General features: G+C 40.2%; 7 protein-coding genes and 1 non-coding gene across 11 annotated transcripts in view; 4 read left to right on the forward strand and 4 right to left on the reverse strand.

Annotated features, from left to right (window-relative positions):
- Positions 1-54,645: 54,645 nt before the first annotated feature.
- ccdc125 (coiled-coil domain containing 125) lies at positions 54,646-66,299 on the reverse strand. 2 transcript variants are annotated; one of them, XM_061037497.1, is made up of 13 exons: positions 66,072-66,299; positions 64,319-64,625; positions 63,311-63,369; positions 62,482-62,568; positions 61,858-61,935; positions 60,970-61,055; positions 60,183-60,265; positions 59,844-59,956; positions 58,100-58,204; positions 57,674-57,824; positions 57,419-57,537; positions 56,157-56,778; positions 54,646-56,102 (listed from the first exon to the last, which is right to left on the reverse strand). In XM_061037497.1, exons 2-13 carry the CDS (start codon positions 64,569-64,571, stop codon positions 55,477-55,479), a joined length of 2,382 nt encoding a protein of 793 aa, XP_060893480.1. In that variant the 5' UTR covers positions 64,572-64,625; positions 66,072-66,299; the 3' UTR covers positions 54,646-55,476. The 2 variants fall into 2 exon arrangements, with proteins under 2 accessions (XP_060893480.1, XP_060893481.1); XM_061037498.1 differs by having other exon boundaries at positions 66,061-66,299.
- An 826-nt stretch (positions 66,300-67,125) lies between these two features.
- Positions 67,126-78,736, reverse strand: rad17 (RAD17 checkpoint clamp loader component). The gene is made up of 17 exons (XM_061037499.1): positions 78,597-78,736; positions 77,244-77,335; positions 76,815-77,045; positions 75,351-75,425; positions 74,960-75,098; positions 73,983-74,119; positions 73,200-73,252; positions 72,880-73,005; positions 72,706-72,775; positions 72,515-72,626; positions 72,230-72,427; positions 71,154-71,257; positions 70,881-71,027; positions 69,820-69,948; positions 68,726-68,846; positions 68,143-68,200; positions 67,126-67,826 (listed from the first exon to the last, which is right to left on the reverse strand). Exons 2-17 carry the CDS (start codon positions 77,283-77,285, stop codon positions 67,646-67,648), a joined length of 1,923 nt encoding a protein of 640 aa, XP_060893482.1. The 5' UTR covers positions 77,286-77,335; positions 78,597-78,736; the 3' UTR covers positions 67,126-67,645.
- A 25-nt stretch (positions 78,737-78,761) lies between these two features.
- On the forward strand, positions 78,762-84,588 carry ak6 (adenylate kinase 6). Its single transcript, XM_061037500.1, has 6 exons — positions 78,762-78,898; positions 79,020-79,106; positions 80,743-80,835; positions 80,914-80,972; positions 82,454-82,599; positions 83,786-84,588. Exons 2-6 carry the CDS (start codon positions 79,070-79,072, stop codon positions 83,973-83,975), a joined length of 525 nt encoding a protein of 174 aa, XP_060893483.1. The 5' UTR covers positions 78,762-78,898; positions 79,020-79,069; the 3' UTR covers positions 83,976-84,588.
- Positions 84,589-87,438: 2,850 nt separating this feature from the next.
- On the forward strand, positions 87,439-87,557 carry LOC132975011 (5S ribosomal RNA). The gene has a single exon (XR_009673188.1). It is a non-coding gene; the product is annotated as a 5S ribosomal RNA (ribosomal RNA).
- Positions 87,558-87,980: 423 nt separating this feature from the next.
- On the forward strand, positions 87,981-97,422 carry ydjc (YdjC chitooligosaccharide deacetylase homolog). 3 transcript variants are annotated; one of them, XM_061037504.1, is made up of 6 exons: positions 87,981-88,007; positions 91,291-91,466; positions 92,456-92,615; positions 93,757-93,856; positions 93,986-94,163; positions 94,298-97,422. In XM_061037504.1, exons 2-6 carry the CDS (start codon positions 91,303-91,305, stop codon positions 94,626-94,628), a joined length of 933 nt encoding a protein of 310 aa, XP_060893487.1. In that variant the 5' UTR covers positions 87,981-88,007; positions 91,291-91,302; the 3' UTR covers positions 94,629-97,422. The 3 variants fall into 3 exon arrangements, with proteins under 3 accessions (XP_060893487.1, XP_060893485.1, XP_060893486.1); XM_061037502.1 differs by lacking the exon at positions 87,981-88,007 and adding an exon at positions 88,746-88,889; XM_061037503.1 differs by lacking the exon at positions 87,981-88,007 and adding an exon at positions 88,910-89,286.
- Positions 97,423-100,157: 2,735 nt separating this feature from the next.
- ube2l3b (ubiquitin-conjugating enzyme E2L 3b) lies at positions 100,158-107,432 on the reverse strand. Its single transcript, XM_061037506.1, has 4 exons — positions 107,287-107,432; positions 102,481-102,576; positions 102,174-102,360; positions 100,158-101,620 (listed from the first exon to the last, which is right to left on the reverse strand). The coding sequence occupies exons 1-4, from the start codon at positions 107,311-107,313 to the stop codon at positions 101,466-101,468; spliced, it is 465 nt and encodes a 154-aa protein (XP_060893489.1). The 5' UTR covers positions 107,314-107,432; the 3' UTR covers positions 100,158-101,465.
- A 2,301-nt stretch (positions 107,433-109,733) lies between these two features.
- On the forward strand, positions 109,734-121,210 carry pias2 (protein inhibitor of activated STAT, 2). Its single transcript, XM_061037505.1, has 14 exons — positions 109,734-109,799; positions 111,877-112,053; positions 112,349-112,436; positions 112,531-112,581; positions 113,631-113,721; positions 114,267-114,401; positions 114,486-114,591; positions 114,983-115,056; positions 115,333-115,493; positions 116,561-116,694; positions 117,178-117,370; positions 117,595-117,731; positions 117,822-117,859; positions 118,599-121,210. The coding sequence occupies exons 2-14, from the start codon at positions 111,945-111,947 to the stop codon at positions 118,812-118,814; spliced, it is 1,533 nt and encodes a 510-aa protein (XP_060893488.1). The 5' UTR covers positions 109,734-109,799; positions 111,877-111,944; the 3' UTR covers positions 118,815-121,210.
- Positions 121,211-138,552: 17,342 nt separating this feature from the next.
- The window catches only part of arid3c (AT rich interactive domain 3C (BRIGHT-like)), a 37,660-nt gene continuing 37,184 nt past the window's right edge, over positions 138,553-139,028 (reverse strand). Inside the window, exon 8 of the mRNA XM_061037511.1 lies at positions 138,553-139,028. This exon is cut by the window's right edge and continues 4,032 nt beyond it. The gene's annotated coding sequence lies outside the window, so the exon portion shown is untranslated.

Raw genomic sequence — 139,028 nt, forward strand, 5'->3', positions numbered from 1 at the left:
CCATTTCCTACACAGAATTCATTACAACATCTGTGCTTTATTCTTGAGAACAACAGCAGAGGCATACTTTAAAGGATCCTACATCATAAAACCCTTCAGGCCCTCAGAGATCCTATTCTGTATATAATCCCAGAGTTAATAATAAATGCAAATACAATATTCTTTATTTCTTTAAATTTAAAATAGCCCTCTCTGTTGTCTCTTTTTCTTTTTTGTATGCAAAACGAATATTTTGGATTCACTTCACTTGGAGTCCACTTGCATTTGCAAGAATGTCCTTTAGCTTCTTATCCATATAACTCAGGCCCCTCAGTTTCTGTAATGAACCATCGAGTGGGGGTTACATAGAATGACTCACACTCATTAAGCAGCTGCTTGAAGCCTTTATTATCAACTATGCTGTACAGACATACAAGTCTTTACTAATAAACATAAAAGTGTATCTGTGATCTTCTGAGCCCATTAAGTTGAGGGAAATTTTGTCTTGAAAGCTATACTCACTGTTAGTTGGGACGACTCACACTGGCCCTGTGTAGCAGGCCTAGCTGTTGTTGATAGCGACATGTCATGTGTAAACAGAGGTTGCCTCCAGACTTCCTGGTGTCCCAAATGCTCCCATAATCTTTGCTTTCAGTTCAGCTTGCGGTGAATAGAGTTTCTCTTCAATGCTCGTTTGTTTGGAATTAAAACGTGTGCTGCATCCTGTAGTTTGGCCTCTACTGACGGTTATCGGCTTTATTGTGATCTGTAACATATGTGATGTGTCTTTCAAAACAGCCATCACAGAATTTGCAGCCAAATCAGTTAACTAGTATCTGCATCGATGCACATATTTGAGAGGAGTACATGACGATATATAGCCTTATGGATTTTTTTTAGCACAGCCCTAGTTTTCATCCTGCATCTAACAGCTTTAATCCACAATCATTTTCTTTCTCTGATTAAATTCTGTACATGACATACAAATAAACTACAACTAGGGCTTGTCTCCTCATCAGTTAGTGCATCAAATGAACAACAACTGTATTTAGATTAAAAAGTAGAAAACAAAACTGACTTAAACACACATTCGGCAACTGAGTTTGATAACCTCTCAGCAGCGTGAAGCAGTAGGAAGCTTTCTTGCCTCCAAGGTGGGCGGTTCCATAACTGTGACTCACGTATATTTAATTCTTGTTTTTGAAGGATCTTTTCTTTTCCTGAGATTCTTTGTCATCCTGATTTAAAGTCCTTGACGCAAAATTGTGATTTTTTTCATAATAAAATATTTTTCTATATCATGTCTGTCTGTCTCACAGTCAAACTTTTGTCTCCTGTCTCTGATGATGTCTGAGGTTTATATGTCTCACATGGTTTAAAATCCTTTTTGCATCAGAAACCAGCAGTATGAATAAAAGAAACTAATGCTAAGGAAGCGAGAGGAAAGCTAAACCTGTACAAAGAGCTAAAATTACTAATTGGTTTACTGATCAGTTGTACTTTGTTCGATTGATTTGCAATTAATTCTGGTTTGCGGTGCATAAAGACAGAGGCTGGCGCCAACCTTGGAGCGTGTGGATACCTTATACTCACCCAGAGGGTCAGGGCGGGGGGAACATCAATACGTTGTTGTGGCTCGGGCCGGGGATCGCGCTGATACTGTCTTCTTCACTTGTTGGGCTGTGAGGCAGAGTGTATGGAACAATAGGTTTAGTGAGGGGGGTGATGGATGATTTCTCCTCTAAAGTGCAGGTGGGAGGTGTGTAACCCTGATCTGCCTCAGCCATTAGTGCGATCTTATGCTTCAGGATACACAGAGAGGAATTAATGTTTTATACTCCACAGGGAAACATTATACAGAGCTGGGCAGTAAATATAGCTCCTTTCCATATAATATGGAGCACCATGGCATGAATACATCTGCAGCCTATAAACTCCCTCTGCACCGAGCAGGAGGTGAATATTTGAACTGAACAGCTGCCTATTGTTCCATACAAAGATATTAAAAATATTTTACAATAAATGTCATTTGTTATGTGGTATTCATGTTCCACGTTGAAGCATCATGCCCTGGAACTAGTTTAAAAAAAGAAAGTGTCTCCACACACCAGGTCAGTCACACTGGTAGCAGGTATCGTTGGGCACATTAGCCCAGATTGCTCATTTTATTTGGGTGAAAAGAGCACATGAATATTGTAAACAAAAGTACAGTTACTTTGATTGTATTTTACTGAAGTAGAAGTAAATTACTAAAGTAAAAGCAAAAAGTAATTGGTTCTGAGTATTGAGTTACTTTTTTAGAACCTCATGAGTTTAAGAGCTTCTTGTCTGCGCTTACTGTTGCTAGGTTACCAAAGTCTATCCAAGTTTTTTGCCTGCTCTACTCTTTAGAAAAGGTGTGCTCCAACAGGCTGTGTGGAGATTGCTGTTCATGACATCACAAAGGGCAGTAACCCCTCCCCATGGTGGGAGACACTCCCACAGCTAGGTGTTTGTTCTTCCCTCTGAGTCAGCCTCACCGTAGAGATTAGGGGATGGAGCAAGAAAGCCCTAGCCACCCAAGCCCTTCCAGAGAGGGGTTTATATACATGATCATATACAGGATCAGAGTGGATTTATAACAAGAAAACTTTACAGACAGCTCTGAGACGTATTTAAACTTGTTAAAAAGGAGAACAATATGTGAAAGGAATTAAACATTAGTGCACTGTGTATCAGAGCAGATAATTTATCGACATTAAATATGTAAAATTGTACACATGAAAGAGTCAAAAAATGTCCAGAAGGTCTTTATTTCATTTATGATACATCGTGACAGCAATTTAATATAGTAAGAGTTAAGAGTTAATGTGTCAGTTTATCAGGAGACACATGCAGGAACAGTTGGGTTTACACTTACAGCACACAGCATATGTTCAATTTTTTTTTTTTTAAATCCAAAGTTAAAAGGGCATCATTAAAGAAGTTCTTCATTTTATTGTTTGAACATGAAGAAATGTGCAGGTGTGAGGACCACCTGAAGGTGTGGGTGGAGGATCCTCCAGATAAAACAGGAGTTTTTCCTTAAACTCTCTCCTCAATCGTGTGTCCCCGACTTGTGGCAACATCGTCTCCACCTTATGATCTCCTCGTGCTGGAGGAAACAGAGATAAGGAAGTGAGAGAGAGTATTGACCACAGATGCTTTCTGAGTCAGACTGTTAGCTTTTTAGCACTGGCTGTGCAGTGATCTGGTTACCCGACGAGCCGCCACCACCTTCAGACACTCTAGAAGCTTCCCTCGAGACGCCTAGCTGTCTCCAGTATGGCTGAGAGACAGATTCGTCTCAGACGTCACCGAGTCTGACCAGAGGCACCGAGTCCAACCACAGCTCACACACACAAACACATACACACACACACCTTCAGGTCTGTTCTGGAGGACAGAGATGGAGCAGCTCTCAGTGCATCTTGTCACACCTGCAGGGGGAATGAGGGTGAAGACAGAAATATAGTTATCTCTTAGATCTTAAAGAAATATACATTAAAACATATCTACTGTCCAAAATTAACTCAAATTAGTTATATTTTTTGGTATCCTTTTGTACCTTCTAGGCTCCCATACAGCCGTGCAGTTGATCATGTCGGATGTCTTTGCAGGATCCAGAGTGCTTCAGAGGACAGGTGGAGTCAAAAGTCAGGTCTCCTTAGTGTTCAAATCTGCATCTTTCATTTTAGCACTTCTAACTAGCGCCAGGAAAATATATATTATATGAAGTGATCAATCTGCCAGAATGAGGGGTGTCATGGTAACGATGGGGGCTTAAAGACACCTAACAGGTCAACTTATCCATCTCAGATTTTTAGATTTGTATTATTTTGCAGGAGATCTATACTCATCCATATTTGAATGCATACATATCAGTGACTGATATGTTAAACACCTCAGAATGACTCACTTGTGACATACAGTCCTCTTCCAAGTAATCACTTCCACTAACTTGAAAGCCATAACCATCTTGCCAAGAAATCTGCATATGACGCTACAGCAACCCGCTTAATAATTTGACTGAAGACAAAACGTGGATTAATTAGCGGCACTGAAGTGCGTTAATAATAAAAACAGGAAAACCTCTGAGCATCTCTCAGCCAATTATATTATAGGGAGCTTCCTTCTTTTCCCATCATGCTTAGAGAGACTTTAATGCAGAATATTCAATTTCTGTTAAATTTCTGTTTGTTAGTATTCGTGATGGGTGGTAAAAGGACTTGGGCTTGTATAGCGCTCTACTCCTCTGACTACTCAAAGCGCCTTTATACCACAGGTAATGGTTTGATTAGCAAATTTTGTTTTTCATAATGTTACAGAGGTTTACAGAGGTTAATGTAGCAAATGTGTACACTAACCAAACATTTTACATGGTGTCTGCGAGGCCCCTACCGAGCCAGGGCCCAGAACTGAAGACCCTGTATTAAGGCGCCTCTGCCTCTGTGATGTCAGAGGGTTTTCAATTAGGGGAGAATAAATCCATGGCAGCTTCATCGGAGGATTTAGTGTGACCTGTCCTCTGACCCCTGACTGTGAAGTCAAATATTGTTGTGGCTCTTTAAATGTGACTCTTATGTTTAGCCCGTCCATCCTGATATTGATAGCTGTATTGATTTGTGTCTTGAATGACTACAAAGCTGAAGAGGCTAATCTAAAATCAAGAACTCATGAGCTGCAGTGTGCGCTCAGGTGGATATGTTTAAATGTAAAGATATTACTGCTGGCTGCTATTCACTGTTCCATGTCTACAAACACAGTAATAACCATTAACATCCATCAGAACAAAACAGAGTCAATACATGTCGGTCATCCTCCTCCTTAGCACTTTTTATGCTTTAAATAAAAGATGACTGAACGAGGGAGAGTAATCAGAGATTTCAAGGGGACATATAATGAAAAATCCACTTTTACAGTGTTTTTGAACATCAAGTATATTTGGGTAACCTGAGTGTCTACTGACCCACAAAATGTGAAATGAACAAATCCAGTCCTTTGCTTGTGGTCTGCATAAGTCTTACAACTGAAGAAAAAAATGCTCTGTTTCAAATTTGCTCTCCTTGTGACATCACAGTGGGATTCTGGTAAAAAAAAAAAAATGCCCTCCCCTCCCCTGATATCTCCACCCATGGACTCCACCCCCAGCCTAGAACAAAACCTTTACACAGGTCCGCCATTTTTATTCTCGCGACAGAGCGATGTCTACAGCATGTCAGCATTCATTTGATACATATCTCACATATGAATTCCTGAACATTTCCAGGAGGACTCTATTCTCCTAACCTGCCTGTTCACACAGGCACCTCATGTGCATGGGGGGGGGGGGGGGGGGGGGTTGGGCAGGTGGTCTCCTGAGGCAAGATAAGTCGTAAAAAAAAAAAAGTGCGGAAGGGGAAACACAGCTCTAGAAAGCTTTAACGAGAATATCTGACGTTATATCAAAGCTATGCGTAGTTGGACGGCATCACAATATCTCCAAAAGAGCGAAGAAGAACATACTGGTGAAGAGAAACTACAATGCAGCTGTTTAATTATGTGCACGGAGATCACAGCGTTCAAATACATATAACATTGGTAAAGTCCATTTTTAATTAATTTCGATATTTAGTGAAAACTTCTATCACATTGCACCACTTCCCTCAGCTCTGACTTTAGAGATCCAATCAGTCACTGAAACTCTGCATGATCTTTGTATTATATCTATACACAGATCCCACAGAGATCCCATTGATGTCCTGATGTAAATAATCTACATTTCTTTTGAGTGTCTTCACCAGTGACCCTACAGTAGATTTGTGTGTTTCCTCTCATGTTTTATAGGAACAACAGCTCATCATCACTGCTGATTTATTTACTTTGTGAAGGTTATTATGACATGTGGCTCTATAAATAACAAAGCAGAGATCCATAGGCCGCTTTCAGTGAGTGTGTGTGTGTGTGTGTGTGTGTGTGTGTGTGTGTGTGTGTGCGTGTGTGAGTGTGTGTGTGTGTGTGTGTGTGTGTGTGTGTGTGTGTGTGTGTGTGTGTGTGTGTGTGTGTGTGTGTGTGTGTGTGTGCGTGTGACACACAAAAGAGCGACCGGTTGCTAGGAGCACAAAGCAGCTCAGCCATTAAAGACTGATAGAGTTTTACCTCCTGTCAGCCACACAAACTATAATTACACATTAATTGGGGACTCTATGAAGGCGCAACAGAGAGTGTGTGTGTGTGTGTGTGTGTGTGTGTGTGTAATGTTATAGAGCAGCTCCTTCATTGTGCATATCTTATTTCTAAAGCATGTTGTTTTTGTGCATGCATTGAAGAGTTTCTTTGAATTTGTCTTCAGATAAATTGTCTGATGATTTTATGCAAGAAGAAAAGTGCTTGAGTCTTAATGTATGTTTCTGCAGATCAAAGCTAAGCTAACGCTGCTACTCATCCTCATTCGATGATTAGCCTTTGTTATACAACCAGGACTTAAAACCGTCCACACCACAACATGCACCGCTCTGCTTCAGATATCATACAAGAAAAAACAGCTCAGAGAAAAAAACAGACGTGATTTTCATTTCATTTCTTCTCCTGCCTTTGTAGGAGAAGGGCGTTATTTTGTGTCACTGCACCCTGTCTGTCATATGGTATTTTGTTTCCCTTTGAAGGAGGAGGAACTTCAGATGCAGGAAGATGGAAAAATTGCAATACTTTTCTGTAATTTTGTTCGGCTATTTTGAGTCAAATTAGATCAAGGGCTGCAGCAGCAGTGTGTGCAACACAATGAGACGTGCGGGCTTGTTGGGAGTATAGAGAATGCACCTCTCCATGAGATCAAACAGGCTGTGTTCACCGTCATTTTTCAAGATTCATCTTCTCCTGATGGGAAAAAAAACACCAAGCTAATGGGAGGAATGTCATAAAAGTTAAATTCACCAAATGATTTCTCATGGTGTTGTATTTCACATTACTGGAATAAATCATTTAAAGAAACTGCTCCTCTGCTATGTCGGCATAGTCCAGGCTGTCAGCATATTCTGTGACAACAAGCAGACATATATAGAATAATTATCTCATTGTCATCCAGAGGGGGAAAAATCTCGCCTTTTAGATTGTTGAACAATCAAATCTCCATGCCAACTAATTGATGTATTTCCAGGGAAAGGAGCAGGCAGCAGTGATTTGCATGTGTGACAGGCTGCAGCAGCAGCTCTGAAATCTCTGCATGTGATTTAAAGCTCAGAGAGAGAGAGAGAGAGAGAGAGAGAGAGAGAGAGAGAGAGAGAGACAGAGAAAGAGAGAGAGAGAGAGAGAGAGAGGCAGAGACATTTGTTCATTGTTGCTTTCAAAATGAAACTTTGCATTCAGGTGATCCATAGTAACAGATATAGAGAAGATATCATCACCCATACATCTTCTCAGAAAAGTAAACAGCAAAGTGTGAAGTTACAGTAAATAATTAAAACTCAATTATTACTTCAGTGCAGATTTCCAAATGCTCCCATTACAGATTTTAGTTAAACCATTTCAACTCAAGTCGTCGATGTAACTGTGATGTCCCTAGCTTTTAGTATTAGAGTCTCTTCTTCATTTCCTCCATTTGATTTAAAAAAAAAATGTTTTTATATGCTTTTATTGTAGAGATAGGACAGTGGACTCGAACCCGGGGTGCCCGTCTGGAGGACTACGGCCTCCGTACAAGGGGAGCGCACACTAACCACTACGTTTTTTCCTCCATTTTCTTATTGTCTTATTTTCAAATTTGAACCTGACCTCCTGTGTTTCCTCGATTTGAATACATGAAAGCATTTCCTCAGTCTGTCAGTACCTGTCTGTACCAAGTTCTTTATTCACGACATATTAATTTTACCCTGTGCATGGATGGTGACGTGGTTGTGTGTGGGGAGGGTTCATATTTCTTCTTATTGATTGGTTTCTTTGTAAAGCATTTTGTGCTGCATTATTATTGTATAAAAAGTCTCTCCTCCTCCATGAATTGTGTCTGGATGAACCATCTTGCTTCTTCTAGATACTTGATGCTGAACAGGTCCCAGTTTGATAACCAGTGAGCTAAGATCAATGTTTCTCTGATGATCCCAGGTGAAAGTCTTTTTTTTTGTTAGACCCGTCAACCAACCTGAACTCCACCTTGAGGTGACGTCTCTCTTCACACAACATCCTCTGCCTTTAGCAACACGTCTGAACAGTCATCTGGATTACAGCGTCCAGATGTGACCCTTTGGTGACCTCCAGAGTCATCGTGTGAAGAGTTCAGCCTCTGACTACGAAGCTGTATTTGAAGGAAATAGTCTAATTACATCCATGCAATGTTACAACAATCCTAACCATCCACCCACTACCTCCTCAGGCTGTCTGATGAATTATGGGTAATAATCTAACAATGGCAGAGGTTTTTCTAATGATTAGAAAATTAGTACATTTGCTTTTTAAGCTTTTAAAAGATATAACAATATTTTTTTCTTGTTTCTTTACAATGATCAGAATAAACCTGAACCAGCTGGCATCCTGCAGAAACTAACATTATCATTCATTTAGAGTACAGAATTTGTCCACCTGATGAATACATGTCTGATAATCACTCTCATTATAACGACTGAAAAGAAGATCTGGCTCTTTAGCTGCTGAACCATTCAAAGCATTTAGCAGCTAGTTTTCAAAACGTTCCCCTTGTCAAGAAGTATTTATTATCATTATAGCGATAACAAAAAGTTGTACCTGTACAGCTCTAAATTCCTTTGCAGTATCACATTAGCTTGTGTGTCTTTATCCGTCCTCTGCTCTGCCCTCGTGAACCACATTCACTTTTCTCTCAGCACACTAATGGATGTTTCTGACGGAGGGTTAGAAAAATCTCACCCTCAAGGCCGTTAGCTTTAAAACCCCCTCATATTATCATCGTATTAGTCAAATATTTCCCTCTGTGCCTCGGCAGCAGAGATGACTGACTGGCTGTGAGCTGCACACTCTGCAGGGATGATGCTGCTGCAGGTTCAACGGTGTAGGAGTTAGTGAGGATGTGTCCCCCACCAATGACGTGCGACCAAAGAACTGTATATACATTTAAATAATAGTCTACTCTATGCAAATCTCTGAATGCATGTTCAGATTTGTCTCATGTTTGTTTGTGTTTACAGAGACTCCAGACTGCAGTGGATTTCATTACACTTCACTGATAGACCTGAGAGTTAAACAGAGCAACAACAGGAGTAATCATCACATTTCTCATTATCGTTTCATGACACCACATCTGCAAATCAGTCCATATGTCCATGTGCATTTTCTCTCTCTACATCTTCATTATACTTTCACAATGGTTTCAATATTTAGTGACCTCACAACGTGGTCACAGCGTGTTAGCACACATGATTAAAGCGCTCCGAAATAACACAGTTTTACAGAAGTATTTCCTGGCCTGCATGAAGACAGTATTAAAAAATGTAGCCTTTATGTCTATACTGAACCAAGTGTCAAAAAGAATATTTCCAACTAAAATATAACATGGACCCCCATATGTTGGGAAGTCAAAGCCAGACACTTGTTCTTTAAATGAAATAAGTAACTATGTTTGGGTTTTCCTTCACAAAAATACAGATAACTTTAAGTTCAAAATATGAACATCTAAAGAAACCTGTGAAATGTGTCTGATAATCATAAATCTACAAATTGTAAAAATGTTTCTGCTGTTTTAAAGTCTAATCAAAAATAATCCCGCTGTGTAGCAGTCCTTCAGGGAACACTTAAAAAAAGTCTAATCACCTTAAAATTCAGGTTTTAAAAACAATGGAGACCTGCTGTTAGACTGGGTCAGACCTGAAATAAAACCAGCAGGTGTAACACAGCTGCATGCTGGGTAAAGTAATCCTGGCGTTAGACTGCCCTCTGCTGCTGCGGCTCCATGGTGTGGCTGTGTGATCACAGTGTGTCAGGACGACACTCAAACTGAACCGTTTCGCTTAAACTGCACCAAAACTTTAAAAAGAAAACACTTAGGATAATAAATGAATCTGCCCTGTGTAAGTGTTTATAAGTGAATTATATATATATATATATATATATATATATATATACAGTATATAAATAAAAGTCAGTGATATTCTGAGTGTAAAACTTAATGTCAGGTTAAATTAAATATAGCTCTAATTTAGCTGATGAAAGTCAGACAGAACAAATCTCATTTGGATCACTTAAACAGCTGTTGTCACTTTTTTTTTACTTTCCAGATGTCATCCACAGTCCACAATGTTTTTATTTTTTTCAATCAAATTTTCCCTTTCATTTGCCTTCAACTCTAATGTATCAGCTTACAGTTTTTGATTATTGAACTGCAATGTTGGGTTTATTGTAAGGTTCAATGAAGTACTTCAAAGGTTTTTTAATGGACCACAACATTTTGAAATGATGACGTGATAAATTTGCATGTTGTGTTTATTATCTGTATGCATATGTTGTCACAGAACGTATCATTAGCCAGTCTTTATGTTTGGTATGAATTTAACTGGGGCTCATAAAAATAAAATGCAGCAGTGTTGTTATCACAGAGACAAAAAAAAAAGAGGATCACTGCGGATAACTTAAAACTCTTACAACAACCCTGAACATCTGGCTGCTCAGTCAGAACAAAAACAGCCAGTAACCTAAAAGAGGATAAAAAGATTAGTGTGCTCGTACAGTCACAGGGAAGAGTGTGAAGTATGACAATAATACAGCGTTAAACTGTCAGAGAGGAGAAAAGGCAGAGTCCTTCATCCTGCAAGGACATGTAACACTAATGTCACAGTGTGAAAGGAGAGAGGTTGAACATAAGGAGTCTGGTTTCACACTGAATATGGACCCAACAAGTGTTGCTTGGTTTCATAATTGTTGAATTAAAGCAACAAAGCAACAATAAACCCAGAATAATTTCAGAGAACGCCTTAAAAAGTTTACTCTTGAGAAAAATATATAATCAACCTAAGGGATTTCAACCTGAGTTGTAACAATAAAAACGAAAATGATACAAAGCCTGCAAGCAACAGATATATGATAAAAGAGCAGATCATTTAAAAAGTGTTTTGCTCCTTGGGGGTTCTGGAGGTTTCCGTGTTCTGGGGTGAATCCTCTTCTCTGCAGAGTGAATGATACCCTGCATGTTGCTCTTGTTCTACGAGCACTTACGTGACGATGATGGAGGAGATGAATTTGAGTATCTGCCTTTGTTTTAGATCTGTTTCTAGAATAAGTCCTCTATGTACACAAAAGTTAGTTATGGAGTTCCACAAAGTTCTGTGCTTGGACCAATTAAATTATCTTGACAAACACTCCATATACTTCTATTGCCATGCAGATGATACTAATTATGCATATCAATGACCTGTGCCCTATGACACCAATCAGTTATAGAAACTAAATAAATCTATATGGTATAAACTAGGGGTGACCCCATATAAATTAGTTGAAACTTCTATCATTCATGCGAAAGAGACTAAATCTTCCGCCAATCTCATAGTGGAACACGGCAAAAGGATCATTCCATTCCAGCTACATGGGGTGCTCAAATTTGATTGTGAAAATGTCAAATTTTATAGTGATTCGTCTGTTTTCTCCAAGTAAATCATGACTCATAACCTTTCTTGGTATATATGTCAAATAATCTAAAAATATATTGTACCTTTAATTCATTTTTGATAGTGTGTGCATGAAGAAATCGTCGGGACAGCATATCCATTGTATATAGCATATCCAGAACAGGGGCAGGCACCTCCTTTAAACTCAGGCTCTCAGTGGCTATTTATAGGCTGGGAACAGTGAATGGGAGGTCATAATTGGTCAAATGAAGAGTCTGTCAAAAGTTCAGAGTGAGGCAGACATTTTGAAGTTTTGCAGCCAAAAAAAATGGGTCAATTTTCAGCCTGTTGTGAGCTCTGATTTAAAAATAAATCATAACAGGAAATACAGCGTTGGCAATTTTGAATCTATCTGTTGAATGTACAGCATTTCTTTCCTGACAGACCGGTACACACTGAATTTAGCCATCAAGATTACAGCTGACCCTCTGCACCCCCTTTGGTCAGAGTATGAACTCTTGAATTCAGGGCGCAGGTACATAATGCCAAGGATGAGGACTAAAAGAGGCATTACATCCTTTGTACTGTGCAGTATTCAGCTGCTTAATAAGAACTGATTATACAGGACGAACTCGGCACTCTGCACTTTATTTAACTTGCTGAAATCCCTCATTGAATCATGTGATGCTTTAGTGTGTTTTTATGTGTTCTTATGTGCTGTCCTGTAAATTTTTGTTTGTATTGTGTTTTTTAGCTCTCTGTGCAAGGCAAATTCCTCTAGGGGCAATAAAGGTTTTATTCATTCATTCATTCATTCAATTTTATGGATGTAATGTGTTTGGATTAAATCTTTAACTGGATTTGGATTCTGATGCAGCAGAACCGTTTTTGTTGAATGTTATGATCGGGGGAGCACAGCAGATCTTTAAATGTTAAATTAAAAGACAGTAATAATCTCTGATTCTTAGTCAGTGGTCTGACAGATGCGTAGATTGTGTCTGCTGTGGTGGTTGAATCCGTACACACACTGACGTCCCAGAAATGGGCAGTCAGTTGTGTGTGTCTGCTGTATTGTAATATCATTATGAGGTCATCATAATGCAGACTTTCTGAAAGAAAAAAAGGATGGATTACGACCTATCATACAATAAATTATGATTACAAATCAAGAAGACAAATAGTTTTACTACGCGGTTTGTCTTATGTTGCAATTGAGAATATCGATCAATGAGCACAAAAACAAAAAAAGACATTTAACGATCAGTTGACGATTGGCAAAGTCTAAGGAATCAGGTTCGACTATGTATGTCTTTAGTCAAGGTTTCCTCTAGTATAAATATATGTTGATTTTCATTCAAAGGGCTGTGCAATTGACCATCCAGCTAATTGATATTCAGCAGTGAGGGGCTCCCTGCACCTGATTGACTGATTCTAAGTACCAGCAGAGCAAACAAAGCTTCCATGAGGATGCTATATCAGTGACGAGCTGCTTGAAAAGCTTTGCCTCCCGCTCCTCTCAGCTTCCTTTTTTTCTTCTCAAGATGTCTTTTAATGTATAAGAGCGGGCTTTTCTACAAAGATCCAAGAGAGCACCTGCGTTTGATTTCTGGGCTGCAATTTCCCTCATTAGTCGTATATTGAATTAGGCGGGCCGTCCTCTGTATTGTGCGCTGAGACGTGGGTCAAACACTCAGGTCACTTTGAAGAGCTTGAGCACTGGTCGTCGGCCTCGTGTGAGAGAGCTCACAACAGGCTGAAGATTACCATCAAACACTCACCACTGATCTCCTGCTAAATGAGTGACAATGACTTCTTGATGAAATGTTCCTGCTGACCTCAACAACTCACACACATTACAAACAACCGGGCCAACAACATGCTCCAAACGAATGATTCTGTTTTTGATCATTGATGTCAGGAAGGTACGAGAATCAAATACAAACATTGTCATCTGTTCAGCAGCTGAACGAGAAAGAATCTCTTAGAAAATAACAAATAACAAACCTTTTAAAGCCTGAAAACCAGTGACCTGCCTCATCGATAAAGTTAAAGAGATATTCAGACCAGAGATGATCTGTTTTTCACACTGACGAGACCTGAAAATACCAAACCAGTTACAGATCTGAGAAATTCAAAATCTATCAGAAACTTAAAGGTCACACATTATACTCCTTTTCAACAAGATTAACTGTGTTTCAAAAATTCCCAAAACATGTCTGTGAATTTTTATGCCAAAAGTCCACTGATCCTTTATTTGATCATGTCTATAAACTCCTCTATTTCAGCCCTGCTCAGAACAGGCTGTTTCTGTGTCTGTAGCTTTAAATCTAACGAGCTTGTTTGTGTTTGACCACGCCCCTCTGGAAGGACTTGGGTGGCTCTGGCTTCTTTTTCCATGCCCAATTGTTTACGGTGAGAAGGTAGACTCAGAGGGCAGAACAAACACATCTTGTCTCATGCCCTCTCATCTCATGCCTTTTCGCGCCACAGCCCCTTGCTCTTGCTCGGTACAATGTATGTATACTTCCACTTGTGGAAAGAGTTATTATTATTATTAAAAACACACACAGTGTGTAGCATTATTGATATGAGTCATGAGGTGGTGATGCTGTTAAAGAGTCTGACTGCAGATGGAATGAAAGACCTGCGGTAGCGCTCTGTCTTACAGGGTGGGTGTCTGAGTCTGCTGCTGAAGGAGTTGCTCAGAGCCCCCACAGTGTCATGCAGGGGGCCAGGTCAGTTTCACTAATGTCCTCCTCTCACCCACCTCCTCTACAGAGTCCAGAGGACAGTCCAAGACAGAACTGGCCCTCCTGACCAGTCTGTTCAGTCTCTTCCTGTCTCTCTGTGCTCCCTCCTCTCCAGCAGACCACTGCATAGAAAAGTGCAGACGCCACCACAGTGTCATAAAACGTCCGTAGCAGAGTCCTGCACACTCCAAAGGACCTCAGTCGCCTCAGCTGATGTAGTCGACTTTGGCCCTTCTTGTACAGGACGTCTGTGTTGTGTGACCAGTCCAGTTTATTGTTGAGGTGAACACCCAGGTATTTGTACGTCTCCTATCTCGATGTCCCTGTGGGTTGTATTTGATTTAAATGAAATTACATTGTTGGTTTTATAAGTGTTTACAGATAAGTTAAGAAATATATTTGTTAAATAAATTAAAGGTTATTTTAACAAATTCTAATCTCTGTGATGGTTTTATATGAAAAAAAAAAAAAACATTTTGATGCAGAAATGAAAGAAATCCATTCATGTCCATATAACCCTAAACGGCTGGTTGACCTGCATATCTGCTTCCTGATTGGGTAAACTGAAAAATAAAACCTGAAATGTTGATAAATGAAGAGGCAGGAACACAATTTTACCAACAAATATTTTTTTTGTAAATGTATTTCTTAGTGTGGAAGTCAAAGGGTTAATCAACAATTTATGTTACGGTTTTGCCAGCTTGTCAAAACCACTGATTAGCTTATCGGAGATCGTCTGAAGCGTAACAGTAGTGACATCAAAATCATCTTACCGCGGCGTAGTTCGCATAGCGTTAGCTTTTTACTTCTGTCGGCTGCATTAACGCTTCAAACATCATAAAACAGGTGTTCATTTGTGAAGATTATCCTGCTGAACAAAACTCCTACACATCAGAAACGTGTGTTTGACACAGAGCTTCTTTTCTGCAATAATCCAAAATCCAATGCAAAAATCCCATTGGCGAATTCTCAATAGACCCCATGGAGATGCTAGTTCCAGGTTGGCCTACAAAAATATGTAATTTGCTTTGTTCTCTATTGTGAAGGTGAAACATCACCGAGTTAATATGGCTCCATGAATCATGTGTGAACAATAAAATGTATAATTCTCTTATTCTGCTGTTTCTACACTTTATCCTCAGATATGTTTGAAATGCTGCTAGAACTTTACATCTCCTAACAGTTCAATTTAAACTCCACAGACTGACGGACTGATTAGTAGAATTTTTTAATGACTATAAGAAAGTTAAAAAAATGTTTTTTTTCCTCTGTGGTGCTGTCAGAGGGTCTCAGGTGAAGGACTCCTCTTAGGCAGCTCGAGGCCTCGCTCTGCTCCCCGAGCACGTGTCATCCTCACCCACAATCTGCTGTCTGAGGTAACCGGATATCCCAGCATGCACCTCTGCGTTCACCTCATCAACATGATCTCTACGAGTCTTCATCAGCACTCATCAATCACAGGTCATCCAGCGCCAACACAGCCAGAGAAGAAGAAACAGACTCTTTGTTAAACAAGGAATATTGTTGGAGGTACTACAGAGGTTACATGTGAGTTTCTATTTTCACCACAAAAACATCCATACAGTAACACAGAGGAAAAAAACAATGGTTAATGACACTCACATACGACAGGTTTAAGTGATCATTAATGTCATTCAATCATACCTTTATCATACCCTAAGACCTGTACACACAGAAGAAACATCCAGGAGATGGAGTTTAATGTGAGACCAAAGTCAGAGTTTTATTATTTAACTGCTTTAAGATACATCACACGTTTCCAAACGTCCTTCTATTGTTTTCTTGTAGAACTAGATCTACAACCTTTCATCTACACCTTATTTTGTGTGCCTGAGTTAACACAAATGTAACCCTTTTTTATGTTAGACCTGTGCATCAAAATGTCTTTAGTAAAGTAGTTTGGAAAGGGATGTACACATCAAATATAATATAACATCAGTGTTTTCTGCCACAGAAGAGCTTTTACGTTGACGGCATGATTTTCAAATTTGAAATGAACCTCAATCCGTTTGAAAATCTTTATGGAGCGCTGGTGGAGCAGTGGTTGGTGCACAGCGCCCCATGTATGGAGGCTGTGGTCTTCCAAGCATGCGTCCCGGGTTCAAATCCCGCCTGTGGCTCCTTTCCCGCATGCAATTCCCCACTCTCTCGCTCCCTGATTTATGACTCTATCAACTGTCCTATCCCTCCATTAAAGTCACAAAAAGCCCAAAAAGTTTATCTTAAAAAAAAAAAAAAAAAGAGAAAATCTTTATGAAAACCAAAATCTATAAACATGGTGCTATGGTTAACATTAACATGAAGTTTGCATTAGTGTAAAGGGCTGTTCCGGTCTAACATTATTGTATTCATTTCTGTTATTACCTGCAGGATGTTGCAGAGAGCTCCCTCTCCACTTTCATCAGACAAAAAAGAAAATCTGATTTAGAGATGCCCAAACTCATAGATTAAAACCTTCCTACCTACCAGTGTGTTATTATGACTCTGAGTTCATATAAAGAAGCTAACTGTGCCAGTCTAGTTGTCCTTTCATCAAGCAGAAGAAAATGAAAGGGGGGGGGGGGGGGGGTTACATTGTAACAACAACATGTTCAAAAATAAAGTCTATGACAGACTTAGGGAGAGGACAGAGAGCTTTAAACTGAACAAACGTGCTCATCTCAGAGAAGAAAGGCAGCTCGTTAGGGGATGCACTTATTTGGAAGGGTATATTGGTGAAATGAACCTTTATTAAAGAGCAATATTCTCCATATACCACCTGCCAGTCTCATAATGAGAGAGGATTCAAATGAGAGCGAGGCTCTTTCTTCAGCAGCAGCCGCCTTCTTTTCATCAGCACCACACAAAGATGGAGCTCAGAATAATGCAGAGCACAAAGAGGACGTTTTTCACAGCATCGCGTCTTTACAAGGAACAATATTCTGCAGCAATAATCATATTAAACACAAGAGTCCTGGTCTGTATGAAAGGAAAAACACACACAGGTAGACAGAGGGTCATCAGCTGCTGCAGTCATTTATAAAACTGCCTGAGCTGAGGGAACACTGCAGTTTTTTTTTACTTTCTTGAAGCACATCTCACTGTCAGATAATGTGAACAAACTGTGTCACTTTTTTCATCTTCATTAGCTTTTTCCACTCATTCAACCACCATTCTGCAGGAAACAGCAGACACAAATACAGCAGAGAGGTGAGTGACACGTTTTTTCAAACATGCACAAAACTCCTGAAAATTTCCAGAGTGAGCTGCATGTGTGAACGCAAACAGAGAAACATTTTCCCCTTAATTTCCCCAGACTTACCCCTGACAGCCTCTCCGTGAAATGTACCACGAGTCAGCATGCAAGGTCAAAGATGTTTACATCACGTGGAACATGACCAGTATGATCAAGGTTCACGTAATGAAGCTGCTTCATTCTGTTTTCTGCTGGCCGGTTTCCTTTTACATTCACACAGTTATGTCGGGAAATGTTCATACCTTGTCCATCCAATACACACAGAGTACACTTTAAGAATTGTTTTACGAATTCCTGACAGCTTGCTTGTGAAATTTCTATGTGAAGTTTGGGTGAAGCGATGTGAGAACGTTTTTTTTCTTCTGTTGGCCTTACCCCTTCCACCAGATACGTGTGCATTGCGTGTCCGCTCCGGTCCGTTTCCGCTCCATGCACTCTCGTCCGTCAACACCCACCGGCTGTGTCCTGCTTGAGTGCCAAGACAAAATAATTCCGGCGGTAATTTTACAGATTCACTTGCGACAGCGCAAGATAATACAATGTATGTGGTACAAAACTGTATAAAACCATTTAAAGGAAGAATATGCGACTTTTTGATCCAGTAGAGCACCAGCATGAAACCAAAACAACTCGCGCTGCGTTGTTGTGTTAGCATGCTGATGCTAGCGATGTTTAGTTTGCTTGTATCTTCACACTGCATGTAAATTTACCCGAAATGACCGCGATCTAAAAACGCTTACGTGACATTCAAATAAACAGTGAGTACAGTATGTTATTCTTCTTTTCTCTAGTCTCTCAATTAAACAACTTTTGTACGAGGAGTCAGCCGGCCGTCCCCGCGATGTAAACAAAGTGTAGATACGGCTTGCAAAGCATCACAGACAGTGGGACTCGGGTGTTACACCCATTGTAGACAGTCATGACTCACAGAGTTATTTTCAGAGGATATACTTGATTTTTATTATATTTAAGTGTGAAAAATCGCATATTTAAAACACATAAACAAACATAAAGTAATTTTTCTGTAACGTTAAAACTGAGTGTTTTATTTTGAAAATTAACCGGATGTTTTAATATTGTTTTGTTGTCTTGACTTCCCGTCCCACTCTTTCTTTTCTTTGGTAAATTGATGCGTCGGGCTCCAGCATCCGGTAAAAATAGAAGCCCTGTGTATCTTCTGCGGAGGGCAGCGGACTGCCGGAGCTCAGACAGAGCGCAGTGGACCCAGTGGAAGCACACACCCTGACGGACCGAACACGCATCTGGTGGAAGTTGGCCGTTACATACATACAGTTATACCGAGAATGCGACCATTACAGTAGTGTACTCTTGATTCTTCACCACATCTTCCCCGTCCTTTTTACCTCTCGTCCTGCCTTCGAACAGCCAGCTAATGAAGATTTCAGGGAGGAATGTCACAAAATCGTCCAGAAGTTTTCAGGAGGGGAATGTGTGAAAACGGCTAAAGTGTGCCCCCCTCCCTCAGAGAGATTAAAGGCTGAAGGAGGAGAGGCTGCAGAACAAAACCAATCCATGAAGTGAAGCCATCTTCATATTATCAAAGTGCAGGATGTGAAATCCAGTGTGTTTTAAGGAATTGTTTGTTCTCTTTAATACACACAGACTACACTTTAAGAATCATTTCAATCATTTTACACAATAGGAATCATTTTAATCATTTTACAGTATAAGAATCATTTTAATCATTTAACAGAATAAGAATCATTTTAATCGTGCTGAAAGCTTTCAGAATATGAAACAACAATCTGACAGAGTGGACCCCCCCGATACCCCAAATCATTAAGAAATGAGCCAACAGTCTAAGTCCTCTTATAAATTAAATAGATGCTCTATTTATGAAGAGAAAGTTCCCCTTTTTAAATCTGAATCACACTCAATAATCTTTTCATTCGGAGAACGTGGCACAATAATAACTTCTTATGTCTGTCAAAAATCAATAGTCTAATACAAACAAATTAAAAATCACTGGGTTATTCTTTTCTGTATTTTGACCATTAAAGTGAGGCCTAAAGAAATCAGGTTGGTCAGAAAGTATCTGAAGCACACCATAAATAAAAAAATTTAAAAGGCTCAAAAACAAAACCTCAGCTTCTGTAGAGTTCAGCACATCCTCCAGACTCGAAGCTGGTGAGGTTCTGTGTGTTTCTGAATATCAGAAAACAGGAGGTGATTTATTTATCGTTGTGTGTTTGTCCATCTCAAATATGTTTTAATAACCCCCCAAAAAACAGTTTAAAGAACATCAGTAGCATTTGAACATTTCATTGAACAAGCCAAATTTCACAATAACATATTCTACAAACTGAGAAATAACTTTTATTATTAAATATATAATAAAGATGTTTGAAGCAGTGATTTAAACTGTAGAAAGAGTCAAACTGAGCATCACTCTGAGGTTCAGCCTGAACTAAAACTCAGACTGCAAACTGAAGAAAAAATAATAATTTTTCTACAGACACCGGTTGTTTCAGATATACAATACCATGATTTTAAAATTATTTTTTTGTCGTTAAATTATTTCAGTTATATGTTAATTTGTTGGTTTGACAGCATGAAACAGTAACATTAACACAATCTGCCCGGTCAATGATTTTAACAGAATGAGAAGAACTTAAAAACAAGCTCCACTTAAAATTCTAAATAAATCAATAAAAACCTTCATGATCCAAAGTCAAACCAGGATAAAGCTGTTTGTACTGACTTTATGTTTAATTATCAAAAACTCAACAGGCTCATTACTCTCCCTTCTTGTACAATCACTGTTCATACTATTAATAATATAAACTTCATAAATCAGATTATTCTGTCTTTGTTATGTCTTTGGTGCTTGCAGATATAAGAGGGTCTTAAAAACTTGGTCTGAAGACTTTGTGAATGTTTGATTAAGACTTTATACTACGTGTTACTGATTTGAAGGTTTTCTCCTTTATAAAAGTAAACCTGCAAACATCCTTACTCTTCGGTTTCAACTTCAACCTAATGCAACCTTTCATCGCGCACGAGGTTTCCACCTGCAGGTTCAGTCTGCATTTACTCAATCATTCATCCAATTTATGAGCTATAAGATCGTCTTTCAAAAATGTTTCACATGTCATAACTTCTTCTGCCAACCATCCCGGCCAACAGATCGCCAACACTGGCAGGTAACAACAGTCTGTGGCTGCAAGACCAGGGCAAACTTTATTAATCCAACACTGTACAGTAAGTAGCATGACAATAACATGATTCCTCTGCTGAGAGCCGACAGTCACACAATAAAAAGTTTACAACTTTGTGCATGAGAAATCAGAGTTACATTTTTTTACATTTTGACTTTTCATGATAATTTTTGTGTAGAGTGAGAGCTACACTGATAAATAAAACCGTATAAGTGATTTTAACTGAATGTATCAATCAATCAATCAACTTTTATTTGTATAGCGTCAACTCATAACAAGTGTTATCTCGAGACACTTTACAAGAAGCAGGTAAAATACCTTACTCATTGTCTGTTAACATTACAAAAGAGCAGGTAAAAAGACCTTACTCATTGTTATGTTACAAAAAGCAGGTAAAGGACCTTACTTATTGCTATGTTACAAAGATCCGGCCTATCCATCATGAGCACTTTAGCAAAGCAGCAAAAGTTACAGTGGTAAGAAAAAAACTGCCTTATTAAAAGGCAGAAATCTTCGGCCGGATCCCCGGCTCATGACGAAACAGTCTTCACAGGCCTAGACTGCGCCGGGCTTGGAAAGGGAGAGGGGGAGAGATGGGATAAGATGCAGGAAGAGGGATAGAGAGCAAGGGGGTGGGGGGAGGTAGACCGTCCATCAGCAATCCGGTGGGGAGGGGAGGGGGTGTGGGGGGTTGTTCTGGCAGGCCGCCAACCCACGATCCGGTGGGGAGGGGGTAGTGGTGGGGTGGGGGTTGTTCTGGCAAGCCGTCAACCGATGATCTTGAGGAGCCTAGGGGAGCTCAAGAGCTCCCAGGAAAGTAGGTGGTTAGTGACTGAGATTTATAGATAGATACATGCAGTAATATGATGTACTGTATATGCAGAGAGAGAGAGAGAGAGAGAGAGAGAGAGAGAGAGAGAGAGGAGCTCAGGGTGCCAGTTCCCCCGGTAGTCTAAGCCTATAGCAGCATAACTAAGAGCTGGTCTACACCAGCACCAGCCCTAACTATAAGATTTATCAAAAAGGAAAGTTTTAAGTCTAATCTTAAAAATACAGACTGTGTCTGCCTCCCGGACCCCGGCTGGAAGGCGGTTCCAGAGGAGAGGAGCCCGATAACTGAAGGCTTTACCCCCCATAGTACACTTGGAGACAGTAGGTACCACCAGCAGGCCTGCACTCCGGGACCGCAACGCTCTCGAGGGACAGTACGGCACTAGTAGCTCCTTAAGATAAGATGGTGCCTGGCCATTTAGAGCTTTGTAGGTGAGAAGAAGGATCTTGAATTCTATTCTAGACTGTATAGGGAGCCAGTGCAGAGAAGCCAGGACAGGAGTAATGTGGTCCCATTTCCTGGTTCTGGTCAGTACACGAGCTGCAGCATTCTGGACCCGTTGAAGAGTCTTTAGAGATTTGCCAGAGCACCCTGACAAAAGAGAGTTACAATAATCCAGTCTGGAGGTAACAAATGCATGAACTAGTTTTTCTGCATCACTTTGCGACAGGATATTCCTGATCTTGGATGTATTACGAAGGTGAAAGTAGGCTGTTCTTGAAACTTGACTGATGTGAGAGCTAAAAGACATATCTTGATCAAAAAGAACTCCTAGATTCCTAACAGTGGTGCTAGATGCCAGGCTGATGTCATTAAGGACAGTCACATCACTAGAAAAAGTCTCTCTGAGGTTCTTAGGGCCTAGCACAATAACTTCAGTCTTGTCTGAGTTAAGTAGCAAAAAATTTCTGGTCATCCAGGTCCTAACGTCCTTAAGGCATGTTTCTAGCTGACATAACTGACTGGTACCATCGGGCTTCATTGATACATAAAGCTGAGTATCATCTGCATAACAATGAAACTGTATGGAGTGTTTCCTCATAATATTTCCCAGAGGAAGCATATATAATGTAAAAAGAATTGGTCCAAGCACTGAACCTTGTGGGACTCCATGGCAAACTTTAGTGTGCATAGAGGACTCATCATTAACATGTACAAACTGAGATCGGTCTGATAAGTAGGATTCAAACCAACTTAAAGCAGTCCCTGTAATTCCAAGCAAATGCTCCAGTCTGTACAACAGGATCCGATGGTCAATGGTGTCAAAAGCAGCATTAAGATCTAACAAGACGAGCACAGACAGAAGTCCCCTGTCTGAGGCTAGAAGTAGATCGTTTGTAACTCTAACTAGTGCAGTCTCAGTGCTATGGTGGACTCTAAATCCTGACTGGAACTCTTCAAATAAACTGTTGTCATGGAGAAAGTCACACAGCTGTTTAGCTACCACCTTCTCCAGGATCTTCGAGATAAAAGGAAGGTTGGATATAGGTCTGTAGTTAGCCAGAGTTCCTGAGTCCAGAGTAGGCTTTTTAAGTAGAGGTTTGATTACCGCTACTTTAAATGTCTGTGGTACATAGCCTGCCAGTAAAGACATATTGATCATATCTAATATAGAGTTGCTAACTAAGGGAAAGACTTCCTTAAACAGCTTGGTTGGGATTGGGTCTAAAAGACAGGTTGACGGTTTCGATGCAGAAATAATGGAATATAACTCTGAAAGGTTGATTGGAGAAAAACAGTCGAGACTAATATCTGGTCCTGGAACTGTCTCTGCCGTATCAGACGTATCTGCACCAGGTAAGGGCAGGAGGTTACCAATTTTGTCTCTGATGTCTAGAACTTTGTTGTTGAAAAAGCTCAGGAAGTCATTACTGCTGAGGGCTAGAGGAATACAAGGCTCAATGGAGCCATGACTCTCTGTCAGCCTGGCTACAGTGCTGAAAAGGTATCTAGGATTGCCTTTGTTTTCCTCGATTAGAGAGGAGTAGTAGGCAGCTCGGGCGTGACGTAGAGCCTTCATATATCTTCTATGACTATCCTGCCAGAAAAAACGAGATTCTACCGTTTTGGTCGAACGCCATATTCTTTCAAAATTCCGTGATGATTGTTTCAGAGTACGGGTTTCTGAGTTGAACCATGGAGCCACTCTCCGCCGCTTGACAACCTTCTGTTTCAGGGGAGCAATCGAATCCAGAGTAACTCTCAGCGAATCCACTGCACTATCAACAAACTGATCTAGCTGAGAGGGACTAAAGCTATCGTAAGAGTTTCCAACTGGGTTGAAACACGGTACTGAATCAAAAACAGCTGAAATAGCTTCCTTAAATCTAGCCACAGCACTATCCGACAAACTTCTAGAAAGCACACCTCTTCCAGGCAGAGGTAATTCTAGTAGGACAAAATCAAATGTAATAAAAAAATGGTCTGATAGCAGAGGATTTTCTAGGAAAACTGTAAGGTTATGGATTTCAATTCCATAAGCTAAAACAAGATCCAGGGTGTGGTTAAAATGATGAGTAGGTTCGTTTACACCCTGGGTGAAACCAATAGAGATTAATAGTGACATGAAAGCTGTGCTCAGGCTATCATTTTCAACATCCATATGGATATTGAAGTCACCTACAACAATTATTCTATCACTGCTAAGGACTAAGTCTGATAAAAATTCTGCAAATTCAGATAGAAACTCAGAATATGGGCCAGGAGGGCGGTAAACTACAGCAACTAGAACTGGCTGAAAGGTTCTTGAGACTGGATGTGGAAGACTAAGAACAAGGCTTTCAAAAGAAGAAAAATTCAGCTTTGGTCGAGGGTTAACTAAAAGACTGGAATTAAAAATAGCTGCTACTCCACCACCTCGTCCGGTGTCTCGAGGTATATGAGTATTAAAATGACTGGGAGGAGTGGATTCATTCAAACTAACATATTCATCTCGACACAGCCAGGTTTCAGTCAAAAAAAGTAAATCAATGTGCTGATCTGATATCAGATCATTCACTAAAAGAGACTTGGATGCTAAGGACCTAATGTTCAAAAGTCCGCAGTGAATCCTCCAATCTTGTAGCAAAATCGTATTCGTAGTTTTGATTCTAATCAGATTCTGATGATTCACGCCGTTTGGATGACTTATAAAAACGCGTTTGGGCCGGGGGACAGACACAGTACCTATAGTATAACTACAGTTCGATTCAGAATTACAGCTATAGTGACTGGGAGACAGATCTAAGGGAGGCGCAGAGAAGCGTGTAAGACTGCAGCTCTGCCTCCTGGTCTGAACTCTGTGTTGTTGTCAGGGTTTTGGACTAATAACCTCTGCTATGTTTCTAGATAATAGAGCTGCACCGTCCAAAGTGGGATGGATGCCGTCTCTAGCTAGCAGACCAGGTTTTCCCCAAAAAGACTGCCAGTTACAGTTATCTATGAAGCCCACATCATGTGCTGGACACCACCTCGACAGCCAGCGGTTGAGTGATGACATGCGGCTATACATGTCATCACTGGTCTGATTTGGGAGTGGACCAGAGAACACTACGGAGTCCGACATCGTCTTAGCAAAAGTACACACCGACTCCACATTAACCTTAGTGACTTCCGACTGGCGTAGTCGGGAGTCATTTGTGCCGACATGAATTACGATTGTATCAAATCTACCTTTAGTCTTTGTCAGCAACTTTAAATGAGATGCGATGTCGCCCGCTCTGGCCCCGGGTATACACCTAACTATGCCCGCTGACTTCGCTATCTTCACGTTTCGGACTATGGAGTCTCCAATAATCAGAGTTTTATTCTCAGCGGGTGTGTCGCTGAGTGGGGAAAATTTGTTTGAAACGTGAAGTGGTTGGTGGGGAACCGTGTGCTTCGATTTTCGACTATGCTTCCCTCGGACAGTAACCCAGCCACTGCCTCCCGGCTGCTCGGGAGTTACCGGGGGGGAAGCCAAGCTATGTCGGCCCGCACCAGCTACAGGTGGCTGGCTAACTACTGCTGCATACGATGACTCCGACTCAATGGTGCGGAGCCGTCTCTCTAACTCAGACACCCTCGCCTCCAAAGCTAAAAATAAACTACATTTCTTACAAGTATCATTATCACTAAAGGAGGACGAGGAATAACTTAACATCTGACACGTAGAGCAAGAGAGAGCAGGAGAGGGAGAGACAGAAAAAGAAGCCATTGTAAAGCTAACTGCTAAGCTAAGCTAAGAGTAGGTACACAGTAACACAGTGCAGAGGAGAACAGAACAAGCAATTATGCAATACGCTCACCGTAGTACGCTGCTCTGCTCAGGTGCTGCTCGCTGCTCTGCTCAGGTGCTGCTCGCTGCTCTGCTCAGGTGCTGCTCGCTGCTCTGCTCAGGTGCTGCTCCATGTACCAACACCTGCCCTAAGCCCGGCCCACACTTAATGATTTTAAAGTCTTAACTGATGTTGAAATTGTGAGAGAGCCCACACAAGGACAAATAACGAAACAGTTTTCTCCCTATTGTGTGAAGAGAGCAACAACATGACCAAAACAGCAAACCACACTAACAGATGGATTCACCAACAACCAGAGTCCTAAAAAACAGAAATCTTACTGAATCCATCATCGTCAAACAAGACTTTAGAGTAAACAAACATTGCAGACCGTCGTCCACAATTTGGGGCAGGAAGAATTGGTGATAGTTTGAGGTCTTTTTTACTGAACATTCAAGAAGAAGACAAAAACTATGGATGACTCTCCAGACGGCGTGAAGATGTGCTGTACATGTTACAGAAAAACGATTTACTGGGGTTGTTGTGCTTCCTTCTTCAGTCAGCTCACTTCCTGTTATCGTTTTGTTCACGTGACAATCCACAGAGAGCGTGCCGGGCTGTACTCGGAGTTCCCCCCTCACAACAGGAGATTGGATCGTAAACATATTTACGATTTGAAATCAGGACGGCCCTGACGTTCTTCCGAAGACATCGGCTCACTCTTAACACAACTCCCACCACAGGAACATCTGACAAGTTGATCTCCAAAACTATTGAAAAAAATCAGGTTCGGATTTTTCTGAAGGGATGGATCCAGCCCAAAATCACCCCGATTATCTTGATGAGTATTAATTCTTAGTGCCTCAGTCATCTATGCTTTGAATTTGAAGTTATTAAAGGAAAGCCCCTTGAGATGCAGCATCTCAATTTCAATGGGGTCCTACATTTGTACTGAATAATATTATAACCAGTTTCTGGGTTTGGCTTGGTTTTTTGGGATGCTTCCCAGGAGCAGAGTTTTTTTTATATAAAGCAATAAACTTCCTTCCTGCAGAAGATACACACACTCACACAGTGTCCGTGTCCCGCCCTCACACACTCTCCTGCCTGTCACTCGCTGCACACTGCTCTGCAGACGTCTCTCTGACAGTTATATGTTTCTGCCGTGACATCTCATTTATCCTCTGCAATCATAATTCTCTTTTACTCAGCTCCACCCCTCCCCCGCCTCTCTCCCCTGCATCCCTCCATCTCTCTAATCCCTCCGTTCCTGTCATGTCACATCTTAGTGGACGTCACGGGTCAGCGCCTCACTTTCTGAAGAGACTCGGGCGTTCACAGAGGAGCAGAGAGGATTTACATCTCAGGCAGAGTTTTCCCCTCCATTTGTTAGAATGTCAGGTCAGAGCGCGCTCGACTGGCACACACAGGAAAGATAATGGCTGCAGCTCACTCCCTGCACATTTATTACACACTCACTGACTCTGACCTTGTCTGCAGCACGGGACACATTCACATTTTGTCAGCCTGCAACACTCCGAATAACCTGTTAGCTGTCGGGCTAGCTGTCAAGCTAATCATGGCTGCTCTGTGAAATCATGCCTCATTCTGTTGGTGCACCATGATTTTAATTCAGCCTGCACGTTATTTCACATGGACATAAAATACAGAGAGGATAGTTGTGACCAAACCTATAAGGTGGTTTGTTTCCTGCTGCCGCACAAACATGTCTGATTAAGATGTCCCAGATGTTTGTTCATCACATCCTCCTCCTGAGGGATCTGAAAGGATTGGCATGTCCACATTAACACAGGGACTTCCCTCATGTCCACTGGCTCAAGTTGAAGCCTCAAGGAAAACATGCTGCTGACCACGGCTGTGTTGAACTTCTGTAACCAGAAGAGTCCATTTTTGGAGGAGAGGGTGGAGTTAACTATCATGTTTCCCACAGAATGAGATTATGTTAGTGATGGAGTTTGTATTAATCAGACTAAAAAAGCTCAGAGAGACTTCTTGATTGTGCACGAGAGAGAGAGAGAGAGAGAGAGAGAGAGAGCATTGAACGAACATCCAAGAAATGTTTTCCCAAAAGGCTCCAGCAGCACAAACACAGCCCAAAAGTTAAGTTCTGACTGAATTAGCTGACACCTAGCAGCTAGGTGTCACCTGTCACTCAGATAGGCCACGCCCCCTAATTCTACATCACTTTAATTCAAACAGCTGGAGAGTTTTATAATAATTTAGCCTGTACAGTTGTCATGAATTGAGACAAAAAACACTTTTTTGAACCAGGCTGTAAACATTTTTATTGCTGCTGTGAAGTTGGATATTTTAACACGGGGCTCTATGGGGAGTCACTCACTGGAGACAACCTCTAGTGGACACTAGAGGAACTGCAGTTTGAAGAGGTGATGAAGAGGTACCACCATTGACAAGTTTTGTTGTTGGACTAATTTAAATCCGCCTAAATGTCAGTCAGCTCTGTTTAATCGTCTATATGTCTCAGACTAACATTCTGATGGTCAAAGGTGTCCCCTTTAATTAGCTGACTACAATATTTGTAGATTTTGCACATGCCCAGTTGTTCATATTCCAACTTTTGGTTGCAGCCGTGCCAGAGGTAGGATGATCACAAACACAAATCATCTCTGTGTGAAGTTACGATCAGGCTGAGCTCTTCTTTAGCTTTAGTCTGCAGACCAAAACAAACTTTAGACAAACTCAAGACTTTTTACAGCACAGCTTTCATAGTTTCTACAGAAAGAGGTGGGCTGACACAATAAGAGCTGAAGAGAAGGCACTAAAGCACCGTTTTGTCAATTTGCAAATCCACAAAATGAATGAAATAGTGAGACATCTTTCAGTAAAAGCACACACACACACACACACACACACACACACACTTACACACAGCGTGAAGATGGAGTGTCGCACAGAACAACGCTCTGGTGAACAATCAGAGGAAACAGAAAGTTTGTCCTGCAGACAGCAGCACTGTTTGTCACAAAGTGTCAGAGGATGGAGACGAACTGTTTTCTGCTTCACAACACCAGCAGCTCGTTCAGTGACACACACACACACACACACACACACACACACACACACACACACACACACACAGAATACATGCAGCCATTCGTGCATACTTGGGTGCCCTAACCCACGCAGAGTGTTTTCATGTGTGTGTTGACGTGGTCTCAGCCCTGTGGAATCACTTTATTATCAGTGCTTTTGTACAATTTGCATTCTCATCAGCCTCATGTCATATCGTCTCTTTCTGGTTTAACAATCAAAGCTGTGCTGTAAAAAGTATTTATTGAAGCTAATATTTGAGTGTGTCTGCTGATTAAAGCTGCAGCAGAGCTCAGCCTGATTTTCATCTCACACACAGATGATTTCCTGTTTGTTTGAAATCAACACTTCATGAAGAATAGTACTCTTTAAGTCTTACCCCCATAGCTCATCACCTTTATGCGGACAGAGCTGAGCATCGTCAGCATCTACGTGCAGAGTAAAGGTGGAGATAGCTTCTCTCCACATTAAAATGTTGTATTAATTTATTGTCCCCAAAAGGGAAATGTGTCGTGGACTCTGTCCTGCAGACTCAATTATGTCCAAGATTGGAACTTTCCTGTCATCAGTGGCACCTCTCCACTGTCATCAAGTTTCCACTAGAGGATGTCTCCTGCAGAGAGTCAATCCCCATAGTTTACAGCAGAAGTAAACAGCCTGATACAAATAAAAAATCTATTTTGGTCTCTATAGCTCATTTCTTAATTAATTAAATATTTTTTATATAACTCAATATTTAGGCTTTAAGTGATGTAAGGACAAAGGTCTATTTGAGTGACAGGTGCTCGCTGTCTGCTAAAAAGTAAAAATATTCATGTTAATATCAGACACATAATCCGTCTTACTGTGCTCTTTGTTGTACTTACTTACTGCCAATAAGTTTGAGCGCCACTTTTACAATCAGTCAAATAGTTTTTAAAAATTATTTACACATTAGCAATAATTAGCAGCTATCTGTGTCCATTCCTAGACTGTTAGCTTGTTCCCTCTTTGACATATATTGATTTATTTGTGGCAGCTTCTTAAGTTTTCTGTAATTGCTGGGCTGGAATATTCACTGCAGTTAAAGCACGTGGAGGAGAGGAACTGCGGCCTCCAGTTTGAGCATCTTCATTTCCAGCTGCTCTGTGTGCTGATGTGGAAAAATGGAGCACCGGAGATAACTTTGTTGTGTCTTTGTTGAAGAGGATTCCTCCTGCAGTGGTGGAATAACTGCGAGTTTCCTGCAGTATCGATCAAACATCGTGCATCAGTGCACTCTGAGAAGGTGGTCTCCCTTCATCAACATCAAACTGCCGGAGCAGAAAAACTGACGTGTCCAAATGATGTTTACACTTCTGCTCTGATGTCTCTCTGAGTGATACAGCCGCCGTCTCTCCCTCTGCACGCCGCAGATTAATGATCCTGTGCTGCTGCAGCCCAATAACATTATGTGACATTTACAGAAGGCTAAAAAGCAAAGGCTTAAACACAGCAATTTACAAAGGTCGACCATTTGTGAGTTTACAGGAATACGGCTCAGAGGGAGAGAGAGGAAAAAAAACAGCATTTCAAAGATTTCTGTTGTGTTAGTGGAGAAACCTCTATGATAAAAAGGCGTTCTTTCACTCACTATTACACATTCACGGTGGACTGTAGCTAATTTATATTCTGGAGGAAGAAGTGGTTTTGGAAAAATAGAATATTTCTTGTGCATTTTACTGACATTTACAATAATTAACATAGATTGTAATGCAGTTTTAAATGTGTAACATAAAGATATGTGTTTTTGATTAAGAGCAGTAAAGCGTCAGTAAGCTGTAGACTCTGACAGTCAGACAGGTATGTCCTCTACTCATCCATTAATTACTGACTGATTATTTAATCCTCAAAGGACATTGTCATATTAATACCATGGTCGCATTCTGCAAAATATTTTCACATGTTGAAACCAAAATCATACATTAGAACTAAACTGACTGACAAGCAGGTGTAGGAGAAATGTTAGGACGGTTCTAAGGGCCATGACTGACAGGGGCCCCAAAAATATTTGAACATTATACAATTAGGGCCCGAGCACTCACAGTGCGAGGACCCTATTGAAATGCAAGGAATTATTATTCATAAATGTATCGTCATAAGAGAAGACTTTCTTCACAGTGTGCTTAAAACAATAAGTGTTTCATTATATCATCTTGGGTTTTTTGTGTTCAAAAAAAGTAACATTCAGACAGCCTCAGTGTTACTGAGGCTGTCTGAATGTTACTGTTACTGTTAATTATGTTAACATCATTTTTTTTTTACATTGTCGGTTCTTATCAGCTTTCTCCATAGAGCCTGTTAGCATAGCTACCAAGCAATATGGCGAACGTTACGTTTCGATTCTGGGAGTGAGGTCCCACCCACTGATCTGTGATTGGTCTGTAGCTTCAGTGGTTGAAAATATGAGGAACTAGCCGATGATGCAAAATGACAATTGTTACATCATCGGAAGCTCCTTTTCAGACTTAGAAATACAAAGATTTCCCGTCTCAGGGGACAATGAGGGCAGGATGAACGACCATTCAAAAATACCCCTTTGATGACAACAATGATGATGATGATGATGATGACAATATTTAGGATGGTTTTGATGTTGATTAGAACTCTCAAAAAAGAACTGTTGATGTTGATAACAATACATTCAATTTAAAAAAAAACCGAAATAAATGAAAAACTTGCCTCTGGTCACTTCCTGTCATCACCTGTGTGTCAGATTGGATTTAAAGCTGTTTGTTTGCACTTTCTTAAGTTGTTTCCTCCGCTCTAGATCGTTGCTTGTGTTGCTCTTGTGCTCTGCTGTATGTCGCTTTGGATAAAAGCGTCTGCTAGGTGAATTGTAGAATTGTTTGGACCCTACTGCACTACTTGATTAATAAAAACAGCTACACTACTGAGAAGCTATTTGATTAGGAAAAATAGCACCGCTACCACCAAGCTACTGAAAAATTAAACCGCTAATGTGGCTATTTGTAGTGCCGTTACTGCAGAACACTGCAAATATCTAAAGACAAGAGCCAATCAGCCCAATCCTCACATCTCTACACTGATTTTGAAGGAATTTGAGACAGGCTTAGAAGTAGTTCAGTTCATAAAGGAGTTAATCTGACATTTAGTTCCTCCAGTCCAGAAGGAAACATCAGAGCACGGCATGTTAAACCAAAACACCTGAAGAACTTAGATTTGAAACATTTACCTTCTTTTAAATCACTTCAGAGATTTAAAGGTAAACCAGCACATTTTTTTTAAATCATCACTTTCATTTCACCTGTTCTCACTATCACTCTCTCTGCTCTCTGGTCCTTTATGACTTTATGACTTTATGACTTTATCGACATGTTATTGGTTCATAGTTCAGCCTGTAGCTCATATTTCCTGACATGTTTGAGTCGTGTCTGTCATGTTTGTACATGTTCCTGCTGACTTTCAGGTCTGATGTTGAAGACAACGAAGAGAAGCTTTTAGCTGAAGCTGCAGAACAACCTGCAGGCTTAATGGCATCCTGACAAACAGCTGCTCAGCTCCAACAAATATTTGCTCACTCTGCCATCGTGTCCCTGTATCGCTCTTCAAACAGCTTATCTAAACACCTTCCGCCGCGGAGCGAGCTAACCCAGGAGACAGGAGACCGTGTTAAATGGAGCAGGAGTTTCAGAGACTGGAGGGTCAGAGAGGAGCAGGAGGTCAGGACACTGAGGAAGAACCATAGACTGTTATTATTCACGCTCACTGATGGAGGAGGTACGGTAGCCCTGAAGGTCAACTGCAAAAAAACATTTCATAAAAAGTTAAATAATTAATAAATATTAAAATATTTTCTTGTAACTTATTTGGCTGAAATTCACTGTGGAAATGGCAATAAAATAACCAGGAATTGATATTTGTCCAATCACAAACAAGTAATGAAGTCCCCGTATTCTGAAATGTTTTTTTTTTTGTTATTGCTGAAATTAAAATGTTTTTATATAACAACAATTTATTATGTTTTGTGAAATGTTTGTATGATTCATGATACATTTTTGCATTAAGTGAAATGTTGACCTTCAGTGTCATCATAAGAGGACAATCTTTGTTAGGATGTTCAAATCTCCATACTAATCTTCGACACCACCTGTTTAAGAAAAATATGATCTTTTATTTTAATAATTGATTGTATCAAAAAGTCACAAAGCTTTAGAAAAACTTCATCCATTTCATATAGAGAGGTGTGTAGCAGGAGAAGGAATACACACATACACAATCCTTTGAAAATTAAAGACAGTAATATACCAGATATTGGGTGCGTTGGACTTTTCATGGTATCGAGCAGGTATATAAAAAATGTTCCCCCGAGTATCATATGAAAGCCTCATACCATGGGGCGCTGATGGCGCAGCGGTTAGTGCTTGCGCCCCATGTATGGAAGCTGTAGTCTTCCAGGCGGGCGGCCCAGGCTCAAGTCCGGCCTGTGGCTCCCTTTCCGCATGTCGTTCCCTACTCTCTCTCCCTGGTATCTGACTCTATCCACTGTCCTGTCTCTCAATTAAAGGCACAAAAAGAACAAAAATAAATCTTAAAAAAAAAAAGCCTTGTATCATTACAACCCAGCTGTGTACTACAAACTTTAACATGCTCCATGAGCTCTCTTTAATATCAACTAGATATAAATATGTTTTACAGTACATAGACACATCTTTATTTTCCCCCTTATCCCCCCCCCCCCCCACACACACACACACACACACACACACACACACACACACACACACACACACACACACACACACACACACACGCACACTCCTTAATCTGAGCATCAGCAGCAGTGTTTTTGGATTTCTGTATTTTTCTTTCGTCTTCTGCTCCAAATGTTCTCTGACAACTTTTTCCTGTAAAAAAAAAAAAAAATCCCTCCAGCTTTAATCCCGTATCATCTCCTCAGTAAATCTGTGCAGTTCAGAGAGAAGCCATCTGTCCCACAGAAACCTGACCTGGACCAGATGACCTGGACCCCCCGAGTCCCTGAGGTCACGACTCAAAGCCCCTTACATGTTCTGAGGGGATGCCACAAAAACAAGGACAATAGTTCAATAGTTCATCTCCAAGGTGTCTTTATTTATATTTAATTTTAACCAGTATGTTACTTTGATTCTGATCCCATTTATACAAAAGGATTTGATCAATTCATGGTTTGGAAATGTCTTTCTTTTTTTATCTTCTTGGTTTACATCTCTGAATAAATTGATAACTTCTGACCACAGCAGCGATTATTGGCCGCTAATGACACCACTGATTTCATGATATGACCCTAAACAGCAGGACATCAGTGTACTGCTCATCATTCAGCATGTTATCTTTAGTACACACTTCTCACCAGAGAACTGTGGCACGCTGCCATTTACATGTAAGCAAGTGGCAACCAAAAATGAAGCCGATGCAGAAGTGCAAAAAACTGCAGTTCCTCAAGTGTCTGCTTGAGACTGGCTCCAAGAGCCCTGGAGTCACAGTCACATTCAAAAATGTTCGTTTTTACAGCATAAATTAACATGTTTACAGCCTGAATCAAAAAAACAATTTGGGTCTGATTAGTGATTGCTTCAACAGCACACACTGTACAGGGGGTGAATTTTTTAGATAACTCATTTGTTTTGATTTCTTAAAGGATACGAGGTTTGCACAGTTAGGTGTGTGTCTGACTTAATACAGGCGGGTGCGAAGTAGCGGTTTTTCTAGAGGCTTAATCCCGCCTCAGCTCTTAGCCTGTCGTTAGGTCGACTGAAAGTTAGGGTGAGACAGCATTTCCAGCATGACGACCGTCATCGATGGGATTCCAAAGCCCCTTCAGTAACAGATGGTTGATTTCACTCAGGCATCCTCCAATAGTATTCACAATCTATGAACTAAATAAAGTTTCATAGTGCTGAAAACACATGCTCTGTGGACATGATAGAGACACTATTCTCCCTGTTTAAAGTTATTGCGCAATTACATTTACATTAAAACTACTATTTTAAAGAAGAAAAGTTACAGATTGTGCTTAAATAAGCATTAATGAAGTGTGGCGTCAGAGAGATTCTTTACAAAAAAAAAACATGCAGGAGCGCTGTGAGAAAATGTGACATAGGTAGATGAAGGTGTGAAGGAAGACGCATCAGGTTGTAGTTATACCATGGATATTTGAATCTGTATTTTGAAATGTTTAATGTGATGTGTGTCTGTAACTTTGTTCAAATGTGCTGCTGCCTGTCTTGGATTACCAGGATACTCTTGTAAAGCCGGACATACACTGTATGATTTCAGGCCCATTTAGACTCCATTTTTGAGTAACATGACTGATTTTGAAGAGTTGGTGTGAATCTGAGAAGACAGTACTGAAGTAAAATACCCATCACTGGATTCATGGATCGAAAACAAGATTTTGAAACATTTGCTGTTTTTAAAACCGTTGAACGCGGTATGCATACTGCGTTCAACAGTAGTATGACTGCCAGTCGGAGGTTCTTTTGCAGTATGTCAGGCTGCAGCTAAGCTGGTTTCTGGTCTTGGAATTCGGAAGTAAACAACAGCCTATCTGACAGCAAACACTGCTACGGTGCAGCATCCACTTACCATCTGAAAAAAGTGATTAATTTAGATTTTCATGACTTTGGGAATCAGAAAAGGTGATTGGTGATATATTTGTGTGGTTTGGTCTGATTTTGATTATAACCCTTTACAATGGCCATTGCTGTCCCTCATTTTGATCTTTGACCTGCCGCTTTGCATTGTGGGAAACAGTATGAGAGTAAGAGAGACTGGTCTTATGCAGATTTTATACTCAGTACACATCGGGGTGTTTTTTGGCATACTGCATTTTGGCCACATCAGTATGTACTACTATAGGCGTTTTCTAAAACAGCCATTGTTGTTGTTTTTTACATTTATAATTAAATTATTAATACATTAAAAAACACTTTGATATCATTAATTCACAAAGTGAAGAGAGTTGATGAGCACATGTTTAAACAGTGACACTGAGGAATGCTGTATAAACATGTTCATAGACAGTATTATATCTATAAGTGTATGCGCTCTGTCTCTGTGAACATGGCGGCCGGCTCTGACCTTTCCTCTGCTTCTCCACGAGCTGCTCTTCTTCAGCAGCAGATGCTGCTCGCTGTCAAATGGCCTACAAAGCAAACTGCACTCTTTAATCCCATGTGTAGCCAGCATTAAAAATTGGATTGAGACGGATAAGATTAGATTATGGCTGCAGGATTTGACAAAATGTAAAAGCCTCATTTAGGCTTTAACATAATCTCCTTTCACTCAGAGCGAGCATCAATCCTCCCAGCAGATGCTGAGTACACTTTGTGGAGATGTTTTCTTATTTCGTCTGCTCCTCTTTTGGATTTTATTATGAGCACTGTTCCTTTCTTTTTCAGGAGGATTGAGCAGCTTTGTTCTGTTCAGACAGGAGGGAGAGATTTCCAGATGTTTGCAGCTTCCAGCTTTTATTCTGATTTTTATTTTTCACATGCAGAGGGAAAATCTGATTCATACAGAGCACAGCTACACTGCTGTTAACCAAATCAGAGAGAGTGCTTTTAGGAAATTACCTCCTCCTCCTTCTTCTCCTTCTTCTTCATGTGGACGCAGTCTACTGGGTCTTACTGAAGAAAAATGTTCACGTCGCTCTGCGCTGAAATACTCATAGAGAGGATCTCTATGTTTTTTGTAAGATAAATATTATCAAGCTAAAAAGTATTATTCTGATGTTGAGCTTTCTCTATTGTTAGAATAAACTAATACGGTTTAAAAACATGTATGCTTTTACTTTAGTATATGTTAAAGACAATCTATTTTTTTGCTCATCAAGCACTTTTGTGTATTTATAAAGTGTTACTTAAGGGACATATGTTTTCAACTTTACAGTCAGGCTTACAAAGAGCATTAATAACTGAATAATGATGGCAAAGTAATTATTATGTAACATGTACTAAACTATAGGTTAGCCTCCAAGTTAAGAACTTATTCATGAAGAAAAAGGAACAAGCAAACCTACATGAAGAACATGTGGATTGTGTCCACTGATCTCAACAGAGGCGTAAGGTAGTCACGACTGGCCCTAGTGCACACTTGTTACAGAACACACACACACACATACACACGATTATTTAGGGCTAACGTCATAGCTTCCATCCTCCTAACGTTACTTGCTGCATGGCTGTTGATGCACGGGCTGAACTGGGGCAGGGGGTCAGCTGTGGGCTGGCGACTGATTGTGAAACCAAAAGAGTCTGATTTAGGGAGCTTTGTCACCCTCTCCTGTTGTTTTTGACTTCCGCTTTTGTGTTTGAAACTATTAAGTAATTAATGATGGAACACCTTAGTTAACATGAACATCATTAGTAAACGCTTACTAGACACTTTAGCTAACTGTTAATAACTGTTAGTTAATGCTTATTACTGCATTAGATAATGATAATTAATATACTCTTATTGTAAAGTGTTTTCTTTTTTTGAGAAGACAAACTGTAAAGTACACACACACTCTCTCACACACACACACACACACACACACACACACTCACACACACACACACACACACACAAACTCACACACACATTACCCCTAATTCTGTTCTCTTAAAATTTGAGTTTGGGACACAGGTTAAACATGAATATTCCCCCAATTTTCTGGCCTGTACTTATTTTAATTGTCTCTCGTGTTGCTTTGCAAGTGTATTGTCCTTTGTCTTGCAATAAAAAAATAAAATAAAAAAATAAACTACACTTAAATTTAAAAAAAAGATTTCATTTAAATTGTATTGAGATATTAAGTAGATTACTACTTGTCATCATGGGCTACATGTCCTCGTAATGTGAAAACGTCAGGAAGGAAACATTGAGTCCATGTGACTGTGACGTCACTTATCAGCTGAGATGTGTGACCTGATGGCAGATGTTTTTTTAATTTAAACTTTATTGAAACATGAAGTCAGATCATAGCAGTCACGTGCAGTCTGTAATCACGCACCGATAGCAGGTGACAAACTTCAACACCCCCCCTCACTCACTCCATCTCTCCTGATCATATCCTACTTTGTTCTCACATCATCTCACTCAGACTCCAGCAGGAGTTTTGTGCACGTGTGAAAGCACAAGTGATGTATTAATATTGCTGTAATGACGTAGACAGGGTTAAGGGTATGTGTGTGTGTGTGTGTGTGTGTGTGTGTGTGTGTGTGTGTGTGTGCGTGCGTGCGTGCGTGCGTGCGTGCTTGTGTGTGTGTGTGTGTGTGTGTGTGTGTGTGTGTGTGTGTGTGTGTGTGTGTTTGTGTGGGTGGGTAGGTGTGGGTGTATGTGTGTAAGACGGGGTAAGCCGTGTGTACAGAGGAGCCTGTGTCACAGCAGATCTCAGTAATTCGTCCTCGGCAGATGCAGGCCAGATTGGGCTGCAGGATAAAGATGTTACCCGAGAGCAGAGTGTGTGTGTGTGTGTGTGTGTGTGTGTGTGTGTGTGTGTGTGTGTGTGTGTGTGTGTGTGTGTGTGTGTGTGTGTGTGTACTGTCTGTATTACCAGCAGGCCACTTTAACAGGCTCCTACTAAGAGCTGCTTAAGATCTGGCACTAGAGAGACTGCTCTGTGATCTGTACACATAAAAATCCCCCCCTCACACACACTCACACACACACACACCTATACTTCCACGCCCACACATACACTCCTACACACATACACACACAGATACATACTTCAGTTGCCAGTACATAAGGTACACCTTGTTTAATATAACAAAGAAAATGTTATATTATATATCAATTTAATTGATGATATTTAAAGGGCCTTTTTTCTATGATAACACAAATTAAATACTCAAGAATTGTACATTTTCATGTTTTTATGACAGTATTTTTCTTCTTTTTTCTTTACATATATATTTTTCATTTATTAAACTAAGGACTATGCACTGAGCATTGATTCATATGTAAAATACAAAGCAGTTGCCATGCCAATGCTAACTGTTTTACGTGTGTCTTAAAAACACTCTCAGTTTTTTTGATTTCAGATGGTAATGTGTTCCACAGGTGAGTTCTTCTTTCTGAGGATGACTGACCAAATGTAGTTCTGCCTTTTGGTGCTCTTCAGTTTCCACCTGATGTAGCCCTCGTTCTGATTTCACTGTTAGGTTTGTTTCATTTAGAAGCGAGGTTCTTCACACTCTTAAAAATCAGTTTTTAGGGGGCGCTGTTTGCCTGGTGTCTGGCCCGTGCCCCCGTGTGGGGACAATGTGGTCCTCCGGTTGGGCAGCCTGGGTTCGGGTCCGGCCTGTGGCTCCTTTCCCTGTGTGTCGTTCCCCACTCTCTCTCTTTTTCTCAGATTTCTGACTCTATCCACTGTCCTGTCTCTGAGTAAAGTCATAAAGCCCCCAAACAGTTTTATAAAAGAAAAGTTCACAAACTTTTTAAACTAAATTTATATATCACCTTTGACTGAGGTAAAGGTGCCATCAGTGGTGTATATATAGTGTATTTCATATGTTTTAGAGACTTTGATTATTTCTCTATGCTTATATTTTTATTGTATAATGGGAACACCTGTGATGGAGGTAAATTCCCAGCAGAGATCAACAAATTATTTCTGATCAGATTTTCATATGAAAATGGAAAAGAGACATTTGGGCAGAAAATCTTCCTGCTGTGTTAAGAAAGAAAAATGAAAGTGTGTGTGTGTGTGTGTGTGTGTGCGGATTGGGGTTAGCTTTGAGGAGCTTTTCTTCAGCTGCTATGAGCTGGGGATAAAAACATCCACACTTTCTCTCTGCCTCTTAATCCACACACAGCTTGGCCATTTAGCACCAACCCCTGGCCCTTACAACCCACCCACCCCATCACCCACCACAGCCTCCCCCGTCACTCCCTCCACCACCAACCGACCCGCCGCACGCAACAGGGGTCGGAACACAGTGTGTGTGTGTGTGGAGAGAGGGGGGGGGGGGTTAATAGCTGAACAGCTGCTTGTGGAGCAAGACTCCACACACACACACACACACACACACACACACACACACACACACACACACACACACAGACAGTTGGGTCACAGTGAGATGGGCTGATGAGCTGAGGATTAAGAACACACTGTGTTTTTCTCTTCACGTGTTTGTTCACTTCAAGTTGGGGAGTGGGGGCAGGAAGAGGAGTTTCTAGTGTCACAAACAGAACAGGAATATATCAATTAAAAAAATACATCTGTTTCTGTTTGGAGCGGATTAGATCAGTTCAGTCCTTTACCACAGGTGTTAAACCACTGTCTGTATAAAACCTGGACGTAGTCTCAGTGATGACCCATTGGTTTCTGAATAGGAGTTATGAACCCTAACAATGGTGGTAACCATATAGACTAATTTGGAGTATACGTCACAATTGTTTCACAACAACTAGGCGTGCATTGTGGTGGCAGAAAAATGGTGAAAGTGGAAAGAACATTTAGAAGCTGTAGTAGCTGCTTGTGGTGGTTTTTAATAGTTGAACATACATTTAACAATTAATGAAATACTTAACAAAGAGTTGATGGTAACACGGCTGTGTGAGTGAAGTTCTCCCTCAGTAGCTGTTTGTTCAGACCACATTTGTTTAGCTCTTTTATGTCTTTGCTGATAGCTAGGCAGTACATTAGTCCTTAATACTGTTTATAAAGAATAACCATATTTTAGCAGATTGACGTTTAGACTCGTAATTGGTAAAAACTAATTATTTGTAGTCATACAAACTAGCTTTACAATCAACATCTGCAACTGAGTCCAAGGAAATAGCCTGTTAGCTAGTTAGCAGCCTTTTAGCAAAGCTAGCACACCATCATACGGCCTCTCGAAATCCACCGCAAAAGTTACATTTTTTCAACGTACTCAATGCACATTCTTCTGACATAAACCCTTTTCACACATACAGAAATCTCCTGAAAAACCCGGAGGGGATTTAGGCTAGATAGATAGATAGATAGATAGATACTTTATTGATCCCGAGGAAAATTAAAATCTATATGTTAACGCAAATAGCCGCATTTTTCGCGTGGACTTTACCCGGAGTTTCTCCGGCCAGACCCCTAGTATTTTATCCGCAGAAAATCAGAGTGAGCTGATGTCTGAACGCGGCAGCATATACTCCGGAGATTTCAACTCGAACCAATAGGAAGAGAATGACGCTTATTTAGTGACTGCCTAAAGTGTCTGCACGCGACCACTACGATCTCCGTGCACGTAATTAAATGGCTGCATTATGTTTTCTGTTCGTCAGTATGTTGTTCTCCTCTCTTTTGTGGATGTTGTCATTCCATTGGATTACACATAGCATTGATATAAAAGCAAATATTCTCATTATAACGTCGTGTAGCGGACTCTATTGCTACGGCCGCTACTTCCGCGTTGTTTATTTACGTCACGTCTTACCTCAGGAAATCCCCCGATCCCCCTCCCCTCTGACAGGGATAGTCCCCCGCTGTGAGGAGCATATGTGAACGGCTAGTTCGGGAGAATCTCCGGAGCGGTCCTCCTGTAATTATCTAGATATTATCTGGAGTGCCTATGTGAAAACAGCTATAGAAGGAAGACTATTTGTGCGTATGCATGTTGTTTCATTACAGTGTCACACTGCCAACTACTGGCCTGCTATGTATACTACAACAGTTTTAGTAATTTCTGCAGATCTGTTTGCTCTGCATTTGTTATCAAATTGTTGTTGTTCAACACAGAAATATATAAAGTGGTTTTTTGGATGATTTTTATGTAAACATGGCCTCAGTGTGAACCATAGACTGTAATTAATATTGAACAAAGCCTGAGTGACATCACCCTTCTGTAACTGCAGGGGGCTTTGGAGTCCAATCAATGGTGGCCTCCATGCTGGAAATCCTGTCTCAACCTAACTTTCAGTCAACTTAACGACAGATTAATTGCTGGAGCTGAGGAGGGTTTTAAGACTCCTGACAAACAGCTACATCGTGCCCACCTGTCAATCAGGTCAGCTATGCGCCTTACTGTTAATAATGCTTATCTTTCATAAAAACAAAACAGAGGGATTATCAAAATATGTACCTCTCAATAGTGCTTCAGACCAATTTGTGTTTTTTGAACCAGGCTGTAAACATGTTAATTTCTGTTGTAAAAACAGGAGTTTTTGAATGGGGTGTGTCTGTGACTTCCTGTGCTTCTGCAGCAATCCTCAATTGGACCCTTGATGAACTGCAGGATTTTACACTCCCGAATCTGAATCAGAACAAAGCAAATGAACTACAGGTGTGAAATCATCGTAAATATTTCCTGATGATAATTATTTCCATCACTGCAGCTTATCTACATACAGACTGCTTCCTCTCTCTCTCTCTCTCATTCTCTCTCCTCTCTTTCTCTCCCTCGTTCTCTATCTGTCACATCAGTAAATCAGAGCTGACCTCTGTGTTTACCTGTTTGAGCTGAAGCTTTTAGTGAAGTGCTGCAGTCTAAAGGAGAGGGTCTTGATGGATGTTATTATTCAATCAGTCACAGACACTTTCAGAGCTGGAAAAGCTCCAACCAACTGCTTTATTCATGGCAGGAAAACCAAGATTCATTACTATTCAGCATGCTTGTACAGACCAAACCTGTGATTCTATATCTTGTATATACTCTGTTATTTTAATTAAAGTTTAAAAAAGTACCAAAACTTTTTTTTTCAAAGAAACAGATATTCAGCCATAACTTTAACCAAAAGCTGCCACGAGAGGGAAAAAAGTGTATTTGTGCACTTTAGAAATTAAAATAGGAATTATATTTATAATATATTAATTATTTAACAGGATGACATGTTATTACAAGTCAATCATTCATAATGATGATGAAGGTTGTGCGTCAGTTAAAGTGTAAGTTAAACAGTTTTCAACTCATGCCCAGCGCTGCATGACGACACCTCGATGCATCCCATGTGAAGGAAGATCAGATCACAACAAGCGGTGTCCCACATTCCTGAGCTCTAGCGAGACATCGGCAAGAAAGCTCTTGTTTGAAAAGACTTTTCCAACAGTTTGGGCGTAGCAGGTGTATTTAAAGAAGCAGCAGAAATGTGTGACGTGCTTGTGAAGCGGTCGTTAAAGACCTGCAGCTCCTGGACGAGCCCTTCCTCATCCTTAACTTGACAGGTGCTGAAATACAGTACTGCACAGGTGAAGCAGAGCATTTGTCAACAGAGCTGTCAATCATGACAAAAATAAAAATAAGTCATGTCAGAAATGTCAGAAAGTGTTTGAAAAAAATGTATTGACATGAATTCTGGTCTTGTAGTTTGACCCCATGCCACACCTCTTAAGATGGAGGAGGAGGAGCTTATGGCGTATACTTCGGCCAGTCAACATGGTGAGCTCTACATATTCTGGCTTCACTCCATGCAGGTCTTTCTCTGTCCATCTTAATATACAGTCTGTGGTTCAGACTTGAAAGAGGGAGCAGTTTTTAATATCAAACAAAAAGGCGTCAATCAGAGCCAAAAGTAGGAGTTTGATTTTAGCCTTCTTTTGTTGTAGGCCTGTCCATTTCTGGTATGCTAAATTTTCTAGTTTCCAGATTGAGATAAATGACAGTACCAACACTATGTTTGTTCATGTGTATGTGTGTGTTTGTGTGTGTGTGTGTGTGTGTGTGTGTGTGTGTGTGTGTGTGTGTGTGTGTGTGTCCTCTGCTACACTCAGAGGAGGAGAGAGAGAGATGCCTCTGAGGGATTTGTTAGAAATCCTCTCAAACATCCTCTGATACATTAGACGATAAACACGAGGAATCATCTCAGCTCCCTCAGCACCACCACAGCACCACCACACCGCGGGCTGCTACTGCCCCCTATGGGCTACATGAGGAGCTGCAGCTGAACAAACAGTCAGTGTCAGTGTAAATATGTGACACTTGTTTGTTTTAATGACTCTGTTTATTAGTTTTCTCGCTTCAGCTCGCCTGAAAGCTTCATCATCAGCAGTGAACACACACTCCATTAAACACACCACCAACAGAGAGTGTGTGTGAGCGTGTGTGTGTGAGCGTGTGTGTGCGTGTTTGTGTGTGTACTCTTAATTAATCAGCAGCCCAGTGAAGTGAACTTTGGATTAACAGAAGCCAATTTGGGCAGCATTTAATTTTTATTTATTTATTTGATTTATTTGATTATTTAAGGGACAGAACACATTAATGGACATCAGTGTAAAAACACAGGATGTCAGCATGCCTGAGTTAGCAAGGATTCTAATTATCATTTGTCGTCCCTATGCAGGCGATCAAAAGATTACAAGTGAATAATGCAGGTACAAAAATGTACAAAAGGCAAGCAAAAAACTATTAAACATGGTGCATCATTTTCATTTTATTTTAACAAAGGTTTAGGTTGAACTTTTATTTGTTTTCTTCTTCTTTCTTTCCTGAGTCATGTAAAGGAAATATAAAAGACCCCCCCCCCCCCCCCCCCCCCCCCAATATCACTGTTGACACTCAAATCTATTTCTCTGCAACGACAGACAACCTTCATCAACTGGAGCGGCTGTGGCACAGTTGGTAGAGTCGGTTGTCTCTCAAACAAGCTCAATTCCATTTACCATAACTGTCCTCTCTTCATTTCTGTTCAGCTGCTGTCCCTAAATTTTCTCCACCTCAACCCTAATAAAACAGAAATACATTGCCAATTCTCTTCTTAACAGATCTTGAGTTTCAAATTTGTACGTTTATTTTCTCCCGTTTGGATCATCTGTAAACATCTGTAAACATGCCCCAACCAATCGTCTTTAAACCTTCTACAGTTTTTCTAAATGCAGCGGTCAGATTATTAAGGAGAACTAGTTGTCAATCCCACATCTCTCATGACCTATAAGCAGAGGTTAGGGTTAAGGTCAATGGTCAAAAAATACATCTGTTAACCGTCGATAGGTCAACAAAGATGTTTTCTTCAAAATCACTTAATCAGTTAATTCCTTATTTAACTTAAATTAAAATTCATGTTTAAGGGTATTATCAAAAAACAACAAAAGCAGCTTTATAAAATGTCAATAAATTGAAGTTTTTTATGAGGCCATGAAGACTTTGAAAACTCCAAACTACCCATGTCTGTATCGAAAATCTGCAAACAATAGAAACTTTTCACCTCCTCTGACGTCCCACCCTCACCGCCGTAAGTGTGTTTTCTCATTATCAGTGTCATCATACTGTTCTGTATTCATAACTCATACCATACATTCTTGTGATTCCGACCATGTAGACCATTTCAAGATCTAACCCACACAGCAGCCACAATCTACGCATCTATCAGACCACTGACGAATAATCGTTCTGATTAATTTTGCTATACGGTCTGAACCTCTGCTGTACTCTTCTGTTCATAGTATGTCAGCAAAAACAGTCCTGCTGCATCAGCAAGGGTCACCATGATCCAAATCCAGTTCAAACTTTGATCCAGACAACAACTGTTTTCTCTGTACTTCATGAACTTTTCGACTGACATTTCATTTGACCAATCAGGACCTTCCATTCACTCTTCTAGTCCACTAGAGCCAATGAGAGCCTGAGTGGGAACAGGACTTTCTTTCTCTCCCCCCCCCCCCCCCCATGACCGTCATCCCACATGATGCAGATGTGTCAGTTGAAAAAGGATTACAATAGGGTCGGCAGTCTCATCTCTTATTAAAATGATTCAGTATAAACCCTTGCACAGCTTTAACCATCAAACACGAAGGAGTTTTAAAAAAATTAAACTCAAAATCTTTATTTTGTTCTAAAATGTTAAAGATTTACATTCTAATTTAATTTGTGTCTTGTATGACAACTGTATGGATTTTTGTGTTGTCACACCTGTAAATTACCAGTAAATAAATCAAAATTCAAAGCGTGAAAAAGCAAAGAGCGTAAAACATAAATACACCAAAATGGCAGAATATGCTTTCAATTTCGCTTCTTAAATGTAACAATATTTGACACTTTTTCAAGTGTTTGTAAAAGTTAAATTGAGGGTCTGAAGTGACCAAAGGATTGATTTGTTGTTGTTCTGTTTCTCTCTATCCTTCTCCCTCTTCCTGCTTCCTGCCTCTATCCCACTATCCCTCAAGCCCAACACACTGTCATCAGATGTCTGTTCATCATGAGTCTGGTTCTGCTAGAGGTTTCTGCCTCTTAAAGGAAGTTTTTCCTCGCTACTGTAACGTTGCTAAATGTTGCTTAGTGCTCATGTTGGATGAATGTTGGGTCTCTGTAGATAATGTAACAATGCGTAAGGTCTTTTGTAAAGTGTCTTGAGATAACATTTGTTATGAATTGGAGCTATCCAAATAAAGATTGATTAATTTATTTAATTTAACTTGATAACCACCTGAAGCTCCTCCCCCTCTCAGGCACACTAAATAATATGTAACCTCTACCTCCATGTTTAGTAAACATTGTAAACACATATTTTTGTTATCCAATACGGCTTCTTTCATTCATCTTTGGGTCTAGAAATAACTGCATCATCTGCAAACAATTGAATATTATTTTCAAATATGCTTGATGAAGGTCGTTTGTATTTAATGTTAAAAGAATCGGTCCAGTCAAAGAGCCGTGTAGCACCATAGCAGTCAACATCTGGAGGATTGATGTGTCTGTTGACCAAAAATCTCTATGTTAATCAGAGCTTGATGGCATTTTGGATCTTTTGTTGTTGGTTAATGTTTTGTTGTTTGCTTTTGATCTTTTTAGTGTTTGTTGTTGATGTTTCAGTGTCTGTGATTGTTGTTTCGGTGTTTGTTGACATATTTTTGTTGGTTGTAAAAGTTTTTCGTTGATGTTTTGTTTTTTGTTTGTTAATGTCTGTTTAGTGTTGATTTTTTGGACTTAGTGGATGTACTGTTGGTTGTTTATGTTTGTATGTTGATGATGTTTTGATGTCCAGTGTTGATGTTGTTGGTGTTTTGGTTGATGCTCTCTTGTACGAGGTGGGACTCTATGTGGACTTGTTTGGTCCACTGCTTCTCTCTGCAGCTCTGATTGATTTATTAATCACTCGACCAATGAGCTCACAGATAAACTGACCTTTTCATATTCCCTAAGCACTCCCCCTCTCCGACCCAAACCAGCTGAATCGATCATTTAATGGAACATCAAGGCCACACAGATTATTTGTCAGCGTTTTGTCATGCATGCCCTCATATCCAGAGAGGTCAATACATTGACCTTCACTAAGGAGTGTGTAAACAACAAACAGACAGACTGAATGCCGTTTTTAACCTCTGTCAGCACATTAAAGAGCTATTTGGCCGGGGAGCTAATGAGGGACACACCGTCTGCTCCATCTCTGAGAGGTCGCTCAGGCTTTGAGGTAAACTAAGAGAGGTGAAGGACAGAGATATGTACTCAAAGTTTGATTAACAAACAGTGATTTTCCTGTTGAATTCAATTACACATGCCTAATATGGTTGTTTCTATTTTGCAGTTATTTCATCCGATAAGTTCTTTCTAGAAAAGATTTTTGAAAATTCTTATACACAACATCAATGAGTTTATCTGGATTAATTTGAATCTCCCCAGTTGTTTTTTTATGTTCTTTTTATTGTCTCTAAAGTATGGTGTACATTTGTTCCAATGATGTTTTTATACACAGAGCATCACACAAACTCATTTAGTAGAGATTTGTTGCAGAGAACAGTTGTTGATTTCAGAGCAGGTCCTTTAATCTTTTAACTTCTCTCTGTCCATCTCTCCTGTCTGTCATATTCTGAACTTTCTGATCTGCTTTTTGTCACTAACATTAGAACAGTGCAGATATAAGTAAGTGCAGCAGCTAATTTTGTCCTGTAAACAGTAAATCCTTCACAGTGAGGTAACCCCGGTCAGTGTCCTAAAAACACGGAGTGAAACAGGCCAGCTGGAGCTTACAGCAGCGCACAAAGGCTGCAGTCAGGCTGCAGCTACAGTATTGTGACTGATTACTGCGACGTGAACTCAACTGGATGCACAAGAAAAAGAGAAGAGGAGCCGGGACACAAAACAACAATGCTGCAGCATCGTGGCACGAGCACGCCGGCCGGCCTCTCAGCCCGCCGTGTCACAGCGCTCCATGCTCTCAATGGATGTCACTCTCTGCTCTGCTAATGGCCAATGACATGGAACATAATGCACCAACTAGGTCCTGAGCTGCAGCAGTAATAGCTCATAAATTCAGCAGCCTGGAGCACGGAGCTGTCAAAACGCAGCAGTGCATTGTGGGTTAATGTTTTTCATGCACCCCCTCTCCTAACCCAGCAGTCACTGCACTGTGTGTAAGTGTGTGTGTGTGTGTGTGTGTGTGTGTGTGTGTGTGTGTGTGTGTGTGTGTGTGTGTGTGTGTGTGTGTGTGTGCAGCCCCTCCTCCTCCTCTCTCCATGCAGCCGGTCAGAGTAAAAACCATTTTCTTTTTAATTAATCAGCCGATCGTGTGCTCGGCTCTGCTCGGGCCCATGCTGAGTGCTTTAAGCTGAGATCAATGAGAGCTCGGGGAGTGTCGATATTTTCCAAAGTGCAGAAAAGAAAAGTCCTGGAGGTTCAGCTTGGCCCAAATAAAGTGCCCTAGGGGTGCAGGCGGCCCAAAAAGCCCCTGACTCGGGCCTGCGTCTCCTCTGTAACTCCTCTTTTGTTATTTGGAGGAGAGGCTGTGACCCACAGAGAGGGTCAGCTCTCACATTCAACACAACACATGACACATTTTATCTTCACAAAGAACACAAGTCACTTTCAAACACACTGATACAGCTTTCATTTACACGTGAGGGATGATGGAAGGGAAATACATTTTAAATCAGAGAACTACCACCACTCTTTGATACAGGCGATCCTTAAAGAAAGGCTGGTTATATTTCAGGTTTGCTTATCTGAGAACACCTGGACAGGTCAACACAAACCAATGAAACAGTTTATAACATATTTCATTACAATGTTGACAGACTGTACACTACACTAAATGGCAGAACTATGCTCTGCACACCACCACCACAAACAAAAGAACAAACTATTAAAGTGTAAATTGTTTGCAAACTGCTCCGTCTCCAGCCGCTGTGTAGCCGAGCTAGTAGCATCTTAAGTTGTTTAGACGTGCGTTGTTCTTCAGTCTGTCTGGCATAACGAATCACAGGTGTTAGCAGGGCATCAGGTGATCAATCTGATTGGCAGTTAAGAGCCTGGCAGCAGAGCGGCGGGCGTGTTGGTTAGGTGCTGAATGGCTGTCTCAGTTATGATGATGTGATTGGTTGCTTTCAAATTACATACATCTATGGGGACATTGACACTGCCAAACGATCGTACATTTGTCCTTTTCTGCAATTATTGGCCGTACATCGTACAAAATGATGGTACAAATACGATAGTTATCGTACACCTGGCAACACTGTTGCATTAACACATTGTTGACTCCATGTCAGAGAGCTGTGGGGGAAACTTTACAAAGTTGCTTTACTGTACGACTGTAAATGTATAATTGAGGTACTGAGGTTCAGTTTTTGCTGCATTACTTTGTGCAAAATAAATATCAGGTCACGCCATCGAGCTGCCATAGTTACTATTCAAATTCCAATTATAACACAGAAATGATTAGATTGGTTAGTAATATGATTCATTTATACTATCAAGGATAACAAATGTAGTTTTAACTCCAGCAGGACAAACTTATTTTTCTAAAGTGATGAAGATAGAATCTAAAATATTTATAATGAATATTAAAATGTGATAGTCGGATAGCCCAGCGGTTATGTCGCACCCCCCCCCCCCCCTTGTACAGAGGCTGTAGTCCTCATCACAGCGGCCGTGGGTTCGAATCCTCCTCGACCCTTTGCTACATGTCGTCCCCCGCTCTCTCCTTCCAACATTTCCTGTCTCTCTTCAGCTTTCCTCTCTAATGATGGCAGAAATATCTTTTTTTAAAAATCAATATTAAAATGAACATTAATGATTCTGTGATTCAATTCAACCCCATCACAATTTCAATGTTCTAAAAATCGTAATGTTGAATGACCAGACATTATGAAGTTTTTATTATTTTAATTGTTTTGACTTAATTTAATTACTAAAATAAAATCGTCCTGCAACAAGCTTATGTTTTCATCTTTGAACATCTATAACATCTGGATAGGAACATTTATTTCATGAATGAAGTTCTGTGCTGATTTCAAACTAAAGCCACCTGAATGACTCCTTTCCACACACACATATACACACACGCACGCACGCACACACACACCAACCAAACCTGCGGCCATGAAGGTCACACCCATTGACTGTATATCAATGGACCACGCTTCTCAGTCTCCTTTTGTTCTAGTGAATTGAGGCCAGAATATCTCTGTGATGGGCCCTGACATTTTTTGCTGGAGACGTGATTTGGAGCCAAGACATACTCAGAACAGAGCCGGCTGGGTGAACCGCCATGACCTTTCAGCTTACTGCAACACACATCTAACTTCCTGATAAAAGGTCAAAGGTCACTCAGGTACAGTCCACAGCAGAACAGATTATTGTGTTGGTTTAAAGCGGACACTCTTAGTTATTTTACAGCGCTGCAGGAGCCTCATTTATCAACATAGCTGTCAATCATTACATCCGTTTTGTTTTTTACATCAAATAACTAATAAAAACAGTACTATCCAGAGCCACATGGCTTATTGGTTGTGTGCAGATGCTAAAGTCCTTGTTGCATTGGCTGTGGGTTCAAATCCGTCCCTCTAATAAAGGCAAAAAAGGCAAAAAATATATATTTCAAAACATACTACTACAGTACTATTCATAAAGATGAACAATTGGACATAAATCATCATGATAACAACTTACCATCATAACAGACTTGACCCATGTCTCATCTGTTAACATTGAGGAGGTGGGGGTTTGTGACCTATACTACAGCCAGTCAGCAGGGGGCGCTCTAAATATTCTGGCTTCACTCCCAGGGAGGCTTTTACTCCGTCCATCTTCATATACAGTCTATGTATCGACACACGTCTTGTGTTATTAAACAGGTGTGTGGTCAGCGTTAAGGCAGAACAAAGTAAATTATAAATACACATTAAGTGTGTTTATAAAACACAGACCGATATGATGTTAATATCTGAAATGTAAAATGACATCGCCACTGATCACACTCAGATAATCCACTGAACTATTTCATCCGAACTACAGTTGGGGATAAAGAAATGATACTGGAAATTAAAGTAAACTATAAATTAGTTTTGACTTATTGAAATTACATTTGCATATTAAAAAATGTGTCTCGTCTTGGACTAAAATTATAAGCAGTAGAAAATGACATTTTGATTTATGTAAATGTCATATCCCTCATTGAATCCCGAGTCAGTTTGCCCTGCTGATGAAATATTAAAATATCATATCTTTCAGTTAATTTTTTAGTTTTGTAAAGTGTCCTAACACTACAGCTTTCTCTGATTCATCTGATCTGATTAATCTAAGGGGGAAACAGGTCAGAAAGTTGAATGGGAGGAATAATAACAGAAACTGAGAACTACTATGATTGATTCAGTTCATGATCTTCATTGAAACACAGCTGCTGAATTATCTCACTTACAATCGTCAACTAACACAAAGTTAACAGTTTGTTTTTTGTGTTCAGTGTCACATCATCTCAGAGTGATGAACGTCAACACACACACTCGGCCTTTCTCCTGTTGGATGTGATGTTAGTTGCTGTGAACATAATTTGCCTTTAGAAAGAGTTTTTTTTCCAATCTTGCTGCTATTTGATTCCTCTTCCATCTCTTCGCTCACTCTCTGTCAGTCTCATCCTCAAACTGCAGCAATCAGTGACGCTCGACGCTCCAAGGCTAAAGATGCTAATGGCCCAGATGGCTCGTGGGCCATCCCGAGTGTGAAAAGCTGAGCTATTATCTGAAGCTAATGGGGCAGACGTGGGCACAGAGGATGATACACACACTCTGCTAATGCAGTTCAATTCCTGCGTGTCACTTAGACAGTGTGCAGCCACTAGCTGATTATAGGAATCCAGTGTGTGTGTGTGTGTGTGTGTGTGTGTGTGTGTGTGTGCGCGCTGACCTGTGATGACTGACATTTGTCTCATTCAATACACCGTGTGCTGAACTACAGATTGAGCGGGGTTATATTCATTAAAGGATTTATAGAGCAGATTGTTCTTTAGATCATGAAGATCAGTCTTAAAAACACACAGAATTCTTCATTTTATTAAAATATTTTAAACTGTGTTTAAACGACATGTGGCTGCAGCTCTCCATGGACGACAAACGGTATGCCTCCAGAGGCCTGCGAGGACAAACACGCTGCAAACACACAAGACAACCCAGAAAAAAATGTTGCAAACTCAGTCATCACAACAGAACACAATGTAACAATTTCTCAAACATTTCAACAAATCTAAATAGAAAACTCTAGAAACTGTGTTTTATCTGTTTGTTATGACTGATCTCTTGTGATAGAAAATAATCACTTTTTAATCCAACTGTTCACATTTTATATACAAAACATGGCAGAAGAAAAAGTGAACTTACTTAATTCTTATTTAGTCAAAAACAGAAAAGCAACTAAGACATTAACAATGTTCAAAGCATGTTAAACTATAAACAGTTATTTCTTTATTATTCAAGCTTTGTCCCATTTTCTTTTTTAAGTTATAACTGAATATGAATCACATAGTTTACTGTATTTGTCCTCTGAATTTAATTGAATTTGTTTTATTTTTTCTATTAGAGTAAAAAATTTTCATGAATGGATCAGTCATGAATGAAGTTGGCTTGTTATTGGATGGTCGTTTGAACCGAGTGGTGTTATCTGTAGATAAATACTGCCCTCTGCTGGTCAGGTGTTTGTCTGTGTTTTAAAATGCTTGATATTAAAACATATTGAAGTAAAAATGCAGAAAATCTTAAATTAAATCTTTGAATGGCTCCTTTATGTGATGGAGGTGTGTTTATATAATATCTCAGGGTTGACTGAGGCTGTGGTGGAGGGGCTTGATGTGAGATCTTTTCGAGGACCAAAGAAACCCTGATTGGGAATGTTTAAAATCCCGGATAAACTCTCAGTGTTTTCTGTTTTAAATTAATTAATTTATGTTAGCATTATTTTTTAAAGAACAGAGTAAGTCCCCTGATACCACGTAGCCTTAACTTTACCTGACTGTGTCTGTTGTGTTATGAGGTTATATTGAAATGTCATTTTTAGTCCTGTTATATGCAATGTGTGCTCATACTGGTAAAAAATAACCAGTGTCAGATACAGTTAAGTAAATGTATAAAGTTAGTTTATATTAAAGGGATGTAAGCATGTAAGTGTACTAATTAGCATTTTACCACTTACTGATTTACTAAAAAGAAATAAAAGGTTATGTGAAATGATTGAGGTGTAAATTCAGTTTTGTCTCAGATCATTATAACAGATTTCATCTGGTGGATGCATGTTTCATTACCACTACAATTATCACAGTTTGAACATCAGCAGCATTTGATAAATACATTAAAACAAGAACACTCAGCATCAAGCTTTACTCTTTTATTTGACAGATGTGTTGAATGTTACAGACCTGAATTCTAATAATCTGATGTTTGTCTATTTACACTAAAGACTGTGTTATGGTGTAATTAAAACTCCACATTCATGCAGAAATATTTTAAAGAGTATGGACACCAATATGTAACTGTATTCTGCTGCTATATTAAACATTTAAAACAGGAGTTTCCTCCCTGACATGAGGTTTTTAAGAACATAAAGACGTGACTGTAGAAAAACTGCTCATGGGTTGGCGTTTAAACTATTTCTATGGAAAGTTCATTCATAGAGTTGATATTTTCAGTCAGTGTGATCCAGACCAGAGTGTTGGAGCAGCCAATAATTGGAGGAACACTGTTCATGCTGCATACATCACACTTAGTTTGTGTATCTTTTGTTATAATGAGACTCAATTGGGAAAGTTTTCATCCTGCCATGCTCCCATCTGCCCTCATGTGCAACTTTATAATGAGCTTGCACAATTTTCTCGTGAGCATTCAAAGCATACAAAAATGTTTCATGAGCACACAAAGATTTGTTGTGAGCTCTTTCTCATGAGCAGGAGTTACACATATTTATTTTTATCAGAGTTTGTCCCTTTAAGGGGCGTCTGCATGGACCGATCAGCTGGTTGTTGACATTTCTCACCCTAAATCATACAAGATCAGAAGAGTTCCTGATCTTACAAACCATTAGCCTCAGGACCAGACAAACCCTTCTGACAAAAAACATGTGTCCTCATACAACCTTCTATTCAAACATGACTGTGTCTCTTTTTTCTCAGACATTTAGACTCTGGATCAGTAGGCTACTCTGATTGTTGGATTTTGGGCTGGTTCTTGTGGTTGGACAGAGGCTGGATGGTGTTTTTGTTGGGTGTGACAGCTCAAAATGAAAAAGCAGTTTGTTGCTGTGCTAATATGTTCTAGACTTATGAGACTTGATAGTTCTGATGTCGGTAAAAACTGTTGCTGGTTTCATAATGGTGACTGTGGTTGCTGTAATGGGGCTCCTGGACTCTGATTGGTCTGAATGCTCAATTTGAGAGTGTGGTCATCATTCAGTACATTACATGATGTTAAAATGTGGATTTATTTTGTCAGTCAGACTAAAACTGGACTTTTAAAATACATGTTAAAATGTTAATATTCCTCCTGAATACATGCAGGAGTAAATCGACCCCCAACCACATTATCCAAGTGTGTTAGTCTGACTACAAGAAATTCAATATACGATTTCAGTCAGACTTACATATAATGTAATTAAACTTACAGATAATGTGGTTGGCGGTCAATTTACTCCTGCGTGTATTCATAGCTTTAATGTGACATGCCAACCTTGAAACCCCCCACCTGATTGGAAGGGCTTTCTACCGTAGGACGCTGGGAGAAGATGCTGGCTTCAGTTGGTACCTACATGTGGATTAATGCTGTTGGACCCTCAGTGTTCTTTCCATGGATGGAAGGAAAAACAAGAAGTGGCAACTGATGATTGTTTGATATCTGAAGTAATAGGTCAGTTTGAAGAAGGTCCAATAGTAAGTAGTTGAACCGTAGTACACTTAAATGGACTAATCGAGCTATTAGTGAAGATCCACTTATCTGAGAATATAAACACACAGAGTGTGAACAGAGGCTAAATTGAGATCTTTGTATTTGCTTTGATGGGATCCTGGACTCTGGAAGTCTGAGCCTAGGATCTCAGAATTGTGGTAATATTTCCAGCTTACAACTTGGCTCAGTCCAAATATACCCCTACGCATTGCACACTCACCCACTCTAGGGGTGGGTGTCCCATTTCTTCTTGAAGGGTTATTCCATTGTGTAGGGGGAAATTTCACCAGTACCCCTTATAACTTCTGAGGGGCAAGGAATCACTCGAAACGAGAGGAAGGGGTAAAGATTAGAAATGGGACTGAGCATGAGTCTCACTTCCAGCTTTCCTCTTATTCAGCTGTGGATCTGTCCTAGACTGAACAAGTTTGTTGTCATATTCCTTTGATTGTATCCTGGAAACTGATGAGATGGGATGTTGGATTTCTGACTCGAGGATCTTGTGAATGTAGGCTGATTGGATATTGGTCTGTGGTGGTCTGAGAGCCCCTTTGGTTCAGTCCTGGACTCTGACCGACTTTGTGGTGGTCTTGGCTGAAGCTGGGACTCTGGCAGGTCTGGTTGTTGCTGTGTTTGGATGTTGGACTCTAAAGATACTTTTCGTTGGGTCTTGCGAATGGTTCTTGGACTCTGGTGAGTCTGATGTTTTCTGAATCTGGTTCTTTAATGGTCCTTGTGATTGTTTTGATGGGATCCAGGACTCTGATGTATTCATCTGGATCACAGACTCAGGTCTCTTGTGATTGGGGACTGGTTGGATGATGGTCTGTGGTGGGTCTGAAAGCTCCTGCGGTTCAGTCCTGGACTCTGATGGACTTGGTGGTGGTTCTGGTTGAACCATGGACTCTGGAAGCTCTGGTTGTGGTTGTTGTTGTTCAGGGATTTTAAAATCAGATGTGTCTTGTGCCTGAGACTCTGGGGTAACAGTTGGGCTCTGGATCCCTGATGGTCTTGGCGGTTTCCTTGATGGGACCCTGGTACTTGATGGATCTGAGTCCAGGATTTCAGACTTGTGGTTCCTGTGGTTGGACTGTGGCTGACTGTAGGACTCTGGCGAAACTGGTTGTTGTATCTTAGACTTTGTCTGTGGTAGATCATTATCAGTCCTGGACTCTGACAGACCTGGTTCAGTCCTGGACTCTGACAGACTTGGTTCAGTCCTGGACTCTGACAAACTGAGTGGTGGTCCTGGCTGAAGCCTGGATTGTATCTGGTTGTTGGATTTTGTTGAGACTTGTTTTGTCTTGGACTCAGATCTGTGTGACTGGATCTGGTTCCTGATTGGTTCTTGTGTTTCTTCTGATGGATTCATCTGCTGGATTACAGGATCAGGCTCCTTGTGGTTGTGGACCGTCTGTGGTGAATGAGACAGCTCTGACTCTGACAGACTTGGTTTAGTCCTGGACGCTGGCTGGCATGGTGGTTGTTCTGGCTGAACCTGAGACTCTGTCAGATTTTCCTGTGCCTGGATGTTGAACTCTGAGGAGGCTTTTGCTTGGGTCTTGGACTCTGATGCGTGTGCCTGGATCTGGTTCCTTAGTGGTTCTTTTCCTGGTATAGAAAGGATCCTGGACTCTGATGGGTCTGATGGTTGGGTTTTTGACTTTTGGCCTTTATGGTGTGACAGTGAGCGGCTGCAGGTCTGTCCAGGTCGCTTTGATGGGATCCTGGACTGTGGTTGCTCTGAGGACTGGCGGCGTGAGTCTAGGTGCAGTTGTCTCTGCAGCTCCTCAGCATTGTGGGCCAACATGATGCTGACCTTTCTCTGGTGGGCCAGAGCCTCATCCTTATCATTCAGCTGCAGCACAAAGACAAAATCAGACTCAAAGACAGACAGAAACACAAAATCAGGAGCAAGGAGGAACAGAACTTTACAGAAACTCTGAAGTGTTTGTGACTGGCATAAATAAAGTATTTCTGATTCTGATTCTGATTGCTGAAAGATTGAACAAATAAAGCTTAAGGAGTTCAGGTTGCATTTAAAGCTCATTACCTGACGGAAGTAACAGAATATGTTCATCTCAATGTTATAACACACCCAATGATTGGATGCTTTTCTTCATGCTGGCCATGTAGACACACTGAACCTAGATTTCCATTGTATGATATGAACTAGTTTCCTGAGGCCCCACCATAAGGATACAATACGATAGGATACCAGAGGATAGGACAGGATAGGATACAAATGATACGATAGCAGAGGATAGGATACAATAGGATAGGAATTAGGAAATATACTATCCATAAGTTAAGAAACAATGGTATAATATAATGTGACCATATACAATATTATAAAATAGAGTATATTACAATATATGATGCAACACCATAAGGAGCCTTAGGACAAGATACAATACAATTTAATATGATAGGATAGGATAAGATTTGCTCTACGTATATTTATACATAGATCTGTAGATGTCAGAGGAGAGCCTCACCAGGTCCAGTAGTCTGTAGAGAGTCTCTAACAGATCATCCGACATCTTCACCTCCAGACCTGACGGCAGTAATCCTCTCAACCTCTGACTTACACTGAGCCGAGGACTCCTGTTAGCACCTGAAGACAAGGACACTGACTATTTATAATGAGTAAGTAAATGAGGGACTCAAATGAAATGTTTCAGGAACTATCATTATATATCTCTTTACATTACAGACGTCCCCCCTGAACACTGTGCAGACATCACACTGACCTTCAGCTCTGCAGTGATTCGATTTTAGAATGTTAGCTTCAGCGAGCATGAGGAAGTGTTCACTGCGTTTCTTCAGCTGCTGCTCGAAGGCGATACGAAATGCATCAGCAACCATCACTGCCTCTTCCCTCCTCAAACACTGAGCATCCAGCTGGAAAATACACATACACACCCAGTCACACAGATTTGAAATGTTTTAATAAAAATATTTGCAGCCAAGCAAAAACGACTTAAATAAATCATCTGGAAAACAGTCAGCATAAAGGTCCAGCAGCTTTCACTGTTACGATGTAAAACACTTTTTTTAAAGTTATCATTTGAATAATGTGTTGTAGATTGAAATTAATCACTTTTGATTTTTAAGGCCTTTTTAGCCAAGTGAAAATGAGCTTGGAAAAGGTGAGGGTAGGGTGTATGTCATTTTACCTCCTGCTGTAGCTGGATGAGCTGCTTTCTGCTGGCGGCTGCAGTCCGACCGCACGGACAAACTTCAGATACACCGACACACCTGCACGCCCCCAACACTGCCATCTGAAACAGAGAGTGAGAGAGAGAACATCAATACTACTGCAACATCTTCTGCAGAGTAATACAACTCCATCTACTACAGATTACTTTGAAGTCTTGTCAGTTTCAGGTTAAGGTTTCTAAAACAGGTGAATTAACTCTAAATTCTTCAACTGTACTGATGTGTTCATTGTGTAACATCTGAATTCTGAAAGTTTCAGAGTAAACAGATTATTCACAACCAACATAAGAAGACTGGATCAGGAGGGACAAAAACAGTTCTATTTCTCATGCAGGTTTAATATGATATGGCTTTGTCTGTGCCATCCTGGCAGCTTCATAATAATAATACACTTTATTTATATAACACTGGTCTTGATAGATGTGTTACGGCCCCAGCCACACTGTGTTTGTGACTGACCCTTGATTTGAAGTGTGTGTGTGTGTGTGTGGTGTGTGTGTGTGTGTGTGTGTGTGTGTGTGTGTGTGTGTGTGTGTGTGTGTGTGTGTGTGTGTGTGTGTGTGTGTGTGTGTGTGTGTGTGTGTTGATGAGTCAATCCTCCAGGCATGATTTCGTTCACCTGTGCTGCCTGCTGGAAAAGCTTGATTGGAACAATGCATGAGGCAATAAACCAATCAGAGGACAGCCCTGCGGCCACACACCTTTAAGAAGCTTGGTCAGCCAACAGTCAGGGGTGCAGCTCCGTTTGTTTTAAGTTTGCCGCAGTGCCTCTCGTTGTCTTTGTCTATGTTTGTTAAATGTCATTTGAAGAACTTGTTGTCTTCTGTGTTCTGAGGCTCTCGTTTGGGTTCGACTAGGCAGGTATTAGTATTTTTGTAGACACACACACACTTACATTAGTTTTGTATTTGTTTAGAAACACTAGGTTTAGGGGTGCTTTTCATTTGTTGTACAATTTGGTTAGTTAGTGTAGTGAGGCTTTATTTTCATTTATTTCGCTAATTACACTTAGTATGTAAAACATTTATTTAGAGCCCTTCTGTTTTATTATGTTTTTAATTTTTTTAGTAAGTCTGCTAATGTTAGCACTGCAAGCATTTGTAGTATTACAGAAGGCAGCAGCCAGCTAGTCCACCATGACGTTTGCTCGCAGTGACTGTATTCCAAGCCCAGAAGTCTCTGATATTTTCCCTACACAGCAGCAAACATCCAAGCTATTTTTTTCCTCATCTTCTCAGTGACGTTGGTTTTATAACAGCTGATGAGCTAAAAGGGTGTCTGACTCTGTCAAACTAAATATGTTGCAGCCGAGAAACAAGCCTCATCCCGACTTTCCCTACATGTTCCTCTTTACAGCTTTAATGGTATAAACAGTAATACTAGCATTAGTGTTCTCTCTCTCTCTCTCTCTCTCTCTCTCTCTTGCCCCCTCAGTCACTGTGATCGCATATGTGAGCATGGGAACCTAGAAGATTAATGTGTCATACACACAGGAATGGTTTTTGTGCGTTCTATGGGATATAATCCTGCCGGCAACACTGATTGTCAGCGCAGGTCAGAGGGCACTCTCAGCCTATAAGAGTGTTAGTACATTTTTGACATGAAGAGGGGCCTGGTTATACAAAGCTGTAAAAGTCAACTATGACATTTGACAAGAAAAAAAAACAAGAAAGTTTAAGCCAGTGCAGGTAGGCCACTCACCTCCAGGATACCAGAGTCTCTGTCTAGGCTGTACTGTGGTTTGGTTTCTTGGTAAACTCTCTGCTCCTTTATATTCAACATGGACAGCAGCTCCAAACACTGCCGACTCAGAGCTGCATACAAACACAAAGTATTTTACTTATCACAGATATCACTCAATCAAATACACTTTCTGATAAAGACTGTAGGATGTGGTATGAAGCTCTGGAAAGATCCAGTAAATCAAGTTTCCTGTTGTGTCTGTGGGTGACTTTGATTCCCACACTGACAGAGATCCTCAAAGGTGATACATTGATGTCTGTGTCACATCAAACTGATTACACATGATGCAACTTCTACCTGAGTTTTCTGCTCGCAGCTGCTGGATCTCACTCTCTCTCTGCTCCAGGTTTTCAGTCAGAGTCCGATTCTCACTCAAAACCCTGATCACAACAACAACAACAATCAGCACAACCACAAAAAGAAAAAACACACACAAAAAAAACAACCAACACAACAACAATCAGCACAACCACACCAACAAAAAAACAGCACAACAACATTAATAACTACAAAAACAAAAACCAGCACAACCTCCAAAACAACAGAAACAACAACCACCAGTACAAACAAAAAACAACAACAGCAGAACCAGAGAAACCACATCAGTAACAGAAGAGAATCTGTTTAAAACAGCACAGAGTGGATAAAAGGAGTAAGGCCCCGTGTTCACCTAGCGCTGGCTGTGCGCTCGGGAGAGTTTGCATGAAGCGTTTGTGCTGTGAGAAGAAAAGTGCTGCACCTCCGTCCTGTCTCTATGACAACGGCCGCTGTATGACCGACACGGCTCCTTTACTTTTTACTGCATGTTTTATATTTGAGATAATTTTTTTTACCCGATCAGACACCGAGGAAAGTACAAGATACAATCTGTAGGAGGTTAAAACACGGGGAAAATCATACAATTTGAAAAGAGCGCCTGTGACGTCAACGGCGCCTTTCTGAAAAGTTGAAAGAGCGCGGCAGAGCGCTTTTCATCCAGGCGGCTGCTTTCTGCTGCGAACGCTCTCTACCCATTGAAAACAACTGAAAAAAGACGCTGGCGCTGAGAATAAAACGCTGGGTGGACACGGGGCCTTAATGTGACCTGTTGTACTGGTGCTCCCAGGACTGCTGACCCTTCTTCATCTGGACCTGACTGAAGCTGATCTCCCACTGCAGACTGTTCACCTCCTGAACAACATGGAGACATCATATGACACAGTGATTAGCATGTTTTTATTTAACAGTTTTATAATCTATTCATCACAGGACACCATTTAATGAACAGGGTTTTATAACATGCTGATGCTAAATCACAGGATATGTATTGTTCTGTTCAGATTATGCAGCCCTCCTGGAGTCTCAGGCAGAGTCCTTGAAAAGAAGGACCTAGTGGTTCTGCTGGCGGACTTGGACATCACATGGGCAATGATCGAGACACTTGGAGGGGGTGATCGGGAGAAATGACCTGCCTGATCTACTCCTCAGAGGAGTTATGTTATTGGACTTTTGTGACAGTCATGGATCCACCATAACAAACACCATGTTCGACTTCGACCACAGAGGGATTTTCAAGCATAAGCTGGAACACCTCAGTTCAAAATCGATGATGGACTCTGCTGTAGTATCATCAGGTCTGCAGCAGGTTGCCTTGGACACTTAGCTGGAGAAAGTAGCTGAGCTGTCAGCTGATCTCCACCTGGTGATGAGGTGGATCAGATGGTGGGGGAGACTGTCAAACAGACCTGATAAACTTAAACATGAAGTGATGGTGAGCTGGAAGTGTTGATATATCATGAACAACTTCATGTCACAGCTGAGCAGCTGGGAGCAGTCAGGATGTAAACACAGTACTTTCTTTATGACTCAGTATATTATGGCATCACACCGGTGTTTCTGTTTGTCTTTGAGCACCAGGCAGTGATCAGTTGGTTCCCGCCTGTTGAGTCTAAAACAAACAGACCCAACCTTTGTTTGAGCAGCACACACTCACCTTCTCCAGGGCTTTGGCCTTCTCCTCACTCTTCTGCAGAACACTCTTGGTGTGACACGTGGCTTTGTCCAGAATGGCCTGAGAGAACACGAGCACCTTAAGTTAGTGCTCATATTTACACCATCAGTTCTGTCAAACTTGTACTGACTGTTCAGTTTTCACTCAGCTTTGAAGGACAGGTTCTATAGTAGTGATGAAGAGAAAACATGGGCACGATTGTGTTCTAAAGGGTCAAACTTCAGCGACACTCAGGACTTTAATTCAAACTTTTAAACTTGGACCATATTTTTACATCTTTGGGAACTAAAGGACTAAAGGGTACAAAAGAAGTGTCCAGTAGATTGGTTTATCCTGCAGCAACCTCACAGAACAAGGGGAGTTAGTTGTTGGTCTAACTCCAACATGCTGCCTCAATCCACTGACTCAAATATTGTGTTGATACAGACTAACCATTTAAAACAACAAAAGTCACAATTACACAAACACACCATCAGATTGAGGCAGCAATAGACCAACAATTTATTTTGTAATCTGGGAGGTTAAAGGTATTCATTGTTTTTTTTTATCTGACCTACAGGAGTGTGGGGTGTAAGATGATGTGTTTCAGTGTGTGTGTTTCTTTACCTTCCCCTGTAAGATCTTCAGAGCTTTATATTTGCCTTCAAAGTATTGATGTGCCACCTCCAGCTCACAGCACAGCACGTCTATCACCTGTGAACACAGCACCACTCACAGTCTGACACGCTGTACGATTTTAGCCAGATTCAAACCGATTATTGAGCAGTACGACTACTTTGGAAGTCAGGACTAATTTCATCCAGATCGCTCGTCGTTAGTCGTGCAGTGTACAGGGTGGGCGTGACGGCCGATCATGTTGTGATCTGCTGCTCCAGACTAGACGGGTGATTTTCTGGTGTGTTTGCAATTTTGGTTGTAGGCCTTCACACACTCACACAGTGAGAGCAGAGCCTCGAGCCAATTTCTGATTGTGCCGGCACAAACTGAAAGACAGCATCTGAAATCACCATGGCAACAGCAGGGATGCCTGTTTGATGTGTCTTGGTATTTGTTATGATTTAGCTGCTAGTTTGCTTGTTATTGTGTTCATGATGAGGGTGTGTGTGTGTGTGTGTGTGTGTGTGTGTGTGTGTGTGTGTGTGTGTGTGTGTGTGTGTGTGTGAGAGATAGAGTGAGGGCGTTTTTTCCAGCGTGTGTATTTGAGCCGTGCATAAGAGACAACTGAAACACATATCGTACATCTGACTTCAACCTCCGTCTGTGGGTTTTCTATTGACCTTGTGAATGACGATTTAAGACAATCAGGCATGAGCTTTGGTAGTGTGTCGTAAACGATTCAGTTGTACAGTGTAAGCAGACATTCCACCACTAATTTCATACCATCGTACAGATTACATCAGCCTTTAGTAGCCATAGTTTCTCTTGGTGGTCATACCTCAGTGGCCTCCTGCAGTCTGTATCTCAGCTCGTCTTTGGACAGATCAGCCAGGGACCCTGCAGAGACACAATCAGTCTGCTCATGTATCACAGAAAGATAAATGTGTGGTTTTTTTTTAAATATCAGAGAAGGGCCACTGATGGTCTAACGGTTATGTCAGGAGTGCGGAGGTCATAGTCCTCCAAGTGGGCGGCTCAGGGCTCAAATCCGACCTGCAGCTACTTTCATGTCATTCCCCACTCTCTCTCTCTCTCTCTCTCTCTCCCCACTTTCTCTATCCACTGTCCTGACTAAATAAAGGTAAAGGCCCCGCAAAAAAAATCATGTGTGTGTTTGTTTGTTTTGGAGCTTTAAATCTGTTTTTTCTTAAACCACACAGCTAAATGGTCCAGTCGGCTGACTAGTTTCTACACTATGGAGTCATTAGATGAGTCTATGACAGAAATTACATGACATGCAGGAAAGGAGCCACAGGTCAGATTCAAACCCGGGCCGCCTGCTTTGAGGACAAAAGTCTCTCTACACAGGGCACACAAACTAACCACTAGTGCACCGGCACCCTGATACTACAAACTGTTTTACAAACACGTTGTCAGCCTTTTGGTAGCGACACGTTGCCACTGTATTTTTGCAATTGGAACAGTGTGCAGGAGTTTGCCTACAACAACAACAACCGATGACCCAATATTTGGTGCCTAGGACTTCTATTTTTGTTGCTGTGGTATCAAACAGGCATCAATATAATTAGATTTTTACCAGTATCATATCTAAGTTTATCATTCTGGCATCATGACTACCCTCGGACGTAAACTTTAAAAACAGTAGTAGGCCTACAGTATGTTTACCTCACTGATTAAGGTAGTCATTTTAAAACAGAACAAAAAAATGGTCTCTATAATAAATATTAATTAAGATGATTGTGTTTTCAGAGTCTTTCCAGAGTGAGATGGAAGATGAGGAAATCAGATATTTGATGGTATACATATGTCTCTCAGGTGTTCTCACCTGAGCACTGCAGCTTCCAGCGGGCTCTCTGCACGGTCTCTGTGCTCTTCAGTCCGGGGATCCACGTGTCCTCATCTGCCTGCCAGCTACTCCTGAGTCTGCCTGCTGTGCTTGGCGGCGTCTCTGAGGGTCCACTAAAGCTCTGACTCTTCATCCTTCTGGACCTGTGAGCAGCTCCGACCTCCATCCCGTCCCCCAGGTCTCCATCCAGCATGTCATCATCCAGACTGCAGGCCCCGCCCACCGCCTGCATCTGAACCAGGTGTTAATATCAGGTCACCTTCAGCACAGCACAGCTCTGCTAAACCTGCAAACACAGACGAGCTGAGTGAGCCCAAAACACACAAAAACATTCAGACTTATCTTTAGTGCTCTGACCGGATTTTTTGTTTTGTCATTAAGAAATCATTAATTTGTATTCTCCTTGTTTTTTAAATGCTTTATTCATGCCATAACAAAATATATGATATTGATATTGAATATCATATTTATACAATATGGATCAAATGTACAGGATTTAAACATTGTTCTCTTTTGTGTTTCTACTGTTCTGCATGTGTCACACAGAATGTGTGTGTCAAACACAACATCTCCCATGAAAACAAAACAGATGTTCTTTTCTTCATCAGACACTTTTACTGGCTGGGCTTCATCAGAACAATGTCAGTGTTTGTTAGTGTTGTATTACTCGATATTGGTCTTGGTCTCACAACAGGTCTCGAGAGACCTCTTTTCAAAGGTCTTGGTCTCGTCGCAAGCATCTTGAGTCTGTCTTGTCTCGTTCTCGGACTGGGCAGACTCAATACTTTAAATCAAGACCACCACTGATAGGCTTCTTTCTCGCCCCTTTCTAATAGAACAATAACTTCCATTAAATAGGACGAATAACTTCAAGTCATCTGTAGTTTGGTTTGCCACCCTAGTTACAGCTGCAACCTTCACAGTGTATCGGTTTTAATTAGTGTCAAGCCCCCTGCACACAAGATGATGATTTTTTTATTGATATTTGTGGTCTTGGTCTTGTCTCACTCTCGCTCTGCCTTAGTCTTAACTCTGTCTCGATCCCTAAATGTCTCAGCCTCGGAGCACTCTGGTCTCAGGTATGTCTTGGTCTCTGTTAGTGAGCTCTAACGAGTGCATAAAGCCTGAACATTCAATGATTTGATTTGTCATCTTTTGTCAGACAGTCTTTGTCTTGTGTTCATCACGCAGGTTGATATAGTAATGTATGAAAAACATTTAATTTATTGTTCAACACTACGATTTTATCATATTCTCATCAAACAGCGATATAATCATTTATATTGATTTAGCTGCTGTGTTATCATTGAGCTGTTTCAGCATGTATCAGTCACAGCAAGTGACATCCCCCTGTGTGTCTAATTTAAATTCTCTTGATCACAGTTTTACTATTAGAGACATGATTCATTATAATAACTATTACTTTTGATTAAACTAAACCTCTTCTGAACACCCACTTTACGCACAATATAGTACCTTTTCATATCAGTATACCTCATTAATTGTGTAGTCAAGTGTTGTGTTGTTAAAAATGTTTTATTTGTGAAATAATGTTTTTTTTTTTAACTTGTCAAAAACCACAGATTGTAAATAGCCTATTAAAAACCTTAAACAAAGCTCGATTCAGCCTTGCCAACATTACTACATTGTGTTTCATCCGTTTCATAAAGTGGACTTTCCCTTTAACGGTAATGATGACAGGTGTATAATGGAAACTTTACCTGTAGCCTACCTGAAGCAGTCACCTTTACAGTGTTAATCCTCGGTGTTTTTCATCCTCTACACACACGCGCGGAAAAGGAAACACAAGCAAAATAGTTTGATAAACTGGTTAAAGTTTTAGCTCCGAAAACAGACCGAGAATGACGTCAACACGTCAGCCGTTTAATAATAAAAACTAAACTCCTGCGTCAGGATCCTGCAGCAGCCGCGCAGACTCAACACTTCCTCCTGCAGCGTCAAAATAAAATGTTTACAGATACCACATCCGCTCAGTACCTTCAAAATAAACCCCGCTGACATCAGAGATCCCGTTTGATACCACTGCAACAATAGGCGTCCTGGATGCCCAATATTCAGTAATATGTTGTTTTGAATTACCAGAAATTACAGGGAATTTTTTTTTACAGTCTATGAGGCAACCTCATGAACATTGTCTTAATATAGGCTACATATCTGTATCATTTAGACAGTGCTCTGAAGATTCTGAAGATCTGACGGGTTTCTTGAGTTTTAAAGCTTCTCTAGTTTGTTATTAACAATCGTAAAAAAATAAACAAAATTGCGAAGTTTTATAACCACGTTTTTATAAAAAAAAATTATAAAATAAAAAAAAAGGTATACAATTTATTACCAACGCAGGCAATCAAAAACCATATTAAAATATCAAAGTATCAGAAATGTATCAAAGAATCAAAGAGGTATCCAAATTTGGTCAAAGTATCAAAAATATCGACACTTAAACGATTAAAGGAAGTGACATCATCAATTTAGTATTAACAATTGCATGTTAGAAATAACTCATTAATAGGGAGCAATACTCAGGGCAAACGAAAAGTAATTATTAATATCATGTAACACGTCTTATTGGAGCTGCAAACATTAAATCAACATACTAAAGTAGATAATTTGTTGACTTTAATTTGACAGGAGCGCAGTGACTCCCTGCAGAGTCAGAGTGAGCGTCACCAGAGGGAATTTCAGGGATATTCAAAGGAGCTTCATGTGAACTGCTGAGTAAATATTGGATGAAGGTGTGTGAGAGGAACAACAAGATAACGTTCAGGTAAGGTTCACTCATTATTTTATTCACAGACTCATTCAGGTTTAAACAGAGTTCTCTTTAAATAAGACTAACATTTTCTGTGTTCAGCGTTTATAAACAGCAGAGGTGTCAGATCAAGGCGTTTTCCTGCGCAATTACCTGTCGCAGGTGAATCCATAGTCACTCAGCAGAACAAAAAAAAGAAGAGAAAAAACAAGTGCTGAACGTGCACAAACAAATAAATACTGACACATTTCCAAGAGCGGCTTCATGTGGAGCTACAGTCAGTCTCTAACAGACCACAGACCTGTTTGATCCTCAAACGACAACTGAAAGAGAATATACCAGAAATACCAGAAAAGAGACTTAGAGACTGAATTCTGTGAGGGAGAAATAAAGAATACAAACTTTTAACACTAACAAAGTCTTTCCTCATGAAAATAAAGTTTATTCACAGCGCAAATATCTTCCTCCATACTGACTGATGACCTCAAACATGACAAAGCTGCAGTGTCACAGTGTGTGTGTGTGTGTGTCTGTGTTCAGTCACTGTTGTACTCCTCAATGAGCAGTTCCTCCTCCTCCAGGAGGACCTGATTGCTCGTAGGTTTAGGCTGACTGGCTGACAGATCTTCATCACCCTGACCCGCCTCCTTCTCCTCCTCGTCCTCCTCAGTGTCCAGCTGAGCTGGATCTTTGTCTGTCAGAGCCTCCAGTTTTAATCTGCACACACGCGAAAGAAAAAAACTGAAAATTCTAATTATGACATGAGAAAGGAGGATATCGGTGCTCACGGTTGCCAGGAGTCACACACTGGGTGAAAGTCAGGTGACCCAGAGATGAGATTATTTTGTCATCAAACATTCAGAATTGTTTCAGCTGCTGGACTTTAAAGAATCTGATTAATTCCTGTTTTCTATCATCCTCTCCTGCTAACTCTGCTGTGAATAAAAGCTGATCGATTAAATCTTCCAGATATTTCTGTGACCCTAAACTTTTGAATCCAGGGGCATGATGGGTAGATAAATGTGTGCAGTACCTGCTGGGGCCCCTCCTCAGAGACATCTGACCCACGTCCTGAATGAAAGCGATTTGAGCTGAGACACAGAAAAACACAGAATATGAACAATAATGAACATAACTCAGAAACTTAATTAACCAACACTCACACTAATATAATAAAGATAATCCACATATAACAGGGCTGAAGGACCATAACTACACATTCATTAACTTTACACAGTGAAAAGATGTTCTTCAGGAACAAATGCATAACAAAAAAAAAAGAATTCAAGAATTAAGTCAAACTGAACAGAATAAATGTGACGTTTAAAGTCAAAATATCAACAGTAAAGTTGTAGTTTCAGTGTTTGGTCCACGTTAAAGAAAGTATAAATAAAGTGAGACAGTTTTTTTTCTTTTGTGCATTTTGAGAATTTTATCTTTACTGATAGAAAAAAAAACTTTCTTAGCTGATTTATTTTAATTACACCTTTCTGTTTCTTTTAAACACTAAGAGCAGCACACAGCAAAGCAACAAAACACAAAACATGTCACTTAAAACCCATTACAACTTATTATGTGTGAGCATTTACGTGTGTGTGTGTGTGTGTGTGTGTTACCCTGGTTCCTCATGGGGTTGGTGAGTTTGGCCAGGTAAGGCAGCAGATGAGTCTGTAGACTGACAGCTGACAGGCAGAAACTCCTGAACAGAGACTGAGCAGTCACACCGTTCTCCCGGTGCTGAAAACAAATAAACAAACAAAGATGAGTTTTTTACCGTTTTGACTGATTTGAATTGTTTGAATTGTTGTTGATACTGATGATGAGTGTGATGTGGGTTTTATTTGTACATGGAAGTGTTTGTTTGTATGGAATGTGCTTGTTTGTGCGATTGTTTGAACTTATTACTTCTTCTCTTAATCTCATCGTATCCTGTTATTCAATGGTAATAAAGATTTTCAATTCAGACATATCGATGAATCAAAAAGATTGGAATGTTCAGTAAGTTGTTTATATATTACTGTGTATGATGGGAGTATTTTAAAGATATGGATAAATATGGACAGAGTGTCTCCATCTCCTCCTGTTGTACAAAGATGAGGCCAAAATATCCCCCATGACAGGAGTCTGTGCAGAAAAGATTGGTTTGGAAGAGCCGCAGTAATGACGTCGTGCCCCTTCCTCTAACCAAACACACATTGAACTTGCAGATGAAAGGTCAAAGGTCCCTCAGGCGGGTACGGTCCACGGCAGGACAGATTCTTGTGTCAGTTTGAAGCAGACACACTCACTGTTATGGAAAGTTCAATGACTTTAAGTTGAAGGTAAGATCAAGCTAACTGACTCCTGTTATGGGCAAACTCTGGTGGGAGCTAATGGTACCATAATTGTGCTAGCATACGCACAACACAGAATGAGCTAGCAAATGCTAACATTAGCCACACTGGACCATTACTGTAGCTCCAGAGTGGATAGTTCTGTGGGTTTTTGTGCAGCGGTTGTTTCATTAAATGTTCAGTTTAGTTTTAACAACACAAATGTGGGCTCAAATAAATAATTAATTTCACTGTTTGTGAGAGACTGATGTGACAGCCGCAATAGAAAAATCAATATCCAAACGAGGGTTATAACACATTATGACAGAACTTTTAAGACCCCAACCGTCAAAATAACAGACAGGGTTTGTATGTGTATGTGTGTATGTGTTAGTTACCTTCTTGTTGACCAGCAGCCAGTTGGGTTTGTGCAGCGGTCTGAAGCCCACTGAAACATGCTTAGCGTTAGAGTGAAGGAGCCCCCTGGTGGCCACTGAGCTCCCATAACTCCCCATGGTGCTGCGGCTCTGGAAATAAAACAACAGTAACATATTTAATACAGAGGCAGTTTATTTTTTAATAAATTAATTTTAGTATCTAATCTGTACACTTTACTTTGTACACTAAAATAATCAAAATAAGAGTGAAACCAATGCAGAGTTCTATAACCTGCATTATTTGTAGCGTCCAGCAGGGCGTAAAAAGCAGTCTGATTTTAAAGATGTCTGTGATCAAATGGTCCGACTTGTCAGTTGATTTATTCACTCACAAACATTTTCCTAAATAGTTTATGGTCTCATACTCTAGTTTCATGTCTTCTTCAACACAGCACAATGTTCATTTAGTAAATGATGATCCCATTTAAAGTCAAATAGACCAGAAAGCAGGGGCGGAGTTACAGGGGCTCCCTGAGATTGACAAGTTTCTACAACGGTAACTCGACAGAAGTCTTGCTCAGAGTTTGGTTGTACAGTTGGAAGCAAAAAAAATGCCTTTCTGCAAAACCAATCCCCCCTCAGGGACACGTAAAGTTGAAAATGAAGAGGGAAACCTGGTGATAATTAAGTAAATTATGGTCCAATTTAAAGTCACAGCCTAAAAAGCAGGGAAGGATTTAAGGCGGGGCTACCTGTGATTGACAAGCTGTCGATCATGAAAGAGTTGAAACTATATGAACACTCCCTCTCATCCAAATATGGTCATTTAAAAGGGCTTTAAAGGGGGTCCACTAACCACTTTTTACATCCTTATACGTCTTTGATGTAAAAAAAATAAAATAAATACTAAATTGTGTGTCAGAGTGTCATTTAATTTTTTAACACTTTTTTACTCAGTTTAATTTTCAGTCCGAGTGCTTGCTATCATTTTGAAACGTGTTCTAGTTCGCAGAAGATTGATTGTAGTTTGAAAGCAATAGACACTTTAGCTTATTTTTACATATTCAGGTGAAAACACTGACCGTCCAATCAGCAGTGAGAAGGTCGGCGTCGGACAGGTACTCACTGGCCCGCTCCACATCCTCTAACTCGGAGAAGAAGTCCAGGTAGTTCTGGTGCAGGAACAGGTTAAAGAACTCTCCGGACATGTGAGAGCGCTCCACAACCAGCTGGATGAAGAGAGACAGAGACACACACACACACACACACACACACACACACACACACATCTAGGTGTTTATTTGTCCGTTTCTTTTTTCACCTGATGAAGCTGTGCATTATTAGCAGGTCTGTACCTCGGGGTCTATGAGTAAAGATCCTCTGTGATGATGGGACAGGTGAGACGGGAGACCAGGTACAGGTCCAGATTCAGCAGGGTCAGCTCCTTCCTCATTCCCTCCTGATGATGATGATGAAGACACACAGACAAGCAAACAAACTGTTTCAGTGCACAGAGTCAGGAATGTAAAGATAAACTCGACTCATGATATGATATGTATCACAATCCTAAGTTCACCATCCAACTTCATAACTCTTCTTTACACGAGAGAATGAATTTATGAAGGAAGATGAGTCATCATTTAAATTCTCTGACAATAAAAAGCAAAATACAATATTCCTTATTTTTCTTTATAAAAAGAACACTTTATATTATTATGAGGTTGTATAGTTACAAAAATAAAGGAATATTTTTTACGGAATAAATAGTGACACTGATTACATCTTGTAAAAACACCTTTTTGAAACTTTAGTTTGAATTAAACAATGATTTAAAAAGAAGTCCTAAATCAATGACATACGTGATGAATCTCTACACAGAGGTGCAGCCTGTGTGTCCAACAGTGAAGCACACAAAGCTTTTTAAAGACGCAAAGTTTCTTAGCTTTGTATCGCCGAATGTAAGTTTCATTCATCTTTTTGAAAGTTGGGTATCTAACTTGGTAATCATCAGCACGAATCTCACGGTCATCTCTGTGGTTCATCACTTATTTACTGTAGGCAAGCGAGGTTTCAAATCTTCTTCGCAGTGTATTTTGGTGATATGTTTTGCTGTGTGAAGCTTTACAGTGTGTTATACTTATTCATCATGTTTTGTGTTATTTGGGTCATCCATCAGTCTCTTGTAATATTTGCACACTGTTTTTGTCTGATCTGCTCACTTCATGTCTACACACAGTCTACACAAGCATTCAAAACCTTCACTCTGTTCATATCTGTATTCACCTTTTCTTTACTGACACAGAGCCCTCTGCTGGTTATGCAATTTTTTGTCAATTGATTTAAATTGTCCATATTTGTTGATTTTTTATTGTACGGTGAGGTATGGTTACATCCCTAGTAACATGTTTAAAAGCAGAGCAGTGTGACTCACGTTTGCAGTGCAGGATCTTTCCAAGAGCTCTGAACAGGAACAGAGATGCATCCTTCGATCCGATTGCCTGCTCCACCTCCACCTGCTGCTTCGCCTGCTTGGACTTCTTCCTGTTGTTTGTTCTGGAAGGAGCTTTCCCCACAGAGCTCACAGCTCTGTCCTTCTTCATCCGCCACAGACCGTGCTCCAGAGATGTGTCTGCAGAGTAAACACCACAAAGGAAGGTCAGGACCATGTTGTTGGTTCTGAGGTGGAGAAGAGTGTGTTGGAGGATTTGGACCTGACCTGGGAGGGATGAGAACTGGAGGCTGTTGACGGCACTGCGGATGTCTCCTGAGCTTCCTGAACACAGCGACTCCAACACTGCCGGGTCTGAGGCACACATCCTCCCTCCGCTCTGCTCAGAATGACAAGAATACACATTCAATTAAAGAGTCCTCCAAAATGTGTTTACACCTGCAAGAGCCTCCTCTCACCTTTCCTGCCTCCACGGCTGAGATCCGAGCCAGGACCTTCATCATGGCGGTGGGAGCAATCGGGTTAAAACTGGAAATATAAAAACATAGAAGACACAGTGAGGGGAATGATGATGGGGGTGATTTTAAGGTCTAACATCCCTCAAACAGCCAACAGGTGTCAACGTTTCAGACCTGATGTTGTTGATGTGCAGCTCCTCCTGAATCTCTCTGGGGAAAAGAAAACGTGAGCTGCTGTCTCCACTCAGACTGTCCGACACGATGAACACCAGAGGACAGCGGCCTGTCTTCACAAAGCGCCTGGAAGACACAGAGCAGGGACAAACATGACACTGACTTGTTTTTTTTGTACCAGCCTGTTAATGTCTTGAGGAACTGCAGTTTCTAGCACCTCTGCACTGGTTTAATGTTTTTTAACACCATAAGTTGTCACTTGGTGTCGTCACAGTAACGTCTCTGTTTTCTCTAAGATATTAAAAGAAATGAGCTCTCACCTCAGGACGTCATGCAGGCTGCTCGGCTGTCTGTAGAACGTGTTTGGAAAATCCTGAAGACAGGAAGGGGTTAACTCAGGAGTGAGTCACATTATACTTTAAACACAGCAGCTTCAGACCTTAATATCAGACCTGATTATATACAAACAACAAGTTAAAACACAACGCTCAATATGAGAAAATAAAACATGTATACATGAAGTCAGACAGGAGTCTTTACTGAGGAGCAGGTCTGTTAGATTAGACTGCAGAAAAGAAGGTCAAAACTCAGTAAGGAAGATGAAATGAAATGTTTTGAAAAGCTTTAGGGCTGGGTGTTTTGTAAGTGTTGCTCAAGGCCACCATAGTAGTCAAGAGTCCATTTCCAAATATGACCATCTGTGTAATTTATCTGCATCCACGAGCAGGCTAAGAGCACCATGATCAAATATTTATTCAATTGTACAGGAAGCACTGCTGAACTTAATATATGATTTTGTTGATGAATCCAAATGACACTCAGGCTGTGCATACGAGCCTGTTGGATGTAGTTTTAAAGGATCTGTAAGCACTAGCTGGGGTTCAAACTGCAGGTGAATTCACACGTGTCCAGTCTATCTTTGGTGAAACATGTTAATCAATCCTTCATACAGTAGATGGTACTTAATGATGGCAAAAATAACAAACCTAAAAAGATTAACTAAAACTAAAGTCAAGAAAAACAAACCTTTCATTATAACATAATACAATTAAAAGTTTAACATCACATGTTGAGACAGGAGCGGGAGTAGGTGTAGTGTTTACCTCCACCAGTATGAGCTTTCTGTCTGAGGCTCCTTCATCACCTGTCATCTTCAGACAGGTATACCTGTTGGCTCTGAGCAGGAAGTCCTGGAACTGGGATAACTGGGAGGAGGACGTTGAGTCCATCATCCTCCAGTCTGTCAGAAGAAGAAGAAGAATCAGAGACAGGAAGGAGAACTGACGTTTAAGTGTGCTACAGGTAAGGTACCTGAGCTTTTTCATTAACACCTGTCAGTCTGCAGTCACCAGAAAACACACAAATACATTTACAAAATTTTAGAAACCAGGGTCACCATGATACCACAGTTTTAAACTTTGATATATTTCTAGTAGAAATCAGACCCTAATGGTACCTGTTTGATACCATGACAACAACACCAGAAGTCCTAGACAACCATTAATAGGTCATTAAAGGATCTGTGGGTCTGTATTTTTTTTTTACTTTAACAGCTTGTGGCTTGACTTTACAATAACTACATAAAACATGTAAACTGATGACATGGTATGTTCAACACCACATTACACTTCTGTATATCTGTAGTTCTGATGTTTCAGTTTTTGTCTTTTAGATACTATATGTAGTGTCATCTATGCCAGGGTTGTCACGATACCAGATACGAGAAAAGTATTCGATATGTTTCTGGAAAAAATCAAACGTGATTGATACTTATTTGATACCATGGCAACAAAAATACTAGGCAGCCGAAATTGGGTAAATTATTGTTTTTAATTAGAAGATCTTGAGCTTTTTAAAGCTTTGGATACTATCGATCATTAAAATAAAAGACATTGCCTGATTTTAAAACACAGGCTATTTAAAAAGTATTATAGTATTGGAAATGTTGACAACCTCATTAGAAACACATCCGACATAAAGCAGTCCAGAACATCAAATTCTGCTCACTTATATGAATTTTAATTTTATTGATGAAGACACATCAGTGGTGTATCTCAGGTGACTCAGTCTTTGTCCTCACCATGCTGACTGCTGCTGTAGAACTCCTGAGTGGTGGGGTTGGTCCACTCCTGAACCCGGAGACTCAGCTCCCGACACAGGACCTGGACTGTAGCAGTCTTTCCACATCCCGATGGTCCCGTCAGCAGCAGGATGCCCCCCTGTGGACGAGCACAGAAGTGATGAAGATGAGCCTGCAGCTGCTTGCAGAACCTCCACAGACAGCTGGATTCAGGGTAAACTATAAATGATCACGGTGTTTAAACAGGACTCTCTATATGATAAAAAAAAAAAAGCTCCGTTCTCGCACGACTACGGGAATTTGCTCGTTTGAATTTGATCTATCGTTAATTAAATCTCTACATGAAAAATCAGAACACATTATAATTTGAACAAAAGATGAACCATGATACCTGTGAGGAGTTGGTGTGAACTCTCATCCAGTTCTCCACTTCTTCAATCTTCTTCTTGTGCACCGCCAGCTCAGCCTACACACACACACACACACACACACACACACACACATCTATTAAACTCACCTATTTCTCTCAATAAATCTTTGCATTATGTTAAGATATTTAAATTAAATTAAATTTCTGTATTGATGAAACAGAATCGTGAATGCACTTATTTTACCATCATAGACAAGCTAATCTAATTTTATCGAATATTTTTTTATAAAGCTAATACTATTGTTGTGATTAATGCAAAAACATTCAAACATGATAAATATAACACGGAATTCACTTTAAGACTGTTGACAACGTATGTAAAATTTCACATCTTTAAATGTAAGATGGCAAAAAACAAAAAAACAACTTCACTGTTTTTGAAACCGTTCACTAAACTTTTTATCTACTAGATATAATTAAAAAAGTAATGAGCAGTGTCACTTTTTAATGAGATTTGTAAAGAGTAATGACCTGTGGCCAAATAAGTCACATGTTAGTATTGTTTTTTTCACCATAGCATTAAGGATTTTGTTTTTAATTTATTGATGTTTAATTAATTTATATAATGTCATATGATAATTTTCCACCACGTGTATGTTGACCTCTTATCTGCAGTGTTTTCTTTATTAAAAACAAAGGTAAATGAAAGTTTAAATAAAAGTATAGATAAAAAATAAATCAAATAAATACCTCTCTGAGTCATGACTGTCTACAATGAGAGAGAGGCGTGAGTCCCGCAAGCTGTATTGCTGTCAGAGCCGTGTTTACATCATGTTTACATGGACGGGACGGCCTTGTGTATAAAGCTGTTTCAGTCAAGGACTAGAGAAAAGAAGAATAACATAGCCTACTCACTATTTACCCTAACAGCAGTAAGTCTGTTTAGATCAGGTCATTCCAAGTCATTTTATAATGTGAAGCTTCGAGTTAACCAAAGTGTGCTAACTTTAGCCTGCTAACAACAATGCAAGCCACAGGCAATTGCAGCTCGAGCAAACGACAAATTTTGTCAGCCACTTGGGCTTAATAGTGCTTTCTCATTCATAACTTCTTCAGAATAGCACAGGTGTCGCCAAACAGCAGTTTGTTATGGTTTAGTGCTGGTGCTCAAGGGCGACATCTAATGGATCAAGATGTTGCATGTTCTTACTTTAACTTTATTCTTAGCTAATATTATGATTTCCCTGATTTTGATTGGTCAGGATTAACCAGACAATAACCAGTTAACAACTGAGGGTTATCTGTCCAGACCTGATAACCTGTTAGATGAAGTCAGCTCACTTTACCATTCAGTCACTTACATATATTAAATACCATCTGGTAGTATTAGCAATGAAACAGAGGAGGTTTAAATTCCTGGATAACATGACAATATCGTCTCAATTTGGTATTCTGGTACCATGACCACCCTATGATGCTGCTGACCTGTGAGCATGGTGAGTATCTGTCCACCCAGGACTCATCCTGGTCCCTCTGAGTCAACTCTTTGAGCAGAGAGGTCTGTAAAACCTCTGAGCCGCTACTCTCTCCTTTCCTCTTCCTGCTCCTCTTTGGTTCACACTGGGATTTTAAACTCGGACCCCCTTTTCTCCTCACGGGCAGAGAGAAACTTTCAGCCGGAAACTCAGAGAAGGACGGATCCACCCAGCGGTTCAGCTGTTAGAAACACAATCAGACACTAATTAGTAAAGATTCATATATTATGCCCTGAATTTAAAGTCAACTGCATCACACGTCAAAGTAATAATAAACAGCCAGACTAAAAAGTATATTCTCATATGTGCATCAGAAAGCTTTTAATGAGTTTAACATTTCTAAGGTCAAACTGTGGTGTAGATAATTAAAAATACTGACCTTGCTTTGAGCCGTTTTCTCTCCCACAGACAGTTTGTTCATCCTCACTGAGCTGCTTCACTCCAAGAGCAGCACCAAGCAACACCCAGAGTCTGAAATGCACAGAAAGAGACAGTTTATCATTTCTGATTCAGATGAATGACACAGACGGAGATAGTTTTTAATGTCTGATACAGCTGAATAACACAGGAGGCCATTTATAATGTCTGATACAGCTGAGGGTGCATATCTGATTGTTGTGTGTATGTTTCTGTCCAGCACTTTAAAATATAAGATGCTCAACCAAATGAAAAATCATCTTCAAAGACTGAATGCCAACCCCACCAGAGACTCTCTGAATAAGCCGTCTTCAATAAAAACATGTAAGCAGTATTACCTCAGACCCTGAACACGCTCTGAATATGAATATGAATTGTGTGTGACCATAAAAACCTGAGATTCAGGGACCAAGTTTATTAAGATCAGACTAAAACACTCTTTAGGACACCAGTAAATCCTAAAGTTAAATATGGAGATCAATCCCATAGCAAGAGATCTTTAAAAGCATCTGAATATTTGTTTATTATTTGAATGTTGACACATTTTTATATCTTCTATTTTTTTCCTGTTGTAAATGGAGCTGCTGTGACACAAGTAAAAATGTCAGTCTTTGTCTGTCAATATAGTCCAATCAATCTATCAAGCAGTTTTACAATCAACCAATCAGCACTGCTGCAGCGAAACAACACACGAGACCGTTTTTACGGACACAGTTAATAACACACAGTTAATAAGACACATTCAAAGTCATCATAAAAACATCATACAGCCTCACAGCACAGTGGGTGGATATCCAATGTTTACACCGCATCATATTTAGGTACCGTAGGAAGATAACTGTTTCGCTTGAACGTGTGACCGTGTTAACTGGTGACAAAAATTTCAGCCAAGTGCGTCAGTGGTTGTCGAAGTTACAAAATGGATTTTAAGCGGAAAAGTCTTCGCGAAAGCCTTAGTTTCATATCTGTCAATTGAACATTATGATGAAAAACTAAAAAAAAAAAAAAAAAGCCACAACGATGAGCACTCTTTCCGTTTCCAACATCTGTCGTTACTACAACAACCACACACACATTCGGCTGAAAGTCACCAGATAACACGGTCACGACTTCGAGCAGAGCAGGAGCACAACACACGTAAACTCTCTGGGACATGATAAACCTACATTTTACTTATTTAATGTGTGCAGACGATGGTGTGCTGTAATTTAAACACACTCACATGTTGACAGCAGACTGGACGACTAGTTAAATTAACTCTAACAAACGTTAGTTGGTGTTAACATGCTAACATGTTGCCAGTGTGTAAACTTACCTCGTTTAAACATCTGTGTGAGCAGCAGACTTCCTTAATAAAACCTAGAGAGTGAATCCAAGTGAGGGTTTAAACACAGATATACAACTTTTAAACTTTAATATAGCTATGCATGTAGGTTTGTTTCATTACAGTTAATTTATCTCTGAGGCAAATAGTTCATCTATTTAAACTCTGGTATCTGCGCCGTTAACTGGCTATGTAATGCCGTAAACTGTCGTGAAGCCTCAATCGGTTTACTGCACTGTTTGTGAGAGGCAGCATCCTGTTCAGGTTGGAGTGACAGCAAACATCAACTTAAGAGGAAAGTGTTGGATATTTTCACCTTCCTTCCATCCAGGTGTGTTTTTTGACATGTGCCGTGCAGGTTCACGTTTGTCTCCGGATCGTCATACATGTGTAAAACCATTTATTCTGTGTTTTAGGTCCCCGGATATCAGAACACGTGTCTGCTGCTGCTAACAGAACGAGATATGAAGATGAGGAAGCGACCAAACATTCTGCTAACAGGTGAGCAACACCTCTTACAGGTGTATAAAACTCTGCTGTCTATCTAGTTTTAGCTATGATGTTGTCTGATAAAATGCACATGGTCATTATGATTTTTTTTTTTGTCCAAATCTACGACACTTCGACACATTTTCGATACCACTTGTTTCAAAACCATAGAATCTGTTATTTTAATAGTACTTAAAGTCAGGGGATAAAACGTACCTTCTTCAGATATGTTTTTAAATGTAATAAAGAGCACAGATACGTTGACATTGTGGAAAAGAGGAGCGAGCAGTGCTGGTAATCACTACTACATCACGCTTTAGCACAATCTGTTTTTGTCTTTTAAAACCATTAAAGAAAGGAATAATCTACCAACGAGTCTGGAACTCTGCTTAAACTTCTGCACTTTCAAAAGGACTTTAAATGTCACTTGAAGTCACCAGTCTTGTGAGCATTAATGTGTCATCACAACAACCTTTTACAGCTCAGGGAGACTTGTACACAATGTTTTAATATCTGTATATTGTTGGATGTCTTTCTTTTCCTATGAAGTGGTTGATTTGTGTTTTACTCTTGCATCACCTGCCCATGGAAAAACAGATGGAAATGAGCTAGTTAGCTAAATCTGGTACAAAGCATCTCTTCTCTTTTGAGACTGTTTTTTTTTTCTACACTGTCCCATTCATTCAGATAAACTAAAACATCACTCCCTCTCTGGTGATATTGCACGCTATCCATTACTAGTCTCCCTTAAGTCCTGTCCTGACTCACTGGATGAGATCAAACCTGATATCTGTTGGCCTGCTATCGGCTGGTGTATTTGCAAGCTTGATGAGCGAACCTAATACTATCTGGTTATACCGAGTCTCCTGCGTACACCTGTATACTATCAGGTTTGCACCTACCTGCTTCAAGGGATCTGAATCTTCAGGTGGCTTTGTGGCTGCAGGTCAAAATGAATGTTTCCCTCCTTTATTCTATTCTGAGCCACCTGCTACACACATTTAACATCCCATCAATAAGCAGTGTGTGCCATGTGTGTTTATCTGGCAGACTGAAAATGAACTTCCAGAGCATTGATGATCTCTTTGTAAAATGAAAACAGGACTGTGGTTCGGACAAAACAAAAAGAACATGACAGGTCTACAGTTTTTTAAATAAGAATTAAAGTTTAATGAAAATTATTATCCACACACGGGTATAGAGGAGTTTATTCAAATATTTATCAGCACCAGCTCATCTTCATATCAGCACACAATTCATTGTATTGTCTCTTCTACAAACCCTGACCACGTCTCACATGATGATGTATTTAGTATTTCTTCATCTTGAATACAGACGGTTCTAAATATATGCATGTTTTTTTGTGTGCTGTGTTTTTTGTTTTTTTTTAAGATCAGTTTTGGGCAGGTTATGACTTTATTCGAGAGCTAGGACAGTGTATAGAGTCTGAAATTGGGCAGGGAGAGAAAGAGTGGAGAATGACATGCAGGAAAGCAGCCACAGGTCAGATTTGAACCCTGGCCGCCCGCTCTGAGGACTACAGCCTCTGTAAATGGGGCGCACACAAACTAACCATTAGGCCACCAGCGGCCCATAAATGTACTGTATGTGTTTTTGTATAACCTAGATATCATGCTCTCTCCTGCAGGGACCCCTGGGGTGGGAAAGACCACGTTAGGGAAGGAGCTGGCTCAGAAGACAGGACTGACCTACGTTAACATCGGAGACCTGGCTCAAGAAGGTAAACACTGCAAAAGTGTGACATCTAGATGTCAGGGTCATGCTGAGGCTATTTTAATGATGTAATTGTCTGCAACAGGTCAGCTGTATGACGGTTACGATGAAGAGTACCAGTGTCCCGTTCTGGATGAGGACAGGGTGAGTTTAACTCCACATACAAACCCTGAACCTGGTCCTCCTGATCCTCCTGATCCTCCTGATCCTCGGCTCTGTTCTCTTAAGCAGGATGTTCTGTTACCATGGTAACTTGAGGGTTAACCTTGCCACCTTTTCAAACAGTCCCCTGTGGTCTAAATGAAACATCTGTGCTGTGCTTTGGTCAAAATATAACATGAATCAAGCACCAGAGGAGGTTTGTGACCCTGTATAAACAGCTCTCTCAGAACACTCTGTTTTCATCACTCCTCTGTAGAGAGAATAAAAATGGCAGACCTGCGCAAAAGTTTTTGCTCTAGGCTTGGGTTGGAGTCTATGGGTGGAGATACCAGGGGATGGGAGGGGATTTTTTTTTTTACCAGAATTTCACTGTGATGTCACAAGGAGAGCGAATTTGAAACGGATCTCTTCTCTCTGTGTTGTAAGACTTATGCAGACTACTAACAAAGGACTGGATGGATTTATTTCACATTTTGTGGGTCGGGTTACCCAAATATATGTTCAAAAACACTGTCAAAGTAAAATGATATAAAGCCTTACTTTGCACATTTACACTATGATTTTTCTTCCTGCATTTGTCTCTGCAGCTGTGTGACTTACGTGTTTATCTTCAGATTTAACTTCATATAATAGTTTGCTCGGAGTGTGAAACATGATGACCTGCTGACAGCAAACTTGTTCATGTGTTTAGTTGGTTGTTTGCAGCTTTTATGTGAACGCGCTCACAGAAACTGTGGGTTCATTAATCAGGTTGTTATCCAGCTTCATGTGACTGTTTAGTGAGATCTCATTGGTCAGGGTTGGTGAAGACAGATAACTAAAGACACCCTGGGTATGATGAACTCTCTCGCCTCAACTTTTGTTACTACATGAACCAGAAACACCTGACCCCCCCCCCCCCCCCCCCCCCCCCCCCAGGCGTCATTAGAGCCACTTCACCTCTCTGCTTCCTGTTTGTCCTGACTGACTGACCTCAGAGCTCATCATATCTGATTCAGCAGCAGGAGACAACCAACAGGAGACAACCAGCAGTGTGACGGTTCACAAGTGCACAAAACTCCTGAATATTTCATGAAATGGTCAGGTTGAGCTGCATGTCTGAACCAAGCAGCTGAATTGTTGACCAAACAGCTGAAGTCTTTCCTGACAAAACCCTTAGTCAATTCTCCAAAAGAAGTCCAGGTTAGTCTGTGTGAACGCAGCAGGATATATTCTATAATATTCAGGAGAATTTCAGCGGGTGGTGTGATGACATTTATATCCCACGACCAGTGAGGGACTGTTTCGATCTTTGTGAAAGTTAATGAAGCTGCATTATTCTCTTTTCTGCTCTCCAGTATGTTCTTGACCTCTCTTTGTTTATGCTGTGAATACGTCCAATCACACGTAGCACAAACTGTCGTTCTAGTGTAGTCATGTGACTTTGGTGCAGGTGTAAACACTGTGTCATGTGACCCCTGCAGGTGGTGGACGAGCTGGATGAACAGATGGAGGAAGGAGGAGTGATTGTCGACTATCACGGCTGTGATTTGTTTCCTGAACGCTGGTTTCACATCGTCTTCGTCCTCCGCACAGACAACACACAGCTGTACACACGGCTCGAGAACAGGTAAGCTCCTCTTCATCGGCACCTCTTCATCACACATTTACCTCCTCTTTATCATTCATATATTCTCCTCTTAATCATGTACCGTTAATTTCCTGGCCACCTCTTCACCCATCATATAAACAAAACCCCTGTACACAATAGTAATGACTAACAAAAGGTTTTCTATATAACCACTTTAATTTACTGCCATTTCAAGGCGCGATATGTATGTGACGTCTCTCCTTTAATATGAACGTAAATCTGTGCCGTCATCAGAGGTAGTTATAGTGGTGTTACACGGGCGAGACGGGATCGGTGGAGCCAGTAAGGGAGAACAACTGTGTGTGTGTGTGTGTGTGTGTGTGTGTGTGTGTGTGTGTGTGTGTGTGTGTGTGTGTGTGTGTGTGTGTGTGTGTGTGTGTGTGTGTGTGTGTGTGTGTGTGTGTGTGTGTGTGTGTGTGTGTGTGTGTGTGTGTGTGTGTGTGTGTGTGTGTGTGTGTGTGTGTGTGTGTGTGTGTGTGTGTGTGTGTGTGTGTGTGTGTGTGTGTGTGTGTGTGTGTGTGTGTGTGTGTGTGTGTGTGTGTGTGTGTGTGTGTGTGTGTGTGTGTGTGTGTGTGTGTGTGTGTGTGTGTGTGTGTGTGTGTGTGTGTGTGTGTGTGTGTGTGTGTGTGTGTGTGTGTGTGTAGCTTTATGATGATTTTAGTTACAGATCAGTGTTTCCCACACAGACGATACCTGGGTGGGCCGCCCAAGTATATATTTTATTTTTTCATTTATTCATAAAATTGCTGCGTGCATGAGAGAACAAGAGTGAGAAAATTGCAGGGGAGAGAGTGAGTACATGACAGTGCAGGCGCGTGCGAGGAATTCACGGCTCCGTGCAACACAACAAAACGCCTGTTTAAAAAGAAAAAAAGGTTCCCTCTTGACTCCTGAGGAGAGATTAGACAGAGCAGAATCACATCAGCTTCAGAGAGAGGGAGAGATGAGGTCCACTGTCCCTACATCCCTCTTGTAAATGCACCGGTTGAGGTGCCTTTCTCTTATCAAAACTGAAGCATCTCAGGTCTTTGTTTTAATAATGTTAATGTACAGCTGCTGACTCTGTGCAAAAACTAAATGTTTCTTTGGGAAACACTGGATCACCCCCCTATCATTGCTCCTGTGTGTCTCTGACGTAAACTCTTCCCTGTGTTTTCACTTCCAGGGGATACGCAGGGAAGAAGCTGCAGGACAACGTGCAGTGTGAGATCTTTCAGACCATCTACGAGGAGGCCATGGAGGCGTACAGCCATGAGATCGTCCACCAGCTGCCCAGCAACAGTCCTGAGGACCTGGAGCAGAACCTGGAGCAGGTCGTGCAGTGGACCGAGCAGTGGATGAAGGAGCACAACTAACAGCTGGACTCCTGCTGGCTCCTCCTGCAGGGCCACAGTGTACTTCTTTTCATAGACTGTGTCACCATACAGACTGATGATGTGTTTGAAGAAAAATATCTGTGCTAGAGGGTTATCACTATACCAGAATTTTGAACCTCTATGATTCTAGTACGAATCAAACAATATTGTAACCTGCTTGATACCACGGCAACAGAAATAGAAGTTCTAGGCATTCATATTGGGTCATTTGTTGTGTTTTATCAATTAATTAAAATCATAAACAAACTCCTGACAAACAAAGTCTTAATTAGACAAATGTGTTGGCAATGTTGCAAACGTTTTTGTAGAATTTAGACAATGCTCTCTGTCTCTCTGGCCGCAGCTTTTGGTTAAAATAAGAGTTCAAATATATTGGGTGGTTTTTAAAGCCTTGTTACTTTTTGAAACTGTTGATCATAAAAATAATGGCGATTGTATTGTTTGAAACGTGGTATCAAAAAGAATCGGAGTATCAAACATGTTGACAACCTTTCTGTGTGCAGTCTGTTGTTGCTGGTGCTGCTGGGATCACTTTAAAGTCAGTGCATTCAAATCCTACCAGTATGTAAATAAATAAATGTGTGGAAACTGATTTGCCAGTTTAATTCAACAGAACTTTCTTTTTCTAACTTCAGCAGAGGTTTCAGTGTCTCTCTGCACAGTTTGCTACTCTGATGGAGACCGAGCTGTGAGCTGCTCTGCTTCAATCTGTTCTTTTTCTGAGTCTTGTTACTGAAATGATTCATGTGTTTAGGCACCGCCATGTTTCACTGTGTGGATGCTAACAGGAAGTCTGTGTCATTCAGACATGACATGACAACAGTGATTACATACTACACAGAACAAACTGTTAGAATAACAAGTACAGCTGTAGTGAGAATGTGATGTCACCTATTTGTTTTACAGATTTTCTGCTAATTTAAAAGTTTTCATCTCATTTCACTTTAATGGGCAACCTTAAACTTAACTTCAACATATACAGCTCTGGAGAAATGAAAAGACCACTCCAGGTTTTTTCATCAAACAGCTTCTCTACATGATGGATTCGTTCTGTTCAAGGGTGTGTTGAATTTCAACACGGGTACACCAAATGATGAACTCATTCGAGGATCACATGATGAGCCATCGAAAGAAGCAGCATTGTTTCCTTCCTGTCTCTGGTGAACACTTGAGAGATGATGTCTGTTAGAGCTAATTAACAACTCAAAAAAAGTGACTGGCTACACAGGGTCACAGTGGAGGAAGGGGCCTTGAATAAATGTATAGTTTTTGTTTTGGGTTAGATTTTCTCTTAGTGATAAATGTCAAAGTAAAGGGAAAACTGGTAAATAAATGAACTTCATTGTTAACTCTGGAAAAAAAACTATTGTAACATAAATTGAAGTCCTAGACCCCCACATTGGGTATTTTCTTGTTTATAATTAAAAATGGCTCCTGCACACTGTTGAAATAGCCCAAAAACATGGACAAAGTTGGGATTTGTGCATTAGACTGTGCAAAGGAACAAATCCTAATGCTGCCTATGCAATTTTTGAGGGATTCATTTCTCTTGATGTAGTTTTTCGAAGCTTCAGTACGTTTTTTCCTTTAAATACATTTTGTGTAGCTCAGAAAATACAGCATAGAATTGTTTCACTTGTCCAACATTCAAATTTCTCTACCAAGTCTACACAGTGCACCTTTAAAATAACATAGATCGTATCCTCTTAAACTGTGTGGTATCAAAAGGTGTAAAATGTTGCAAGCCTTAATTTAACTCTTTTAATGAGTCCTTTGTGCGATGGAGGTGTGGTTATAATAATATCTCAGAGTTGACTGAGGCTGTGGTGGAGGGGGCTAATGTGAGATCTTTTCATGGGACCCAGAAATCCTGCAGACGCCCCTGATCAAAAGCCATGTGAAAAATGTTGAGGCAGAACCAGCCGGTTTTTCCACCAAATAGAGATTTCAGTTCACTTCTTAAGTTAAAACATTAATAATCTGTATTTAAAATGGACATGAACTAGTGTGTGTGGCATTATTCTCCATCTGACAAATCCTGTATTATTTTGTTTACTTATCTAGTCTTAAAGAAAAGCCATAAAATAAAATAAATGGGAATATTTTATTTGGAAGAATGGATTAAGTTGCATACAGTCGAAAACAAAATAATTCATTTTCCTCAAACACAAAACTTTAAAAAAGTGAATTTAAAACATAAGTCATGACATCTATCTCTTTAAAGTTTGTCCAGAGCTGTATAGGTTAGAGTCAGATGGAGGTGATTTAAATGAAAGGTCTGTTGTCATGGTTAAATAAATGCAAATAGAGGACTTTCTGGTTACACACTCATGAGTCAACTTCTGTTGAAACGATTTTTCATTGACTGTTCCATTTCTCCTTCAGAGAGGTCAGACTTCAGAACAGGCAGAGTGAAAAATACATGTTTTATCTTTTTCAGAACTCAGATAGATTGTCATCTCGTTTGAAAACAGATCATTATCTTTTTGGTCCCTTCTTGGTTGATTAAGGAGTAAATAAGTAGCCTATACATATAACCGCTGACTCAGTCTCAGGTTGTTGTACAATTAATTTAAAATTAATTTGGGATCAGGGACTCTGGAGCACATCAAGTGAAAAGGTAAGTTTTCATGCTGGTCCAGTTTTGCCTCGTTTTTCGTCTGTTCTGTGAAACTGTTTAAAGCTGATTTAATCCATGTTGAAGCTAATTACTAAGGAGTCAGCCTTCAAGCGGTTGATTGAGAATCTTTTTAATTTTCTGCTCCTGTGAATTGTATTAGTAGAACAGACTGAATTTATTAGACTATTTGTGCCTCTACATGTATGACTGAAGAAGGAGAAAAAAGTAAATAAACAGCATAAAGAGTAAGTCATTCTTTAGGCTACATGTATTTATAATACCTGTAAATGCTGCCTCGGGGTCGATGTCAGATGAGGCGTTTACAGCACGCTGGTGGAAAGTGGTCTTTACATTTTCAATGTCAAAGATTTACAGAATGTGTGTGTGTGTGTGTGTGTGTGTGTGTGTGTGTGTGTGTGTGTGTGTGTGTGTGTGTGTGTGTGTGTGTGTGTGTGTGTTTGTTTGTGTGTGTGTGTGTTTGTGTGTGTGTGAAGTTTAGGACACATTTCCATCAGAAACACGTTTTTCTTTTACATTTTATTGTGACGAATATATCAGCACTAGGGGATGATAGGCCGACCTGAATTTCAAACTTTGATATGATGATAAATATCTGTTTGATACCATGGCAATAAAAATAGAAGTCCTATAGGCATTAAATATTTGGATGATTTATAATCACAAGAAAATGCAGACAAACTCCTAAATTAAACAAAAAAACATGTCTATTTGTGAAATGTAGACAGTGGGCAGGACTTCAGGTCCTGAGTGAAGAATGTGAGGAACACATCTTTAAATAGTCCGTTTCTGTATGCAACTATCGCTTACGGCCATACCACCCTGAACACGCCCGATCTCGTCCGATCTCGGAAGCTAAGCAGGGTCGGGCCTGGTTAGTACTTGGATGGGAGACCGCCTGGGAATACCAGGTGCTGTAAGCTTTTTCATTTTTTCACGTAAACAATATTGATTTTAAAATAATCAACTATACGTAACCATAGCCTATTACAATATAAAACCAAGAAAATACAGAAGTAAGGTAACAACAAAATATCCGTTTTTACAGGTAGGCCTAAGGAAAAAAATCCATAGAATAATAACGTTTAAATTAAGTTTTTTCTCTTTACATGGAACAGGATAAAATATTCTCAAAGAGTTTTCTGTGTAAAGTTTGGGACAGGTTTTGATAAAACAAGGTTTTATATCACCTACAAGCACTAAGGTGTATTTGGTAACGAACTGAATTCTGGCTTCAGGTCCTGGATCCTGTTTAAACTGTGTTTCCATTACGTGAGCACACCTTGCTGGGCTGCAGCCACCTGTAAGATACACATGTAGGCCAACACACTCTGTCAGTACAGGTGCGGTGTTCACAGAGGCTGTCAGCGCAGGTACGTTCAACAAAACGGTTTTTACGGTAAACTAACGGTGAGTAGGCCTACGGTATGTGTCCGGCGGCGAGATGGGTTGTTATGACATGTTAATAATTAAATTAAATGTTCCGCTATACAGTTTTACAATCTATGGTCCGAGCCGGCAGATTTGTAACTACGGTGTCCTGTAAGGATCAAAGTCTTCTGAAGGAGGATGACGTGTTGAAAAAAAACCCTCAGATTCCGTTATGATATTTTCACAATAAGAGCTATAAAACACTTCTCTTTATTAGACTTTCTAAAGTTTACTGTAGGCTATTTTCAAAGTTTGAGAATAAAGGATATATTCCAAGTGTGTATAAAATTAAGATTAATTAGCGCAAATGTTAAAGCTGTTCTTAGTTATTGTCTAACCAATGGGAAAAAATGTTTCAAGTAAGATTAAGGATGAATTATATTCATGTTAACAATAGTAGATTAAAGAAAAAATAATGTCATTACACATTTTCACATTTCACAAACGTCTGAATCTTTGAACACACATTTAAACATAAGATCTGAATTTGAAAGAAGAGCAGGAGAGAAACTGATTTTTTCTTTAAAATATCTGAATTACAAGCTATGATTAAACCTACGTTTATTTTTCATGTAAAAACCCAGCTTCATTGGCGTTATGAATAAAGCCTGCTGATATGAACTTTGAAAGAGGGGCGGGCGGTCGTCTCATGTTGAGGTTGATCTCTCCTGCAGTCGCTCTGTTCCTCCAGCAGGGGGCGTCGTGTAGTTTCATACAGCCTGGTTAACGTGTCAAACTCCGGTCGTTTTTAGTCGGAAGTCGAGCTTCTCTCATCGTCTCTGTGAGGCTATGGACTACCTGGACAGGAGTGTGTGATAAAATGGGTAAGATAGAGATCAATTAAGATAAATCTGACGTGTTTTATGTTGGTTTAAACCGGCGGGACTGAGCTGTGCGCGTCACTGCGGATCAGAGACTCTGGCGGGTTAAAGGACGGTAAACCGGCCGGTGAATAAACCAAACACGAAGCCGGTTTCAAATGTTTGAATCAGAGACGAGGAGCTGATTCTCCTCTGAGCTCTGCAGCTGTTTTTAACGTTATATCCTCCATGTTATCTGTGTATAATGGCATACAGAGCAGATTACCGCTAACCTTTACACAGCAGCAGCTCCTGTGAAACACAGATTTATTACAGGTCTGTTTCATGTTACTGTTTCACTGAGCTCTCTGGAGTCATTACATGTTTGCACTTACATCAAAACTTTATCCATCTTTCTCAGGTTTGTTCTTATTTTCCGTCTGCTTGGTTTAGTTTGGCTGAAAGTTGTATTTCTGCTCTCATTTTGAAACCCAAATATTACAGCTGTGATAGACTTTGATGACTAGTTTGCAGCACCCTGCCCTGTAAACACGAAACATTTCAAGTGTAGAATTAATGTCCGACAAGTTTCACGCTTCTAAAACCATGATAACCACCTTGTATAAGTAGAGAAAGTCCTTTGTAACCTTCTCAAACCACTAGCATCAAACATTGATGAGGTTTCAGACAACACTTTATCCAGCACAGCTTCATTTTATGTTTTTACAACTGCAGAAAATACTGAACAACACACCTTAACCAGGAGGGAGGATAGAAGTAACACAACATCAACATAAACTGATTTCTCATAAATATTAAATATCTTTCATGCTACATGTTTGCTGTGTGGTCATCATGATACCAGAGCAACCAAAAAATAAATCCTAGACATCCAATATTGGGTCATTTATCGTTTTCAGTTTTCAACAATTTCAGGCAACCTCCTGCACACTGTCTAAATTCCACAATTATGATGGCAACCTCTGAAAAAGTGGGTTTCCATTCTGTCAAGGTGGGTGGCTTTTTTTGCCATTTGTTTGATGATGTGAATCAATACAAAACTTTTGAAGTAGGCATGCACTGATGTATGGGTAAAAAAATACTATAGGCTGATATCGGCTTTGTTGACAATCATCGGTCCATAATGTGGCACTGATGCCAGTAGGCGATGTCTGTCTGTTGTGTTGTATACATTTTAAGCTGGTAAGATAGTTTATTGAACTGCTGATTCAGAAAAGAGGGTTTTTTTTTATTTGGTAGAAGTCACCTGTTGTAGAAATGTGGTCAGGGTTTGAGACTCACAGCGTCTCTGTGAAGATCAGAGACATGCAGTTTGTAAGACATGTTCAGTGAAATTCCAATCACAGCTCATTTGAGAGAAAAAAAAAAACAGATACGAAGAATTAAGAAGAAAAAATCCCAAACATGTCTGTATTGGAATTGTCTTAAAGCTAATTTGTTATTTTAGACATCAGTATCAGTATCTGCGCTGGTTTTTACAATCTTTGCATCTCTATACAGAACATGAAACAGAAAACAATCCTTGGACTGGTTCAGACTGGTGTCATTGTGAGTTTTGTCCAGCAGAGGGCCCTCTGTCACCATGGTGTTCAGTCCTGTCAGCACTGTCTGCACATCATACAAAAAGCAGATCTCTGGGATCATACACACAGCGCTGATTGGTGTAATAATTATCAAATTAAAAGTCTATTTTATTTCAAGCTCGTAAAATTCACCATGTAGACAACAGCTATAAAAAAAATAACCCTTTTAGAATGTGTATTTTATCTGTCTGAAGACTCCCTTGTGGATGAGCCTCCAGTGTGATGTATATTACCTGGTTGATGAGGTGTTTCTGTTTGGTTGAAAGGTGTTCACTGTGTTTAACTATGACTTATAAGTAACTCAACAAATACCTTGAGGGCTCACTGGGTCCTTCAGGTTCTCACACCCACATGATGTTTCTAAGTCAAACTTTGATAAGAGCCTATAGATACAGGCTTTTCTCTATACTGGAGACAAAATGGGAATAATTCAGTGGTTAGGGTCGTCAGATTTTCGATACTTTGATTTACGATCTGTTTTTGAACGATACAATCTCTACGATCAAGAGTATCAAAAAATAACAGAAACTTGTCAGGTCTTCAGTCATATTTCTTAATCGAGAGAGAAAGATGAAAATTTGACAACATTATAACAAAATCCTATTTATTTTACAGGAAACTCAGTTTTTGTAAGTACAAAAACCTTACTCAGTCAGGAGCTTGTCTGTGTTTCAGAGTTTGGCTCAGTGACTCTCTGACACATTGGACAGGTGGAGCCGGGGATTGAACCCCATCAGTGATCAGATGAATGGATCAGCCAGTTTACCTGGTCAGGTGTGCTCATGAAGGGTGCTAACATGTCTCCTCCTCCTCCTCCTCAGAGAGCAGAGAAGATGCCACAGAGCAGGATGATGCTGGTGGTGACAGGAGATGACTTTGGTTACTGTCCCAGGAGGAACCAGGGCATCGTGGATTGTTTCCAGGCCGGAGGACTGTCCAACGTTTCCCTGCTGGTCAACGCTGCCGCCGCCAAGGATGCTGCTGATCTCGCTAAAAGGTTAATGATAATGGAGATATTTCAGAATGCGTGTGTGCGTGTGCGTGTGCGTGTGCGTGTGCGTGTGCGTGTGTGTGTGCGTGTGTGTGTGTAAATGTCACTTTTGCATCTTTGAGACGCCAAAATAACTTGAGAAACTTGAGTATTGTCCACCAGAGATTTTAACAGACTGTCGCTGCTCTCTCTCTTTCTCTCGAAGAAGCTTGTTGTGAAAATATGACCGAAGATCTCGAGTTTTACTCAAGCGTCTGTACATTTTGATGCAGTCGATCCCTAAAATAACAGATATTCTATAGTTTAAAAAAATGTGCTATTGAAAAGTATCATAGTGTGGACAACGTTAATGCTCGATCGAAGGAAAAAAGCATTGAAAATGTGCAGCAGCTCTCGACAACTGAAATAAAACATCAAAACTAAACAGAAAGTGTTAAAAAAGGAAACGAGTCATTTCATTCAGTCATTTAAACAGCAGCACCAAAAACAAACAAAAGCAGGTGTCAAAATTGTCAATACTTTCTTACTTGTTGTTAGCACCAACGCTGTATGAACACTGGGCATTTCACAAAAACAGTGTCAATGTTTTTGTGAAATGTACACACTGTGCTGGAGTTTGCCTGCAGTTTTTGGTCATTAAAAACAAGAAATGACCCGATATGGGGCTCACAGACTTCTATTTCTGTGGTATCAGACAGGCATCCATATAGATTAGATTATTAGATTTTGCTAGAATCATATCAAAGTTTCTGATATGACAACCCAACAACAAACATGGAGCATTGAAGAGATTTCATATTTCTGAGAAATCAGTGTTTGTAGTGCCATCACCTGTCTGGGTTAAAGGTGTGATGTTCAGCAGAAAATGTGTGCTGGACAAATTGTTTCCCCTTGTCTGAGACATCATCACTGTTTGTTAAACTGAGGTTTGAGGTCTACTTATAGGTGGTTAATGACATCACCACATGACATCACAGAGTCTCTCTCCCTGTCAGACACAACATCCCCATTGGTCTCCATGCCAACCTGTCAGAGGGTGTCCCCGTGTGTGAGAGTCTGCAGACGGACTCCACACTCGTAAACCAGCGAGGGTTCTTCCATGGAAAGATGGGCTTCAGACAGGCTCTGCAGAGAGGACAGCTCAGCATGAAACAGGTAAGACTTCACCTGGGACATGAAAACCGCCATTTTATCTCTGTGGTACCCTCTGATCCAGAGGATATGTTGCTTTCTCATGAGCAGCTGGCTGGTGTAAATCTACAGGTGTATCGGTAATAATCTACAGGTGGATTAAACTACAGGTGTAATGAACTACAGGTGTAATGAACTACAGGTGGATTAAACTACAGGTGTAATGAACTACAGGTGGATTAAACTACAGGTGAATTAAACTACAGGTGTAATGAACTACAGGTGGATTACACTACAGGTGGATTAAACTACAGGTGTAATGAACTACAGGTGGATTAAACTACAGGTGTAATGAACTACAGGTGGATTAAACTACAGGTGTAATGAACTACAGGTGGATTAAACTACAGGTGTAATGAACTACAGGTGGATTAAACTACAGGTGAATTCACATTCATTGCGTTTCGCGTTGTGGAAGCACGGCACAGCGGAAGGCTCCACATAGACACACAGTCAGACATGCACACATAGACACACAGTCAGACATGCACACACAGCGCTACACTCACCCTCTGGCTTCGCTGATTCCATCTTGCGTATGTAACGCCTCTGTTACTGCCTCCAAAGACGGTACAGAGGTGGGATCACTTCGTCCCACCCCCCCCCCCCCCCATTACGCCTCTGTGACATTGAGATAGGAGGCAAAATGTCACAGAGGCGTAAACATTGCGGCTTGAAACGGCAGTCTGAACAGGGCTACTGATGGCCCTTCACATGCTGATGAAACTTGTCGGCATGTGAAGACGATGCTGCACAGGTGGGCATGTCTTCAAACATTTTGTAGGTTATATGCTTTTAAAACACGGCTCACAATTTATTCAACAGAGATGTTCATTTCATAGTGACTGGACTGGATTAGTTTTTGGATCAACCAATCACAGCTTCTGAAAAAAATGTGTCATACCTAGAAACAGGGTGGACCACACCTCCTCATTAAGATAAAGGTGTGAGTCCTTTCCTCACTCAGAGTAGCACTGACAATGTTCCTAAATCCCTCCTAAACTAGGACTCCCTGCTCTGATGCTTTAAAGCTATCTTAGGAGTTCTCTGAGAGGATTCTCTGATTTTTTGTGAATCTGGGCCCAGGTGTGTTTTTGCTCCTCAGGTGGAGCTGGAGCTCAGAGCTCAGGTGAGGCTGTTCATGGAGCTCACAGGTCACCTGCCTCATCACATGGACGGACACCAACACGTCCACGTCCTGCCAGGTAACCGTCAGCCACTGCTGTAGAGGACACAACAAGCTGAACACATCATCAGAGTTAATTAAAAAGCGAAATAAACTGTTTATTCTGACAGGTGTGTTCAGTGAACTGATGCAGTGTTACCTCTTTCAGGTGTGCGTGAGGTGTTTGCTCAGGTGCTCTCTGACCTCAGCATCAGGTTCACTCGTGTTCCAGTCGAAGTGGGTTTACACAGCTGCACCTGGCTGCCCCCTCCCCTGCACAGGTTCTACAACCAGGTAGAGCAAGACGCTCTGGACTCCATCCCCGTCTTCACACGCTACGGAATCAGGTCAGATCTGTGTGTGTGTGTGTGTGTGTGTGTGTGTGTGATCAGTTTAAAGTGTGTGTAAGATCAGTGTGTGGGTGTGCAGTCCCTCTTCCTCTGATGGATGAATCACAGTCTGACCCTCTCCTTGTCCTCAGGTGGCCCCATATGTACCTGGGACTGACCACCATGGGACACAACATGTCTGTGTCTAACCTGCAGAGGGCGCTCCATCTGGCGCTGTCAGCAGGACGCTCAGGCTCTTCCTCCGGCGGGGGGTCAGACGCCGATCAGCCCGTGGTCACAGCAGAGCTCATGGTCCACCCGGGTTACCCCAGTCTCCACCAGCAGGGGGGTTGTGGAGAGGGACCCGACGACTTCTCCAGGTCAGCTGACAGACAGCACGAACTGAGCGTGCTCAGAGACCCCGCCCTGCTGGAAGTGTACAGGCAGGAGAGGGTGCAGCTTTGTGCCTTTAAAGACCTCTGACACCAACACACACACCAAGTGACGTTTACAACAAGTAAACACTCTAAACCTGTGTTAATTAATGAACAATATCTTTCATCCGCCCCGGCAGCTCAGGTTAAAGGTCACTAACTGAGCAGACAGTAGCCTGTGGAGTGAAAGACATGACTGTAACAAACATATTTGATCCTTTATAGAAATACTAAACCTGCCACGTTGGTTAAACTGGATTAAAACTGAATGTTTTTATAAACTGATCATTTAATCACAGACAGGAACATGATTTCATACTACATAAGATGAAGGAACTTTTAGAGAGAGATAGTAGAGAGCGTGACCTCAGGACTTTAGCTCTGTATAGACTTTGCAGAGAAGCACTACAGAGTACATTTACACATGCTGGAGAATCATGTTCTGCTGTGACAGTTTGATATCAATGTGGAGAGATTGGTTCTTTTTGAAAGCCATAAAAAAGTTCTGTCGTATACAATTCTAGATACAGATGAATATTTTGCACCACTGTGTGCTCATAATTGCACATTTCAGTCAGACCTGAGTTTAAAAATAGAGACCTAGACACCCAGTATTGTGTCATTTCCTGTTTGAATGAGCATAAATTGCAGGCAAACTCCTGCACACTGTTTTCTGTACGGTGCAGTATGGACAGTGTGCTGGAGTTTGACTTAAACTTCTGATGGACTCATTCCTCTCCTACACACCTCGTATTAAACAGACGGTTTTATTTTTTAAAGCTTCAGTGCTTTTTGATACTATCAATCATTAAAATAACAGAGTTTGTATCTTTTTAAGACATGTGGTATGAAAAGGTGTAGAACATTTTGACAGCATTACAGTAATTAAAAATCATTTATTTTCTTTTTTTTGCAAGAATTGAAAAGATTAGGGGTTTAGGGTTAGGATCATTAGCTCTTATTATTTCTGTAAATATTTTTAGGAAGCATTACTAAATTTATTGGAAGAAAATAGAGTTGTACCTAATAATCAGTAAACACTCTGTCCATAGCACGTAGCACTGTGTTGAGCTCATTAAATTGAGCTTCACCTTTTCCATTTGAGTTTAAAAATGTAAATGTTGTTAAAATCTATATATGTGTTCCTTTAGTTGAATTAGAAGTCACTGTAATAGTCTGATATAGTGTCATATATTTCTTCCAGTTTGACCCTCCAGCTGTCAGGTTCAAATGAACGTGGCCCTTTTTGGAATCAAAGTTGCCCGTCTCTGACCCAGAGTGTCTGATGTTGATCAATCTCAGTTTATAAGGCAGCTCTCCTCTTTGAACCTGCTGTCTTTATAAACATGAGAGATAGTTTTTACACGTCAAAGAGAATCTCATCTCGGAGGAGCTAACGTTGCTCAAATAGTCTAAACTTTGCACCAGGGTTATCCCGATACCAGAATTTTAAACTTCACTCTCTTTTCATTCAAAATATGACTGAAGATCTGGATTTTTAAATCTTCAGTACATTTTGATACTATCAATCATTTAGGTAAAGGAGATGGTATCTTTTAAAAACACAGCTTTTAGAAGATTTTGAAAAACAGTATTTAAGGTATTTTCACATGTTTAAAAAGCTCTAGGACACCCAATGTTACACAGAGCATCCTCCACAGTCCAGTTTACCTTAATGTACAGAGTGTGGGAGCGTGTGTATCATGTCTTTACCTACAAATAAACACGTCGGACTCACACCGAACTGAGCAGGAGGAATCAAACATGTTAAAAGTCCTGTGGGTGTTTTAGGCTATTTTTGTATGTAAAGGAGCTGCGTTTAAATGAACTCCTCACAGATTTCATCTGATTCACCTGAAGCTTGTTCAGTGAGCTGTCAGGTCGTTAAATATTTATTTAAAGGTTTTTTGTTTTTTTTGTTGAACAGTACGGCCATAGTGAATTTCTCCTTCGCCGTGAGACAGAAGGCGGTTTTATCTCGAACAGAAAATGTCCAATCTGCCTCAAACGTCCTGTTTGATAATGTTTTAGATTGCTGACTCTACATGTCAATTGTAGCGCTACCTCCTGGTTTTAAGAAGTAAGCATTGACATAATGCACAATGTCCAGTGTGTGCTATTGTTTCTTCTAGCACCACATAGTGGACACAGACTGACATTGCACTCCTTCCTGCAGTCCAGTGGTCCGCTCAGTGTCCTGTAATGACCCAGAGGTTAGACTGTACAGTGACGTTAACATATTCAACCCTGCACATTTATTTTTATAATATTTGAACTGTGCTCTCCTTCAGTTTGAGCTCATAACGTGTTTGATGTGGATAAACTGCTGCTACGTTTCAACCTGTGACATCACAGAGTTCTCACACCTCAGATGAATCATTGTGCTTCAAACGTTCACCTTTACCTAACTTAATTTAGACTCAGGGTGTAATCAAGTTACATTTTCCTCTCAGTAATCATCAGATCTTAATGTCAGAGTGAAGTTTCTCACGGTCCACAATCAAGGTTGTGTCCTTGTGTGTTGTCTGTCACTCAACAGAGGAGTTGAAAACAATGGGAGCAGACAGGTGTAACAGGAAGTGTGTTGTAATCACAGCTGAGGGAAGCCTTGATGTAGACTCTGTGATTGAATGACAGGTGGTTATTGTCTCAGGTGTGTGGAGAACATGGATCAGCCTCCATGTGTTTGTCAGAAGGTGAATGTGTTTAACTTGCAGGATGTTTGTTTGTAATATTTATAACTGCTCTTATATTTCTATGGACGTATCTGTTGACACTTTTTATGCATAGTTCTATTAAAACTGAAACAATGATCAGAACATTAATAAAAGATGTTGAATAACTGTCTCGTGTTTCTGTTACTCTAAGAAATAAAACAGGTTTGTGTGTTTAATATCACTACACAGCGATTCCCAACTTTTTATTTGGAGCTAAATCACTGTTATCACCTCTGATGAGTCATTTGATCGTATTTTAGTGTTGTCACAATATCAGAATTTAAACTTTAATATTATTCTAGTTACAAATGAAATGCTCTGAAGGGGCGCCGGATAGCCTAGCGTCTTTGTTGCGTGCCCCACGTATGGAGGCTATAGTCCTCATCGCAGCAGTCGTAGGTTCAAATCATCATCATCATCTCTACATCAAGTGCCAATCAAACTATTCAAAGTGGAGAAATGATCGTGATGAGGAAAGGAAATGACAGGAGGCTTTAGTCATGCAGCTGGTGTGTGTGTGAGTGTGTGAAGATCATAAAGGGACAGTCGTAGGTTCAAATCCACCTCGGCCCTTTGCTGCCTGTCACCCCCCACTCTCTACTTCCAACATTTCCTGTCTCTCTTCAGCTGTCCTATCTAATACAAGCAAAAAGGCACCAAAAATAACTTTAATAGAAATTAAATGCGATCGATACCTGTCTGAACTGTCTGAATTGCATTTAAAAATTGTTCAGTTTAGTCACTGTGCAGGAGTTTCTTTTTAATTGTAAGGAATTCCTTCCTGTCCTACACACCTGTCTATTTAATAACACCATCAATTATTAAATAACTGAGATTGTATTGATTTCAAACATGGTATCAAAAGTATGGAAAATGATGACATCCTTAGAACATATAAGTAAACTTATCTCTGAACAGTCCAGCACACTGAACGTCTCTGTTGTATGTTTTACTGGATCAGAATTAAACTAAATCACTGAACGGCTGGTATGGAGGACTGAAAGTGCCAAAATGAAATATATAAATATATAATTAATTAAATCATTAAATTTGTCATCAATTATTTAATATTGGAAATAAATCAACAAATATATAAATAAATATATAATTATTTAATTAATTAAATGCATGTGTTATTAAATAATTATTTAAATGTGTCATTAATTATTTAAAATTGGTAATATATAAATAAATAAATAATATATGAAATACATAAATAATTAAATAAATGTTTAAATAATTATTTAAAATGTTCATTCATTCTATGTAAAAACACATCTATTTATTCCACTATTTATTTAATTATTTAATCTTTCCTGCTCCAGCAGTGCATCATGAAATAATTTTATCTGTCACCATCTCCCATCAAACTCAGTGGGCGGGATTAACGCTGATCGAGTCACAAACCATTGCTTTGGTCTGCAGGGTTGCCAGATTAGGCACTTAGCCCCAAAATGCTTTGGTGGTGTATGAACGGGATTAGTTACTTCTGATGGTCACTTTACATAACAGCCTCTGCCATCAGTGTGTGATTTGTTTTTTTTTATCTGCGGTGTAAAAGTGTTTTGAGTAGTCAGAAGACTAGAACAAGCTGAAGTCCATTTACTGTTTAACATGAAGTTCATCTGCTGTGATGAAAACATGTATGAACTGAGACCTAAACATCATGGAGTATTTTCACCGCCACATGCTTTTCATACCTCTGTGTGGTTTTCATGGAACACAACTAATATTTATTAACCGATTATTTATGCAAAAGAAACAGAATCTGGAGGTCCAGGACCAGGATTTATAAGAAGTGTTCTGGACTGTAAACAAAGGCCGCACACACAAATGGAAGTCCTTTATCATAAACTTCTGGATACAGTGGAAGCTCCATGAAGTTTGAAGAGTTTTCTGCACCCACATGTTCCCATGAAGCGGTGAAGTTGCACACGTGTTGAAATTGTACAAAATCGTTGGCAATGTTTCGGTACCGTTACATTGCCAAAAAATGTGTACTATTGAGACCAGTGGTTCTCAACTGGTGGGTCGGGGCCCACAATTAGGTCGCTGAGCTGTTTTAAGTGGGTCGCGAATGAGGGCCTGGAAAGAAAACGCCACCAAATGTCCATGAAGTGCTTTTTAAATATCTTCTTGATCTGTATTTTTGTTCTGACATATGCTTTTACACAGCTGAGGTTGAAACGACACCATCTTTCATTGAATTAATCTGACTGGTTAAAAAATGTCAGAAATTTGGGTTGCTCTTTTTTATGGAGGCGTTGGTGGTGGGTGCTGAGGCTAAACCAGCTGAGAACCACTGATTAAGAAAGTTTGCAGGACATGGCCAGCAATTTTTGATAATCAAAAACAATACATAGCTATCCTATTGTTGTTGCCCTGGAATCAAACAGGTATCATTTGATTTTTACTAGAATCATATCAAAGTTTGAATTCTAATTTCATGACAACCATAGTTACCAAACAGGTCATGGTTCATTTAGATTTTCAGAGTTTTCAGCTGCATATCTCGATCTGATCCATCTCTCTCTGTTCACAGTGAGTCTGGTTCTGCTTGAGGTTTCTGCCAGTTTAGGAACTTTTTCTGTCTCGTGGTGGATTTATGTTGGTAATAGAACAGAATGTTTTAGACCTTCTCTTTATGGAAAGCATCCACTGATACTTTGTGAGGATTTAAGAGATATGCAATTAAATAAATTAACTGATTTCTGTCAGACACTATGCACACAGTGAGCTGCAGAGAAGAAGAATGAGCAGCTTTATAAGGTCTGATCGTTAATGAAACTGTATGATTGAGTGTATTTCTATGAACTCATGTTGAGCAGCACAGGTGTGACACATCTAGGTGACAGCAGGCAAACAGTGAGGCCAAATGGTCAGCCATCTTTATTATGAAACAATATTGGGAGCAGATCAAACAGCGGTTACATGGTGGTTGTTTTTGGCCACTGAAGTCCCTTCCCGTGTCCTGATACGACCCCGGAAAGCCTGCCCTCTCCCAGCTGCCATTCAAGGTGCTTTTTTTCCCGGACCGCCTCCAGGAGCTGAGCTTCATCGTGCCCAGGGCTGCTCCTCCTCCTCCTCCTCCTGACGGGGCTCGGTCCCTCTCAGCTGGGCAGCCGACAGTTGCTGAGCTGCTGGACTCTGTCTCAGTGTGGTGAAGGGCTCTGATTCTGTTTTAGGTGCTTCTACTGGGGGACGTCTAATTAACTCCACAGCTTATTCTTCTTCTTCATCATCATCATCATCATCATCTCTACATCAAGTGCCAATCAAACTATTCAAAGTGGAGAAATGATCGTGATGAGGAAAGGAAATGACAGGAGGCTTTAGTCATGCAGCTGGTGTGTGTGTGAGTGTGTGAAGATCATAAAGGGACAGACCGTGTGTGTGTGTGTATGCCGCTGAAGAGGAGGACCACATGTTTGGAGTGTTTGGAGACTAATGTTTACTTCTTCTGCAGTACTTTCAGCAACAACAATTCAATTTATCCATGTTTGGCTGGCCTGTGCCTGTGCCTGTGTCTATGTGTGTGTCTATGTGTGTGTGTGTGTGTGTGTGTGTGCTGTGGGGGGGGATGGTTGTGAATCCCACATTGCCGGTGTAGAAGTGGTCGGAGCTCCTGTTGGGTGTTTTTTTTAAATATTACTGATGATGTGTGAAAAGAAAAGAATCGATCACTTCCCCTGCTAAAAATCAACCAACCAGTCAATCAATCATGTCTATATGAGATCTATTGAACACAGGAGCTGTTTATATGGAGGGAACAGAAAATTAACACATGACTGAGTATTTCAATCTAACTCTTCATCTGAGCATCAGCTTCCCTTAACTTTGCTTTTTCCATTTTCACATTAAGAAAAGAGTAGAAAGTTAGAAATGATCAGGGCTTGGGGGGAGGGGTGGCCGAGAGGAGGAGGAGGAGAAGAGGAGAAGAGAGGAAGGGAGGAAGCCGTCTGATCCACAGAGAGTCCTGGGTGGGGGCTGAGGCTGCTGCTGCTGCTGCTGCCTGGCTTCAGCTGGGGGGGACTGGTGTAGGGGAGGAGAATGAGTGAGGCAGGTGATGCGGGGGAGCTAAAGGATTATGGGTAATTGTTGGGGGGGGGGTGAGATAGGAGAAGAGGAGGAGAGAGAGACAGAGAGAGGGCTACACGCTCGTCAGGTGATCAGTCCATTGGCCGCTTTTCACCATGTTTCTTTGTAAACTCTTCAGCGTTCTTCAAGAATTTTTTACGGTCCTTTGAGTATTCTTCTGCTAGGTCTGCCCGCAGGGGGTGCTCTGGCTGGGGGTCGTTCACCAGCGCGATGAGGGACTGAATAACTGCACCATAAAGAGAGAGAGACAGAGAGAGAGAGGGAGGGGGGGAGAGAGAGACACAGTTAGTTTGTGTATGCAGGCACAGAGCAGCAGAGGACACAGTGAAAGTTTGTGCTTTCCTACTGACTCTGGGACAGCGTAATATGGGTGTCCCTGTCCTTGTGTTACTGTCACATTGGTTTGTTCTTTTTGTTTGTACATTTATTTATTGTGTATCTGAATATTGTACGATAAAGGGTAAAAAACAAATACTGGGTGACTAGGACTTTTTGTCGCTCTGGTTTCCGAACAGGTATTGATATTGTTAGATTTTGACTAGAATCTTAATCCAAAGTTCAGAATTCTGTGTATCATGACAACCCTACTTTTGTGTAATAAACAGCGCTTCATCTGTAAGGTTTAAATGCACCGAGTTAGAAAATGAAACTACAAACACTGTGTCCACACTCATTACCCTCCATCAAGATTTACAGACCACCGTCTAGATTACATTTGTAAGATTCACAAGTTTGTTCATTTTGAAATTATTGTTCCTGTGTAACACAAACACACACACCTTGGTCAGTTTTGGTGGCAGGCTTCCAGTTCTCTGCGCTGATCACAGGCAGACACACCTGGCCCTTCTCGTCGATGTTTGGGTGATAGATCTTTGTCTTGAATGTGATCTTGGGGGGCTTGAAGGGGTACTCGGTGGGGAAAATGATTTCGATCCTGAACGCACCTTTGTCATAAGGAGGATTGTCCTGAGGGAGAGAACAGGTACATGGTTAGTGAAGGAGGCTCAGGACAGGTATATGTCAGAGGAGTCAGACACGCGCGCACGCGCGCACCCCCCCCCCCCCACACACACACAGGATACTTACAGGAACAATGAGCCCTTGCCATGACAATAGGTTTGATTCCTCCACTTGAATGTTTCTGAAGTTTTTCATTCCAGACCTGCGAATCTCATCAAGTTCCTGAGAGAACAAGCAGATAAGGGGTGTTACACAGTGTTTCAGAGTGCGTTACACAGAGCTTTATATAGAGTGTTATACAGAGTATATTACACAGTACTGCCATTTATTAGGAGTGGCGACCTGCCCCTTCTGATGCCTTCTAAAAACCAGGATTGGTTATTAGTGAGTACACCAGTCTAAGCATTGACCTCATACAGTTAACTTATTAGTTTGTACTTGATTCACAAGAAACTAATTCTTCTTTACTGCACCAAAAACAGCAGTCTAAACAGGAACGACTGATTCAGAGCAGTGAAGAAAATTACTTCCCTATTCTTTAAGGATTCATTTCATGGTTAGGGTATGGTTCAGTATCTTCATGGCCTGGCCCTTGATCTGAATGGCTGTCCCTTACCAACCTGTGCACAGCCTGAGGTCCTCAGACAGGAACATCCTCACCATTCCCCCCTCAATCTCTAAAAATGAAAGGTGACCGAGCGTTTGCTGCTTCGGTTCCTCCATTGTAGAACGACCTGCCTGAAGAAGGGCTGAACAATGTTATCATTGCAATGTGTGCATGGGCAATAGTCACATCGCAGGACATGCAATGTCAGTCTTGACTTGTAACAGGTCATCCGACTTGTGCTGCCAAATTTCTGTTTAATAAAATCAAAATAGGCAGTTTTCTAGTTCCATGAATACAAGAAAGGTCTGTATGATATCACCATCAGTAGTCAAAGAACTGACCTCTACGCATGCAAAATCTGTGTGTCCCCTGCATGTTAAAATGTACAGGCCACAGGCCACGCAGCTGCCGCCACAGATACATTGGCATGACGCTGAAGACAAAAGGTCAATCACAGATCTGAAATAAGTGTATTCCCATTTTCAGTAGCAACTTGTCCCGGTGCTCGTTAATGCTGTGGTCGCATATAAGGACTGTTACAGGGCAGATGTTCCGCTGATTGCTCCCTTGTAGTGGCTACAGTTGCAGCACACGCAGTGATGTTTTATGTGAGTCACAGGCAGCTCAACACAGTGAGCTTTGGTTTAATTAGAAGTTACAATCATGGGGCTGCTCATGTAGACTAAACATAACTTTGAACATAGTAAGAAATGGTATTTCTTTTCAAGTATTTTGTCTGTGACAAGCCACATGTTTTTTTTGTGAAGTTAATGAAGAAACATGTTGCCCTCACCATCGTTCCTCCACCTACTCTGTGTGTGTGTGTGTGTGTGTGTGTGTGTGTGTGTCAGAGCTGCTGTCAGAGGGCTGGACCCAGATGGTGATCGAAGTGTGTTTACATTTTAAATCAAAAAGTATCATTTTTTTATGGAATTTTTAATTGATGTACATAAAAGGAACTGTCTGCCTGCATTTATTTGTGTGTGTGTGTGTATATATATGTCAGAATGACAATAGATCTTAATGTCAGCTTTTTCAGATATAGTTCAGCCCTATTCTGAAGACATAGTTAATATCGAAAGGTCTTCTAGTAGTTTCAATGTTTTACCCATGGTGCTTTATTTACTTATAATTATTATAACTATTTTGCAATGAGTCATTCCTCCTGTCTTCAACTTTTGCTTTAATCGTTTCCTCTTTAGTTGGTTATGTCTTATTGTTTAATTACTATATTACTGGGTATATTATTGTTAGGCCACATGCATGTTAGTGATGTATAAATAAACTTTATTATTATCAATACTACGTTATTTTTATAACAAACAACACTGTGATACCAGCATTAGGTTGTAATGTTCTACTTCTCATTAGTCCATAACAATTCTGGTAATGGAAATCATACATTATATTTTCCTTTAATATTCTAACATTATGGACTGATAATTCCCATAAAGCAAATGTACCCTGCTTTAACTTAATGAGCTGAGTCTCTTCTTTGATTATTTGGTCATTAAGTAATGTTGTGAACAATAGTCTCCATTTATTCTGCGACACAGTGATGTTTAACAAGACAAAAGTTAACCCAGGCTTTGGTCTAACTTCTTCTGGTCCGTTTTCTGGTTCTGTTGTGCTTCTTCAGGTAAAACTTGCTGCAATAAAAAGTCTCTCTCACTAGGGTTACATGGCGCTAGATATTCAAATTTCTGATCGTATCAGACACTGTTTGGACTTTTAAAATGCATGTAAACATCTTAGTCCGACCTACATCGGACCATAACGGACATCTCATAATTGGAAAAGAACACCTAAATAAGTCGTTCATAGTCGGCAAACTAACGGTATGTAAACTCAGCCATCGTATAAAATGCCCTAGGCTCATTTTGTTTTGTCATGTAAAGCTGAATTACAAAATACAATTCATAAATTTGTTGCACCTTCTGGCTCTTCAGAATGAATTAATTTATTTTTTACAGTTAACCTTTGCTAGTTAATCAATAACAAATAACTTTATGGGTTAACAGCAGGGACACTTGTCATGACTTTTACTTTCATTTGTGGCTTTACTTTATTAAAAATACTAATCACATTTATGACCTAGTATATCCAGCACATCACACGTCTTGTGTATTTTGATGTTTCCGTTTTTTTTATAAGTAGTCTGATGTTTTCTAGCGTTGTAATACCAGAATTTTAAACTTTGAAAGCACTAAAAGTAAAAATCTAATGATAGTCTAAAAAAACTCCTGAAAAACTCCTGATATCTCCAGGAGGAGCTGTATGTGTGAACGCAAACAGTTGAAATTTCCCCTCGGACTTCAGCTGGAGTTTCTCCTGCCAGACACCTAGTATCTACCGCTTCGATGTGTACGTAATATTAAGCGGCTGCATTATGTATTCTATTTGTCTGTACGTTTTTCTCCACTCTTTTGTTAAGATTGGGATTCTGTTGAACTACACATAGCATAAAGGCAAATATTCACATTAAAGCCTCGTGTAGCGGAATCTGTTGCTTCGTCCACTACTTCCACGTTGTTGTTTTTTACGTATTACCTTACGTATTACCTCAGGATTACCTCATTTTAAATCATGGTCAGATCCACGATCTGTAAGCCACGACTAAAACAGACTGATAGCAAGGCATGTTGTTGACATGCTTCTTATGAACTGTTCAGTCGGTTGCCTCCAGTGAACTAATTAGCAAAAAAATACCTACAGATTGACAATGTTATATGAATGTGAGTCATTTCCTCTCACAGTGCCACACTAAATAATATGAACATTAATATAAGCATTAAATAATTAAGTAGAAATACTCAAGTTACTTTCCCAAGTAACTAGTTAATTTTATAATACAGTAACTCAGTTACAAGCGGAAGCTCAGAGGGGACCGTGCGTTTTCTGTTGCGGCTCCAAAATTATGGAACGATATACCTCAGCACGTTAAACAGGCCTCTTCTCTGCCTGTTTTTAAATCTCGTTTTAAGACCCATCTCTTTTCCCTTTGACACACAGTAAGACGTTGACTTATTTATTTAATTTATTTTTTGCGTGCCTATTCACTTTACTTATGTTTTATGTCTTTTAACTTGATTCTGTATTTCACATGTAGTTTTCTTTTATCTCATGTGAGCTGTTATGTATTTTATTTATTCTTCTCTACAGCACTTTGGTCAACTGTGGTTGTTTCAAAGTGCTTAACAAATAAAGTTGGATTGGATTGGATTACTTTTTGATGATAGTAACTAGTGTCTGCTCATAATTGTGACACACTACCAAGGATTAGACTCCTTTAAAAAAAAAAAACTTAATCATCCAACCACACAAATATACAGAAGTCTAATGTGGAGTTGGATATACCAAGTAATAAGATTATACTCTTGGTATTTATTGTAAAGTAAAGCCACCATTCTCTTTAAAAACTACAGATATTTTAAATAAAACTACAGATCTTGCATAGAAAAAACGTGGCCTACGTATTTGTACAATGTAGACAGTTTCATTTTCGATCATTGCAAACAATGAATTACGCAATATTCAGTGTATATGACTGCTGTTTGTGTTGTGGCGGTATAGAACAGGTATCTTCATCGTTTTATTTTAAAATGATGATATCTTACGTTTATAATGATGTTACCGTGACAACCTGGTTTGAATGAGTTGACAGGGGAGAGGCACAGATCCAAACTTTAATCACATGCTAACAGACGGAGCATGCGTAATGTGTCACCTCCACTTAGCTCACTGATAACCGTATAGACATAAAGACGGGTGTATTGTGGTGTTTTTCAAGTGACAGACATTCAAAGGTATTACCTGTGTGTGCATACTAGCTTCACCTGCACCCTCTTATCAATGAAAGCTTCCTGACTGTGAGTTCATCTGACGCTCAGAGGCTAACAGCTAGCATCCGCCGCTACCGTCTGAGGCTAGCTGTTAGCTGATTAGCAGACGCCGTTTAAGATCTGACGGTCTTCTGTTGTTTGAATCTAAATCAACTCCCCTGGTGATACAACACATTAAAACATCGACGTCGTAATGAGTAACTAAATGAACCATAAGTAGTGTAGTGGTTTTCACACGGCTGGATGTGGACTCTCCGGCCTGTGTTGCCGGTGCTCCGCTGCATAACGGTAATACTCGGTTAGTAGTGACCTCTCGTTTTTATAAAGTTTACCGATAAAAACCGGGATTGGATGACTCTACACACAACAACATCATCGCATAACAACTTATGACAAGTCTGAACGCGTCCACTCGCCGCTAATGCTTCATACTACGGAAAAATAAAACAGATACTGAAAAAATAACGGGTTCGGGAGATTTACCTTGGCCAGCCTCCTGCTCGCCGCCATCTTGAAACTGCTGTGTGTCCCAGCATACACCGCGCATGGAATATGGGTCTGCTGCTGCTGTGAGGATTAACCCGGCAGACAGCGACTCCTTCACAATACAACACATCTACATGTCTGTTAAATCACATTGGAAGATTTAAAACTGAGCAGGCCGCGACTCATTCACTAAAACAAATCTACATTATGTAGGCCTATCTGTTAAATCCTTAATAAGATAAAGATAAGATAAGATATACTTTATTCATCCCAGCAGGGACATGTAGGTGTTCCAGCAGCCAGCATACAAACACACAACACAACACATATATACATACATATCCCACCCATACAAAAAAACATGAGCCCACAATACATAGCCAGGATAAAAAAAGTGGTCTGGATGGTCCATGTGCATAAGCAGCTGTTACTCATAGATAACAGTACAAAATACTAGCTCTGCCAGTGCATACATAGATCAATAAAGAATTATTATAAAAAAGCAGTCAAGTGTGCAAAATACAGTTTGATATATGATATATGCAGCTCAGGTTAAAGTTTAAAAGTTTAAATGTCTTACGTCCTTACTTAAAGGGGAGTCGTTATAAAGTGCAATTGCAGTAGGTAGTTGTAGTCTACAGTTCAGTCAGGTCATAAAGCCTGTGTGCAGGGATCACATAACAAAACAAAATGCACATCACTCTACACCTGTTTTTTAGCTAGTGTTGTCAAAAATGTTCAATAGCCTACTTCGATACTTTTTGAAACCTCATGTTTAAAAACTATACAATTTCAATCAATGGTAGGGTATGAGAAAATACAAAAATTCAAACAAAACACATCTCCAGTCATATTTTTTACCAAAAGAGAAAGATAGCACTGTCTAAATTCTCGTGGCCAAGTTTTTGTGAAATGAAGACAATGTGCAGGAGTTGCTCTTAAATTATAAACAATATTTTAAAAACCAGTAATTTTCTGTATTTACCTTAGATATGTCTAAAATGTTTAAAATTATGAGATCATGACAAACCCTATAATTTTAGCTACACATCAAATGTTATGCCTACTGTTGCATATATGTAGACCTACACGTTTTTATATTGTAATGTTTGTTGGTCTATTTATATAACAGGGCTTATCCTAGACATGGTTTTTTGCCATTTGTATTTCAAAGTTAGCACCGCTGTATTTTCTCAAGCAGGCTGTCTTTATTGACAAAATATGATTTGCACTAATTTCAGGTGTTCATTCAAGTTTCATTATGCCATTTAAAAATTGTGTTTAGCCTATATTAATGCAAATAGAAATCAAATACTGATATAGGCTTGAAGATTATATCCAATAACCAAATTATGTTTAGGCTTTATATAATGGAATCAAAAAATAATTAAACGTTTATAAACGAGTACAATAAATTGAAAATGAAAGAAAAAAACAGTATGCAAGTATAAAAAATAGCCTTTAGAAGAGAAATAAATACATCCAAAAAAGCTGCAGCATTACCTGGGAGCCCTTTACACCCCCCCACCCCCCCCAGTTTCAAAACTGGCAATCATCACATAGGTGACACTTCTGGATATGTAGTTTCTTGTAAGTGGAGCATATATTTTCGAAACTGATTAAGGCTATGGTATATTCTCAATATTTGCTTCCCATATGGACATCTGGAATTACAATGGGCCTACCTGTAGTAGCCCTAACCAAAAGTTACTCCTCATGGACTTGCAAGCATCAGAGGAAGGGGAACTAATTGAGCCTAGAGGTGGATTATATATATATATATATATATATATATATATACTTTTGGTAACAATTTAGAATAACTCGCTTAACTTTAGTTGATTGTGTTTCAGTTTCAAGCCTTTTTTGTAGCTCATTTATTTATCTATCGGCTCTCACTCTGCAAAGGAAACAAGAACACGTCTCCAATGCAATGTAGATCTGCACATATTCCACTTACGCAGTAGGCCTATTAGGCTGAAAAACCTTAACTCAAGTGAATAAAACAATGCAAAACATAGGCTATATTGTATTACTGATCAATTTACTTTAATAGAGCTTAAATCATATGAGATCATATCATATGGATTAATTGTTTATGTTTATGTTTATGATTATCTATAAAGACACAAGTACGCATCTTAACATTTGCCACACAACACGGCACTTGTAGAAACGCTAATTTGAAATTATTAAAAATGAAAAATGAAATTTGGCCCAACGAGGTTTTAGTTTGAAATATGACTTTAGATCAGAATCAATCATCAAAATAAACTATTGTATCATTTTAAAACACGACATTTCAAATATTAAACAACTGGTTCTCGATCTAGGGGTTCATCATGGTGGAAACAGAGATAGACTAATAATAATTTTAAAAACAATAATTGTAATCTGTCGTTTTTATGGAAAAGGTGGAGCTCCGGTGACCGCGGAAAGTGTCACCCGGAAGTAGTTTGTCTGGGCGGGTTGACTGGAACAACAAGATGGCGGAGAAAGAGGAGTTTCTGGTAGGCTAAAAGAAAAACACCGATTTTGACTCGCTTTTGTCAATAGTTAATCACGAAAAGACAACTGTTCATAAATTAAATAGATGATCAACGAGTATCAATGTTGAAATGTCTCCGTCAGATAATTCCGGTCAGATTGTTAGTGTTTTTTTAGCGTTAGTTAGCATCAATGCTAATGTTTTGTATCCCTCCAGCCGTCAGATTAACCGGTTTATTGTTAGTCAACAAACTGAAGTGTGTTTTTATTAATGATGCTTCTACTAACGCTGTCATTATATAAGTCATCAGGTGTTTGTAACTGCATCAGTTGTGTCCTGCAGCTAACTAAATATACAAAGTCAACGCTAAAATAATTTAAATATTCAGTTTAAAGTAACAAAAACGAGAATTAATTTATTTTTCAATGAGGTTAACCTCTTAACACGTGTTTGTATCGTGTGTAAACACCGATTTGTTTTAATAAGACAAACATTAGCTCGTTTTATCATCAGATTTCAACTCGTCTCATTAGAGGAATCTTCAGTAACCAGCTTATTTATGATGTTGAATCTGAACAATAGTTCTTTATCAGGCTGTATACCTCTAATGTGACTCACATACAGTCTAATGTACTGACAGTTTGCATCCAGCTAAGCATAAAAAGATTGCATTACCAAATATTGCAGGCAAAAACAGCAACATTTTTTGCAATGCACTTTTTGATGGTCCCATTCTTCTACATTACAACTGTCTCGTGAAATAGATGTTTTTTTTCTTTAAGCTTTTGTATTTTTAGATATCGTCAATCATTAAAATAACAGAGATAGTATTTTTTAACATGTGGTATTGAAGTATCAAACATAAAACCTTAATACTATGTACTCTCAGTCATATCAGTATCACTTAGATATTGAAACATTGCCAACATATTACGTGTAAACTAAGACAGTGCTCTCTCTCTTTCTCCTGGGGCAGCTTTTGGTTGAAAATCAAACTACTTTTTGTTCTATCGATCATTAAAAAAATAGAGATTGTTTCATTTGAAAACATCTGGTATCACAAATGTATTAAAATATTTTGACAACCTTAATCTCTTGTTAATGCAGGTACATAATAACACAAAATGTATTTATTTAACCTGCAGGAGTCACAGCAGCTGCTCTTTATTCCTCCAGTACATGAAGCACTTAAATGTGAATCTGAGTCTGTAGAATAATATTTACCTTAGTACTAGTTCAAAGTCTTCATTTAAACGGAGGGGATGTGGTGACTTAATGTGGCATTCAACAATTATATTGAGTTGTAGACATTATCATGGTGCCAAAGCCCTCTTATGTTTTAAATGTCCTCTGTCTGAGAAGCTGTTAAACAACAGCATTAAACCATAGGGACAGTTTCCATAGTTTTTCCATTAGACCAAAAGAAAGAATCCCTTCATTAAAAAAACACAGAAACAAAAGGCTCAGGTAAGAAAAAATAAAAAGCTGTTTGTTAACCTGTGACCACATTTCAGAAATGTGCAATATGTGTGGCCACTGCACAGTTTATAACCCGTGCTCACTGTAGTATAATATATGGGTAGGAACCTTTGACAGTTATACTGTGTTGCTGTGGGGAACACAATAATGACCCGCTCTAACTAGTCAGCATCAGCCTTCGTGTTCTTCTGAGTGTGCAGCAGGTTTAGGTTTTTATTGTACACATAAACAATATTTGTAAACTGCATGCACACACAGATTTACAGGTGTGCTCAGATTTGTAATAAAAATGAATGTGTAGTGTTAATAAAACTGTGCACACAGTTTGTAAACAGCTTTTTATGTTTTCTTACATGAGCCTTCAGGGGCTCCATGGATGTTGTTCTTATTTATTAAGTGCAGAATAATTTGCTGACCGCCAACTTGCAAGTAAATAAATATTCCATCTTTCTTAGAATAAAACACAATCCCTTTATTAGCAAACAGGGGAGTGTTTGTGCTCAGCTGGCGCTCGTGTCTTTTTCCAGGTTCCTGTTTCTTCTGTTGTGTTAATGTAAATGGTGGTTTCACTGTCCTCAGGTTAGAGAGCTATATCTGACCTCTGACCTCTCTGTATGCAGGAGTTAGTCCTGTAACTCACACGGCATCCTGTTGACTGGTGAAACAACTGTGATACACCGCACTCAACATGAACCTCCAGCAGCCCACCCCCCTCCCACCCGTCCACCCTGACGTGCAGATGAAGCCCCTCCCCTTCTACGACGTGCTGGACGTCCTCATCAAGCCTTCAAGTCTAGGTTTGTGTTGTTTTTCATTGTTTTGCTTTAAATGAAGACAAATATGGACCTGGAGGTTCCCAGAGGCATATATCCTCTATCAGGTGACGGTAGACGACGATTGACTTCGGGCTCCATATACATTATCTCAAATAAGAAAAAAACCCTCATCAGATTATGCATAAACACAACACCAAACATCTGGAGGAATATGGATGAGTTTTGGATTCTCGCCCTGTATTTGATACTAAATCCTCCATATAAATGTCCGACATCATACTATATGTGGATATGTGTGTTTTTTGTGTGTTTTCAGGAGCGAGTGCTGCACAGAGGTACCATCAAGAAAAATATTTTATCTTTGCCCTGACGCCACAGCAAGTTCGAGAAGTCTGCATATCGAGGTAAGAGTGATTTAAGCTCAGTTCATCCTCAGATAGACGACCTGAGACTGAAATGTGAAGACTAAAGAACGTGTTTGTAATTGTGTGTTCACAGGGACTTTTTACCAGGAGGCAGGAGGGACTACATGGTTCAGATTCAGCTGAGGTGAGCTTCCTAACAACAACAACTCAGAAATACTTCTTTTCTTTATAGGGCTGTCGTGATAACTGAAATTTAAACTTCAGTATGATTCTAGTAAAAAATCAAATGATATTGATAACCTGTTTGATACCATGGCAACAATATTAGAGGCACCGATCTAAAGTGCTCAAAAGTCGGCAATATCTTCACCAAGACATTGCAAATGTATCTGTGCCATTAAGACAGTGCTCTTTCTCTGTTTCTCTCCGGGCAGCTCTGGGTTAAAATATGACTGAGAATCTGTTTTTTGGTACTTTCTGATACTTGGTTGTATAATTTTAAGACGATAAGAAGTGTTTTTTTCTGAGCGCCATCTTCATTTTTTCAATGGGGAGAGAGCATTTGCAGCAGCAGCTGGAGAAAAAGCCCAGCACAGAGGGTCTTTTTTTTGTTTGCCCCGCCTTTTTTGTGTGGCCGTTCCAAGCGCTCAAGAAACTTTTTCTGAAAGGCGCTGTTGACGTCACCGGCGCTGTTTCCCAAATGTAGGATATTCCTCGTAGTTTTGCTGATTACGGATCGTGTCTTCTTCCCACATCCTCTTTTCTCTGTGTCTGATCGAGAAATAAACTGATTCTCAAATATAAAACATACAGTGTAAAGTAACGGAGCAGTGTCCATCATACAGTGGCCGTTGTCAACCGACTGTTGTCATAGAGACAGGAGAGACGTGCATCACTTTTATTCTCATTGACGATCATGCAAGCACTCCCGAGCGCACAGACAGGGTTTTTTTTCCGGGTAAAAACACTAGTGGACACAGGACCTTAGTTATTTAGCCTCCTTTATTTCATTGTTTTCAGTGAGAAAAATCTGAATGATTAATGTTTGATGGTGATCTAAAAACACAAGAGGAATAAGACTTTCATGATTCAGAACAGTGGATAACAATATCCATCATTACTATTTTATTGAACATAATTTAGATTCTTTACAGATATTCTCTTTCATACTGGACGAGAGACTGCTTGTGTTTTGAATAAATACATTGAAATCTGTTTCTGTGTGCTGTCCAGGTTTTGTTTGTCAGAAACGAGTTGCCCTCAGGACGATAACTACCCCAACAGTCTCTGCATAAAGGTCAATGGGAAACTGTTTCCTTTGCCGGTAAGTTTTCCTTCCCCACTGTTATGTGGCGAGTGTTTCTGTTAGAACTGTTCAATGAGGAAATCGTGAAACAGACTGGATTATCTGAGAAGGTATTCGGGCGTGGTCGGACAACACAACAACAGAACACACACGGCTGACAAAGTTTTCATGTTAACAGTCTTTGCTTATATTCTGTTAGAAGGTACACATTCCTCTCCATTTGGTTAGACTTCTAATAGGCTAGAAAGGTGACAGTACCTTGACTTGTAAATGTCAGACATATACATTTCTTCAACCTCACAGAATCACATTTCATTTCCAGCTCACATCATACACTTGGCTCCAATACAAATATAACTCTGCTGCTCTGAGATGTCTGACACGGCTACACAGACCTAAAAGAAGAATTACTCTCTTATGGTTGACAGAATTAAATGCTTTATTATCCATAAAATTAACAAGATGAATGAAGTCATGAAAATTCTTACTAAAACCCATTAAAAAAATCCTCAAACGGAGATATTCCAGTACAGAGACACTAACGAAGCCTGTCACTCCTGTAGGGTTACGCACCTCCCCCAAAAAACGGCGTGGAGCAGAAGAGACCAGGTCGACCTCTGAACATCACCTCGCTGGTCAGACTTTCCTCCGCCGTGCCCAATCAGATCTCAGTCACGTGGGCTCCTGAGATCGGAAAGGTGAGAATTTACGGCTCATGACAGTCATCGTCAGTGTTTCCTCTGGACGTCATGAGGACAGAAACAGTGAGCTTTGTTTTTCAGACATACTCCATGTCGGTATACCTGGTGAGGCAGCTCACGTCTCCTCTGCTCCTGCAGCGACTGAGGATGAAGGGCATCAGGAACCCCGACCACTCCAGAGCACTGAGTAAATACACATACACACTGTTAGTTGGGTAGTTCTGGCTTGTTAATCTCCATTAATCAAATCAAGATTAGAGTAAAACTAAAATAAGGTCACTTCTTCACTGCATCACCATGTGTTCAAGAAATCAATCACATTCTGGATTATGTGTCAATTTGCATCTTTTTGCCATCCTTACAAATGTATGAACAAAAATAAAATAAATCCAGTAACGTTGTAAATAGCTAGATCTAAACTATACAGCTACAGCTAAAGGCTACAACAGAGCAGAAACACAAGAACTCGTAAAGTCCACATGTGTGTGGAAAAGTTATTAGTTATGAGAATGTCTCTGATCAGGTGGTGAAGTAGATAAAAGTGCAGAATGAAAGTTTCTGTCTCTCTGTCTCTCCAGTTAAAGAGAAGCTGACAGCAGATCCCGACAGTGAGATCGCTACGACCAGCCTCAGAGTCTCACTCATGTGTCCGGTAAATAACACACCTGTGTAGTTTATGTGTTTAATGTTGACTCCAGACTTTAAAGCTTGAACTGCACACACATGGAGCACTGTGTATGGTGTGTTTGTTTTATTGTGGTGTAATTGGTCGTATCAGAATTCATAAGTCTGTGCCACGGTTTCTTGTCTAAAGTACCACCAGAGGGCGCCACAGTATGAACAATTGAAATGTAAAATCAAAGAGTTGAATGTGTGTAAAATCAACCTCCATCAGTTCACTGTGACATGGGTGTGTTTGGTCCTGCAGCTGGGTAAAATGAGGCTGACGGTGCCGTGCCGAGCAGTCACCTGCTCTCACCTGCAGTGTTTCGACGCTGCTCTCTACCTGCAGATGAATGAGAAGAAACCCACATGGATCTGTCCTGTGTGTGACAAGAAGGCAGCGTACGAGAGTCTCATCATTGACGGGTCAGTCACACACACACACACACACACACACACACACACACACACACACAGAACATGACCCACATGATGTAACTAAATGTTATTAAACAGACAGTCTGGGGCCATTTGTCATCTGTGTTTATTAAAGTTCATAATGACACTAACATGAAGTATTTATGATTTGTATTTATGAGTGTTTATTTTTGATTGGTGCATGCTTTAATAGACAAGTATCTGCTAATATAAAACCATTAAATATTCAACCCTCTCTCTTCTGAACTCAACCGTTTTGTCCGTCTTAGCCCGACAGTGTTACAGCTCCTAAATGCCAGCTGCACTGGCTGTTTCACTGCATATGACAGTTTAAATTAGAGTGTGTCTACCTAAAAATCGCATTTGACTACACCCGTCATGGTCTGATGCTGATAACAAAGCTGTATAACAAATCCGTTAATTCGCTTTAATAAAGAACAGAGTGTAAACATCGAGGTAAAAGCTCTCAGTTTCAGCCTGCGGAAGATTGTATCAGGTGTTGCTCATAACAATTATGTCCTGAACATACATTTACGTTTACATTTTGGTACATTTAAATATCAGATTAGAGTCTGACTGCAATCAGAAGAAATTCATTGAAAAGTAACTATCAGGGATTGTGCAGATTCTCTGTTCATGCAAGTGTGGAGCCAGAGAACATCAATCAATCAGTCATTATTTGTTAAGCACCAATTCATAACAAATGTTATCTTGATACACTTTACAAAAGAGCAGGTTAAAGACCTTACTTATTGTTAAGTTACAAATGAAAACTGGGATATGGGGAGATGGAATAATATGCAGGAAGGATTTCTCCTTTGTATTCCTCATGTTCCTGTTGTCCACACTTCCTTGGTGCTGAGGTCAGAGCAGGCTGGCGTTGGTTGTGGGGGCGACACAGTTGCGATGGTGGTGGCTTGGTGTCAGGGACGTCGGGTGGTAGTAGTGCCAGATCACCTCGCTGACATCATGAGAACCTCAATTAGCAAGGATTAGAAACAAAGACACTCATCCACAGAATCAAGCTGTGATAAAAGTGTGTTTTCTTTGTTCAGTTTGTTCCTGGAGATCCTGAACGACTGTTCAGACGTGGATGAAATCAAGTTCCAGGAGGATGGGACCTGGTGTCCCATGAGACCAAAGAAAGAGGCTGTCAAGGTTTCCTCTCAGTCAGTCCCAAAAATAGAGGGTGAGTTCCTCATTTATTGTCTGAATGTTTTTATTAAATGGTAAATGTGTGTTCACAGTGTGCTACACCATTACAATTACATAGTTTACACAGTGTAGTTTATTTACACATACTGTAGTTTATTTTTATTGAATTAGGATTGTATACATTCATCAATTTATCAGCAAATAGCATCTTTGTAAATATGCCGGAATTAGCAGAAAAGTTAAATTTCATCAGTAGTCCTAAGGCAGGTACACATTTACACATATTATGGTTTATTGACACACGGTAGTTCACTAAAACATAATTTAGTTTATTAACACTCTGTTGTATCACATTGAATTATCTTCTTTTTTAAATGATTGATTATTGTTTAATCAGATAAGAGTATTTTGATGTTTTTTCTGTCCCATTGAAATGATGATGTCCTGTTCTGAGATTTTAAGACGTTTTCATGACGACTGCATCTGTCCTCTCTGTTCTTCATCGTCGCCATCTCAGCGTCGCCTCCTGTGCGTCAGTCCTCTGTCGTCCCTCCTGCTGCTGAGCCCGGCTTCACAAAGAAGGCTGACGTGATCGACCTGACTCTGGAGAGCTCCTCCTCCTCCTCCTCTGACGATGAAGAGGAAGCAGATCCCCCGCTGAAGAAACGCTGTGTTTACATCTCCAAGAATGAGGAAATGCACACAAAGGGGTGAGTGAGCCGCAGACACACGTGCAGGTAACACCTGTACACATAATGATTGCATGATCCTCTGACCTTTCAGTATTTTTTTTTATTACCATCCAGAGACATTTATGATAACAGGGTAGCTCTCTGACTTTCTCGACTGGCTGACGTATGTATGTGTGTGTGTGTGTGTGTGTGTGTGTGTGTGTGTGTGCTTCATGTAAACCGTGCTGTGTGTCTTCTCTCAGAGTGTTGACCTATCAGCCCACTGTACGCGTCCCAAACGTCCAGGCTCTGGACCCGTCATTTCTGACGTCCACGCTCGCGGACTATACAGTCCCCTTCCACCCGTCGACGCTGGCCAACATCCCCGCAGACATGCAGAGTGAGTCAGCTCTCGTAATGACCATTAGCACTGTTTCTAGCACCGTGTGGCGCTGTCAGTAATCTGTTGCTTTCTGTCTCTAACCTGCAGGTCTGGATTTGTTCTCCTTAATTCAACCAGATCCTCAGGTATGACTGTGTTCCAGCTGCACCACACATCATTCAAACATCAACATCCTCAGACTCAAGCAGGGATCACTGACTCACACAGACAGTTAAGACTTAAAGGGGAAGTCATATATTTTTAAACTTTTTTGTGAAAGAGGAAGATTCTTTTTTAACAACATCAGCTGTTACATCAGCCTCTACAAACACACCAGGCTCCATTGTCCAAAATAGGAACTTTACGTCACAGAACATAGGAGTAGTTCATCTACTGCTGCTTCAGTTTGTACCATTGTCTTGGGTTATTGCACAAGTTGAAACTACCACCTTATTTGATGCCACAACATTTCGAACTAAATGATCCTGTATACATAAAGTTAATTTGTATTAATATATTTTCCCATCACTGGGTGCTAAACTGTTACATTTGATGCAGATTAGCTGTGAGAATAAAATACATGAATTGTGTTGAGATTGCAGCATTTAGACCTTCAAGCCAATCATGTCATGTCTTCATTCAAAAGACTTTATCGGAGGATACACTGGTGTATCCTCGCTCTGAGCTCCTCCAGAAGCCTCCTCTCTCCTCGATCCTCTTTCCTCAATCCTTGCCTACTCCAGGTGCATTTAAAATATTGGAAGATCCTTCCTCATGGGGACTGATTTCCTGGTCAGTCGAGGAGAGAGGATGCGAGGATGCGCAAAGTAATATAATGAGAAGCATCCCCTGACTCTGATCCTGAATCCTGTTTTACCCCCCCAGCACTACCGTCCTCAGATGTTCCTGGAAAACCTGACGAGCAGCATGCAGAGTGCAGCCAGCACCAGCTCCGCCCTCGTCTCCTCCTCTAGCGGACACTATGACTCCAGCTCCCACGCTGCCTCCACCCTGCAAGAGTCCCGGGTCATCACCGGGGGAGGGGGGTCCACAGGGGGAGGGCCTGACAGCAGCCTATCAGACATTATTTCATTAGACTGATCACAGCTCAGTGGACGTTCAGGACAGACTCCTGTGGACTCTTTACTCTGGACTGAATGTGCACCACAGATCGTTTGACATCAGCGCTCCGAGGGTTAAAGTTGCTTTATTTTACCCTCTCTGCTGTGACACGAGGAACAGACTGTTGTATGAGTTCTACAAGTTTCAGTGTCAGTTCAGTCTCAGACTCCAGCTCAGAGTCAGACAGGAGTTAAGCTGTTAAGCGTTTGATGAAATACAGACAGACTTTCATTAGTTACGCAATCATGGAGACCTGAGCAGACAGATGTTTAAAAGACGTCTCGCGCTCGGCTCTGCAGCGTTTTCCTGTCGGGGAGGATAAACATCTGGAATCTTTGTCCTCCTGTGTTTTAAATATTTGAAACATTGAACTATAAACTGGTTTGTGTGCTCACACCAACATGTCTGCCTTCACCCCTCAAGCTTATGATCAGCTTCACAGACTCACTGCCCTCACACACTTCAGACACGTGTGTTTCTGTCTGTTTGAGGGTTGCCATGGTACCAGAATTCTAAACTTAGATATGAATCAAGTACAGATTTTATGATATTGATGCCCGTTTTGATACTACCGCCACAAAAAGAGAAGTCCTTGACACCCTATATTGGGTAATGTATTGTCAATAGTTACTAATTATTGTACTGGGGAGGAGCCAAACCTTGCCTCTGTCAAAACGTTGCCAATGTGTTTGAGCAATTTAGACAGCACTCTCCGTCTCTCTTGGTTAAAAATATGGCTTAAGCTAAATTTTTTTTAAGCTTTGATACTACAGATCATTTAAATATTAGAGATTGTTTCTTCTGTAAACACATGGTATCAAAAAGTATCAAAGTTTTAACAATCAGTCGGTTTCTCTGTGTCGGCTCTCAGAGAGAACACAGAAAGGCGGGTCATAGGTCATTCAGAACTTCTCATTGGCTCTTACAGCTGTCAGTCAGTCCCTTCTGTTACTGGGCAGGTTTCAGTCCACACCAGTGTAAACTGTTCCTTTGTTATGTAGTCAGAGCAATAATGTTTGAGCTAGCGTTAGTTTAAAGAAAGTTGTAAATGTAGTTCAGATTCTCAATAATGATCTAAGAATCCTCTATCCGTTTGTCAAATCTGCTGACAGGATCTATTTTGTTGGTCCTTATAATGTGCTGTCTCTCAGAGAAGTTCAGTCAGACATGTCTGTGTGTGGTTACACCCGCTGACCTGTAGAGGGCCCTCTGAGCGTGATGTTGATATTCACACAGACAGACTGTGAGCGACACAGTTAGCACGGTTCTGGTCTTCATGCTAACTAAGTCGTGACTCCCGCTCCGTAACATCTTATGATGTCACTCTAAGAGAACCAGCAGGAGGCGCTGCCCTGGATTCTAGGGTTGTCATGATACCAGATTTTTAAACTTGTTTGTTTGCAACAAAAAAAGAAGTCCAAGGCACTATTTTTTTTTAAATTTCTTGTTTTTAATTATCAAAAAACGCAGGTAAACTCCTGAACGGTCTACAATGTACAAAAACATCATCTACGTTCCTGTATGGAAGTGTTGCCATTGTTTTTGTGTAATTTAGACCGTGTGCAGGAGTTTTGTTTTGTGTTTTTTTGTGCAATATTTGATGGATTTATTCTTCCCCTTCACACCTGTCTGATGTGTTTTTTTTTTTTTTAGCTATGGTACTTATTGATACTAATGATCATAGAAATAACTGATTGTAACATTTTAAAACACGTTGTGTCAAGAAATATCAAACACCTCGACAACCTTAGAGGATTCTGAGATCATTTGACCGATTAAATGTAAAGTTTAGTTCAAGCTTCAGACATGTTCAAACTGCCAAAAACCTGATCTGCAGATTACTGTCCTTTTCAGTGATGATGATGATGAAGATGATGAAGATAAACACACCTGCAGGTGGCAAACAGGGCAGCTACCTTCACACCTGTGATCTGATCATTACCTGTGTGACTCGTCCATCAGAGCTCCATCTCAGGGACACACACACCGCTGAGCCTGATGGACCCGTTCACACACACACACACACACACACACACACACACACACACACACACACACACACATACACACACAGTGTCAGTGTGTGCGTGTGTTTTATTCAGATATGACTCTTTCAGATGTTGGCAGTTTGATGTTTTCATGTGGAGGCAGAGATCCTCTGGATTTGTTCTGCAGATGTTTTAATTGCTGTTAACAGGTTTTTATATTTCGTTCACCTCTGAAATACAGTTTAAAAACTCTTTAAAAAATCATGTTTAACCCCCTCTGCTTTATTCAGACAGAGGAGATTAAGTATTACTTTCAATATCACTTTATCTGACAATTTATTTTTAGTCCAATGTCATAAAATTGTGAAAGATGCTCTTCACAATCTCCATGATCCTAAAGTGATGTTTCCAATCCCTTAAGTTCACACTGAACAGTTTTTTTTTATTTTAAATGTTTTAATGCGACTTTAAAGGCTTTATATGCGATTTCTCACACTTAAATATAATAGAAATCAAGTATATCCTCTGAAAATAACTCTGTGAGTCATGACTGTCTACAATGAGTGTAACACCCGAGTCCCACTGTCTGTGATGTTTTCAGAGTCCTATCTTCAGTTTGTTTACATCGCCCGGACGGCCGGTTGACTCCTCCCCTCACGTATAAAAGTTGTTTAATTGAGGGACTAGAGAAAAGAAGAACAACATACTGTACTCACTGCTTAACTGTGTTTCTAGATCACACTCATTTCGGTCAAATTTACATGCAGTGTGAAGATACGAGCATAATAAAGATCGCTAGCATTAGCATGCTAACACAACAATGCAGCGTGAGTTGTTTTGGTTTCATGCTGGTGCTCAAGGGCGACATCTACTGGATCAAAAAATCGCATATAAAGCCTTTAAAGAATCTAACTCAACTGTTTTGACATCTCTGCTTGAAAAATCAACTCATACACGCATCCATGATCACGACATTTAGAGAATTCTTACTTTTATTTTTTGATTCTTCGTCTTAGCGGTGAACTACAGTGAGAACCGTTTCACACATCTATAAGCCTTAGTGCTCAGATGGTGACAGGAATTTAAAAACCTGGATGAGTTACTAAAATTGTCTGCAGGACATTCTTCTACAGGTGGAGAGAAGTGTGTTCCTTTTTTTAACTCTTCAAACTTTACTCAAACATCAGAGTCATAAGTTCACTCACAGGTTTCTCTGAGACTGCAGCTCAGCAGACTCAGAGGAAGAACAGACCCTTTCTTGTTCCCATCAGGAGGTTTATTAAAGAACTGTTTAATACAAAACTGTTGAGTCAAAAAAAAGTCAATTAGAGGACGGTTTATCACAGAACTCTGTTTTTTCCCTCTCTCTGTAAATGTTCAGCGTTTTGAGTTGTGGTACCACATGTGGCTGTTTTTTTTATCATTAAAAAAATTCCTTTTTTATTCTGTAAAAATCTGTCTCTCTCAACATTTTAAATCTTACAATTTTAAAACTCTCTAAAGTAACTACACTATGAAGCATTAGCGTACTTTTAGTTTGTACGTATTTCATCGTCTAAAAAACAATCTTCCTAAATTAATACTTATTAATACTAAAGATAAATACTCATCTGGTGCTATTTTGAATCTTTTTAAATCAAAGTCATTATCATTTTATTTTTTGTGATGTTGGTCCTGGTAGAAATCCCCATCAAAGGTAGCCTGTAAGTCAGACTTCATTCTACTTTCATTAAGAACTCATGAACAATATAACATTTTAACTACATTTCATACAGATAAGTATTCAGGTATAAGATGCTTTAAAGACATTGAATTAAGTATGCTTAGCTAAAGTTTAACATTGTAGGCTTTTATATCTTTTAAAGCGTTACCTTATTATTTTTTTCACAAAACGATAGTGTGACAATGTGTTAGTTTGACCTGAGTTCTGTCTGCAGGCAATCTTCAGATCCAAAATTTTACCTTCCTTAAATTACAGCTGAAATTGAAGCGAAAAGATCTGCCCTCCTCCTCCACCAGGGGGCAGTATAACCTCAGACAGAGACGATCCCCGCAGCTGACCAACATGTAAAAGAAAATAAGTGCTTGATGTTATAAAACTGTTTATTGAATCTAAAAGATCTGCCAATTTAGTTGAAGATGATTTAAAAAACGTGATTTATGTTTGTTTTAAATAAACTGGATATATAGGCTATTTAATATTCTTTAAGATTAAATTCCTCTTAAAGCATCAAAGTGGCTCGAGCTGATCCTGTCTCCAGAAAGTTATCCCACTGTTTCAAGAAAATAATCAATAATCACAAGTTTAAAATCTCCTCTATCTGACGTACCGACGGAGCTTTTCAGAGAGGGCTGAAATCTGAGAGAAGTGTAACAGTTTCTCTCAATGACCTGCTGTCAGACGCTGTTTTTAATCTGTGTGAAATGACCACCAGGCCACATTAATCAATGTTCCGTCAACGTGTCAGCTCAGGCGACAGCAAGGCAGGAAGTATAGAGCAACGAGGGGGGATATGGGGGGCAGCAGGGTCAAAAGGGGGGAAAAGTCGACCTGGGAAATCGTTTGGACTGTCGGACTCAGTGAAGGTGGAGGTGAAGTTAAAGTCGTTCTCAGGTGTTCTCTGTCAAACAGCAGGAAACAAAAACAAGAGGTGGTAAAAAAAGAAATCAACCATTCATTGTTTTTTTAACATGTAAACATTTTATTTCATAAATTCCAATATGAAATTAAAATGTTATGTTATAGGCCTACTTGTAATACCACATTAAATGTCAAGTGTTAATCAGATATTTCACATGCGATAATATCTATACTGACCGATTCTACATAGAAATGTATCAGTGTTAATGACATGCCAGCTCCAGTCAGCAGTAATCTAACAATGATTTAGTCATCTCTAAACAGATATCTGGATAAAAGTGCAGCTGAAAATAATTTTATAGATCTAACATTTGATCAGCTTTTAGATTTTCAGACTACCTAAAATGCATCAGAAATTATCAATCTGACCTAAATCAACAAACAAACATTTTAGAAGTTGTTTTCTTCTCCTTTTGAGTAAAGACCTGACAAAGCTTGACTTTTTAATTTGGAAACATCTTGTTTGTTTTACATCATACATACCGCTGCTGTCGAATAGAACTGAGATGTTATGGCCAAGCGGCAACCTCCAGTGTTGAAAAAAAGTAAGCCAAATTGCAGAAGTGCAAAATCCTGCAGTTCATCAAGCGTCCCTTGAGGCTGGCCGCAGACACACCAAAAGTCACATACACACTTGTTCAAAAAAACATTTTTTTACAGCAGAAATTAAAAATGTTTACAGCCTGTTAAAAAATGAAATTGCTCTGATTATCTCATGTCTCAGTTGGCACACACTGTACGAATGTTTTTATAAATCATCCGTTTTGAATCAATGAGGTGAGTAGCGAACTGATTGATGAACGGGTTCAATGTAGCTGTTTTTTCAGGAGGCTTAAGCCCCGCCTCAGCTCTAACTTTTAGCTGTTGGAAGAGACAGCATTTCCAGCATGGTGACCACCATCGATGGTTGTCTTCCAAAGCCCCCCTGCAGTAATAGATGGGTGACGTCACTCAGGCATCGTCCATTAATATGTACAGTCTATGGTTATGGCCAAAGAAATTACATTGCAGTCATGAATGCTTCCTTCATGGAAAATGAAGGTTATAACTGTTCATCCGCCATACAACCCACACAAAACACGTTTATTTCACCATTAGAATGAAAGGAATATAAATACACATAAATATGACACGCTTTGATCCCTGAGGACAGCTCTGCCTTAAACTCTTCAACACTAAACTTAACCAATGATGTTAAGAATCTCAAACACTAAACCTGAACAGTAATCTTAAACAATAATGTTAGACATTGATGTTAAACACTTCATTTAATAATGTTTTACCCTTTCCTTAACGTTATCCTGACCACGGTTAACCTTCATCCTTTGATAGTTTCAGACTCTGAAACACTTCAGGATATCACCAAAATGCTTTTCATTTGAACAAGCACAACAAACCTTCGAGAGCTGTAATAGGTGCTCAAAAAGACACACACACACACACACACACACACACACACACACACACAAACACACACACAGGCCAGAACAGTGAGTGTGTATGGCGTTCAGCATCATCCTAGCTGCTGGTAGATGGCAGAAGATCCCAATTATTGTTGGATGAAGCAGCAGCAGTGGTTGTTTTTAGTGAGGGGGCTTGTTAGGTGTTAACCCCCCCCCCCCCCCCCCATTCTGTGTGAGCCTTGTTTCCCTGTCAGCCTCCTTCCTCAACAAAGCCTTGAAATAAACCATTAGCCAATATTACACACATCCCTAACTGTCACTCTGTGTAGTTTAATATGATTATGTAGTTAGACATTTACTCAGGATGTTTGGCTGTTATTTGTACTATGCAGTAAGTTAATCTTTTATATGATTTGTAAGGTGGTGTTTATTACAAGAATCCGACCAGACTGATATTCTGACAATGATCCATTCAGAGGATATCGCATCAAACCAACCAGGGGAAGACTTTTACACAGGTACTGCCCGTTAAGAAAAAATGTTATTAAGAAAAAATGTTATAATCAATCGGCAACTTCTAGTGTTTAAATATGAAACCAATGTGGACGTGTAAAAAACTACAGTTCCTCGACCGTCCACTGTCTCACTGAGACATTGAGACAAATTGAGACACAATAAGACACACTGAAACACATTGAGACAAATTGAGACAGAGTGAGACACAATGTGTCTCAATTTGTCTCAATGTGTCTTATTGTGTCTCAATGTGTATTATTGTGTCTCAATGTGTCTCACTCTGTCTCAATGTGTCTCAATGTGTCTCAATGTGTATTATTGTGTCTCAATGTGTCTCACTCTGTCTCAATGTGTCTCAATGTGTCTCAATGTGTATTATTGTGTCTCAATGTGTCTCAATGTGTATTATTGTGTCTCAATGTGTCTCACTCTGTCTCAATGTGTCTCAATGTGTCTCACTCTGTCTCAATGTGTCTCAATGTGTCTCAATGTGTCTTATTGTGTCTCAATGTGTCTCAATGTGTATTAATGTGTCTCAATGTGTATTATTGTGTCTCAATGTGTCTCAATGTGTCTTATTGTGTCTCAATGTCTCTAATTGTGTCTCAATTTGTCTCAATGTGTCTCACTCTGTCTCAATGTGTCTCAATGTGTCTCACTGAGACAGAGTGAGAGACATTGAGACAAATTGAGACACAATAAGACACATTGAAACACATTGAGACAAATTGAGACAGAGTGAGACACAATTTGTCTCAATGTGTTTCAATGTGTCTTATTGTGTCTCAATTTGTCTCAATGTGTCTCACTCTGTCTCAATGTGTCTCACTCTGTCTCAATGTGTCTCAATGTGTCTTATTGTGTCTCAATGTGTCTCAATGTGTATTATTGTGTCTCAATGTGTATTATTGTGTCTCAATGTGTCTCACTCTGTCTCAATGTGTCTCAATGTGTCTTATTGTGTCTCAATGTGCCTCAATGTGTATTATTGTGTCTCAATGTGTCTCAATGTCTATTATTGTGTCTCACTCTGTCTCAATGTGTCTCAATGTGTATTATTGTGTCTCAATGTGTCTCAATGTGTCTCAGTGTGTCTCAATGTCTCTCATTGTGTCTCGCTGTGTCTCAGTTTGTCTCAATGTGTCTCAATGTATCTCAATTTGTCTCAATGTGTCTCACTCTGTCTCAATGTGTCTCAATGTGTCTTATTGTGTCTCAAAGTGTCTCAATTTGTCTCAATGTGTCTCAATGTGTCTCAATTTGTCTCAATGTGTCTCACTCTGTCTCAATGTGTCTCAATGTGTCTTATTGTGTCTCAATGTGTCTCACTCTGTCTCAATTTGTCTCAATTTGTCTTATTGTGTCTCAATGTGTCTCAATTTGTCTCAATGTGTCTCAATGTGTCTCAATTTGTCTCAATGTGTCTCAATGTGTCTCACTCTGTCTCAATGTGTCTCAATGTGTCTCAATGTGTATTATTGTGTCTCAATGTGTCTCACTCTGTCTCAATGTGTCTCAATGTGTCTCAATGTGTATTATTGTGTCTCAATGTGTCTCAATGTGTATTATTGTGTCTCAATGTGTCTCACTCTGTCTCAATGTGTCTCAATGTGTCTCACTCTGTCTCAATGTGTCTCAATGTGTCTCAATGTGTCTTATTGTGTCTCAATGTGTCTCAATGTGTATTAATGTGTCTCAATGTGTATTATTGTGTCTCAATGTGTCTCAATGTGTCTTATTGTGTCTCAATGTCTCTAATTGTGTCTCAATTTGTCTCAATGTGTCTCACTCTGTCTCAATGTGTCTCAATGTGTCTCACTGAGACAGAGTGAGAGACATTGAGACAAATTGAGACACAATAAGACACATTGAAACACATTGAGACAAATTGAGACAGAGTGAGACACAATTTGTCTCAATGTGTTTCAATGTGTCTTATTGTGTCTCAATTTGTCTCAATGTGTCTCACTCTGTCTCAATGTGTCTCACTCTGTCTCAATGTGTCTCAATGTGTCTTATTGTGTCTCAATGTGTCTCAATGTGTATTATTGTGTCTCAATGTGTATTATTGTGTCTCAATGTGTCTCACTCTGTCTCAATGTGTCTCAATGTGTCTTATTGTGTCTCAATGTGCCTCAATGTGTATTATTGTGTCTCAATGTGTCTCAATGTCTATTATTGTGTCTCACTCTGTCTCAATGTGTCTCAATGTGTATTATTGTGTCTCAATGTGTCTCAATGTGTCTCAGTGTGTCTCAATGTCTCTCATTGTGTCTCGCTGTGTCTCAGTTTGTCTCAATGTGTCTCAATGTATCTCAATTTGTCTCAATGTGTCTCACTCTGTCTCAATGTGTCTCAATGTGTCTTATTGTGTCTCAAAGTGTCTCAATTTGTCTCAATGTGTCTCAATGTGTCTCAATTTGTCTCAATGTGTCTCACTCTGTCTCAATGTGTCTCAATGTGTCTTATTGTGTCTCAATGTGTCTCACTCTGTCTCAATTTGTCTCAATTTGTCTTATTGTGTCTCAATGTGTCTCAATTTGTCTCAATGTGTCTCAATGTGTCTCAATTTGTCTCAATGTGTCTCAATGTGTCTCACTGTGTCTCAATGTGTCTCAATTTGTCTCAATGTGTCTCAATTTGTCTCAATGTGTCTCGCTGTGTCTCAATGTGTCTCAATGTGTCGCAATGTTTCCTATTATGTCTCATTGTGTCCCACTAACCCTTTTCTGACTGCAATGTAGCTACAGCACTGTAAAAAAGTTCTGCTGTCACCACAAGACATTCATATTGATTCTTCAACGCTGTTAATTTGGTGTCCCTGTCTGTGAAGCCACATTGCCTTACCGCGTTGCGGAAGCGCGAGAGAGCATGGCACAGCGGGAGCTCCACACACAGTCAGACATGCACACACAGGGCTGCGCTCCCTTGCTTGCTCCACTGGTTCTGTCTCACCTTTGTAACGCCTCTATTACTACCTCTGAAGAGGATACAGATGGGGTTCACTTCGCCCCCCCATAAAGCCTCCACAACATTCAGATTGAAGGGACATAAATATTACGCCTTCAAACTGCAGTCTGAGAGGGCTGTGTCTCAATTTGTCCCATTGTATCTCATTAGCTATGTTTACATTGACACATATAATCACTCCAGGGAAAAACTTTATTGACACATGCCTTGTGACAGAAACACGTAGTTGACGTTTAAAGACCAGAGAACAATTTCTCACATATTAGAGCACATTTGTTATTCATGTTAACAGGAAGGAAAGACTATTTCTGACAGATAAGACCAGCAGGTCAGCTCTGCTCATGTCAAAATGTTTTTTTTCTGATTAAATGCACTTTATTTAGCGTCCATGTAAACAGTGAAGGAGGAATCCCCGATTTAATCTGAGACATTTTGCACATATAAACTAATGTGTTTCTCTGCATCTCACTGTGTCTCCTGGAGCAGTGGCATGACGTCTTGTATTTGTCAGGCAAAGCAGGCTCCCAGCTGTGTTTGCTGTCTGTCAGCAGGTTTTCTGCAGACACAGAATCAGGATCAGGCTTCTGCTGCTCTCTGTGTGTTTTACATATTTGCATATTAAATGAAGCATATCCTCCGGTGCAGTGCACAAACAGGCACATACTCACACACACAGGTGCACACAGGACAGACTCATTCATTGAGACGCTCAAACATGCTTTCTGAGTGCTGCAGAGAGCTCCTTTTAAGATTTGAAATGCAAAACAGGGCATAAGAATGTTAAATACTGAAATGTGGAAATTCATCTGCAGGTTTACTCAGAGCACAAATGTCAATAATCACTGACCTACATTATGTTACAGAGAGGCTCTGTGTGTGTGGGAACAGAACTAAACCAGCCTGACACAAACAACACAGAATCACATCAGCTCCATTATTAATGTCAAATATCAGAGCAGCTTTAATCAAATGAATCCAGTTTGTATAAAGTGGCTCATACTCACAAACGTGTTTTAGAAATGTGTTAGGGATGGACATTGGAAACTGAATTTACTGGATGTTAGAGGTTTCAGTAATCACTTTTCAAATGAATGTCCACGTAAAAAGTTCCATAGCGCTCTATGAGAAAATCTCTCCCTCACAAGAATTTAATGAAGCTGATTGGTTCAGGAGGCCTACAGTATGAATGAACCTATCAGGTCATTCTTTGATTGTGTATTTGGCTCATTCATATAAGTGTGATATCAGACTGTCACCCCTCATCCATCTCTGTGTCAGCTGCTCTAAATGTTCCTGTAATGTCTCTACAAAACCCAACTACGTGGGCTGAAAGAAAGAAGCTTTTCCCTGTTGTTCTCTGCAGGTTATATCATCACAACCAGCTCGTCCCCTCACACACAGCTGCTTTCACTCTGACATGACACAAAGCTCATTGTTCTCTGTGTCAACTACTCACACACACAAACACACGCATGCACACACGCACGCACACATCCACACACACAGGTATGTTTTTTGTGTGTGCTCATACACACAGGTATGTTGAAGTGTTTGTGTGTCTGTGATGGCCTTCACATTCTGCTGAGAGGAAAGCTTTCTTAACCTTTCTTCCTCTCCCATCTTTTCATCAGACTCTCTCAACATAGTTCTGTTGATGTTTTCTTCCCGATATCCAATAAATCCTTGAACTGATCAGAGGAAGAGAAAGCCTGAACAAGCAAGCCCTCCCCCCTGTGCTGTCCTCTTTTTATAGATTTGATGTGGACGACATTAAAGAGACAGCCCTGCAGATGATAGCTAATAATTTGACCTCAGCAGATACTGAGACATGCAGGGGTAAGTCAGACACCTGAACATAACCCTACATGTTATTTTTCAGTGTTTTAGTCGCTGCTCTAAAAAGCCTTCACAGTCTCACAGTAAAAAAGTTTCTCTGAAGGACAGTTCTGTCTGCTGCTCACTGAAGCTCAGCTCATATTTGAAAAAACTGAAATAAATCTAACTTCAAATCAAAGAACAATAACACATGTGTGAATCAGTTCAATCAAACTTTATTCAGGCTATAAATCACTGTTAAGATTAAGATTACTTCACAGGGGACAGAAAAACGTTTTAAAAATTATTTAAATGCACACCAATATAAATAAAATAAACGAACAATAAAATCAAAGATGGATGATCAAAATGATATAAAGAGAAACTAAAAATTAGACTAAAGGACGAAGCAATAACATAATAAATTATGGCATATATAAGGCATTAATAATGGTCTTTGCCAGCACTCTTTGTGCAGCTGAATTTAAATTAATTGCAGCAGATTTTAATGAGGTTGTGGTCATGTTGCTGGGCATTACTCTTTTCCTCCAAATTTGGTTCATCTTGTGTTTCACCAATAAATGGAGTCAGGTGTCGGGTCAACACTTTTATTGTAAAAAAACAAAAAGGACAAAGGTTGCAGGTCAACAATTTGTATTTAGAACTGGTGTCTTGTCACACCTACCACTTTGTTGCTCAAACTTTTAGTCAGGGTCTTATTAGAAAAATGCTGAGGCTTTTTAGGTTGGGTAGAATCAAATCGCTTGCCTGCTTCCATCGCTGCAACACCTGTTTGCCGTCCAACACTGCAGCCCCACTCTGGTCACAACAAATACAGACCATTCCTGACTGGAATCTAAACTTAGAAGAGGACATACTGGCTGGTGCATTGTTATCAGAGAAGCCAGCACTTCAACATAGCATGTTTCCTTAAAGGGGACATATTATGAAAAATCCACTTTTACAGTGTTTTTGAACATACATTTGGGTAACCTGAGTGTCTACTGACAAATGTGAAATAAACTCATCCAGTCCTTTGTTAGTAGTCTGCATAAGTCTTACAACACAGAGAAAAGAGCTCCGTTTCAAATATGCTCTCTTTGTGACATCACAGTGGGATTCTGGTAAAATCCCCTCCCCTCCCCTGGTATCTCCAACCATGGACTCCACTCCCAGCCTCGAGCAAAACTTTTGCGCAGGTCTGCCATTTTTATTCTTGCTAGTGAAGGAGTGATGTCTGCAGGAAAACTGAGAGGGGGCTCATTGCATTTAAAGAGAGACACACACACACACACACACACACACACACACACACACACACACACTCACCAGAACAGAGCGTTTTGAGAGAGCTGGTTTATACAGGGTCACAAACCTCCTCTGGTGCTTGATTCATGTTATATTTTGACCAAAGCACAGCACAGATGTTTCATTTAGACCACAGGGGGACTGTTAGAAAAGGTGGAAAAGGGGGATAATATGTCCTCTTTAATGTCTGATAATATGGTAAAATCATTTTATTAAACCATTCAGTACATATCTAAAATAATAAGAGATAATAAATCTTTAACATATGTTGCTGCTAATAGTTAGCCTTGTGCTAAGCTACCCTGATGGTCTGTCAGAAACTGTGTGTGCTGTCGTTGCTAATTGGTATTGACGGGCGGTGTTCAGTCGTTCAGATCAGCAGAGAGCTAATCCCCCACCCCACCCCCGACCAATGAGGTGATTTTATCCCAATGTTGAGGTCAAAGGTCAGCATGAGGATCAATGAGCAGACAGAGAGAGAGAGAGAGCAGCTCAGTGTGACAAGTTAAAAACATGAAAAAAATCTGACAAAGTGTCCTATGTGAGGATGATCTGATGATTATAAACTATTTAAATTATCCCTGTTAACAGCTGATTTAAAGATAAACACCTGTGACAGGGGTATGAGGACACACTCACACTACAAAATCCATACCATGCCCAGGCATGTTTGACCCTCAAAGTCCAGCTGTTTGACTGGTGTGAATACTCCATACCGTGCTCAATCTGGATACACTTCCTTGGCTCTGGCACAGTTGTAATAGGTAATAATCGATAAAATGCTAAAGCCATGCGTGTGTTGTTTTAAGACTTGATGGGGTAACTGGGCATAGTGTGAGTGCGTCCATAGTGAACACATGCAGACAAACCTGGACTGTTTCAACCTGAAGACATGCTACAACATGTTGGTTGTGTCCAAAATCACACACTCCTACTACCTATTCACTGCATACAGAGTTATATGTAGTGGACTATATAGTGCACTCATTCATCACAATTAGAACATTTCAGACACTACTCGGCATAATTGCAGTCTCATAACTTTGTGCAGCTTAATGTTGGCCGAGGATCAATAATAACTGTGAATTAAAACCACAAGCGATGATGAAGCGCCCTCGCACTTCATGCATGTTGGGATGTGTTGTGACCGTGGGGATACAGCAACAGCAGGATGTGGCTAAGCAACGGGTTGTGCAGATCAATTTTGTGTAAAAGTTGTAGTACTAGCAAGAGCAGTTCAGGCCGGCACTGTCATGATGCACAGCTGCAAAGTGTGTCTTTAGCCATTTTCATATACAATCATTTCAGGAGTGCTGCTCTGGATGTTCTCCTGACCTGGCTGTTCACACATGCACCGCACAGTTTTCATTTTTAGTAAGTAGTGTGTGATTTTGGACACAGCCGTTGTGTGTTTTTGTGTCTTTAAAGCTGAACTTTCTTGATTGATTTAATGTCCTCCAGAAACTAAAAATGAACATTGAAGCATGTCACTCACTAACAGAACTGATGTGTAAATGAACCTCATGTGAAGTAAACATTAAACTTGTTAAAAGAGATGTAAAATTGTATATTGTAGGCTGTAGACCATCTCCACTGCAGGATCCCTCGCACATTGTTTTAAATACACAAAGAATTACAACATAAAAACAAACTGATGTGAACACTCAGAAACAACAAACACTTAAAGTTTGTCTGATTTCTTCTCTTCACTCTGTGAACACATTCATCCCTCTGAACCTACAGACTGAGTTACTCACACACTGTAACTTTACAGATTTACTGTCTGTTTAAAACCGCCATACATCAGATTATTGATCCTGAGACGACTAAGAGTCACAGCAACATCTGCAGGGTGAAGAGCTAAAAAGACAATTATATCCATTATAACACCATTCTTAAAGAAGTATCTACATGACAAAAATATCCTCAAAAAAGGGAAGATGGTACTTCCCTTAAAACACCCTCTAATCTATAACCATTTTTTCAAATGACTTTAGTTATAATGTATACAGTATATGTGATATGACTAAAACATTGTATCTTAATTAACTGGTGTATGTTAAATACGAATACTTCATTTGGATTTTAATTGTTCTGGACCCGCTCTAAGCTTTATGATTTCTGGTTTTCCATCTTTGAGTCTTTTACCAGAATATGTGGGACAACAGGAGACCCCTCTATAATGATTTCTCTGTTTGCTGTTGCCCCAGTTATCATACTGTTAATCGGTGCTGAACAAATATGATGGACTTCTGCTCCCTTTGGGCCACAAGACTTTATACTTATAAACACTCCCCCCAACATATGGCCAATGGATAAGGGGGGTTATGTGTCTTGTCCATAAATCCGATATACTATTAGAGGTTTTACCAGGAAATTCTATATCACTCGGCGACTGTTTCTATCCTTTGTTGAAGATGTGGCAGCATTACTAAGTTACCCTCTTTTTTCACTCATTTGCCTTCTGATATTTGTAAATGTGTCTGATTTATTTTCTAATAATAAAACTTAAAAATTATCCAGCGCTCATGGAATAGGGGACTGGAAAGGATTTGATCATATGTTGTTGCTGTTGTTGTTACTTTTTTTTTTTTTTTTTGTGCTATATTTGGAAAATACAGAAAATACCAAGGATTGATTGTGTGCTGTAAGTTAAATAAGATAAAGAATTTGGATGTAACTTTTTTCTTATAATAAATGTGGTGAATAAGTAAGAACTGCCTGCTGTCTGAGGAAATGAAGGTGTATTTTGTCACACAAAGTAATGAGTGATGTGCAGTAATGATCAGCTCTGATTGGATAACACACACTCACACACACACACACACACACACACACACACACACACACACACACACACACACACACACACACTGTTTTCCTCTCTGTCTGCTCCATCTCACACCTCTCCTGCAGATTGATGGCTCACCTTACTTTATTGTAGTGTTATTGATTAGCAGGGTGCTTGTCAGTGGTGCATAAAATTAACACAGTGTTATAGGGCCATGGATTTCTGTCAGCGCCTGACAACATAAGCCATTATTGGACGCCTGCTGCTAATTTGTTTGTGTTTATTCAGAAGTATAAAGTAACGTTCAGACATAATAAGTCTATTACCTGCAGATCCTGGTCAGCCGTCAGCACACACTAATCTCTGCTGCTCCTAATTACATCAGCTTTTCAGCCTTAATTAACCAATCTTTAGCCCATTTTACTGCTTAATGCAGCTCTCAAACACTCTGCATCAGTTCACCCTCCTGCTTCTGCTGACTGAGACTTTCCATGTCCACATTGTTACTTTAAAGAGACAAATCTGCTCTTTAAAAATGTCTGTTTAATAAACTCTGTTTGATGTATTGCTGTCTGACTCTGCAGTGAGAGATACAGAAAAAAAGGTTTTGTAGTTTTCATCCTGCAGTCACATCTCAGTGATGTAGATTTAAATACTAAGGGCCCTATCGTAAGCCCTGTGCAGAGCTTCCCAGCGCAGGGGTCTTTCACATTTTCCACCTGACCCGGTCTGCATTTTCTTTACCCAGTGCTCACGTTGTTAAAAAGGCAAATTAACTTGAACTCCTCATAGCCCCCAGAAGGTGTGTTTGTCTTAAAATGAAGTGTGGTCAGACGAACAGGTGGAGCATTTCCATCTATGTGTCTTCTGTGTTTTCTGTGGGTTCAGAGGCACAATAAAAGGGGTTGAGAAGTTAAATGGTTAAATGGTCCAGCTGGAGTTTTGTCTGTTTAAGTCTAGAGACTGGAATTCAACAAGCCAGCCTGCAGGATCAACTGTCTCTCAAAGGATTGAGAACTTACACTCTGATTGGCTTCATTATACACCTATGTATAATGAAGGGAGTAAGTCCAACCTTTGCCTTACTTAAAGCTCAAATTGTGCACCACTTGTCAAGCAACGGTAGGTTGGACATATTACACTTTGTGACAGAGATAATCACGAGTTCATGTGACAGCGATGGATAAGTCTCTGAGATTTGACCCGTCAGGCCAACACAACAGAGGCATTAAAAATAAAACAATCAGAACCATTTCTGTTCGGAGACAGTTTGTACAGTTCAGAGTAAACAGCCTTCAAGGAGTCTCTGGATGGGGTCCTGGAACTCAGGACTCTGTGGTTCTACTGTGGGACTTGTGGGTGACACCTTTAGGGGGGTGATTGGGAGGAAGGGCCTACCCGATCTGAACTTTGTTATTTGACTTCTGTGCTAGTTTAGCTGACTTTAAGGTCGTATCATCTGATCTGCTGCGTATTGTATTGGACATGTGGTTGAAGAGAGGAGCAGAGCTGTCATTTGATCACCACCTGATGGTGAGTTGGATCAGATGGTAAAGTTTGGCAGAGACCCTGTCTGTGAGGTCTTCAACTCTCAATTCTGTAAGAATTTTCCCTTGCATCTTGGGGGAGGTTGGAGACATGGAGTCTGAGTGGTCCAATGTTCAAAGCCTCCATTTTGGAAGCAGCCGCTAGGAGTTGCGCCCAGAGGTCTATATGTGCCTGCCCTGGCGGCAACTTCAGAACCCGCTAGTGAATACCAGCAGTGAAGGAAACAATCAGGCCAGAAGAAGGAGGCCTCTCAGGCTTGGTTGAGTAGGTATTGGGTGGAAGGGCTGCGGCTTCAGTGGTTGTGGAAGCAGAAACATGGGTGTGAGAGGAATTAGGAGAGGCTATGGAGAAAGACTTTCGGCCGGCCTCAAGGAGTTTGGGCAAACCGTCAGGCGTCTCAGGAGGGGAAAACAAGGCTTGTCCCAGGTTGTTATCAGCAGGGGTGGAGAACTGCTGAACAGGACTGGGGATATCGTTGGGCAGAAGAACTCCTGAACCCAGCCAGCACATCCTCTGAAGGGGAGGCAGAGTCTAAAGATCCGGAAACCATTGACCTGGGCAGAGGTCACTGAAGTACTTTAAGAGCTCCTTGGTGGGGGGCCTTAATGACCATAGTTCTTTTCTGCATGTCAATCTCCACTCTCTCTCCCAGTCTCCTATATGTCCTATCGAATAAAGGTAAAGTCCCCCCCAAAAAAGAAGTCTAAATAAAGACCCTCAGTTGCATCTCTGCTTTTTGCTGATGATGTGGTTTTTTTTGGTTTCCTCAGGCTGTGACATTAAGCAGGCATCGGGGCAGTTTGCAGCAGAGTGCGAAGCGGCTGATATGAGGGTCAGCAGCTCTAAATCCAAGGCCATGCTTCTCTGTCGGGGGGATGGCTATTTGTCCCAATTGAAGGAGTTCAAGTATCTCGGGGTCTTGTTCAAGAGTGAGGGTAAGATGGACTGTGAGATTAACAGGCTGAACGGTGCAGCATCGACAGTATTGTACCGTTGTACCGTACCGTAACATCATGGGGAAGAGGGAGCTGAGTCTGAAGGCAAAGCTCTCGATTTACCAGTCGGTCGTTGTTCCAACCCTTACCTACAGTCAAGACATTTGGGTAGTGACTGAAAGACTTATCACTGATACAAGAGGCTGGATTGGTTTTCCTCAGAAGGGTAGTATAAGACTCATCCATAGAGATAGGGTGAGGAGCTCAGACACTCGGGGGGAGCTCGGAGTAAAGCCAACTATCCTCCTTTCAATTTATGAAAAAATATTCTCAATTTCCTCAGAGATGTCAGCTGCAAGTGACACAGACACAATCTCAGATTTGTTGGGTTAAGGTACCAAAAGTACTTAGTAATTTCAGTTGAGTTTTATTGTTATAACAACACATTTTGTTTTAAATCTTGTGTTGTTGAATGATAAATTAACTAACCTTCAACAAAAACATGATACTGCAAGAGAATAAATGCTGGTTTGCAGATGGAGCTGTGTCTCCAACTTTCCAGTGTATTCTTTTACTCAGGTGTTGCTGTGTAATCACAGGTGGAAGAAATGCGTGGAGAGCGTCTCACTGATGTTAAAACATGATTTTATTTTGAAACACACTACATGTCAAATGGAAAAAACAGGAAATTCTCTCACCTTTTTTTCTTTTTAGTACATTTTAACCCCTGAGCACCAGAATCCAGCCTTCCCATGATGCACTGGATTCCTCCAAGATTAAACAAGGAAATAAAGTTTAATACACAGCTAATAAAGCGATTATCGTCTAAAGGCTACAGCCTAGCAAAGCTCAAATACAGCGTAAACAACATGTTAGTACACAATTCTTTTCTTTTCTTTTCTGCATGCAGAGCACTCGCTCGCTCTTTACTCCTCTGCTTTTTGGTTTGACAGGATTAAAATCAGCTCACTCACAGGTTAAACTGTGATCATTTAAAATCACTCACAGGTTAAACTGTGATAATTTAAAATCAGTCACATTGAATCTATGATTATATAAAACCAGTCACAGGTTTAACTGTAATCATTTTAAAATCTCTCGCAGGTTAATGATCCAGGATCATCACAGACGGACGATCCGGTACAATTCTGTTGCTCAGATTGTAAAATTTGTTTTAAATACAAACTCAGCTGGGTGTGTGTTCAGGTGAAATCATGTTAAGAAACATGATAACACCTGATTCCCAGGTAAAGACAGGTCTCTGATCTTACAGTCAGTACTGTAATTGAATCAGAAATATAATCTCATTATTTGCTTTAAAGCTCCTGTCTCTTTATCTCTGCTGACAGAACTCGCGTTCTGATTCTTCACACACAGCCAGACTCTTATTTCACCTTAAAGTCATGATAACATGCACACCTCTGCATCCGTTTGTATTTTCAGTTTGAACATCTGAGTGACTGAGGGGTTACTGATCCAGGTGTCTCACGCTCTGATGGTCCTGGATCAGGTGTTTAAACATATATATATATATATATAGATTAAAGATGTTTGGCTGGACTAACAGATAATCCATCAGTCACATGAAACCTCAGAGCTGTGAAGAGGGAGAACCAGCTACTTCTGTTTGTCTGTAATGATCTCCATTAATGTCCTCATAAAACACAGGATTCACCTGCATCATGTCTACTCTCTTTTCACAGTTAGTGCTTTTCAGAGAAAACCAGCAAGATGTGTCAATTCAACTCAAGTCTTTTATCATCACCAGCATCATGGAGGTTTATTTTCCATTTTAGCCCTGATGTCATCACCTTCCATAACCTTTATTAGAGAAATAAAGTTATGGAACAAACAGTGTCCTGGTTAAAAAAAAAACATGTTTAACTCCTTCTTGTTTCTGATTCATGTTAAATAAAGCTCCTGGTTTGAATGAACAAACACGAAATACTGTTACAGAGTTCAGATCACTTTTTCTGTTAAGATTCTGTTTTGTTTTTTTCTCTTCTCCGAATGCTTTCAGATGTCTGTCAGCCCCTCTTATCTGAGGTTTCTGTTGGAAAAGCATTATGGGAGTTGTAGTTGACACCTCAGCCTCAGTTTTCATGTCATCATAAGATTTTCTAATTAACCATATTGTCATAAAATCAGTGAAGAGTTCAAACTGAGAGTCTCTGACGTCGTCTACAGTGACTTCTTTTTTTAAATAAAATAAATAAATCCCTCTTCACAGCTCTGCCAGTGTTAGACGTGTTGGTGTGCGGGATGTTGAAGTGATGTG

Source organism: Labrus mixtus, chromosome 5 (assembly GCF_963584025.1).
Source record: "Labrus mixtus chromosome 5, fLabMix1.1, whole genome shotgun sequence".
Lineage (NCBI taxonomy): Eukaryota > Metazoa > Chordata > Actinopteri > Labriformes > Labridae > Labrus > Labrus mixtus.

Coding starts and splice junctions, on each gene's coding strand:
- ube2l3b (XM_061037506.1), bottom strand. CDS start 107,313: ATGGCGGCGAGCAGGAGGCTGGCCAAG. Junction 102,577..107,286: donor CGAGCAGGAGGCTGGCCAAG/GTAAATCTCCCG, acceptor TTGTTCTCTCAG/GAACTTGATGAGATTCGCAG. Junction 101,621..102,173: donor TGCCACCAAAACTGACCAAG/GTGTGTGTGTTT, acceptor TTTATGGTGCAG/TTATTCAGTCCCTCATCGCG.
- ccdc125 (XM_061037497.1), bottom strand. CDS start 64,571: ATGCAGGCGGTGGGCGGGGCCTGCAGTCTGGATGATGACATGCTGGAT. Junction 62,569..63,310: donor GACTGCAGGAGGCCACTGAG/GTATGACCACCA, acceptor CTGTGTTCACAG/GTGATAGACGTGCTGTGCTG. Junction 56,779..57,418: donor TCTACAGACTACTGGACCTG/GTGAGGCTCTCC, acceptor TTTGTGCTGCAG/CTGAATGATAAGGATGAGGC.
- pias2 (XM_061037505.1), top strand. CDS start 111,945: ATGAACCTCCAGCAGCCCACCCCCCTCCCACCCGTCCACCCTGACGTG. Junction 112,582..113,630: donor ATGGTTCAGATTCAGCTGAG/GTGAGCTTCCTA, acceptor TGTGCTGTCCAG/GTTTTGTTTGTCAGAAACGA. Junction 114,592..114,982: donor CGACCACTCCAGAGCACTGA/GTAAATACACAT, acceptor CTGTCTCTCCAG/TTAAAGAGAAGCTGACAGCA.
- ydjc (XM_061037504.1), top strand. CDS start 91,303: ATGCCACAGAGCAGGATGATGCTGGTGGTGACAGGAGATGACTTTGGT. Junction 92,616..93,756: donor GACAGCTCAGCATGAAACAG/GTAAGACTTCAC, acceptor TTTGCTCCTCAG/GTGGAGCTGGAGCTCAGAGC. Junction 94,164..94,297: donor TTCACACGCTACGGAATCAG/GTCAGATCTGTG, acceptor CCTTGTCCTCAG/GTGGCCCCATATGTACCTGG.
- rad17 (XM_061037499.1), bottom strand. CDS start 77,285: ATGAACAAACTGTCTGTGGGAGAGAAAACGGCTCAAAGCAAG. Junction 74,120..74,959: donor CTACAGCAGCAGTCAGCATG/GTGAGGACAAAG, acceptor TTCTTCTGACAG/ACTGGAGGATGATGGACTCA. Junction 73,006..73,199: donor AGCCTGCATGACGTCCTGAG/GTGAGAGCTCAT, acceptor TGTGTCTTCCAG/GCGCTTTGTGAAGACAGGCC.
- ak6 (XM_061037500.1), top strand. CDS start 79,070: ATGAAGATGAGGAAGCGACCAAACATTCTGCTAACAG. Junction 79,107..80,742: donor ACCAAACATTCTGCTAACAG/GTGAGCAACACC, acceptor TCTCTCCTGCAG/GGACCCCTGGGGTGGGAAAG. Junction 82,600..83,785: donor TACACACGGCTCGAGAACAG/GTAAGCTCCTCT, acceptor TTTCACTTCCAG/GGGATACGCAGGGAAGAAGC.